Genomic DNA, 144,179 nt, shown 5'->3' with positions numbered 1-144,179 from the left:
AGGTCTGAAAGACTAGAGTTATGACCCAGGACATCAAAGCTTTTTGTTTGTTGGTTTTTGAGTAATTTTCAGTGCATCTTTTGTTTTTATATCACAGTCATTTCTAGAGATATTCTCTTTCCTCCTTTCTCCAAATTGAATCCTACCTTATTTAAAAAAAAAAAAAGGGGGGGGGCAGTTAAACAAAACACTAAATACAGTGACCCTGGTATGAAAATATATAACATTCTTTCCAGGTCATCAGATACAAAGAGTACTGGCAAAACTTGCAATAGTTCAGCATTGTAGAATTTGTGCAATAATTCATTGATAAGCTCATTAATATGAGCTGACAAACTTAAGTAAATATGAGTACTACATCTGTTCCCAATATTCCCTAATTCCAACTGCCATAAGATGAGCATCTTACCATTCTCACTGCAAGTGTCTTCAATTTCCTGAAACTGTATTTCAGTTTCCTCATTAGGGTTTTGAACTTGGGCCTGACTACCCCCTATTTATCAGTCCAAGTACATGACCTGATCTCTCCAACCTTTACAATATAGTATGAGAGAACAAATTGATGTCATTGTGTAGGAACAGTTTTACTCTTACTCATGTTCTATCTTCCTCTATAATTTCTATTATATTCTCTCATCATTCCTAATCCTATAATTATTTCTCCTTCATTCTAACCCTCATCCTCTCACACAATCTACATTCTTAGGCCTATAACTAACCACTTCATTCCCTCTGGAAAATATTGTATTGCAGAACTGATTATTTTTGTTTCTCCTCTCTTACTGGGTCACAAAGAAGAGGAATCAGCCTCTTTTTAAGTACCATTGCTACTTTTAGAGCCTTGTCTTTGAATATAATTCAGGGGCTTTTCTTCCTTTAATCTCATATCTTTCTGCTAGATCATCTTGAACAGAACTTTTTTGCTCTTCTCTGTAGCTACTAGGAACTCTCGTCTTTCAAAAAAATTAATATTTATCTTGAAATCTTCTTCTCTAATACAATCCCTCCCCTTATATTTGGAAATGTCAGTACTTACTCTGATGTCTCCTAGAATACTTTGATTTCTCAGTTTGTTAATCTTTTCAACTTCCAGAATTTATATCTTCATTTCACTTTAAACACAAAGATACAGTTTTAGGGGCAGACCTGACATAGGTACCTTGTTATTCAGGTTTGATGTTAGAATAATATGATACACTCAGAAGTGATCAAATAATTAACAAAAGAGTTTTATTTACCGATAGCAGTGGTCCTCAAACTTTTATTCTCAATATCTTTATCCTATTAAAAATGATTGAGGATCTGTGCAAAGAGTTTTTGTTTATGTGGGTTATAGTTATAGATATTGATCACATTAAAAATAAAAACCAATTATGAATTTGTAGACTCTCTGAAAGGATTTCAGAGATTCCAAGGATGCTCTGGACTAGACTTTGAGAAGCACTGACCTATAGCATCCAAAGAGTAGCTAGGTGGCTCAGTGGATAGAGAATTGGGCCTGGAGTCAAGAAAATTCATTTTCCTAAATTCAAATCTAGCCTCAGTTATTTACTAACTCTGCATGACTGAGCAAGTCACTTAACCCTGTTTGTCTCAGTTTTCTCATTTCTAGAATGAACTTGAGAAGGAAATTAAAAAAATAAAAACCAAGAAAACCTAAAATGCAGTCAGAGAGTCAAACTAAACTTTTAGTCATGACTAAAAGGATTAAACAAATATAGAAAGAATATCCCCAAGAATAATACAGTAGCATTTAGCTCCAGTTTAATAGTCTTAGCCTCCTTTTGGTAAAGTTATCTGGTCTAGTAGGGCCAATATGATGACAAGAATGGTCTCTCAAAATTCACCAAGTCTGAGAGCCTGAGAAATACAGATGGGTGGAAATTTTTATGCCTTTTGGTACCCTGAAAGTTACATCAAGGGACAGTTTTGTCACTTTTTAGGAAAAACTCATCCTTGTTGGGGGAAATTATATGGAAGAGGGGTAAGAGGAGGCATGGTCCTAACCCATGTTATAATATAGAAGGGGGAGGCTAAAATCTATGGGACTGTACTTTCACATATCTTTAACAGTTGTCCTTAAGTGTTCTGCCTTCATGATCCTAGATGCTAAAAATTCTTATCCCTAACAATAACTTCCTGCCTTTTGATCCCTCCATCTGCTATACTCTTCTTAAGCCTATTTTTTGTCTTTCCTCCACTCTCCAGGCTTTCTACCCCTCACTATACAGCTATCTTTTCTACATTGTGGGGAATTAGGGAGATGGAGCCCTATCAGTCTGGAAAATCTTTGTAAAATTTTCTGGCCCTCCCTTAATACCAGAGAAGAGGTCTGAATTACTATGGTATTAAAAAATTAAAATATGTTGATGTTATACAATACTGTACACATACTTTTTGTATTTTTGAGTTTCTAAATCTTTTCTGTGTCATCTGCTAGCATTCCCATGTAATTTATGACTTCCTCAAAACTCCAAATAAATTGTCATTTAATTTCTTAGGTTGACCTAAACTATAATGAAACTGTGATAGGGAAAGTTGTGATGGGGAAGGGGTAACTGTAAATTACCTTTGATTCATTTTCACTTTCCTTCCTATAATATCAATTCAACTGTACACATTCCTTTTCTCTGTAATATTACCAATAATATCTTAATTCCCTCTTTTAACAGATTTTGCTTAAAGGTCATCATCATCATTATCATCTACCTGCTGGACCCTCTAAAGCTTTGTTTTAACCTTCTTATTTTTTTTTTTTTTTTATTTCTCCAATGGTCATTTTATCAATTTTCACATAATAAGTTTTCATTTATTATCTTTATTCAGAAGAACCCCAAATATACAAATTTATTCTTAATCATTTGGCCATCATTCAGTGTCCTCTTTTCCCTTGAGTCTCACATTCTCTGTAAGATCATCTAGAACAAAACTTTTTTTTCTATGATCTACTAGTTTCTAGGTCATTCATCCTCCTGAATCCCTCTTCCTGAAAGTCTCACAAGAACCTTATGTTCAAGGTGTCCAAAAGAGCATTCATTATCTCCCTTCCTTCCCTTCCCCCACAAAAACATTTGCCATTCATACAAACTTCTATACTTCTGTGGAAATGACCACCAACTTTTCAATCTCAGAGACAGCCTTAACTCTTTCTTCTTTCTTTCCTCCCCATATCTAAACAGTTGACAAAGTCTTGGATATTCTACTAACATCTCTTGAATCTGTCTCATCTATTTCAGTCATAAGACCCCATTCTAGTTTAAGCTCCCATCACTTCTTACTTGGACTTTTGTCACCCCTTAAGTGGTATCCTTATGTCTTAACTGTCCTCCAAACAGATGCTTTAAAAAATCTTCCTAAAGCACAGATCTGATCAAGTCACTCAAAAATCTTTGATAATATTGCCCAAAGGACAAATACAAACTCTTAACTCTAGCATTTAAAGCCAACCATGATCTGATTCCAACCTACCTTTTTCAGCCTATTTCATACAATTCCTTTTTCATATAAACCAAAATGGTCAGCTAACTTTGGCCCCAAAATCAAAATTCTCTTCCCCATGTTTGTGTCTTCACTAAAGATGGCCACCAGGCCTGAAAATTATACTTTGTCTTAGAATACTTAACTTCCTTCAAAATCTTACTTAGATGATTTTTACTATGTAGTACCAGATTTCTCTAGTTATAAATTCTCTAATCAGAAGGAGCCAAGATTGCAGAGAGCAGACATGGCTTTCTGTGACTTCCTCTGACCTTTTCTCAAACCAACAGTAGATTAAGCCTCTAAAATGTTTTCAGACTGACAGAACCCATAAATATTTGTAGTACAACACATTTCCAGAAGAAGATGCTTTGGAAGAACTTCAGAAGAGGTCTGTTTTAATCTGGTAAGGGGATAGTCTGCCAAGTTCAGACAGCAGTGTAGGGAGCCCGGGGCAAAGAGCCAGGGTTGGGAGCCAGAGTGGAGAGCCAGTATCAGAGCACCAGGGAATCTTCTGTGAGACTCTTAGGCTACTCTGTCCTGGTTGCAAGCAGGTGTTAGCAAAATTTGCTGCAAAATACCCAAAAACAAATACAAAAGGCAAATTGTAAGCCATGGGCCCCAGAAGAACTTGGCACCTGGCCTCACCTAGCACTGGAAGATAATCAGAAACACTGGCTCCAGAACAAACTAAAGCTCCTTCACCTTAAGAGTAGACCTCAACTCTTGGGGGAAAAATGAGCAATAAAAGCAAAAGGAACTCTGACCATAGATAACTTTTATGGAGAGAGAGAAAACAGATCTCAAACCCTGAGGTTCCCAAAGGCCAATCAACTCCAGATAAAGCTCCAAAAGAAGATATGAGCTAGTCCCCATTTCACAAGGCTTTCTTAGAACATTTCAAAAAGGATGATAAAAGGGAGTTAGAAGAAAAATAGGGAAAGGAAATGAGATCTTTGCAAGAGGGTATGGAAAAGAAAAAACAAATTATCTGAAGAAAACTCCTTAAAAAAATAGATTTGATGAAATGGAAAAAAGCATATAACTCCATACAAAATAGATATAAAAAAGATACCAATTCATTGAAAAACAGAATTAGTGAAATAGGAAAATAAAAATGCAATAAACAAAACTATCCAATTGGCCAAATACAAAAGGAGCCAAAAAAGGTAAATGAAAAAAATAATATACTAAAAATTAGAATTGAAAAAATGGAAGCGAATGACTCAATACTTCAAGAATCAGTCAAACAGAACCAAAACAAAAAAATGAAAAAATATAACAAAATATGAAATACCAGAAAAAACAACTAACCTGAAAAATAGGTCTAGGAGAGACAATATAAGAATTATTGGACTTCCTTAAAGCCATGATGGAAAAAAGAGTCTAGACATTAACTTTCAGGAAATCATAAATTTCCTGATTTCTTAGAATCAGAAGGTAAAATAGCCATTGAAAGAATTTACTGATCACCTTCTGAAAGAGATCCCCAAAAGAAAACTCCAAGGAATATCATGGCTAAATTTCAGAACTATCAGACCAAGGTAAAAATATTGCAAGCAACTAGAAAGACACAATTTAAATACTGAAGAGACAAAATCAGGATGACCCAGGACCTAGCAGCTTCCATCTTAAAGGACTTAAGGGCCTGGACGCTGATATTCCAAAAGGCAAAGGAACTTGTATTATATTCAGGAATCAACTACCCAGCTAAAATGAGCATTATCTTTCAGGGAAGAAGATGAACATTCAATGATGCAGATAAATTTCACCTATTTCTTATGAAAAGATCTGAGCTGAACAAAAAATTTGATCTCCAAACATAGAACTCAAGAGAAGCCATAAAAAGGTAAGAAGGAAAGAACTCTTGAGAACTATATTTCTGTTATAGATATACTTAGAGTTGGGTATAATTTGATTTTATTATGATAATATGAAAAAGAAACTAGAGATGGAAAGGGGGTTATATTGGAAAAAGAGGAAAAAGGAGGTAAAATAAGGGAAATTACATCTCAAAGAGACAAAGAAGGACTATTATAATTGAGCAAAAGAAGGAAGGGGAATGAACATTGCATGAATCTTACTCTTATCACATTTGACTCAAAGAAAGAATATCAGACATATTTGGTTTCACAGAGAAACTTGTCTCACCTTATAGGACAGTGGGAGGGGAAAGGGGAAAGAAAGAAGAAGGCTAATAGAAGGGAAAACAGAAGTAATAGGGGAAAGGTATAAGAAAGGGGGAGGGACTCTGGGGGAAAGCTGTGTGAGGGAAGTGATGGTCAGAAGCAAAATACTGGGGAGGAGGGAAAGGGGGAAAAGAAAGAAAAGCATAACTTAGGGTAGATGAGATGGCAGGAAATACAGAATTAATTATTTCAACTGTTAATGTGAATATGAGGAACTCTCCCATAAAAATGGAAGCAGATAGCAGACTGGATTAAAAGCTAGAATTCTACAATATATTGTTTATAAGAAACACATTTAAAGCAGAGTAATACATACAGATTAAAGGTAAAAGATAGAACAGACTTTATTATACTTCAGGTAAAGTTAAAAAAAAAAAAAAAGCAGGGGTAGCAATCTTGATCTCAGATCAAGCAAAAGCAAAAATAGGTCTAATTAAGAAAGATAAGGAAGGAAACTATATCTTGCTATAGAGTACCATAGATTAATATCAATACTAAACATAAAAGCACCAAGTGGTATAGCATCCAAAATCCTAGAAGAAAAGTTAGAGCTTGTAAGAAGAAATACATACCAAAACTATATTAGTGGGGGATCTCAACTTTGCTGTCTCAGAACTAGATAAAATGGGCCACCAAAAAAAAAAAAAAAAAAAAAAAAAAGAAGTTAAGGAGATAAACAGAATATTAGAAAAATTAAGTATGATAGATCTTTGGAAAAAATTGAATAGAGACAGGAAGTAGTATACTTTTTTTCTTGGTAATTCATGGAACCCTATACGAAAATTGGCCATGTTATTAGAGCATAAAAACCTCAAAATCAAATGTAGTAAGGTAGAAATAGTAAATGCATCTTTTTAAGATCATGATGCAATAAAAATCACATGTGTAAAAGGCCAGGGGAAAATAGACCAACAATTGGAAACTAAATAATCTAATCCTACAGAATGAATGGGTAAAACAACAAATCATAGACGACAATCAATCATTTCATCCAAAAGAATAATGATAATGAGACAACATACCAGAATTTGTGGGAAGCAGCCAAAGCAGTTATTAGGAGAAATTTTATATGTCTAGATGCTTATTTACATAAAATAGAGAAAGAGAAGATCAATGAACTGGGTTTATAGCTAAAAAAAGCTAGGGGAAAAAAAATTAAAAACCCTCAATTAAATACCAAATTTGAAATTCTGAAAATAAAAGGAGAGCTTAATAAAATTGAAAGGAAACTATTGAATTAATAGATGAAACTAAGAGCAGGTTTTATGAAAAAACCAACAAAATAGATAAACCTTTAGTTAATTTGATTAGAAAAAGGAAAGAAGAAAATCAAATTGTTAGTCTCAAAAATGAAAAGGGAGAACTTGCCACCAATTAAGAGGAAATTAGGGCAATAATTAGGAATTATTTTGCCCAACTATGTGTCAATAAATTTGGTAATCTAAGTGAAATGAAGGAATATCTACAAAAATAGAGATTGCCCAGGTTAATAGAAGAGGAAATAATTTTTTTAAAATAGTCACATTTTAGAAAAAGAAATAGAGCAAAGTATTAATCAACTCCCTTAGAAAAAATCTCCAGGGCCAAATGGATTTGCATGTGAATTCTACCAAACATTTAAAGAACATTTAATTCCAATGTTATATAAACTATTTGAAAAAATAGGAAAGAAGGAATCCTATCAAATTCGTTTTATGACACAGATATGATGCTGATACCTAGGGTATCAAGTAGGGTAAAAATAGAGAAAGAAAATTACAGACCAATTTCCCAAATGAATATTGATGCAAAAATCTTAAATAAAATATTAGCAAAGAGATTACAGATAATCATCTCCAGGATAATACACTATGACCAAGTAGGATTTATATCAGGAATGCAGGGCTTGTTCAATATTAGGAAAACTATTTGCATAATTGATATATCAATAACTAAACTAACAAAAATCATATGATTATCTCAATAGATGCAGAAAAAGTATTTGATAAAATCCAACACCCATTCCTATTAAAAACACTAGAGAGTATAGGAATAAATGAACTTCTCCTCAAAATGATAAGTAGCATCTATTTAAAACCATCAGCAAGCATCATATGTAATAGTAACAAACTAAAACTATTCCCAATAAGCTCAGGAGTGAAACAAGGTTGCCCACTATCATCATTACTATTCATTTTTGTATTAGTAGTGTTAACTTTGGCAATAAGAGAAGAAAAAAGGATTAAAGAAATTAGAGTAGGTAATGAGGAAACCAAATTATCATTCTTTGCAGATGATGTGATGGTATACTTGGAGAATCCTAGAGAACCAACTAAAAAACTACTAGAAACAGTTCACAACTTTAGCAAAGTTGCAGGAAACAAAATAAATCCACATAAATCATCAGCATTTTTATACATTACCAACAAAGTCCAGCAGCAAGAGATACAAAGAGAAATTCCATTCAAAATAACTGTCAATAGTATAAAATATTTGAAAATCTATCTGCCAAAGGAAAGTCAGGTACTATATGAACACAACTACAAAACACTTTCCACACAAATAAAGGCAAATCTAATCAGTTGGGAAAATATCAAGTGCTCATGGGTAGGCCAAGCAAATATAATTAAAATGACAATTTTAGGTATCAAGGTAATTAATCTACTTATTTAGTGCCATATAAATCAAACTCCCAAGAAATTATTTTACAAATTTAGAAAAAATAATAACAAAGTTCATCTAGAAGAACAAAAGGTCAAAAATTTCAAGGGTATTAACAGAAAAAAAATACCAATGCAGGGAAATTAGCTGTGCCAGACCTAAAACTATATTATAAAGAAGCAGTCATCAAAACTATTTGGTATACTAAGAAAGAAAGTAGTTGATCAATGAAATAGGTTAGGTTCACACAACAAAATAGTCAATTAACTATAGCAATCTAATGTTCGACAAACCCAAAGACCCCAGCTTCTGGAATAAGAACTCACTATTTGACAAAAATTACTGGGAAAATTGGAAACTAGGATGGCAGAAACTAGGCATTGACCTACACCTAACACTATATACCAAGATAAGGTCGAAATGGGTTCACGATTTAGACAAAAAAAAGTGATATTATCAGCAAATTAGAAGAACATAGAATAGTTTACCTCTCAGATCTGTGGAGAAGGAAGGAATTTGTGACCAAAGAAGTTGGAACTCATTATTAAACACCAAACAAGATAATTTTGAAAAAGTTTTTGTACAAACAAAACTAATGCAGACAAGATTAGAAGGGAAGCAAAATATATTTACATATATTGGATTTAACATATATTTTTAAATGTATAATATATAATGGTTATTTAGGGGGGGAGGAGAGGTGGGGAGGAGGGGTATGTAATGCCGGGAGAAACTGAACAAGATAGAGATTAGAGACTATTTGATAATTTATTTGAAAGGGAGAGATTTACTGGGACCAAATGGATCCATGTTTAGACCCAGGCCTGAATGAGACTATTGTCTCAAAGAATCCAGCAGTGAATGTCAGATACAAGATTCTTCTATAGGGTAACAAGAACAATGACACAATGGGAGAGATACCTGCATGGGGATGACCTAATGGGGGGAGGCACCTAGGATGGCATAATGGGAGGTACTGGAGAGGCTCCTGATATTCTAATGATGTCTAACCATCAAACATTAAGAGAGAATGATTATAATCTAAGGACCTTTATAAGACCTTTATCCTGATATTAAGGGGGAAGGGTTATAACCTGAGGCAGAGTAACTGAATAGGACAATTAGGGAGACTGGGTCAGGACATTAAAAGAGAATTGTGGCACAACAGGTGGAGGGAAGAAGGGGAAAATTTGGAGCACAAGGTTTTGCAAGGATCAATGTTGAAAAATTATCTATGCATATTTTTAGAAAATAAAAAGCTTTAATTAAAAAAAATTCTTTAATCCTTCAAGTTTCCTTGAATTTGCTTATCTGTGTATGCGACACATTTATAACTCTTTTCTTCCATGGAGAGTGGAGTGTTTCTTTTTTTACTTTAAATCCAGATCCAGATAATTCCTTTAACATGGTAATGAATTGGACTGAATAGATAGAGACAATTATAGAAAAGGAGGGTCTTAGACAGAAGAAATCTTCAAGGACATCCATTCTAACACTATTTTACAAATGAAGACACAGATCCCCTTGAAGAAGTTGTGGGATTTGCCCAAAGTTATTAGCCTGATTAACCTCAGAGTTTGGAGATCTAAATTCTCTCGATTCCCAATCCAGAGTTCTTTCCACTTATGTTTCCTGAGTACCTACATTTTAACATTTTCCTAGTGTTTCTATAAGTAACTCTGAATATTTATTCCCTATACCTTCCTCCAACTCCTGTATGGAATGAACAAACCACCTTTTTGTAAGCTTTTGTCAAATTCTAGATAAAAAGCAAAGAGACCTTTTAAAAACCACTATCTACTGGAGTATCCAGAGAGACAATTTTGTGTTCTGATTGAGAATGGAGTAGTCCCAGTGAGGCTAGGAACGCTCAAAAAAAGAGCTGGAACATAGTTAACTCTATCCATTATTCATTCCAATTATCATTCTTCTAGTTTCTCAATATGAAATCCATAATTAAATAAGACATTCTCAAAACACACTTCAGCAGTGTACTTAGGAAAGAATTCAATCAATTGTTTATCCCAGGGGACCAAATGTCTTAATATGTTATATTGCATGTTAGATCAAAGTTCAGCAAAAGATAAATATCACTCTTCCACGTGTACAAATATATACTAGGAAAAAAAAACATAAAGATAAGAATTGGACTATAGCTCCCACAGATGTATAAGAGTTACATATAGCCTTTATTTTGGAAATGAAAATAAAATCTGTGGTAAGCAATGGAATTTCCAGAAATGTGGCCCATGATCATGGGAAAATTACAGGTGGACCTTTTTTAAAGGAAAAATTACCTTTGCACTTAATTGTACCCCAAATAATTTACCCATCAAGAGGCTAAAAATTAATTGCAAATTATCTGATTAAGTGTTATAAACTTAACTGTAAGAAGAAGGAGAATCAAGAAAGTCTAAAGGAAAATTTCTGAAACTAAAGCTAATTCTGTCACAATAGAAGAGCACTAAAGTTTGGAGTCAGAATGACAAAAATCTAAATCTTTATTTCATCACTTATTTAGCTGTGTGACCTTTAATCTTTCTGAATCTCTATTTACTCAGCTGTAAAAATGGCAATTATAAAACCTTAGAGCTAGAAAGAACCAACTCCTTTCTTTAAAGATCAGGAAATAGAGATCCATAGAGGTAAAGCAACATATCTAGTTGATATAACTATGTAACAGAACTGGGACTAAAAATATAGACAAACAAAACCTCGAAGAAGTTTTATTTCCAGTAGACCATTCTGCCTAATGATATTTGTTCAGCCTGGTTTTTAGAAGTATTTTGGGGAGCCAATGCTCTTCTCTCTTCATCTCTACTTGCTGGCTTCCCTGATTTTCTCCAAGCCCCAACTAAAATCCTATCTTCTGCAGGAAGTCTTTCCCAAACCTTCTTCATTCTAATACTTTCCCTCCATTAATTATTTCCTATTTATCCTATATATAGCCTATACGTACACAATATGGATACATGTGTGTGTTTGTGTGTTTCCCTCCCATTAAATTGTGAGCTCCTTGAGGACAGATATTGTATTTTGCCTCCTTTCATATCCCCATTGCTTAGAATGGTGCCTGGAAGGCAAATAATAAATATTTATTAACTGACTGTGACTTTGTGCGAAGTGAAATACAATACAAATATGTCATTATATTATACATGTTTGTGTAAATCTATACATATATACCACAAAGATTTTTGTAATGTCCCATTGTACATAAACTATAATTTATTTTATTTGTATTTAATTAAAAAGTAAAAGATGTAACAATTTTGAATTGCTACATTAGATTTTTTTTCTCAATGAAACTGACTCAGACTTTGCATGTCTTACTGCATCAAATTTTTAAAAATATTTATATGCTGAAGGAGAAATAGAATATAGCAAACTATGTACGACACAGTAAAAAAATTTTTGTTATCCTTGAATAAGAGATACCTGTAGCTTTGCTTAGATGGTTACCTAAACCCTTCTGTTTTAGATAAAATGAACTTTAAGAATTATAAGAATGAAGGTCTCAGATAACAAATAACCCAGCTGAACTCTCCTAATAGCCCCCTCCAAATAATTTTAAAATAATGCTTCAAACCAAATTTTGGAGTGACAGAGCCAACAAAAGATCAGGTTGGGACATTTTTTTCAGCCTAACAAAACATAGTCAGCAAGGTGGTACAGTGAATAGAATGCAGGACCTGGAATCCAAAAAGATTCCTCTTCCTGAGTTTAAATCTAGACCCAAATGGCAAACCACTCCAATAACTTTGCCAAGAAAGCTTCAATAGACTCAGTCATTACTGAAAATTGAACAATAATAAGAAAACAGAAGGCTGTTGAGAGAGGTTTGCGATACAAGGGCAACTATCAGGCCAGAATAGATACAGAAGCAACAACAAATAGGTTGCAATAGTGGCAGCAGTAACAGCTTTGGGAGCTCTCAACCCAGAAATAATAAAGGGATCAGACCCGTTATGACAAAAAGAAATGACAGGGTACATTTTGTGGGTATTGGGTGCAGCTGGCACTAATAGATAACTCTATTGCCCCTACACAGTTCTGGATCACAGTTCCTAGGTGGAGAATGGTGCTTGACAGTTTCAAGGCAGAGGAGAGGATCAGGATTTGAAACTGAGGAAGAATAGGGGACCTGGATACACCACAGTCAAGAGGAGCACTAGTACCTAATAGCTACAGGGGAACAGGAATATTTTCTAAATAAAGACCAGAGCTCAGAATATGACAGCAGTTATAGGAAGCACTGACCACCCCTCTCCTAGGCTCATACTGATGAGGTTTGGGGCAGGGCAGGGGGTTGTGGGAACCCCCTTCGAGTCAGCGCAGGTCCTTTGTAAATGAATCTACAAACCAAAAAAAGTTAAACTTGAAAAAAAAAGCGTATTATTAGAACTGAGAAGTCAGCTTTTGCAGGATGACTTCCTTAGTGGCAGGGTCCAGACAGAGAAATAAAGATTTAACAGAGAAATGCCAAAAGAGAGGTAAATAGGGTCCTGTTAGGGAAACAGGTGAGAGAGATAAAGAGGGAGTAATGCTGAAAAGAGAATGTCTTTTCATCTGGCAGAGGGTCGCAGCATGATTCCTGCTTTTGGCCCTCTGCAAGGAATTGAGCTGAAGGAAGCTTGTTATATGGGTAACTCTTGGTGGGGGGTGAGTTGGAATCAGAATAGAGAATTTTCCAATTGAATAAGTGTCCCTTGACTAATCTCCAACTCAATAGAATTGGGTAGAAATCTCTTTCTCCAGCTTGGGCTAAGTAGGAGTGGTCCTGGACTCAACTAGTCCCACCCAGATAGCAGAATGAAACCACTTTATCTTGATTCCCTGAGGCGGGTCTCTCAGGGTAGAGCTTCTCTGAGGAAATTTCCCAACATTTTGCCCCAAAGTCCGAGAAAGAGTTTCAGGGCTCCCCTCGTCAATACCGCCTTGGAACCACCACAAAATTTCCAAACACACAGAACTAGCTCTGAAGACAAGAGCATGATTAAAAAAAAAAAAAGTATCAAAAGAAAATTAACAGCTTGGTAAAATAGGCACAAGAAAAACTAAAGAAAAAAATACCTTAAAAACAGAATTGACCTAATGTAAAAGAGGCACAATAATTCACAGAATAATAAAACTCCTTAAAAAGCAGAATAGGTCAAATGGAAAAGAGGTACAAAAGGTCACTGAAGAAAACAATTCCATAAAAATTAAAATAGGGCAGTTGTTATTCAGTCATTTCCCAGTCATGTCTGACTCTTCATGATTCCATTTGTTGTTTTTCACAGCTAATGATTTCATGAAACATCAAGGAATAATATAACAAAGTCAAAAGAATGATAAAATAAAAGGAAATGTGAAATGCCTCATCTGGAAAATAGATTGAGAAGAGATAAGAATTATTGAATTACTTGAAAACTATGATCAAAAAGTCTAGACATCATATTATTTTGTTTTTTCCATTTAAAAGCTCTATTTTTCTGGTTTCACTCAGCAACAGTACTCATTTTTTCATAGAACAACTTCAAATTGTTCCACATTCACTTACATTCAAGTAAAACCTAGAGACAATACTCGTGTATCTAATTTTCATACTGTTTGTTGTACTTAATGTGAACCTAAAACCTTTTCTAAACTCAGATAATAATTACCTCAAAAAGCCTTGCCTCAGACTGTGCATACCCTTTGATCCAGCAGTGTTATTATTGGGCTTTTATCCCAAAGAGATTTTAAAGAAGGGAAAGGGACCTGTATGTGCAAAAATGTTTGTTATTCTATAAGAAATGACCAGCAGGATGATTTCAGAAAGGCCTAGAGAGACTTACATGAACTGATGTTAAATGAAATGAGCAGAAGCATGAGATCATTATCTACTTCAACAACAATACTATATGATTATCAGTTCTGTTGGACATGGCTCTCTTCAACAATGAGATGAACCAAATCAGTTCCAGTTGTTCAATAATGAGGAGAACCAGCTATACCCAACAAAAGAACTATGGGAACTGAGTATGGATCACAACATATCATTTCCACTCCTTCTGTTTTTGTCTGCTTGCATTTTTGTTTTCCTTCTCAAGTTATTTTTACCTTATTTCAAAGTCTGATTTTTCTTGTGCAGCAAGATGACTCTATGGATATGTATACATATATTGTGTTTAACATATACTTTAACATATTTAAAGTTTTTATTTAATTTAAACATATTTAAATACAATTTAAATTGTATTGTTTTAACTTGCCATTTAGGGGAGGGGGTGGGAGGATGGAAGAGAATGGCAGAAGGTTTTGCAAGGGTCAATGCTGAAAAATTACATATGCACATGTCTTGTAAATAAAAAGCTATTTAAAAAAAAGTATGTTTCAACAACAGCTTTATTTCAAGAAATTATCAAAGAAAACTACCCCAATATCTTAGATACAAAGGACAAAACATTTCACAAATCATCTCCTGAAAGAGATCCTATTGGGGGGGTGAGACACCCTAATAGTGTTTGGGGGCTTCCCAGGCTGGAATCACAGATTTTGCTAAAGAATTCACACTCCCACTGATACATTGTTGGTGGAATTGTGAATACATCCAACCATTCTGGAGAGCAATTTGGAACTATGCTCAAAAAGTTATCAAACTGTTCATACCCTTTGATCCAGCAGTGCTACTACTGGGCTTATATCTCAAAGAGATTTTAAAGAAGGGACAAGGACCTGTATGTGCAAGAATGTTTGTGGCAGCCCTGTTTGTAGTGGCCAGAAACTGGAAACTGAGTGGATGCCCATCAATTGGAGAATGGCTGAATAAATTGTGGTTTATGAATATTATGGAATATTATTCTTCTGTAAGAAATGATGAGCAGGATGATTTCAGAAAGGCCTGGAGAGACTTACAAGAACTGATGCTGAGGGAAATGAGCAGGACTAGGAGATCATTATATACTTCAACAACAATACTATATGGTCAATTCTGATGGACGCAGCCCTCTTCAACAATGAGATGAACCAAATCAGTTCCAATAGAGCAGTAATGAACTGAACCAGCTATGCCCAGTGAAAGAACTCCGAGAGATGACTATGAATCACTACATAGAATTCCCAAACCCTCTATTTTTGTCCACCTGCATTTTTGATTTCCTTCACAGGCTAATTGTACACTATTTCAAAGTCTGATTCTTTTTGTACAGCAAAATAACTGTTTGGACATGTATACACATATCGTATTTAACTTATACTTTAACATATTCAACAAGTATTGGTCAATCTGCCATCTCGGGGGAGGGAGTGAGAAGGAGGGGAAAAGTTGGAACAAAAGGTTTTGCAATTGTCAATGCTGAAAAATTACCCATGCATATATCTTGTAAATAAAAAGCTATTTAAAAAAAAAGGAGACAAATTTGCAGTCCCAGTTTCCCAGTTGAAGTTTGGCAAAAGGATTTATTTACATTGAGCACTTCTCAGTGGGCTAGTTCCTGATTAGGAAAGTAGCAAAGATTTGGAAGAGTTCAATTTATTTAGTCTTCTGTGGCTCAGGACTAGGGGTGATCTCCTAATGAATTGAACTAAATAAACTAAAGAGTGATCTCCAAGTGAATTGAGGGTAGGGATTATTTTAGAACTTTCCTGAGGCCAGGTAAAAATGGGTGAGGATGGGAGGTGTTGTGCCAAAACCAGGAGATTCAGGATTTTCTGACCCACGCTCCCCACAAAGATCAGGGGACCAAAGAATCCTATTATATCATTCTCCTCTCAAGCTGTCACCTCCAAATTCATTTGGGGCAAAGGGACTGTGTGATATGCTACTTGCCCAATAAATCTCAGAAATCTCTCAAGGTATAAGGATAAAGTTTATTCGATTCTTGTGAGAAGGGCAGTCACTCTCACCATATGAAGATGTGAAAGTGAGAACCCCAAGCACAGACAGAAGTGGCACTATATAATTTTCCCAATGAAATACTGACCCTATGCACTATCTCATTTTCATTGACTGAGAATGTAACCTTACATTCTAAATGGGAAAACTACAACAAATATGGAAGCAACCCATAGATTTAAATTTAAAGAAATTCCTTTTGCTGACCCTGAGACATGTGTTTTTTTTTTTTTTAACTATTTACAAAACATATGCATGGGTAATATTTCAACATTGATCCTTGAAAAACTTTTCTGTTCTAAATATTTCTCTCCTTCCTCCACCCCCTCTTTGGTCTAATAAATGTTAAATATGTTAAAATATATATTAATTCCAATATATGTATACATATTTATACAGTTACCTTGCTGCACAAGAAAAATCAGATCTAGAAAGAGAAAAAAAAAAACCTGAGAAGGAAAACAAAATGCAAGCAAACATCAACAGAAAGCGTGAAAATGCTATGTTGTGGTCCACATTCAGTTCCCACATGTCTCTCTCTGAGTGTATATGGCTTTTTTCATCACTGAACAATTTGGAACTGGTTTAAATCATCTCATTGTTGAAGAGAACCATGTCCATCAGAATTAATCATTGCATAATCTTCTTGTTGCCATGTACAATAATCTCCTGGTTCTGTTCATTTCACTTAACATCAGTTCATGTAAGTCTCTCCAGGCCTCTCTGTATTCATCCTGCTGATCATTTCTAACAGAAAAAAAATATTCCATAACATTCATATACCACAATTTACCCAACATTCTCCAATTGATGGGCATCCATTCATTTTCCAGTTTCTGGCCATTACAAAGAGAGCTGCCACAAACATTCATGCACATACAGGTCCCTTTCCCTTCTTTAAGATCTCTTTGGGATATAAGCCCACTAGAAATACTGCTGGGTCAAAGGGTATGCACAGTTTTATAGTCCTTTGGGCACAGTTCCAAATTGCTCTCCAGAATAGTTGGATTTGTTCACAATTCCACCAACAATATATCAGTGAAATATGTGCTTTCAATGTATGAGAGATAAGGGTTGAATCATCAGTCTGCTCAATACTCTCCCAGACCTGCTCCCCTTCCCCATATTTTAGGAATTATTTTCCAAGGAGGAAAGACAGAAGAAAATAGGAACCTGATTCCATAGCTTAGTTAATTTATAATTTGTCTTTTGATGAAATATCAAATTTTCCATTCAGAGCGGAGGGCTCATCTTCTGGAGCTGCTTCAAACTGACAAGGCCCGTAGAGCTGTCCCTATGCTCAATGGAAATTCAAGCAGGGAGAGGAAGTGTGAAATCTGAAGATAGCAGCAGCAACATCTAGGGGATGTGGAGTGTCCATCTCAGTTGTCCCATGATCTTTAGACTGAACGAGTAGTTAGAAGTTCATAGCTTGGAGCCTGGAGGAAACAAATCTCACAAGCAGGTTAAAGGTGGGGTGGCATCCAGGGTAGAGATGGTGACATTTGGGAATGGGGCCTTTGCAAATAATGCAATGGGTCCCATCTATGGGCTGCCCAGAGGATGCTGATGGCCCACCCAAAAATCCTGAATGCCCCCACTGTCCATTGAACTCCCTAGCCTGAAAGGCTAAGAAGTTAACTACTGGCAGGGAGATGGAAAAACTGGAGAGAAAATGCTAGGAGCAGAGTTCTCATCCTTGGAGTGGGAAAAAGTAAGGAAGAAGACTAAAGTGAGAGAAAGAAGAACACAGACAATTTTACCCTTCTTTCTCCAAAGTGGAGGATCCTGTGGATCCTGTGGAAGAGTAGTTTCAGGTCCTCTATGGGTTCACAGGGATATTCTGAAATATCTGAGGGAAATACAACACTTTTCATTCTAGAAATATGAGTCCAGCTGAGGAACCATTCCAGTTTGATTGACATTGGAGTAGTCAGAATGACCTTATACGGTCCTTTCCACTTTACACCTAGGGTCAGCACCTTGGGGTTTCCAAAATTTCCAATATATCATGTCCCCTGGATTTACAGGAGAGGCAATCTGAGTATGAGCATCTGTAAGTTTAGGGAGATGCTTGTTTGCAGATTCAGAAAGGATTTTCTGGATTGTCAAGGAAATAAGTAATCTGAAAGAAATCATTCAAATATTATTGAGCCACAGTCAGAATCATACAACATTTAGCAGTTTCCATTCTAAAGAAGTGGAGAACTTGGAATATGATATACCAAAAGGCAAAGAAAGCAGGATTACAACCAAAAATTACTTACCCAGCAAGATTGAGCATAATCCTTTGGGGAAGAGAGGGAAGAAGGGAAATGGGTATTTAATGAAATAGAGGATTTTCAAGCATTTCTGGTGAAAAAGGTTATAATGAGCTAAATAAAAAACATGACTTTCAGACACAAGACTCAAAAAAAGCAAAATAGGTAAACATAAAAGAGAAATCACAAGACTTAATACATTTAAACTCTTTACCTATGGGAAGATGATACATGTAATCTCTAAGAACTTCATCATTATTAGGAAAGTTAGAAACAATCTAGATAGAAAGTTTTGGGATATAATTTGTTTTGGGATGATCTAAAAAAAAGAAAGGGGTGAGAAAGAGAAATGCATTGGAAGAATGGGGGAAGGAAGAGGTAGAATGGAGAAAGTTTTCTCACATAAAAGATGCACACAAGAAAGCTTTTACAATGAAGGAAAAAATAAGATGTCAGCCTTGATTATCAGATGTCTCACTGACATTGGTTCAAAGAGGTAGAAATATATCTATATCTATTTATTTACATAATACATATGCATACATTTATATTAATATAAACATATTAACACATGTTACACAATTGTTGTATTAATATAAACATATCATTATATATACACATTATATTAATATAAACATAGCATATTATTGTGTTAAATTATTGCTATAATAATATATTAATATAAATACATAAAATATATTTTTATATAAACACATGATTATGCAAATACATCTTATCCAATATGGAAAAGGAGAAAAAGTGATTAAGAAAAAGGTGGGGGTAATAAAAGGGAGGTCATATTAAGGGAGATTGTAGTAGAAGCAAAATAGTTTTCAGAAGGGACAGGATAAAAAGAGAGAAAGAGAGAAGGATAAATAGAATAAAATAGGATAGAGGGAAATATACCATAATCATAACTATGAATGTGAATATGAGCTCATCCATGAAATGGAAGCAGATAATGGATTGGAAACCAGAATTCAGTAATTTGGTGCTTAAAAGAAACATACTTAAAACAGAAACAGAGAGTTAAAATAAGAAGATGGAGCAAATTCCATCCGTATACGCTTCAGCTGAAGTATAAAAGATAGAAATAAACATCATGATCTCAGACAAAGCAAAAGCAAAAAACAGAGCCACTTAAAAGAGTAATAAGGAAAGCTACATTTTACTAAAAGGTACCATAGTCAGTGAAGTAATAAAAAAATTTACAGCATATTTATCTGATAAAAACCTCATTTCTCAAATGTGTAGGAAATTATTCAAATTTGTAAAAATAAGAACCATTCTCCAACTGATGGTTAAGGGATATGAACAGAAAGTTTTCAGAAGATGAAATTAAAGCTATATATAGTCATATGAATAAAATGCTCTAGATTGCTATTGATTGGAGAAATACAAATCAAAACATCTCTGAGATACCACTTCATACTTATCAGAAATGACAAATTCTCAAAGATGAAGGAAAATATGTAAAATAATAAACCACTGATGAAGTTGTGAACTATCCAACTATTCTGGGAAACAATTTGGAACTATGCCTAAAGGGACATAAAAATGTGCATACCTTTTGACCCATTAAAACTACTGCTAGGTCTGTACATATAATATTTATAGCACCTCTTTTTGTGGTGACAAAGATTTAGAAATTGAGGAAATGCCCATAAACTGAAGAATTGCTGGAAAAGTTTTAGAATATGATTATGATAAAATATTACTGTGTTATAAGAAATGAGATGAATGGTTTCATAAAAACATTGGAAGATCTGTATCAATTGATGTCTTAGTAAAGTGACTAGAACTAGATCCTTATGCGCCTTAACAGCAATATTGTAATGATCATCAACTATGAAAGACTTAGCTACTCTGATCAATATAATGACTCCACACGATTCCAAGGCCTCTGGTTGCAAATTGAAGTATATTTTTCTCACTTTATTTTTCTTTTTTGTGTGTGATATTGCTAATATGGAAATATGTTTTGCTTGATTTCACATGTATAATTGATATCATGCTGCTTGCCTTCTCTGTGGACAGAGCAAGAATGAGAGGGAGAGAGAATTTAGAACTCAAAATTAAACATAAATAATTTTTACAAAAAGAATTGTAAAAGCATTTGGTGTCATCTCCTCTTTTTTCCTGCCCTGGTACAAAGAATATTTTCTTATTCTGAAAATTTGGTCAAATGCATGGCAAATATTCACCCAGAACACCTTTCCCTTTTTCCTTTGGCTAATTCTTCTTTTCTCTATCTTTTCCTCTCCTGTGAAAGATGTTATTTATCTATCTTAAATGGATGCAGAATGATGCTGATACATATTTTCTAAATAGATCTGAAAAATTGTGAAAAGAAAAAAGTACACAAAAAACAAACCTAAATCTTGATTCTAGAAATCTAATGTTGCTCCCATCAAGTTATCTTCCTTAATATGCTCATAAATATTTTTCTTTTCAGTGTGTCTACTCAAGATATTTCCCCAGTTAGCAGATCCATCTATTGGATGAGATTTTCCTCGGACTCTTCAGGAACCAAGGCTGAGAAACTCCCTAACAATTCATAAATACATTTTACAAGAAAATTCATCTGTGTTCATTTCAGGTTAACATTTCTGTTGGAAATTGACCAACAACATTTATTGAGAACCAGGCCCTCTTTGTACCTCTTTTCTTTCTTTTCTTTTCTTTTCTTTTCTTTCTTTTTTTTTTTTTTTTTGCTGAGGCAATTGGGGTTAAGTGACTTACTCAGGGTCACACAGTTAGGAAGTGTTTAAGTGTCTGAGGTCAGATTTGAACTCCGGTCCTCCTAACTTCAGGGCTAGTGCAAAATTCACATTTTATTGAATAAGAATTGTCATCTGGAGGGAGGACTCTATTAGAAGCTGGATAACATTCTTCCTCACCATCATCAGTCTTCCTCATCAGTCAGAATCATCATTGAACATTATGTTACTCAGAGTTTGTGTATTTTAAAGTGGTGCATTTTTACAATGTTATTACCAGTTCTAGTTATGTGAAGTTTGCTCAGATTTAACTTTATTTTAAAATTAAATTTTTTTTTCTTAACTAGACATAAAAAATTGTTTTTTACTTCTAAGAATTGAGATTTTTCTTCCTGAAGTATGAGTGTAGAAGAAGAAAAGAAAGAATATACCAAAGATAAAGTAACTGCATAGACCACATCCAACACTGTAATGAATGGTTATATGTGTGGCAGATCTATTTTTAACAGTTGACCTCATTTAAGCTATGTTCTCTAAATTTTAGCAAACTCTGCAGAATTCATGGAACATTCCTTAAAACTAACTTTAAAAAGCACACTATTGAGATGTAACAGTAACAACAAAATAACTACTAAACCCTGAGACCCAGCTTCACTCAGCTCTGGATGCCTGCATATAAACCAAATTTAGTTCTAGGGGAGTCTGGCCCTCCAAAGCTCTTTTGTCTCATTGTCTCTAGCTCTTTATAACTTAATTCTGGAGTTCTGGTGATGATTATGTAAATCTTTGATTTAGCTCATATCTGGTATCTTCTAGTGTGAGATATAGTATTGATCACAAAAACAGTCAGAGACTCAGTAAGAAAAAGCAAAAAGGGATTTATAATGATCTCATGAGAAAGGGCATTTTCCATATGACAAGGCATTTGTCAGAAAAAGGAATGTTCAAAGTAAAAATTGCAAAACACAGGATTAAATACCCTGAATGCAGAAGCCCTCATCCCCACCCTGGCCTTTTCTCCCATTGTTTGGGGGAGTCAGGCTTACATTCTAATCTCAGAAATCTAAGCCAGAAACTAAAGTCAATAATAATAAACCCTTAATTTAAATTTCTCTGGAGAAATGCCATTACAAGCAGATATCCTCAGATAAGAGAAGTCAAAGCCATCATCTCCTTTAAAAGAAGTATTTAAATGCTAATTAAGAGGTGATGGGAAATAGGAGGGGACAAACACCTGCAAGGTTTAGCTATAGTTATATTTGTTATTATAAAGCCTCAAGTCACAATTAAGGCAATAGTTTAAGGTTATATTCCCATGAGAGTGTCTTCACTCAATTAATTCCATACATTCTCCAAAAAGGAATAGGATAGAAATGTACATTGTACAATGTAAACAGGTATAAAATTCTATTTCCTTTTGACACAAAAGAAATGCTTAGCACAAAAGACTTAAAAGAAAAACTTTTTAAAAAGCAATCATCTATAATTACAATTACATGTATTTTCCCAGGAGATTGAGAGAAACATCAAAACCTGAAACAATTTACAAGATTGCTGAAAAGGCATTTTATATTTCATTGCATTGGTCAAACAACTTCCTACATTTTCATACTGATGTGGTTAGTGGCAATGCAGAGAGTTGTGGGAACCCCCTCTGGTCGACGCAGGTTCAATGTAAAAGAATTCACAAACCTGAAAAGTTTGAATGGCAAAAGGGAAGTTTGTTGTTGGCTGAGAAGTCAGCTTTGCTAGGAAGACTGACTTCTGAGTGACAAAGGCCTGGCAGAGAAATAACAAGAGGTTATCACTGAGAAAAAGGTCTTTTCAAGGAGGGCAGGAGTCCTGGCAGGCAGCTGTGCTGAGAGGAGAGCTCCCTTGGCAAAGCATACCACTTTGGACTTTCATAAAGATATGAGTTTAAAATTGTCTTTTAATAAGAAATCTGAGATTGGGCTTTCAATTGTATGAGATTCCTTCAATGTTGTCACTGTACCCAGGCCTATATTTCCAGTTGAATGAGATCACTTAAGTTATTTCAGGTCCAGATCTCCAGCTGAAAGAGACCACTTAAGTTTGAGCTACTAGGAATGGTCCTGGGCTATTCTTAATGAAATCACTTAACTGCCCTAAAGGGTGGGTCTCTGACAGGAGAGTTTTAGAGCTCACCCTAAAAGTCAAGGAGCACAGTTTCAGGATTTACCTCCTCAATATCATCTGGAAAGCTAGGGCAAGAGATGGACTCCTTTTTTCTGTTAATGGTCATATTTTCTACAAGAAGGGGCAAAACTGAAAATAATAGAATTGAAGCAATCCAGAGCTCTACTCTCTCAACATTCCCCTAAAAAAAACACTTTAAAATAATGTCTCGAAGTTCTGGAATGGCAAAGTCAATAAAAATTGATTTTGCTGGAATGATGTCCACCCCCCAAAAAAATAAAGGGATAAGAAAAAAGGACGTGTTGGGAGAAAGTGATGGGAAAGAGAAAATGGGACAAATTATCTCACAAAACAAATATATCTGGGAAAGAATTTTTACATAGAATGGAAAATGAGGGGAGAAGGTAGCAAGCAATTCTTGAAACAAATTTTCCTCAAAATTGGCTCAAAAAGAATATATTTACACACTCATTTGGATATAGAAAAGTAACTTATCCAATAGTGAAATAGGAGGGGAGTGGAATAAGAGAAATGGAGAGGAATGATAAAATAAAGGGGGGGGTACAGATTAAAGGAGGCAGTGGTTAAATGCAAAATAAAACTTTTTTTTTAATTATAGCTTTTTATTTACAAGATATATGCATGGGTAATTTTTCAGCATTGACAACTGCAAAACCTTTTGTTTCAACTTTTCCCCTATTTCCCCCCCCCACCTCTTCCCCCAGATGGCAGGTTGACCAATACATGTTAAATATGTTAAAGTATAAGTTAAATATAATATATGTATACATGTATACAGTTGCAAAATAGACTTTTGAAGAAAGAAGAAAAAGAGAGAAGAAAATAGGTTAGAGGAAAATACACAGTAAACACAACTGTGAATAAGAATGGGATGACCCCACCCATAAAATAGAAGCAGATAGTACAATGGACTAGAAAACAGGCTCCAACTATATGCTGCTTACAGGAGGCACACTTGAAACAGAAAGACATTTCCAAAAGGACATAGAGTTAAAAATAAAGGGTGGGAACAGAACCAAAATATGCTTCAGCTGAATTTTTAAAAAGTCAGGGATAACAATTATGATTTGAGACAAAGCATAAACAAAAATAGACAATTTAAAAGGGATAATAAGGAAATTACAATTTACTAAAAGTTACCATAGACAATGAAGTAACATAAAAATTTTTTTATTATGTTTCTCTGATAAGACTCATTTCTCAAATATATACTAGAATATAGAACTGAATCAAATTTATAAAAATAAGAGTCAATCTCCAATTGATAATTGTCACAGTTTTCAGAAAAGAAATCAAAGTAATTTATAGTGATATTAAAATGCTCTAGATTACTACAGATTGGAAAAATGCAAATTAAAACATCTTTGAGGTACTATCTTACACCTATCAAGAATGACAAATGATAGAGGGCATGAAGGAAAAATAGGCATGCTAATGAACTGCTGTGAGAATTATGAACTCATCCAGCCATTCTGGAAAACAATCTGAAGCTGGGTCCAAAGGGCTATAAAACTGTGCAAACCCTTTGAGCCCACATTACTACATAAGGCCTATATACCAAAGACATCAAAAAAAAAGGATCTAGGAGTATAAAAGTATTTATAGCATTTGTTTTCATGGTAGCAAAGAATTAGAAATTGAGGAAAGTTCATCATTTGGTGAATGACTGAATAAATTGGGGCATACTATTGTGCTGTGGGGAAATAAGGAGACCGATTTCAGAAAAACATGGCAAGGTCTAAATTAACTGATATAAAGTGAAGTGAGATGAACCAGGAATTCATTGAGCACAATAAATCTATGTGTATCAAGATGTGATCTTAGAGCCAAAATATTATGTGAGCTTTTCAGTATCACTTGTCAAATAATTAGCTATGATTGAGTATAAAATAAAAATCCACAAGACCCTGGAACTACAGAGCCACAAGAAATATGATACCTACAATGATTCATTGTTATTGGCATCGTATATTGGTTCTTTCTAGGTTCTTTTGTTTGAAATTCTAGTAGTCTACACACATATATATCCTTTCATTCTTTTGGGGGTACCATCACTATGGGTAATTAACAAAGACTGTTGGACTTTGTGATGATACTGAGAAGAAAGACAAAAAGCTTGGGCATCAGAGACCAGTGTTGTGAGGTGTCTCAAATTAATTTGCAGGCTTGAACCCATTTCTAAATCAAGGGACAAAGTTTATTGTAATTGAAATGCCAATTGAAGTGGTTTAAATTTTAAGAGAATTTAGCAAAGAAACAGAAGCAAAGAGACACATTTGTATGTGGGGTGTGTGTGTGTGTGTGTGTGTATACACTAATTTTATGGCCTGGGGTAGAACTGACCAACAGACAGTAATATTTGTAGGACTATTTTAAGACCAGAAGATTTGGAATCATTGACAGATTTTAGAACAATAATCTCAGGATCACTGATATATCTTCCCTAAAGTCTAAGGGAAGAAATATTATTATATTTAAGGCCAGAGGACTTTTATATTCATTGACAGAACAATAGCATTCTTAGATCAAATGGCCTTAAGATCATATATTTCAAAGCCAGAAGATTTAGAATCACTGACTTACTGTTAGAACAGAAGCCCCCTAAGGTCAGGGAATCTTAAAATTATTGATGTCTCTCCCAGAAACTATATCAATACCATAACCGGCAGAATCCTGATATCATCTCTCAGGTAATCCTCATAGACAAAAGCAGAAAGAGGAAGTTAGGTGGTGCAGTGGGAAAAGTCTGCACTTAAAGTCTAGAATTCCTGAGTTCAAATCTGGCTTTGGAAACCTATTAGCTGTGTAATCTAAGGAAAGTCTCTCTGCCTCAGTTTCTTCTTCTTTTAAATGGGGGTAGAGTAGCATTTATCTTACAGTGTTGTTATAAAGATGAAATGAAATAATATTTGTGATGTGTTTTGCAAATTTTAAAGCATTATATACATGCTAATTATTATTATTATATACTTTTTATATATTGTTTCCATAATAATAGGATGTTGATGAACTGGATCTTATGAGCTTTGCCTCAAGCACATTCCATCTCTCACTCATGCAAAAGAGAACATATTTATCCACTTGTCAAGCTTCTGCTTAAATTCTTCAATTTGTCTACTATTAGGGAAATCTCTAAAATTAAATTTCTTTGAATTCATCTCTGAAGATGAAAAGCTAAATTCTTATGATATTCTGTGTCACAACTTTACTTTATCCATATATATACTTCTGCACAAGCTGCATAGATGCCCAAAGTATCCAGATATTTAGTGCCAGCTTCTTGTTTGTAGTATTTAATTAGTATCCTGAATAGATGGAAATAATTTCAATTAGAACTTCTTTCTACTGATAGGCATTTGGGCAGGACACTGCCCAGATTAGAGCTTGTTGATATAAGCAATTTTGTCTTTAATGTATTCCTGATCTGGATAATGGTTCTGAAGAAGAAATTGAGAGTGAAGGAAATTCTATATACTCTAATTAATTTGTCCCACCTCCTAGCACGGGTCATCAGATTTCGTGGGAGAGCTATGGTGTGATCAGATTAGTGACCAGAATAACTTATAATGTCATGTGAAACTGATGAAATGATTACAAATTCAGCCAGAAAATAATGATAATGTTTATCCAAGTAATGCGTATTACATGTAATTACTTATGTACATTGACTCCCTGTGTGGATATGATGTTTCATATTCTAACTTCCTAAACTTCAGTCCTATGTTTCAGCTTTCAGTCACCTTTTGTGAGTCCCCTTCTCTCTTTAGAGAATTTCTCCCAGGTCTTACATTTCTGAAAGGGGTTCAGGCCAGTCAACCTTCATTCTCCTCCTTACTGATTCTGACTTTCTGGATTTTAGCACCATGCCTTTGCATTAGTACCTTCCTTCTCTCCCCATCCTTTCTCTTTCTAGCTCTCTCTTGGATATTGTCTTACTCTTTAGACTATATGTTCCATTAATATACAGTTGGTGAAGTTGTGAAATGGCCCAACCATTCTGGAAAGCAATTTGAAACTATGCTCCAAGAGCTATAAAACTGTGGATACCCCTTGATCCAGGAATCTCACTACTGAGTCTAAATCCCAAAGAGATGATAAAAAAGGGAAAAGGACCCATAAGTGCAAAAATGTTTATAGCAGCCCTTTCTGTAATGGCAAGGAACTGGAAATTGAGTGGTGCTCATCAGTTTGGGAATAGCTGAATAAGTTATGGTATATGGATGTAATGGAATATTATTGTTCTATAAGAAATGACCAGCTGAATGATTTCAGAAAGGCCTGGAGAGACTCCCTTGAACTGATGCTGAATGAAGTGAGCAGCACCAAGAGAATACTGTATACAGTAACACCAAGATTATATAATGATCAACTGTGATGGACTTGACTTTTTCAACAATGAGGTGATTCAAGGCAATTTTAAATAGACTTGGGATGGAAAGTGCCATCCACATGCAGAGAGGGAATTATGGAGACTGAATGTGGATCAAAGCATAGTATTTGTTGTTGTTTATTTGGTTATTTTTTTCTTTTCTCTTGTTTTTCCCCTTTTTATCTGATATTTTTTTGTACAGCATGATGAATACAGAAATATGTTTATCCTATATCAGATTGCTTGCTGTCTAGGGGAGAAAGTGAGGGGTAGGAAGGAGAAAAATTTGGAACACAAGGTTTTGCAAAGGTAAAAGTTGAAAACTATCTTTGCATGTATTTGAAAACATAAAATACCATTTTTTTCTTTTTATTTTCAAAACATATGCATGAATAATTTTTTAACCTTGACCCTTGCATAGTCCTATGTTTCAGATTTTCCCTTCCTTCCCCTCCCCCCACCCCCAAATGGTAAGCAATCCAGTATGTGTTATACATGTTAAAAAATATGTTAAATCCAATATTGTAAACATACTTATATAATTCTCTTGTTGCACAAGAAAAATCACATCAAAAAGGAAAGAAAATGAGTAAAAAAAAAAACCAAAATGCAAACAAAATAAAAAAGAATGAAAAAGCTATGTTGTGATCCACACTCAGTTCCCACATGTCTCTCTCTGAATGTAGGTGGTTCTCTTCATCACTGAATAATTGGAAGTGGTTTGAATCATCTTATTGTTGAAGAGAGCCACATCCATCAGAATTGATCATCGTATAGTCTTCTTATTGCCACATATAATGATCTCCTTGTTCTGCTCATTTCACTTAGCATCAGTTCATATAAGTCTTTCCAGGCTTCTCTAAAATCATCCTCCTGATCATTTCTATAGAACAATAATATTCCATAATATTCATCTACCATAACTTATTCAGTCATTCCCCAACTGATGAACATCTACTCTGTGTCTAGTTTCTAGCTACTACAAAGAGGGCTGCCACAAACATTTTGGCACATACAGGTCCCTTTCCCTTCTTTGGTATCTCTTTGGGATATAAGCCTAGTAGTAACACTGCTGGATCAAAGGGTATGCACAGTTTGATAACTTTTTGGGCATAGTTCCAAACTACTCTCCAGAATGGCTGGATGTATTCACAATTCCACCAACAATGTATCAGTGTCCCAGTTTTCCCACATCTCCTCCAACATTCGTCATTATCTTTTCCTGTCATCTTAGCCAATCTGAGAGGTGTGTAGTGTTATCTCAGAGTTGTCTTAATTTGCCTTTCTCTGATCAATAATGATTAAAGCACCTTCTCATATGACTAGAAATGATTTTAATTTCTTTATCTGAAAATTGTTCATATCCTTTGACCTAAAATACTATTTTTTAAAAAAGATCATATGGTTCCTTATAAGTAGACTATCTTTCTTGCTTGCTTGTATTTATATCCTCAACACTTAGCACAGTGACACATAGTAAAGTGTTTTATAAATATTTCTTGTTGCCTGATTTAGTTTGCTATTATATATGTGTATGTGTGTGTGTATACACACACACACATATATATATACATAATTTTGTGTTAAATGGGTACAAATGTGTGACAACCGCGCTAGCACCAAGGACACCCCAGAATCAGTCAGGATAAGCAAAAGTCCTTAGTCTTTATTCTTGGTCTTTAGAGATAGAAGTGAACAGGATGGAAGCAGAATCTCGGCAACAGCCTTCTTCCTCGTCTACTGAAAAGAGCGACTCTGGATCGTCTTACTCCATCTCCTAGTGTAATGGGCTGAGGCTTGAGTTGATGCACTGAAGTCCCAAGCAGTGAGGCTAAATAGTAATTGAACTATACTCTATTAATATACATGCTTGGATAAAGAATGGCCCCCACCCACTCTCTGTGCAAGTCCTGATGTGTTGTATAGGAAATGACGATTTTGGTGGGTGGAGGCAGAGAGAGACAGGAAGAGAAGCTGGGAGAGATTGGCCTGGGTTCTATGCTCCTAACTGCCAGTCATGTGGCTGCTGGTCTAGCTAGCTTCTTGACTCAGCTACACACATTGCTATCTCCCATTCTCTTCCATCTCCAATCTTTCTTCACTAAGAAGAAAGATTGACGATTTTCCCCTAACCTGAATTCCTGACTCTGGCTGATTTTAAAATATGCGGTCTTCACACCCTAGTCCCTCCTACAATTCTCTGTATACACCAATCATCGAGCAAGCACAGGATAGTGGAAAAGGCTATTTTCCAAGAATATGCCCATAAGAGTATTGTCCAATCAGTAATTAACTGCTTAAATTAATTCATTAGTGCTTGAACCCACCTCAGTGCAACGACCCAAGAGTTTCAGCCCTCTACACAAATGCACTGTCATGACATGTACATGTGATAGACCCTGTATGTAATTTAGGCCTATAATCACTGAAACACTTTGTATTGTGTTCATGTATTGCACGTATGATTGATGGAACAATTTGCAGGCAATTCCCTGGGACACTAGAAAAGTATCTTTGTTCTTTTTAGAAATTACTGTGTCTTTTGATGATGTTATATTAATTCTAGATGCCAAATTTACTGAAGATGATTTTGCAAGAGACTGTAATATTTCTCTCTGGGATGCATGGAATAGTCTTTTTGAAGACTAACCTGGCTTCCTTGGAAGGGAGCAAAGACCCTGAATCTAGATTTCTTCTTAGTCTTAGAAAAGAGGACTCTTGATTCTTTTTGTACAGCAAAATAACAGTTTGGACATGTATATTTAGTTTGTATTTAATTTATCCTTCAACATATTTAACATGTATTGGTCAACCTGCCATCTGGGGAGAGGGTGGGGGGAAGGAGGGGAAAAATTAGAACAAAAGGTTTGGCAATTGTCAATGCTATAAAATTACCCATGCATATATAACTTCTAAATAAAAAGCTATAATTAAAAAAAAGAAAGAAAGAAAGAAAAGAAAAGAGGACTCTTATAGGATCCAAATGAGAGCATGGAGTTTTTATTACAGAAGAGTCTGACAAATTTCTCTGGAAAGGTCCAGGAAGAGAGTAGATGAGAGAGCCCAGTGGCAGCAATAGCAGTAATGATATCAATGGCAGGCAGGGACAACTCTGGACTTATAAGGGAAGGCACAACTTAGTACTATAAAGCTATAGAAGCCTATATAAGTTCCATCAACAGCTCCAAGTTTATTTTGCTTCTGAGAGGTGTCTAATTCTTTAAGGTAATAAATGCTAGTGAGGAGATCTATATAGATCCCTGATGCAAAAGGTAGGACTCACTTGAAAGTATAGATTCTGTTAATGGGGGGGTCCTTAATGTTTTTCAATTTCTGTGAAGTGAAATGCTATCTCTATCCAATACTCTGTGTCGCTTCAAGGAGAACCAAAGTCCCTTTCTCACACATCTGTGGGGGACATAGGCATGAACTTTATTCTGAAGTTACCAGAAAATATTCTGCATTGGGACAAGGCAGAGAGATGTTTTTTGGAGAGATCCCGGGGTCACATCCAGTTCATGTAAATCTAGAACTTGGGCTTCTTAATCACAGTTTATAGTTATTTGTATGTGTGTCATAGGAGGCCATAAAACTTCCAGAGGCAAACTGTATCTTATCTAAACTTTGTATGTCCCCCAATGTCTAGCTCTACCAGGGGTCCTCAAACTACGGCTGGCGGGCCAGATGTGGCAGCTGAGTACAATTATCTCCCTCCCCCGGAGCTATGAAGTTTCTTTATTTAAAGGCCCACAAAACAAAGTTTTTGTTTTTACTATAGTACGGCCCTCCAACAGTCTGAGGGACAGTGAATTTAAAAAGTTTGAGGACCCTTGCTCTAGACTATCACATAAAATGGGTGATTAATAAATACTTGTTGCTAATATTGTTGTTATTCCCCATAGAAACACTGCTATACACAGTGGTATTCTTAGTACAATACTAAATCTCCAGCTATAAATGAACCAAATGGATTTTTATAGTACATTATTGGTTGTCGTTTGACTACATCATTCAATTTAAACTGCTTTTCCCAAAATTTCCAACTTTTTCAACTTCTTAATTTCCAAATCTATTAACATTTTTTCCGTCCTCATCCTCCTTGACCTCTGGTTTTTAATGACATTAGTCTTTCTTGATTTTTCTCCTATCTGTCTGTCTGTGTTTTTTTCAGTCTCCTTTTTCAGGTGGATCATCCAGATCATGCCCCCTAACTATAAATGTTCTTTGAGGAACTGTCCTGGATTCTTTTCTATTATCTCACTATATTTTTCACTTGCTAGCCCCATTCCCAAGGGAGTTTAGTTGTAATCTCTCTGCAGATGACTCCCAAATCTATATCTAGTTTCTCTATGGAACTCTGATTCTGTCTTTCCAATTTCCTATTGTACATTTTCAATTTTATGTCTCATAGACTTCCCAAAATGAACATGTAATTTCTATATTTTTACTAGGGGCACCATTCCAGTTAACTAAGTTTAAAACCTTGGTATTATTTTTAACTCCTCACTCTCCCTCATACTATATATACAATCAATTTTCAAAAGTTGTTATTTTTATCTTTATATCATCTTTTGGGTCCACCCTCTTCTCTCTGTTCACATAGCCAACATTAGGTTCAAGGGCATATCATCTATCACTTGAAATACTGTTATAACTTTATTAAAACTACCTCATAACTCTCCCCTCTCTAATCCATTCTCTACACAGTTAGCAAAGTGATTTTCCTAAAAAATAACAATGATTATCTCAGTCTCTTATTTAGTAAACACCAATGACTTTCTATTGTCTTTGGGATCAAATAGTCAATAAGCATTTAATAAGCATCTCCTAAGCCCCAGACACTGTATTGGAATACAGGTGATATAAAGAATGAAATAGTCTATATTCTCAAAAAATTTACAATCTAAAAAAAATCAAATAATATAAGTATCTCTGTTTAGCTTTAAAATAACTTTACAATCTAGCCCCTACCTTTCTAACTTTATTTTACATTGTTATTCTTTTTGCACTGTCTGTGTCAGCTAAACTTCTTACTAATAAAGTAAGAAATCAAAAACAACACTTCATCTACCACTTTCATTCCTTTGTATCAGTTGTTTCTCGTGCCTTGACTGTTCTTGTCACTTTCAAAACTCTGCTCAAAAGAAACCTTTTATATGAAGCCTTTCTAATTGTCCCAACTGTTAGTACCTTACCCAAATTTAATATCTATTTATTTTGTATATGTTTTATATTTATGTTCATGTTGTTTTTTCTAATAAGCTTTCTGAAAGAAGGGACTATTTCTTAAAATTGTATACTTAACATTTAATATACTGCCTGGCATATAGTAAGTATGTAATAAATTCTTGCCAGCTGATTGAATGATTAATGAGATCATGGATCCATTGGCATTTTTTTTCCTATCTTCTATGTGATTATATACTAACTATAGTAATACTTATTTTTACCTAATACAAGGTAAGTTTCTTTTGCAGAATACATATTTACAACAATCAACTTGGTATAAAACATTTTATTGGGAATAAAATGTAAATAAAACCAAAGTTAAGTATGTACATAACATCAGTAATAGAACTAAGTAGCATCTTTTTTATTGTTCTAAAAGTAATGAATGGCATCCATTAAACAATAGAAGGTGCTCATTTTTATTTTTAATCACAATTGATTTTTAGCTTATATGATGTGGCACATATTATAAATCTTTAATCCTGGGTTGTTCAATCTTTGGAAAGTCCTAAACTCATTTTTCTTGTTATGATTAGAGTGACCAGGGCTCTGCCCTAAGATTCTTGATGGTACTTCAGCACCACAGAATAACAGAGGTAACCTCGATTCAGCAAGAATAATTAACTAAAGTAGGGAGTTACCATAAGCCAGGGAGGCTTTCCCCCTTCTCTGCCCCTCCTCTGAGCTGAATTTGTCTTAAAAAGTTGATTTTCAGGCATTTTCATACTCCGTGTCCCAAGCCCATTTTATGTGTATGAAGCTTGACCTGGGTATGAAAAATTCTAGTTATGGCTCAGTATGAAAGGCTCTATCTATTTATTTTTAACCCATAATAAAAGAATATTAAAGTCTAGAAAAAAAAAGTTAAGTACTAAGAGGAAGGGGAGAAATCATTTAAAATTCATATCTGATATTATCAAAAATAGGTTACCAAAGTCATACTTTTACAGTTTTGTGGCATGAATTACTTTGGCTACTTTCAGAAAGGAATGTCTCCTCAGAAACTGGAGATGGATCAAACAGCCTGAAGCGCTCGATTCTGCTTGGAAAGGACCTTATCATTTCATACACCTGTGCATGTAGAGAAATTGACTTCATAGAAGATATTTTCATCTTTCCAGTGGTAGATGATATTGACTTGAACATATCAGAAACCTTATTCTGGAAGACTTTTGTTTTAGCAGTGTATAAGATGAAAATTTGCAATCCCTATATATGGAATGAAAACATAATTTCATTAGTTCAGAGATTAAGAAACAGAGAAGCATTCAGTGGAGTCATCCACCTTTCCCAATCCTTTTATCTTCCTCTTCAGTTTATATGCTTACCATCTATTAATCATGTACTTACCAAAGAGAGGTGAACTCCCAACCTAATTCAATATGACAAGTCATTTAACCTTTCACTGCTCCAGGCAATTCTCTAATTATAAATTATGAAAGAGTTGTTGATCTTCATGTTGGGAAGAAGAGAAGTTTCTATAGCAGTTCTTACATTGGTAAAATCACAGCTCCTGATCAAGTAATCACTCAGGAATTTGGGATTCCAATAGAAAATTGCAAAAAGAACCTTATTAATCATTCATTAATTTATTATTAATTACTTTTATTTCATGGGGCTGTTTCTAAATGAAAAAAATTAGGTCTCTCAAACCTCCTTTAATTCACTTTCCCTATCTGAAATGAAATCTGATAATAGTTTAGAGAGTATTTATTCCTATTGAGAAAGAAAAGGTTAACTGATAAGAACTGTCTCCCGTTTTATAAGTGGAACTTACTCTCCATTTTTGAAGTTTTACATTTTGAAGTTTTAGACAACAATCATATCAAGAAATAAACCAATATGGTGAAATTTTTATGCTAATGTTTAGCCTATGGGTAATTTGTAGAAGTTTAGAAAGATTACCTGAAGAAGGCATTACAGTTAAATATGGTGTGTAAGAATCCAGAGAGAATTCTAATAGAATTCCTAGGATATTATTCATGGAATTAGAAGATTAAATCTCATTTGTTGAATTGTGACTTTCAAATGGGACATCTAAGATTTCTGGGATGGTAATTATATATTTTTTAAAAATTTTTGATCTTTGCAAACATATATCTACATGTTAAATATGTCTCTTTTAAAATGACTCAAAATACAAAACTAGTGAAAAATAGTTGCTTCTAAAAGTACAATAGATAGATGAGGTTTAGATCTTCCATCCTCTCCCTCCTATGACAAGAAATTATATTGCTCAAGTACAGATTACATAACAGCCTGTTTCAATTTTTTTTTTAAACCATCTTACTCTCAGCTAAAGATAATATGAGTCAACAGGTCTTCAGGAAACATCACTTCAAGAAGAAAATAAAATCTTTTGTGAATCAAGGATTGCTGGAGCAGAGTGATTCGTTGGACAGGTTTATAATATGCTTAACAATTATAATCAAACTTAAGTTATTAGGGATACATAATCTGACAAATTTTGGTTTTGAGTTCTTATTAATATAAATAGCTTAAATAATAAGTCCCTTGGCGACAGAATCCACTGTCTCTTAATTATTTTTATTCATCCATACAGCGTATAATTTAAATAGAAATGTTTTCAAACAAGAAAGCATTGAATATTTTGGGGAGCTAACACTATCTCTAAGTTGAATTGGAAATCAAAAGCTATGTAGTATTAAAATAACAAGAGAATCTTTGAAGTCTTCCAAGAGAAGCATTATTCTTTTCTTTTAAAGTTTGTGAATTTCTAGAACATATTTAAATGTTAACATAATCATATTATATCAAACACAAATGATTGTTTCATTAACTGCTTTCATTAACTTTCATTAATTAATGCAATTAATTATCCAGACATTTTTTGAAGTTCCCCCTCTGACAAAATCAAGGCAGCTAATAGCTTCTTCACTTTCCTTAATTATATTACATACTTTAAGTGTAGGAATTTATACAGCAAAGTTCTAGACTAGATCTGATTCTCATTAATAGGGAGAAACTGGTTGTTGGGGAATAAATTATTTGAAATTTGTGGGATGTGGAAGGCAAGTGACCATTCCCTCAAAGTTTGTGACAGAGAAGGAAGAAGTATTCTAACAACAACCCTGGGAAAGTAGATATCAAAAGGTTGAGAAAGAGATATTAATGAGCTCCTATGGCCTAAAATTCTATGGGAGAAGTCAGTCCAAGAAGGATGGGAAACTCAAGAATAAAATCCTAAAGACATAAAAATAACTCTGATAATGAGAAAAAAAATAAGACTTTTTGGAGGAGACCAAAACAGATTGTTTAAGTATTTTGGAGATACTTTTGTTTCTCTGAACCAAAGCCCAGCAAGAAGGCTGTGTCCTGAGCTTGGTGTAACAATAATCCTTTGCACTCAGGATGATATCACTCTCTGGCAAAGTATATTGTTTGGACCAGCACCAGGTATTGACTGAGGGATTTTGCTTCCCCTATTTCTCAGGTCATCCATCACATGTTCACAATCCCTGTTCCTTGCAGGTACTGCACTCCTGTTCCCATCACAGTCCTGATTTGGTGTCCGCAGGTTGAACACATCCCCCATGAAATAATGACTGTTCCCACCAGGCCCCTGAGAATAGTAACTCCAGACATACAAATGATTATGCCATAATTATTAAGCCATCCTTCTTAGGAGGGAGTACTTCTTTTTGCAAACATCATTTTCCTCACTCTGAAACTAATTAAACTTCTGTTTTCTTTAGCTTGCTCTCTCCTGGCTCCAAATACCTAGAGATTAAAGAACTACAACTGTAGTTCAGTTGACAAGATGCACTGAAAAATTCATCAATTAACTAAAATTATATACAGGATATGAAAGTAATAGCAGTTCTATAAAAGTATCAGGCATGCTAAAGACGGATAAGAAAAAATTAGAGACAATAGCTTAGGGTTCTTTTTAAAAGCAATTTTGGGAGCCTGAAGACAGTGCCAAAGATGAAAGAGGACCAACATATCAATAATGATTTTGAGCAACAAAGAAGAAAGAATTACTAAATTTTAATTTTGTTCCTGATTTCTTTATGAAGAAAAATTATAGAATAATTATAGAATCATAGGTGGTACAGATATAGATTTATATAGAATTATATAGAATTATAGAAAAGGTGGTGCAATGGGAGGTTAAATGGCACAATGGATAAAGCTGGAGGATTTGGAAACCAAAAGATCTAAGTTCAAATTCTGCCTGAGAAACATCTTAGCTGTGTGGTCCTGGACAAAAGACTTCATTACTTAATCCTTTCACCTCAGTTTCCTCAACTATCAAATGAGCTGGAGAAGGAAATAGCAAACCAGTCTAATATCCAAATGGGGCTGCTGAAGAAGTCAGATGTCACAGGACAATTGCACAGCAGCAACAAAACAACAAAGGTGATGAGTGCTTAAGTTGGAGTGAATGGAAAGGATTGCATGGATGGGATTTTGTGCAGCAGAGGTAGCAAACAAAAGGACAGCGGTTACCCTAACCATTCCCAGTGCTGCCTAAACCAAATTGAGTTGTAATTGGGAAATATTTAACAAAATAATTTAAGATACAATAAAACACAATGATAATATGTAGTTTTCAATATGGAACTCATAGGTTTTATTGCCCCCTTTTCTAATTGAATTTGACACTACTGAGATACAAGGATTCTTGCCCAAATATGGACATTCTGGGATTTTGCAAGTCCACATTGCCAGATAAATGCTCAATTGCCTACGGGAGATTCACATATCCTGACACTACTTCAACACTAGAGAAGATAATTACTTGACCTGAAATGATTCAGTGTCAGTGATGGGGGAATTTTATCACTTTTGAGGCTGTTCTTTCTACATACCTGTGTTGAGTTGAAAATGCAGAATAAGTAGTTGAAGATGATTTTCATATCATTATCCATTATTAGTGTTAGGTAACCCAGAATCCAAGTAAGCCCCAAAACTACAACAATGGATAATGTGCTAAGAATCTTCCTCGTGAATGAGCTCCTTTTTGTGCTGAATGAGAAAAAAAAGAAAGAAAGAAAGAATGTCCTGATTTATACTAGCAACATTACCACCCCTACCCCCATCATTTGATATCAATAGGGAAAGAGACAGGACTCGTTACTCATTGGTATAGGGAACTCCTGTGTAACCATTTTTATTTATACTGCATGACGTAGAAGGTCCATAGGTTTGGAACATTTCATATCATTACAAAAAAAAATTTTAATATGTTAATCTATTTTGGTGATTTTTTTCTTCTTCTTCTTGTTTTCCCAGAAATAGTTCTTTGGGAAGTTGAAAGAAAGGAATTAAGGAGTAAAATTAGGCAATGTAAAAACAAAAGATACTAAATTCACTAAAATATATTTCTACTGAACATTAAATTTTTTAATCCTTATGAAAATCCCTATAAAAATCATAGGCTTTAGGGTTTAGGAACAACTTCCTATCCTCCAAATTCTCTCATTTTTATGTTAACCAATAAAAAGATAGGGTAAAGTATCTGCTGATAATAAAACAGATTGAAGCTTTTTTTAATCTAACCACGTTTCTTTATCTCATTAACCTTTGTACAGGACTCCTTGTCTGACTTTTTATTGGTAGGTAAGCCCCATACTTTCTCACTCCATGTTGGCACATTATCTGACAAGTTTCACTATCTCATAATGACTTTGCATTTTGAGGTTTTTTATGTTATATTTAAGAGAAAAATGAATCCTAGAATTTTAGACCTGGTAACTCGCTCTGAGATCACTATTCCAACCCCCTGTTTTGCACCTGAAACCCAGAGTGGTTAACTGACTTGCTAGAGGTTACACAATTGACTGGCAAGCATCAGAATTGGGAGTATATGAAGCCAGAACTCCTGTTTGCAATTTCCATTATACCATTCTACTTTATTGGGTGACACCTCCACAAGTCCCAGTGTCCTTATGATTCTCCTAGTATTTATGCTATGTCAGGACTTTCCAAGTGGACAAACAGAGATGGAAGCTACATCCATTATAAAGAAGAAAGGTGAGGGCCACAATCTCCAGAAGGTCCCATTTGTATCCCATGGAGGTAGGACAGCATAGTAGAAAGAGCACCGGAATCAGAAAGATCTAGTTTTACAATTTCAAATGTAATGGATTTTAAAGTCATTAAGAATTCATATACCACAATTTACCCAACCATCCTCCAATTGATGGGCATCCATTCATTTTCCATTTTCTAGCCACTACAAACAGGACTGCCACAAACATTTTGGCACATACAGGTCCCTTTCCCTTCTTTATGATCTCTTTGGGGTATAAGCCCAGTAGTAGCACTGCTGGATCAAAGGGTATGCACAGTTTGATAACTTTTGGGGCATAATTCCAGATTGCAAGCCATTAAGAATTACAATAATATGTCATTAGTAGTGACTTTCACTCAATAATCTTTCTCTCCAGATTGGTCCCTTGAGTGACCAATGACATGAGTTTGCAGGAAGACTGTCTGAGATACAGAATCATAGAAGATATCAAAGTTAACTGAATGATATATGCTCCAGGCTCCATGTGATTCAGGATAGTCCTCCTGAAAGGTTGGGCTCGTTATTGGAACAAAATGAGACCAAAAATTACCATTAAGAGACTAACTGGTTGTTCAAATCAAGTTTTTAAAATGTCATCTTTCAAAGCTTGCTTCTAACAATGTTTAAACAATTACTGATGTCGTTTTGAAAATTTCTTTTTTTTTTCCAGAAGTTCAGATCAACTATTTCTCATCCATTCAATTTTTCATTCATTCATTTATTTTATAAAGATTCCCCTTCTTTCATGAAACCTTCCCTATTTCTCTCTGTTCTATTTCATTGCCTACTCAATAAAAACAGACTTGAGTATCCTGTAATTAAAGTCCTTGACACAATCTAGCCTCAACTTTACTTATCAGCTTTCTTTTGCCTTACTACTCATGGCATACTCCATGTTTCAGCAAAACTGGACTAAATGGCAAGGATTGTTTTGGGGCTCATTTGAGGTTTTTTGGTTTTCATCTTTGTATTTTCAGTGCCTACCACAGTGCCCGACACATAGTAGATGCTTAAAAAATCTGTATTGGTTGATTGATTGAGGTCTTTGATCTTATCAATAACTTTTCCTACTTCCATGTCTATATGTAGGCTATCTCTCTTGCTTGGACCATGTTCCCTGATACTTCCAACTTTTCCCTGACATCTATCTTTTTACTCTCAGCTCAGCAAGACTTTTTCAAGATTCCTTTCCTAATCCCCTTAGCTAAGGCTCTGCCTTAGCTGCCATCATAAATACAGACCACCTTGTCTGACCTCTCTTATGTACTAATTCAATAATTTTCTAACTTGCATTGTAATTACTTGTCCACAAGTTTTTTTTTTTTTTTTTAATTATAGCTTTTTATTTACAAAACACATGCATGGGTAATTTTTCAACATTGACCCTTGCAAAACCTTCTGTTCCAAATTTTCCCCTCATTCCCCCCACCTCCTCCCCTAGATGGCAAATAGTCCAATACATTAAATATGTTAAAATATATGTTAAATCCAATATATGTATACATATTTATACAGTAATCTTGCTGCACAAGAAAAACCAGATCAAGAAGGAAGAAAAAAAAATTGCAAAAGAAAATACAAGCAAACAACAGCAGAGAGAGTGAGACTGCTATGTTGTAGTCCACACTCAGTTGCCATGGTCCTCCCTCTGGGCATAGTTGGCTCTCTTCATCATTGAACAAGTGGAACTGGTTTGAATCATCTCATTGTTGAAGAGAGCCATGTCCATCAGAATTGACTGTCATATAGTCTTGTACAAGTTGTTTAAAAAAAAAAATTCTCATCCACCTAGAAGACTAGAAGTTCAAAATCAAAACTGTACTCCTTTTCATCTTGGCTCTCCCCAGTAGCTAAACAGTGTCTGATATATTGGAACTTAATACCTATTTATTCAATTGAATTAAATAACAATTCTTTCTGATTTAAAAATTAATGATTATGATTAATTAAATAATTCTTTGGTGTTATGTTCATTATGAAATATAAATAGATGTGGTTTGGGTAATGATATAGAATACACAAAATATAGATTATTATGTCCATTATGAAAGGCAGCATGATATATATAGCTGATCTCAGAGGGTTGGCCTTGGAATTAGGAGGAACTGGCTTCAATTCCTGCCTTTGACATATGGTAACTATATGATCAAAGACACTTTACCTCTCATTGACCCCAGATAACTCTTTAATATTATAGCTCTTTTCTTTCTTTCTTTCTCTCTCTCTCTCTCTTTCTTTCTTTCTTTCTTTCTCTCTCTCTTCCTCCCTTCCTTCCTTCTTCCCTCTCTTTCTTTCTTTTTTTTCTTTCTCTTTTTCTTCCTCCCTCTCTTCATCCCTACTTTTCTTTTTCTTTCTTCCATTCTTTTTCTCTCTTTCTTTCTTTTTCTGTGTGTGGAAGCAATTTGGATTAATTGACTTACCTAGGGTCACAGAGCTAGTATCTGAGGCTGGCTTTGAGCTTAGGTCCTCCTTACTTCAAGGCCATTGCTCAGTCTACTGTGTGCCCTAGCTCTCCCTAATATCATTACTTTCAAATGAGTTATTGAGCTGGATTGGTGGATGGAGTTTCCATTCCAAGGACACTTGTTGGTTATCTCCAATTTAACCTGTTTATAGCTTATTGGTACATACTTGCTTGCATGTAGTCTTTCTCATGAGGTCCTTTCCTTCAGAGTGGAACTATTTTTACTTTTCTTCATAAATCTGGCATTTCAAATTACTTGTACATAATAGGTGTTTAATAAATGCATGTTGACTTCATTTAATTCATAGTTTGTCAGGTATTGACTAAACCTAGGTAAATGGCATGAAGAATAGTTCTCAGAAATATATATTAGATGTAAGTTTCTTAAGGGTAGAGACATTAATTTCTCTTCTTACATTTTCCCAGTACCTCCTCCCAGGGCCTACCATGATGCCTGCCATATTTTTTGGTTGTTTTTAAATAATTTAGTCATGTCTAGTCTTTGGGATCCCATGGACCTTACTGTCCATGGGGTTTTCTTTGGCAAGAAGTGGTTTTTCATTTCCTTTTTCAGTGGATTAAGGCAAAAAGAAATTAGGTATTTTGTCCAGGGTTCACAGTTAGTGTCTGAGTCATTCCTGATTCCAAGTCCAGCATTCCTAATGCTTTATCCCCGGAGCTATTTAACTCTCCCATCCTGGCACATAATAGTCACTTAATAAATGTTTATTACCTAACTAAAATCTCACATTGATGAAATATATATATGTGTATATAATACACAGTATACATAATATACATATCTAAATTATTTTTAAAAGGCTTTTTTTTCCCTCTTGAACTTTGTTTTGCTTTTCAATTCAGCTTACATAATTCAAAAAAGAACCTATTGTTAGGGGATTTTAAAAAATTGCTGAGTGTTATAGTGAACAAGAGCTAACCAATGAACAATATTCAAGAAGACAGGAAACAACTCCTGCAACTTGGTGGACAATCTTTTTGTTGTTGTTGTTGAGGTAATTGGGGGTTAAATGACTTGCCCAGGGTCACACAGCTAGGAAGAACAATCTTTTTTTACTGACAGTTATTTTTTAAATAACAGCTTTCTATTTTCAAAATATATGTAAAGATAGTTTTCAGCATTCACCTTTGCAAAACCTTGTGTTCTAATTTTTTTTCTCTCCTTTCCTCCACCCCACCTCCACTAGACAGCAAGTAATTCTGTTATACCAAAGTTCCATTTTGATGTCCTGACCTAGTTTCCCCAATTGTCCTATTTAATTATTCTACCTCAGGTTATAACATTTCCCTCTTAATGTTTGAGATAAAAAGATATCTTTAGGTTATAGACATTCCTTCTTAATGTTTGACAGGATAAAGGTTTATCCATTTTAGATGGCATTAGAATATCAGTTACCCCCCTCCATTGTATCATCCTAGCGGCCTCCCCCACCATTAGGTTATCATCATCTAGGTGCCTCCCCCGCTATGTCATTGTTCTTGTTATCCTATAAAAAAGCTTGCTGTCCTGATACTCAGGGATAGACTCTTTGAGATGATAGTCTCATCTACCCCTGGGATTAAACATGGATCCATTGGTCCCAGTATTTCTCTCCATTTAATAAACTATTGAACTGGTTTCTAATCTCTTGTCTTGCTCAGTTTCTTCGGCATTACAATTCAATATATGTTAAACGTACAATTCTTCTATACATATTTCCACAATTACCATGCTGCACAAGAAAAATCAGATCAAAAAGGGGAAAAAAATGAGAAAGAAAACAAAAAACAAGCAAACAACAAAAAAGGTGAAAATACTTTGTTGTGATCCACACACTCAATTACCACAGTCCTCTCTCTGGATGTAGATGGCTCTCTCCAACACAAGACCATTGGAATTGGCCTGAATCACCTCATTATTGAAAAGAGACACTGGACAATTTGATAACATAAAAGCTTGTGTCCACACTAGTAATGTTTCTCCAACTTTAGCTAGGTCGTCAGGACTTTGTCTTAAAGACAAATATGGTTCTATTATATTTGGTGGGCCTACAGAATTGGTTTCTTCCCTGTCATGGTCTTATGAATGAAGAACTCACCTCTAACTACAATAAAGTCATTAACAATGACTTTATTGAGTCTTATTTACATGCTAAATTAAATGGTACCTGAAGGCTCTTTCTCATTCTCTCTTACCTGGTCAAGTTGTCATTTCTTCTCCACAGAACTTTGACTGCGATGATAACAAAAATTACAGTATTGGTGATCAAAATGATAAGCACAGGTAAAATGAATGACCACAACAATGGACTCTCCAGATAGCCATTTTCTGGAACTGTGAGCCAACATCTATTAAAAAAAAATTATTATTTTATTCAAGGAAATACATTTATTGTTTCTCTTTTCTATTAAAGAGCTTAATGGACTCAGATTCAAAGAACTTTTAAAAAGCTAAATCATCCCTTATCAATCAACAAGCAATTATTGAACACTTAGTATTTGCCAGGCAAAGTGCTAGAGATTCTTATATTGTTGGTTGACTTTCTTTAGGTAGGTAGTACTCTTGAAAACATGAAAACTGTTAATATCCTTTTTTGCTTTATTTCTCCAAACATAAGAAAAATCCTATTATAACAGACTCCGGAAGATCTCTATTCAAATTGTTTTGTACCCAAATTGTACAATAAATATATCTCAAAAGCTACATTCCAGGTATGTTTTCCCTGTCAATGAAACAGAGCTGATATCCAAACTCATTTTAATTATGTAGTAAATGAAAAGAATTGCATCATAAAAAGACCAGTGATGTGCCCCCTCCTCTCCAAAAAGAATTGTCTTGAGTTCAATAGTAAAAGTAAAAGATACTTCAAAATTATGAAGTAAGCAAAATTTTGTCTTAAGTACCTCTAGCCTCTACTTCTCCCCATATCCTCTTCTTTATCAAATCTATTTTCAGGACAAGATATACCAATAATAGAAATTTCTAACTGATAGAAAACTTTGAATTAATTCCAAAAAAATTATGATGCCCTTACTATATCCCACCACTGTGCTAAGAGCTGGGAATACAAATATAAAATCCTTTAAGGAGCTGAATACTAATGGCGTGAGAGAGGGTAGAGAAAACATGTATAAGACAGTGGTGACTGGGAAAGTCCCAAATGGTGAGTAAAATAGATAGTTTATTGACAAGACATTTCCAAAAGCAAGGGAATCATCTGAACTCTAGAGTAAAAGGTAGAAAGGAGTGGGGAGGAGGGTGCACACATTTTTAAATTCAATAGTAACAATCACAAATGCTTCAAGAAACTACCTTCTTTTCATCTTTGCCAATTTTCACAAGAAAGACAGAACCCCAAATTTATTTTAATTTTCATTTCCCTTATTAATGGTGATGTGGAATATATTTTCATTTAATCTTTTATAATTTGACAGTCTTTTGAAAACTGTTCATACCTTTTAACACCTCTTCATTGGAGAATGGCTCTTGATATATATGTATATTTATTTGATGCATATTTTGTGTATTATTAGACTTTTATTAGTGATATTTGATACCTTTTCCCATTCTACTTTCTCATCTAATTTTATCTAAATTGATTTTATTTGTGCTTAATTATATTAAACTTTTTTATTTGTATTACCAAAATTATATATTTAATTTTTATCATGTTATATATCTCATTCACTTTTGTATCTCATTAATCAGCTATTATTAATAATATCTCTCCAAAATAATGACTTTTTCTCAGTCCATGTCTTCCTCCTACTGTATCTGACACTATTGTTCATTCCTCATCACCTGTATACTCTCTCTGAGTTTTAATAACACCACTTTTTCCTATTTCTCCCTCCTATTTGGCCACTTCTCAGTTTCTTTTACTGGCTCATTATCCACGTCACACCCTCTAACTATAGGGGTTCTTTTAGGTTTTATCCTGGGCCTTCTCTTTTTCCTCTATTAACCTCTCTAGCTTTACTGAGCATGAGCTCTCCTTCCTGCACTCTGAGATCCAGTCAAACTGGCCTTCTCTCTCTTTTCTTCAATCATAATACTCAATTTCCTATCTCCATGATCTTAAAATGTCTATAACAAAATTCCTTACCTCTACCTAACATCATTTCTTGTAAATTTTTAAAAATTTCCTCTCAATTGTAAATTCATCTTGTCCATTTTTTTTAAATTTGGGGATCTTTCTTATCTTTTCCCTGAGCAGGTTAACTAATGGTCTATTGATTTTGCATCTTTACTTTATAGTTATGCTGTATATAGTTACATGCATATTTGTCTATCCCATTAGAACGTAAGCTCTTTGCAAGGATAGATTGTTTCATTTCTTTACATTTGTATCTCTAATGCCCAACACAGTACTTGTCAATTTATGGGGGCTTAAAATGCTTGCTAGTTCATATATTGATCTCCATTAGCCCTTCTATAATTAAAATTCTTCCACTACTTATCATTGGAAAAGGTGCTGCATTCATTCATTCATGTTCCATTTTGAGTTCACATATGCAGGATCTTAACTGAACTTCTGCCAAGCTTCTTCAGCTTTTCAAGTAGCTTTAATCTAAAAGGTAGTTAACTCCTCCCTCTGAATCATGTTCTTGATTTCATCAAACACTGATTTAAATTTTAAATTACTTCTACAATTTTGCAATATTGTTTAAGGTCTGGTAATATTAAGCACCCTTCATTTATACTTTTTCCATTGTTTTCCTTGGCAGTGTCATTTTTTTCCTTCAAAATTAATCTTATTATTTGATCTAGTTTTATAAGCTATCGAATCAGAAAATGAATTAGTATAGTACTAAATCTGTAATTAATTTAGATAGTCATTTTGCAATATTGGCATATCCTAGGCATAAGCAATGAGAATCTCTCCATTAAAGGGTTTAACACATTTCTTTTGTAAATCCTTGGCATTTCACTTTATGTTTGTTTTTCTAAGTTGCTTTAAATTATATTTCTTCTTTTATTATTTTGTATGCTTTATATTTTTTTAGATGCTCATCAGTTTTTTTTTTTTTTTTAATTCTTAGTTTTCTGGCATATCAGTGCTTTATATTTTTAATTTCCACTCTGTTGTAAATTAATTTTGTGCATTTTTTATTTTGGTGGTATGACTTTCTTATCTTTTACCCGAGCTGGTTAACAAAGGATTTATTGAGTTTGTTGATCTTTTTTTTTTTTGTTTCAAACTTCATCCATTATTTAATGTTTTCTAATTTTTTCAATTTCTGTATTTCTTTTCTAACTTCCAAGAATTATTCTTTTGTAGTAAAAAAAAAATCACTAATTTGTTTATTTTCTAGTACTTTTTACTTCAATCTAGTTTACTTACTTTTCTTGGCTTGTTCTAAATTTAATTTAAAAGTCCGAATTTATAAAATCAGGGGGTGATGATTCATGTTACAAAAAAAAAAAAAAATTGTAGAATTCGTTTTCAAATGAATGCCCTGTGCATTTAAAATGAGTGATTTTCAAAACTTTGATTTATGTAATCCTTTCCCGAACAAATTATTTTTTCCATATTATCAATTTCATCACCAAAGAACAGGTTAATATAAGTAGTCAACTTACATTTCTTCTTGTCGGTATCCTAAAGCCCCTTTTAGTGGGTAAATAATTCCCACTGTTAAAGACACTATTATAGCAGGTACTCCTGTTTAACAGAGATATTAACAATTAATTAATTACATGTAAGCAGGAATTAATCATATACACTACAAGAAATCCTTCTTAAACATCAGAAACTTTTTTAGGCAGCCGGAATACACACAGTATTAGTCTATGTTCTGTTAGAAACAGATGGTTTATTGTTCTTCCCACTTTGTATTAGCATTGTATATCCAAAATTGTAATTAGCAATTTTAGTCTTTTAGAAAAGTAACACACACACAAAAATGTCCTCAACTAAACTTTTTTTCCCAAATAAAAAATCATATATGGGAGGAAGGAGACTTTTGAATACGAAAACTATGAGACTGCTTCTGGAAAAGTTGTGTTGGGAAGTGGCAGAAGCAGGTCAAAGGATTACTCACCTGTTCTACCGCCACTGAGAGAAAAGCCTGCTATCTGTTGGCTTTGATATTTAAATTATAATTGTTGCTGAATAGGCACTAAGTTTAATGCCTTGTAAAGAAGTGAAAGTATGGTTAAACTTCTCTAAATATTTGTGTCCTTTGGCAAAATCCCTATCATTCCATTCTAGTTAAAACAAGTGGAATACTACATTAGTGCCCCACCCCACCCCTTTCCCAAATATTTGTTTTGGATATGCAGTGTATCTCTACACTTATTGATATTAAATAGGTCCCAATGCAACTTGTTGTTTTGTTGACCAGTTGTTTCTTCATGACTCCTTTAGTTTTTTTTGACAAAGATACTGGAGTGGTTTGCCATTTCCTTCTCTAATTCATTTTATAGATGAGGAAACTGAGGCAAATAGAGTTAAATGAATTATCTAGGGTCTGAAGCCAAATTTCAGCTTAGGAAGATCAATCTTAATGGCTCTATCCAAAATGGCCATCAATGTATCTTATTTAAATTTAAATCTAGATACCAGTAGAATAATTTTTCTATTGTTATATCTCAAATAATTTTTTTTCAGTATCGGATTTTATTTTTGTTTTGGAACACTCCCTTTAACTTCTGCGTGAGATATAACTAATTTTTTAAAATGTTGTTTTAATAAAGCAAAAAATTACAATTAACCGATAACTTGACAACATGAAATCCTTTAAGTTAGTGGGTGGTTGTTATTGTTAATGGTGATATAAAAGACTGGAGGTAAAACAACAAATAACACTTACCCCATCCAATTAGAGATAGAAAGAGAGTAAAATGTTGAGGGAGAGGCCTCATGGCTCTGAGCAGAAGAAAGTAGAGTTGTACAGCATTGAGTCCTGTCCAAGTAAATGTCACTAGCAGAAAATAATGCAGTAAGACAGCCATCACTGTGCATTTATGATTTTTTGGAATATTAATATCTTCTGGAAACAAATTATTGTCATCTTTATGGAGCATAGTCCTATTTTCATTTTTATTAGAGTTTTCTATTCCAAGGAGGAAGAGGATGTTGAAAATCAGCATTGATGTGCAGAAACTCACGAACACCCAAGTAACTGAAGTCTTTCTTAGCTTCCTATTAGGAGAGAACCCCATTAAAATGATGGAAAAACAAAACACCATTAGGAAAGGATTTTCCTCTATAATTCTTACCCTTAAAGAAATGATTTTGGGGAAAAGATAACATGCTGCATTTTCCTTCACTTCCCCCAAAGACAATCAGTCATAGATCTATTCTAAATGCATTGTATTTACAAAGGCTATTTTAGGAAGCATTCCAAATTAAGATTGAATTTTTTGGAGGGGGAAAGAGGGGTGCTGAGGAAACTGAGTCTGCAATTAGGTGGCCCAGTGAATAGAGTACAAAAACTTGCTTTGCTATATGTCTAACCTATGTTTATTTTTTTCCTAATAAACATATCTCTCAATAACATTTTGTTGCCATTTGGAAACAATTGATTACATGTTTAATTTTCTAGAATCACTGAAACAATACTATTGTGAAAAGATGAGCTAAAACATTTCTGTAAAAATACACATATATACACACACAATCAATGCAGCTAAGATTAAAAGAGAAAATCAGTTAACTGGGGAAAATATTTGCAGCAAGTTTCTCTAATAAAGGTCTCACTTCTATAATACATAAGGAACTGATTCAAATTTATATATAATAACCATTCTTCAATTTTTCACTAATTAAAGGAAATGAAGAAGAAGTTCTTTTTTTCTTTTTTTGAGAGACAGTGAGAATTAAGTGACTTTCCCAGAGTCATACAGCTAGTAAAGTGTTAATTGTATGAGGTCAGATTTGAACTTAGGTCCTCCTGAATCCAGGGCTGGTGTTCAAGCCATTGTGCCATCTAGCTGCCCTTAAACAGGGAGTTCCTCAGAATAGAAATCCAGATGTTAATAACCATAAGAAAAGTAATGTTCCAAATCACCAATGATTAAACAAACGTAATTTAAAGCAACTGTGATGTTCAACTTCATCAGATTAACAACAAAAGCTGCTCTCTTCTCATAGTAGCAAATATCTGGAAACTAAGACATGCATGCCAATTAGGAATGCCTAAGCAAAGCCTGGGATAAGACTATAATAAAATACTGTGTACCAAAACAAATGATGAAAAGAATAGTTCTTGAGAAACCTGGGAACACTTGTTTGAACTGATGCAGAATGAAATAAGAACTAGAACACTCTCTTTTATAACAATATTGCTGAAATAAACAATTATAGAAGATTTAAAAACTTTGATCAGTTGATTCCAGATTCCATGATTCCAGAGTATTTAAAATGAAGAATGGTACTTACCTCCCAACTAAGAAGATAAGACCTATGTACACAGAATGTGACATGGATTTTTGTATATGACCAATGCAGAAATTTGTTTTGCTTAACTATGCTATGTGTTATATTTTGTTTTTCTGGTGGCAAGGTGGGAGAGAAATAAAATAAGTGCTTGTTAATTGAAAAAAATAATTAATTAAAAGAAGAGATTTGTTTCAGAGAAAAAGAAAATACTTGTTAATTGAAAAAATAATTAATTAAAAGAAGAGATTTGTTTCTGGGAGAGGCTTGTGATAACGAAAAAGATTTCACAACATCCCCAATACACTGCTTTCTCTCTCCAATTTAATTCTGGGCTGAACTCATTTGTCCAAACTCAATGTCTATTCAAGGTGGTTTATCTGTCCAACTGCACATTATAATCAGATCAACAGACATTTCTTTATCCTCTTAATTTTTCCTGTATAGGTAGTTAGACTAAAATCTTTACAGCAGTAACTCTCAAACTTCTTATTCTCAGAATCCTCTTATGTTCTTTATAATTATTTAGGGCCTCCTTTCCTGAAGAGTTTTTACTTATTTGAATTAAATGTATCAATATTTACTACATTGCAATTGAAAACATTAATATTTTTATAAAAATTACTTTGGCTAAAATAAAAATAGTAGAAGCTAATTCTTTGAAAAGAACTAATAAAATTGATAAACTTTTAGCTAATCTAATTAAAAAAGAAGGCAGAATATCAAATCAATAAAATAGAAAATTAGGAAGGTAAAATCACCAAAAAAAAAAAATTCCCAATTATATACTTTTTTTTAAAAAAAATGAACAGTTTCTCAACAACACAGAAAGAAACAGTAATACTTTCAAAAATACAAAATACCCAAACTGTCAGAAGACTAGAGAGAGATCTTAAATAACTCAGTATTAAAAGAGGAACTAGAACTAGCTACATTGAACGCCTAAATAAAAAAGCTCCTAGTCTTGATAGATTCATAAGAAAATCCTATCAAATTTTTAAAGAACAATTAATACTCATACTTACAAATTATTCTAAACTCCCCCCCCCCCAAAAGCAATCTTCTAGAATCCTTCTATGAGATAAGTATAGTACTAAAATCTAAATCAGGGAAGGATAAAACACAGAAGGAAAGCTATCAGCCTAAATCATTCATGATTACTGATTTTTAAATTTCAAACAAAACCCTGTCACACATATTACAGTAATTTATCCAAGAAATCATTCATTATGACCACATTGGATTTCTGTCAGAAATATCAGGGTACACAACACATTAAGAAAACAATAAAAATTAATTATATTAAAAACTAAAATATCAAAACCCAGATGATTAAATTAGTAGATATAGAAAAAGCTTTCAGTAATACAATACTGATGCAAAAACCCTCAAAATAGAGGCAGCTAGGTAAAAGCAGTGGATAGAGCACCAGCCCTGAACTCAGGAGGACCTGAGTTCAAATTTGGCCTCAGACACTTAACACTTCCTAGCTGTGTGACCCTGGGTAAGTCACTTAACCCCAATTACCTCTGAAAAAGCATCTGTCTAAAATCAAAAGCAAGCATCATATGCAGTGGAATACACTAAAACCGTTCTCAATAAAGATGCTCACTTTCAGCGCTGTTATTTGATACAGTTCTGGAAATTCTAGTGACTGCAATAAGACAAGAAGAAGAAATCAAGGGCATAAAACAGGCAAAGAACAAAACAACTATCCCTATTTGCTGATGATATGATGGTACTCTAGGAAATCAGCAAAGATCGCTAATTGAGACAAATAATAGCATCAGTAAAGTTACAGGTAATAAAATAAGCCCTCAAAAATCTACAACCTTTTTATATAATAATGACAAAACATTTATTCCATTTTTTTTCACAAAATGACTAATATGGAAATATTTTATATTCTTATACATGTATAAACTATATCAGATTCTTGCTGTCTCAGGGAGGGGAAAGAAGAGAAAGAGAGGGATAGTATTTAGATCTCAATACTTAACAAATTTAAAAAATTGTTTATACTTGTAATTGGAGAAAACAAAATATTTAAAAATAATAACAAAATGCAAGAAGTAATATTAGAAAGGGAAATCCCATTCCCAAAACCTACAGAATGTAAAAACCTGAAGATCAATCTACTAACATATATAGATGACATATAAACTTAGTTTCAAAGTGCACCTTAAAGAAATAAAGAATAACTTAAACAGTGGAGGAATATTCAGTGATCACTGCTAGGCCATGACAATATAATAATGACAATATAACTAAATTTAATTTATACTTCTAATACTGTACCAATCAAATGTTCATTAATTTTATAGAACTTGATAAAATAACAACACAATCTAAGATGAGAAAGGAAATGATGAAAAGACATGCAGATAAATGAAGAACAACATTTTTAGACTCTATGGAACCCCATTTGAAGTTTTCTTGGCAAAGATATTGGAGTGGTTTACCATTTCCTTCTCCAGCTCATTTTCCATATAAGGAAACCATATTTTCCATATAAGGAAAGTAGTTATGGGAGGATAGGCATATTAATACATTGTTGGTGGTATTGTGAAAGGGTATAACCATTTTGGAAGGCAATTTGGAATTATGCAAATAAAGACTAAAATGTCCATACCTTTTGAACTCTTCTATTGGGCTTATGACCTCAAGGTAGTTACTGATAAGAAGAAAGTCCTTATATATAGCAAAATGTGTATGGCAACATTTTTATAATAATAAAGAATTGGAAATAAAACCAATGATGATCAATTGGAGAATAGGTAAATAAATTGTGGTATGGGAATGTAATGGAATATCACTCTGTTATCATAAATGAAGAATGAGATGAATATAAAACAACTGGAAAAATTTACATGAACCAATGAAGAGTGAAGTAAGCAGACCCAAGAAAATAATATAAACTTTTCTTGTTCAGTTATTTCAGGCATGTCTAATTCTATGTGACATTATTTGAGGGCTTTTGGAGGGGGCTGACAAAGACACGGGAGTGGTTTGTCATTTCCTTCCCCTGTTCATTTTACAGATAAGGAAACTGAGGCAAACAAGGTTAAGTGATTTGTTCAGATCATATCCGAAGACTGATTTGAATTCAAGAAGAATCTTCCCGATTCCACTCCCAGAACTCTATCCACTGTACCACCTAGTTGCCCAGTTTTACCTTTACCCCTCTACTTGAAGCCTTTCCAGGTTGGAAAGAACTACCTAAGTTGAGACCTGGTGGGCACAGCTTTCAAGAATTTAACATATAATTTACAAAATATATTGAGTCAATGTCCCCTCTGCCCATATAGAATTAGAATATATTCAAAATCAAGTGAATACAGTAGATTTTTCTTATGAAAAACCCTTTTTCCCTCTTACCTGGTGGTAATCTGAAATATAATTGTAAGAGCCAAACCAACAATGGATAATCCACAACCAAATTTAGTTATGTTATTGAGAGAGTCCGAATAATGATAATTTTTGTTAAAATTCTGAAAAACAATTGGAAGATCACATTAAAAATTTTTTCTCAAATGATGTTTATGAGAAATCAATTAATTTCAACTACAGATAACCTCATTTGTGTGAAAAAATGGTTAGTGTTTCCATTTTCTTCATTTTATTATCCATATACCATTATTCAAATTCTCACCTGCCAAAGACAGACTTCTACTACAAGTCATATTTGTTCAGTTATTTTACTCTAACCAGGTAACCAAAGTGACTAACTCAGACCTTTCTCTGTCCAAATAGTTTAATCTGATTTGACCCAGATAATATGAAACAACTTGGCACAGTAGTTAACAGATTGCTTGGAATCAGAAAGACTTCAGTCACTCCCGCTGATACTTGCTCACTATATGACTGTGGACAAGTCCTTTACCCAAGATAATAATATCTATACTATCTAACTCACAGATTTTTTTTGAAAGGCTTAAATGAGATAACCTATGTAAAGCAAATTTTAGATCTTAGAGGTGCTATGAAAGGCATCACAAAAGCTTTTTTATAGTTTTTAATTCTTTGAGGGCTCTTTATATAAATGACAATTATTATTTACTACTTAGGGCAACTTAACCCGCAAAATCTCCATTTTATTTTGTGACATTTAGATGTACAAAAACGAAACACCTCTTCCTTAATACAATGCACATGTTTTGAAGTAGAAAATGGAAAATAATTTTCTTGATCATTCAATTTGGAGGGGAAGAGAACAAAGCTGTCCAGAGCAAAATATTCTGAATGCTTTATCGGGGCATCAGATTCTCTCTGCCAAATTTAGGAATGCAATTCAATAAAGACCTCTGAAGCTACTCCATTTTTTGACCCTTAAAATAGTCTATCTCAGGTTAGTCAGTCCTCATTTCCTCATATAAAAAGAGAGAGCTGAACTAGATGGACTTTAAGGTCCCTTCTAGTTCTACATCTATGATATAAAAACCCTATAATATTCTGGACTAGAAAAGATCATCTCTTCAAATTCTTAGTATCAGTAATGGGAAAATTCAGCATTCTGTGAGAAATAGAAATTCACCTTACTTAAGTATACAAATCAGTTTTCCAGAAAATGATAGAGACTTGTTTCAATACTTCCTTAATCTGTGATTTCATAACTGTGGATTTATGCTTCCACCAAAGCAGATAGACGCACCTTGCTTATGATTTGGAAGATAAGACCTAAAATAGGGAAATGTCATGCCCAGGGTCATGGGTAAATGTCAGAGCCAATGAATGAAAACTATTCTGACTTTAGGCCCATCACTCATTTATTTAAAAAAAAAAAAAAAGTCACAGTGTTTTTTAAATTTACTGATGTTGCTGTTTAATTATTCAGTCGTGTCTGACTCTGTGAAAACTCCATTTGGGATTTTCATGGGAAAGATACTAGAGTGGTTTGCCTTTATTTCTCCAGCTCGTTTTAAAGGTGAGGAAACTGAGGCAAACAGGATTAAGTGACATGTCCAGTATTACACATCAATAAGCATCTGAGGCTGGATTTGAACTCAGGAATTTGTGTCCTTCTGATTTCAGACACTGCACTCTATCCACCAAACTACCTAGCTGATTCAATTACTGAGATATATATATATGCTGTTAATTTGCTGATATGGATTAGTCTATGAAGAGAAGCAGTTCTTTACTATGACAGTGAACCAGATTCAATGAATAACATAAGCAGACCATGATTTTTTTTAAAAAGAGGAGACAGTTCTTACCATCAATACAGCAAAATTAGTGGTGTGGTTGCATTGGCATCCAAGGAATTGAGAGCTATTGAAGGGTTTCTTTTTACACCCAGAAGTGTCCCAGTCATTTTTTGTAAAGTTCCAAAAGACACAGGCATATGAATTCAGCAAGAATTGAGACTCACTGTACTGCAAATGGAATGGGGAACATAATAGCAAAAATGACTTTTGGAAATTTGAAGTAGAAAGAAAGAAAATAAACCTTCTAAAATGGATTGTATTTATAAATATATTTTTAAATGATTCCTTACTTTTTAAACTAATTTTATTATTTTTTATTTAAGTGAACATGGAACAGATGCTACCCAGTAATATTTCACTTAAAGGAAAAGGCTTAACTCAACTCAGTTTTGTTGTTGACTAATTTGATAAGGGATTTGGGAAGTGGAGACAGGAAAAAATGAATGTCTTTAAATGTTAATGTCTTTAAAAAATTAAATGTCTTTGAGGGATTTATCCATGGATTTTCAGAGATAGCTCATCACATAAATGTTTCAATGGTTCTGGTCCTGACATCAGGAAGATCTGAGTTCACATCTAGTCTTAGACACTTGCTATTTGTATGATACTAGGTAAGTTAGCTAACTTACCTCAGTTCTCACATCTATATAATGAGAATAATAGTATCTATTTCTCCGCATTGTTGTGAAATTCAAATAATATTTATAAAATATGAAATTATATTTTATAATGATATTTATAATTTTAATATGTTTGTAGCCCAAAGTCAATTAGTAGGGGATTTTTTGCTCATGGATGGAGATGAGTTTTGTTTAGTTTTTTTTGTAATGACATTCTCAAGTGATATTGACAATGTTAGTAGTATTTTTGGTTCAAAGGGAATTATTTTTTCAACTTTTGAAATATACTACCATATTAATCTCTAAAAAAATCCTATAAATTTTCTTTGCAATTCCACATTTAGTTTCATTATTTTCAGCATTCTTTTCAACTTAATGGGTATAAGTCATATTTCAAATTTGTTTTAGTCTTAATTTATTGGAATATTAGTGAGACTGAAGATTTTTCAAATGATTATTCATCCTATGTATTTCCCTTTTATATGTTGTTTTTTATTTCTTTGGATCATTTATCTAAAGCAGGTTGTATTGTGTACATTTTAATATTTGTCTCAGTTCTTCAAAAACTTTTTTCACTTCTACACACGACAAATGTAAATTGTTATATTTACTAAAATTACTTCCCTAACATGTTATTTTTTTTATTGCACTATTTTATCACATAAATTTTTTTTGTGATTTTTATGTAACCAATCTAGTGTCTGATAACTTATTTGCTCTATTTAATAGATAGGTTCTATTGTGGAGAACAGACAACTGATTTAAATACATTATTTCATTTTCTTCTAAATTCTTTTCTATGTTTTTCTGTGATTCAGCCACAAGGCATGAGGCAGAAATCTAAATGTATTTGACATATCTCTACAGTGCTTCCTTTTATCTATTAAATATAAAGTCCTTTCCTCAGTTTTTATTTTTCTCATATAGGTATTGAGAGGTAGCATCATATTGTAGACAGAGGGTTAGGCATGGAGTCTGGATAAACTAGGGTTTAAGTTTCTGCTTCTCACACATACCGGTATAATGGAATGCAAGTCAAATCCCTCAACTTCTGTCCTTTTAGAGAGGACATCACTCTAAAATCAATGCATTACTGATCTGCACTGGTTTCCACACTGATAGCTTCCTTCACCAAAAACAAGAATAGACCCCAAACCCAAAATATTTCTCTCTGACTTTGGTTCCATTTCTATTTATTCTAATAATTTATTATTTACACTATTTTATTGCTTTATTCTATTTCTTTGTCTTTCTGTCTCCACTTCTGACTTTCTAGACTTTGCTACCATATCTCAGCTGCCATCTCATCCCGGAATTTCCTTTGTTTTTGCCATGTTTGCTTTCTTTTCTCATTGGTGAAATCCTCCCAGCTTCCTTTAGAGGAAGGACCTCAAACCAGCCAATCCTTATTCTTTCTGGTTGTGTTTCTGACTTTATAAACTTCAACATATTCATTCACATGAATAACATCCCTCTCTGCTCCTCTTGATTTTTAGCTTCTTTTTGTGTGTTGTGTTTTCTCATTAGAATGTAAATGCTTTGAGGGCAGGGACTGTCCTTTTTGTTTATATTTGTATCCTCAGCACTTAGCAAAATACCTGGTACATAGTATTTAAAAAAATATATCCTTGTTGTCTTGGCTATTTTTGTTTTGCTGAAATATCAGATAGCTTTAATGATAACTTTCATTGTTTGGTTATTTTAATCATGTCTGACTCTTCCTGTCCCATTTTAGGGTTTTCTTGGCAAAGAAACAGGAGTGGTTTGTTGTTTCTTTCTCCAATCATATTTCAGTTGAGGAAACTGAGACAAACAGGATTGTGATTTGCCCAGGGTCACAGAGCTAATAAATATTTGAAGTTAGATTTGAAGTCAGAAAGATGAGTCTCCCTACTTTCAGGCCCAGTAGTTTGTTGTAAGATTTTTTTTTTTAAGTCCAAATTTAATTAGCTCCTCCCCCCCTTACCCTACTACACTGATATTCTTGTACATTTGTTGTTAGTTTAAGAAATTACTTTATCCAAATCTATAAAGAAATTCATTGAGATTTGGATTGTGCAGGAAAAACCTGCACATTAATTTAGATAATATTATCATTTTTTATATTGAATCAAACCATCCCCAAGTATTGAATTTCCTTCCATTTACTTAAATTTTCCTTTATTTCTATCAATAGTCTTATAACTAGCTTAATAATGCTTTTATGAATCTAGATTACCTGTTATTTAATTTATGTTGTTATAAATGGAATTTTTTAAATTTTAAATTGTTTCACTCATCTCTTCAACCTTAAACCTATGGTTTGTCACTTTAAATGTCTCACTAGCCATTAACCTCAAAACCTCAAATTTCCACCACTTTGAGTTTGCAAATCCTCCTACCTAGCTAATCCTTACTATCTGGTTTTTCTATTCCCTATTCTAGGGCTACTGAAAGTCACCAGGAAAAGAACTATGATCACCATTGGTCTGAACTATTCCATGTGTCCTCTCAGAGGTCTTCACATCTTTTGATCTATGCTTCATAAACACATCACTGGAATGACGTTTCTTACAAACAGATCTGCTCATAATGTTGTTTCTGCTGGAAAATCTTTATGGGTTCCCTATTCCTCCTGAATACCATTATAATTACTTTGTTTGGTATTCAAGGCCTTTTACAAATTGGTCTCTTTCTACTTTTCCAGTCTTCTCTCATACCCTTCCCCTCCATGTATTTTATGTCCCTCCCATATTTACTCCTCTTCCCAATTTTCCTATATTAATGCCACCATCTTCCAGGCTTGAATCTCAGTGCCATCCTTGAATTTTCACTCATATTCATGTCCTCATATGCAATCTGTTTTCAAATTTTGTTGTTTTTAATCTTCATAACATTAAACCTATATTTCTGTTCTTTTCTTCTCATTTACACAGTCACCCCCCACTCCCTGCATAAGACCACTCTACCTCTCATCTAAACTATTGCAATAGCCTTGTAACTAGTCTCCCAGACTCAAGTCTGTCCCCACTCCAATCTGTTCTCCATTCAGCTATCAACAGACGTATATATTGGTAAATGTTTAACAAAGGGCTCTGCAACAATAACAAGAAAATATTAATGACATAACTTTTAAGTTTAATCTTCATTATTAATATTTTCTCCATCATTTTTTCACCTAGGCCATCAACAAAAATAATAAATTAAACCCTGATTCAGCAATGTTTGCCAGTATCTGAAATATAAATGTATCTGCTGAATATTTAACAATCAGCTCTCAGCTCTCCATCCTACACATATTAGCTATCAAAATAATTTTCCAAAATTCCTGCATTTGCTCCCCTTACTCAATAAACTCTAATTGCTCCCTATTACCTGTAGTATCAACTATAAAGTTTTTTGTCTGGCTTTTAAAGATCTTCACAAATTGGTTCCATTATACCTTTCCAGTCTTCTTACATTTTATTTCCCTCCACATACCTTGGGATTGTGTTAAGTTAACCTAACTTATTTATTATGGTTCACACAGGACACCTCATATCTCCTGACCCTAGACTTTTGGACAGATTGTCCCCAGTGCCTCAAATTCTTGACAACCCCAGGACATGCCTCACATATCATTTTGGACAGGAGCTGATTGATTTTTCCTGGTGCCTGACCTCTGGCCTCCCTCATTAAAATCTAAGCTTCTTGAGAGCAGGGACATTGCTTTTTTCTTTCTTTATATCCACAACCCTTAGGAGTACCTGCTTTACAGTAAAGGTTCAATCAATGCTTATTGAATTATTGACTGTCTCCTCTCACCCTCTTCTTATTGACCTTTCATGTCACCATGCTTTTGTTTAATGCTCTTCCTCATGCCTGAAATATTGAGGATGTCCCCCCTTTACCTTTTGAAACATTACAATCCTTTAAGACGTTCTCAAATGGCCAAGAAGCCTGCTCTGATTTTACCAGGTACTAAGTTAGTAATAATAATCATAGTGGGCAGTTAGGTGGTACTGGGAATAGAGTGCTAGGCTTGCAGTCAGGAAGCCCTGAGGTCCAATTGGGCCTCAGATACCTACCAGCTGTGTGATCCTGGGTAAGTCACTAAACCCTGTTTGTCTCAGTTTTCTCTCTGTAACATGAACTGGAGAAATAAATTGTGAACTGCTCTAGTTTCCTTGCCAAGAAAACTCTAAATAGTTCATGAAGAATTGGACACGACTAAAATGACTGAACCACACTAGTAGTAATAGTGGTGATAACTCTTATTTAATACTAATAATGGCTAAAGAGCTTTTAGGGTTTGCAAAGTGACTTACAAATATCATCCTTTCTTATCTTCACAACAACCTTAGAGACTGAACAGGTGGTATGATTATCCCCATTTTACAAGAGAAGAATCTGAGTCACAAAGAGATTATGTTGACTTACTCAGGCTCACATAGCTAGATTTGAATTGAGGCTAAATTTGAATTCACATCTGCTTTTCTATCCAGGTCTAGTGCTCTCTCTTCACTGCTTTGTCTACATCTGTAAAAGTCTGTCTTCTTCCTTCTTTCTCTCCCTTCCTCCCTCCCTGTCTTTTCCCGCCTTTTTTCCCCTTCTTCCCTCCCTCCTTCCCTCTTTTCCTTTCTTTCTTCCCTCTTTTCCTTCCTTCCTTTCTCCCTTCCTCCATTTTTCCCTCTCTCCCTCCCTCCCTTCTTTCCTTCCAAATAGTTATTATGACTTACAAGAAAACTCACCCTTGGTTTAAAGATTATTTCAACAGAAGCATTCTTTGCCTCTGAATTATTAGCATCAGCAACTTGGCCTGCAATAATTCTTTGACTAAAATTTGTTCTGCTGGTGAAGGATTTTGACTGGAAAAATTTATTATTTTGATACAGAACAAAGCCAAGTTTCTTATGGGTATCTGTAGATAAGAAGAAATTAAAATATTCATGAGATCAATGTGGAAATGAACATAGAGGAGGATAAAGAAATAAAAGATGCCATCAACTTATTTATAGATTATTCAGATTTGTTTTTTTTTTTACACATAATTTACAGATTATTCAGAATCTTCATGCCTGCACATCCTGATTACATTCTTCAAAAATGAGTCAGAAGGCCCTGGAGATGGCAAATACCAAATGTGATCATTTTAGTTAAAAAAAAAAAAAAAAGATATTGACTATGTCAACATACAGGAAAAGGAGTAAAAGCATAGCTTTTTCTTCCCATAGAATTAGTTGCATTTGTGTGGCTAGATCATTGACTGCTTATAAGAAATATCAAAGTAAATTAAATAGTTTGACAATACTGCAAAAGGTAGCAGCTTTGTGGCACAGTAGATAGAGTTCTGGCCCTGAATTCAAATCCAGCATCAGACACTTAGTAATTGTGTGACCCTGGGGAAGTTAGTTAAACCCCATTGCTTCCTCCTCACAAAAGAATAATGTGAAAAGAAATTGTAATTATGGTAATTCTATAATCTGACTTTTAAAAATAAAACAAAAACTTGTGGACCCTAAAAATGGGAAATGGACAAAAGTAAATAATAATAATAATGATATGCAAGATTCTAAAAGATAAAAAGAAAAGGGTGGAAAAGTTTTGCAAATTCTCATGTGGTCACTGAGATACTGCATGAATACAAAATGTTTTAATAAACTGGAATGGTCCTGGGTGGTCAGATTGCCAATTCTGGACTCAACAGTGCACTCACAGAAGGATGTCATTAGTAAATTGTTACTTGCTATTAGTCAAATTACTCACATAAAATTGATTCATACAATGAATTCCTGATCATTTTCAGGTGAAATGGGGCAGAAACTTTAATGCAATCCTTAAAAACTTTTTAACAGCATATTTCTGCCTTTGCCATCAAAGTTCTTTGATATATACAATATCATTTATTCCCATAATATCCTCAAGGATTAGGTTTAGGATAATTATGATTCTACATCTATTGATGTAGAAATTAAGACTTGAATATGATTTGACCAAAGTTACATATTAGTTAACAAGGAAAAATAAAAGACCTTTCCTAGACACTAACACTTTCTTTAAGTCCTCACTAAAAAACTCCTATCTTCTACAAGAAACCTTACCCAACCTCTCAATTCCCTCAGAGAGAGAGAAAGAGAATGTTTTAATAGAATGCCTTTTTTTTTCTTCTTTTTTATTGACAATTCTATCACTAGCCACTCTTTTCCACATTTGTGTAGTGAGAAGCTAAAGCTAAGCTAAACATTGGGAGGAACCTGAGTTTTGAATACCAGCTCTGAAATTTTCTAGTTCTATGATTTTGGAGAAGTCACTGAACCTTCCTAAGAGATTCTTCATTGGTCAAATGAGATTAATAATACTTTGAAAATACTAACGTTGTTGTGTTTTTTTCCTCTTTTTTTTTTTATTATAACTTTTTATTGACAGAACATATGCATGGGTAATTTTTTACAGCATTATCCCTTCCTTCTGTTCCGACTTTTCCCTTCCCTCCCTCCACTCCCCTAGATGGCAAGCAGTCTTATACATGTTAAATATGTTATAGTATATCCTAGAAACAATATATGTGTGCAGAACCAAACAGTTCGCTTGTTGCACAAGAAGAATTGGATTCAGAAGGTAAAAATAATCTGGGAAGAAAAACAAAAATGCAAGTAGTCCCATTCATTTCCCAGTGTTCCTTCTCTAGGTGTAGCTGCTTCTGTCCATCCTTGATCAATTGAAACTGAATTAGATCTTCTCTTTTTCAAAGAAATCCACTTCTATCAGAATACATCCTCATACAGTTTGTTGTTGAAGTGTACAATGATCTCCTGGTTCTGCTCATTTCACTCAGCATCAGTTCATGTAAGTCTCTCCAATCCTCTCTGTATTCATCCTGCTGGTCATTTCTTACCGAACAATAATATTCCATAACATTCATATACTACAATTTACCCAACCATTCTCCAATTGATGGGCATCCATTCATTTTCCAGTGAATACTAACTTTGAGGAAAGCATTTTGGCAAAAACAAGCATTAATACTATTTCTAATAAGATTGCCAACCAGATGGTATTTAACTGTCTTGGCCTGATGTTAAAACGATTATAATAAATCCAAATTGATGAGCAGAGTCTAATAAGGTAAAATTTCAAAGGAGGAATTTGTTTTGTTGACTATACATGTTTATAGGGGTTTTGCTTTCTTTCTCAATGAATAGGGGAAAGGAAGACAGAAAAGAGAAAAGACTTTTTTTTTTTTGATTAAACAATAAAATTCAACAGGAAAAATATAAATTCACATTTGGGCTTTTAAAAAAATATCAGTGTTATATGTACAAGATGGGCAAGGTATGGTTGATAGAAGTTTATTTTTAAAGTATCTAGGGAGGTAGTTAAGTGACACTGGATAGAGTACTGACCCTGGAGACATCAGGACCTGATTTCAAATCTACTCTCAGACACTAGCTGTGTGACCCTCAATAAATCACTTAATCACAATTGTCCCTATATCTCCCCTCCAAAAAACCTAAGGAATTTAACAAACTCTGAGCTTGATTTGAGTCAATAGTGAGAGACAGCATATTATAATGGATAGAGGGTTAGACAGAAATTCAGAAAGACTTGAGTTAATGTTCTGCCTGACTCAGACTAGCTATGTTACCTTAGGCTAGAAACTTAACCCTGTGCCTCCATTTTCTACATTTGAAATGTTGGTAGTAGACTCATTGATCTCTCAAGTCCTTCTTTCCAATTCTTTAGGATCTAGAATCCTATAATTCCATGTCAAATAAAAAAAAAAAAAACCAACCCTAAAACAAGAAGATAATAGTCCCACTATTTTCTGTTTAGATCAGACAATTACCAAAGTACTGGGTTTAAACTTTAGGCATCACATTTCAGAAAGAGCATGGGTAAGCTGAAGCATATCCATATGGAGGAACAGAATGATAAAAGGTCTCAAGATCATTTTAGGTGAGAATTAAAGGACCTGACCCCCAGGATTGTTTTTAAGAATCAAATCAGACAATATTTAAGAAGCACTTAACATAAATATCTGAAACATAAGTAGGTGCTTAATTAAATGGCTTTTTTCCTTTTTTTGGAATTCTATGATTTTTGTTCTTTGAATTATAAATGCCTTTAGAAACCAAAATAGTATCAACAAGATCAGCAGCATACTGGCAACGACAAGAAGGAACCTTCTAAGTCATCTACCTAGCTACACATGAATCAAGAGAGACATGAACTTATGTAGGGGGAACTAAGCTAATACTAGCTTAATCACAATGATCATGTCATTTAACTTCTCCAAGATGTAGGAAAAAAAAAACAAAAACAAGATAGAATGAAAGAAAAAGGGCTCAGTTCCCTCTTCTATAAAATGGGAATACTTACTACCTGTAATATCTGTCTCAAAAGTTGTTGTGAGAATCAAATGAGCTAAGTGGTATAGAACATTTTATATCCTTAATGCATTTTACAGAAGTGAGTTCTGATGAGGAAACAGAAGCCTAAAGAAATGACTGGCCTAAGTCATACAGTAAGTAGCAGAACCATTATCTAAATCTAGTACTATGACTCCAAAGCCAGTGTTCTTTCTACTTCAGAACAAAGCACTATTTACAAAGTATAATTTTAAAAGTTCCAAAGTTTCTCTCTCCTCGTCAACCTGCATTATTATTATTACCTAATCTTCCCATCTGCCATATTTGTTGTTCAGTCATGTCCAACTTTTGTGACCCCATTTGGGGTTTTCTTGGCAAAAACAGTGGAGTGGTTTGCCATTTCCTTCTCCAGCTCAAGCAAACAGAATCAAGTGACATGTTCAGGCTCACACAGCTGGTACATGTCTGAAGTCAAATTTAAACTCAGGAAGATGAGTCAGGAGACTCCAGGTCTGGTGCTCTATCCTCTGTGCAATGAAGCTGTGCCCTATCTACCATAAGATTCCACTATTAGAGATACTTCTTTGAATTGTATAACAAAGGCAAAGGATGAGATCTTTGGGAAAATACAGTTAAATTCACATTTCCTGGGGGAGAAGAAAGCTGCCAGCTAGCTATTCAGGATTCTCTTCTAGGTCTTTTCCATTTTCACATCAAAACAGATTAATCAGGTCAATTAATGTCCCCTTGGATATTTTGGAAAGTACAAATAGCTTAAAAGCAGCAATAAGCTTGAACATCAAGTATAAGGACCCTAGCAGGGTGATAAAGTAGCATGGGCAGATAGCAGAGTAAAGAGAGCACCCTCCAAAGTAGAAGAGCATTGAAAGCAGCCTGCATAAGTTTGTCCAAAGCTTACTTTATGATAGGTGTAACTATACCTATGAGGAATAGATATCTATATCTATGAAGGGTCATGTCACTGTTAGCCTACCAACATTTTGTAGATCTTTTATTTTATTTCAAATCTATAATTTTAAAATTTATCTGTAAGTGCTAGGTTCCTTTCTCTCTCTCCTGCACCTGTTGCCTACTTTCCAGAACACCTACATATAAAAATTGTCTTGTTTGTTTTTAGCAATATCTCTAATTTATAGCATGATGCCTGGCACACAGTAAATGCTGAATATGTATTAATATTTATTAAATATTTATTAATATTTATTAATTATTTATTAACCTTCCTCCTTTTCTCCTTTTTTCTCCCTTTTTTCCTTTTTTTCCTTCCTCCCTCCCTTCCTTCGTCACTCCTTTCCTTCCTTCATTCCTTTTTTCCTTCCTCCTCTTTTTCTTTTCTTCCTCCTTCCTTCCTCCCTTTCTACCTCTCTCCTTTCTGTCTTTTCTCCCTTCTCCCTTCTCTTTATTTCCTTCATTATTTCTTCTCTCCCTTCCTTTCTCCTCTCTTTTCCCCTTCCTCCATTTTTCTTTTCTCCCTTCTTCTCTTCCTCCTTCCTTCCTTCTTGCTTCCTTCTTTCCTTTCTTCTTCCTTCCCTTTTTCTTTCCTTTTCCTATCATTTATCTGTCTATGTCTATATTGGTCATTCTTTTTTGAGATGAAGGCAGAGTAGATCCTATGGCTTAAGTTTCTTTATATTTTTCTTTTTCTTGTTTTACCTTACTTATAAAATTGTTCAAAAGTCAGCAAAAATGATAAATATTATTTCCCTGAACCTCAGGATTTTGAAAACTTTCATTTCTAAAATACCTCAGAACTTGGTCATATTCAGTCATGAATTACTTGGTGGGCAAAGAAATGTATCAATCTCAAGATTTTTTGATAATGATAAAGATTGGAGGGGATGTAGGAAAACTAGGACACTAATAAATTGTTGGTGGAGTTGTGAAATGGTCCGACCATTCTGGAGAGCTGGAGAGCATTCTGGAATTTGAAACTATGCTCAAAAGGCTATCAAAGTGTGCATACCCTTTGATCCAGCAGTTTCTCTACTGGGTCTATATCCCAAAGAGATCATATAAAAGGGAAAAGGACCCACATATGCAAAATGTGTTTGCAGCAGCTCTTTTTGTAGGGACAAGGAAATGAAAACTTAGTATTAGTAGATGTCCATCAGTTAGGGTATGGCTAAATAAGTTATGGTATATGAATGTTATGGAATATTATAGTTCCATAAAAAATTATCAGAGGGCAGCTAGATGGTGCAGTAGATAGAGCACTGGCCCTGGAGTCAGGAGAACTTGAGATCAAATCCAGCCTCAGACCCTTAACATTTATTAGCTGTGTGAGCCTGAAAGGAAGGGAGGAAGGAAGGTAAGAAGAAAGGAAGGAAAGAAGGAAGGAAGGAAGGAAGGAAGGAAGGAAGGAAGGAAGGAAGGAAGGAAGGTAAGAAGAAAGGAAGAAAGGAAGGAACGAAAGCCCTGGAGAGACTATATGAATTGATGCTAAGAGAAGTGAGTAGAACCAAGAAAACATTGCACATGGCAATAAGAAGATTATACAACTATCAATTTTGATGGACACGGCTCTTTTCAACAATGAGGTGATTCAGGGCAATTCCAATAGACTTGTGATGGAAAGAGTCATCTACATCCAGAAAAAGGAGTATGGGGACTGAATGTGAATCACAAAATAGTACTTTCACCTTTTTGTTGTTGTTTACTTGCTTTTTGTTTAATATATTGGATTGTTTGCTGTCTAAGGGAGGAGGGGTAAGGGAGAGAGAAAAATTTGGAACACAAGGTTATGCAAGGGTGAATGCTGAAAACTATCTTTGCATGTATTTTGAAAATAAAAGGCTATTATCTTAAAAAAGAGAGAGAGCAGACTTTAAGTTCTCAACTTAATTCAGGTACATTATTTTAAAAAATAGAAGAGTCAAAGACCTACCTTGCGTGGTATTAATTAGGATCTGCAACTCCATTTGGTCCTCTGGTTGTAGCGTCTTATTTATATCTATTTGTATTTGTTTTGAATCCAGAATATTATTAGTTCCTATGAAAAGGAAAATTTGACACACACACACCCCCAAAAAAGAAAATTTAATAAAAGAAAAAATAATCACTGTTGTTGACAAGCATTTTGATAAATGATGTTAATATTGGTAAAAAAAAAAAAATCACACCTCTTTGAACAGAAAAAAGAACAGCTATAGGCTGTGAAGTATTTTCTGTGGGGAGGTCAACAGATTGAAGGGCAATGTTGGGCTGGACTATAGACTTATTCATCAAAGATGAGGAATAAGTCTCCAATTCTTTAGTGAGGCTGCATTGAAAGAAAAGAGAACATTATTTAGATCTCCTCATGAATTATACATATGACTTTGTCTCTAAAGTCCATAGAAATATACTAGAGCATATGCCCATAGCTTTTTTTGACTCAGAGATTTACTACTCCAGATAGATATATAGACTTATACATATACATACATATATTTATATATATACATACATACATATATATTTGTGTATATATGCCAAAAAGAAAATATTCACAAACCAAATATTCTGAGCATTACATTTTTGTGTTGAAGTAGAAAACAAAGTCAATTGGATTGCACAGTGTGACTAAAAGTTTGGTCATTATCTCTACAGAGAAGTCATGTATCATCTAAATACATGTATAGCTAAGTCACATATTTAAGCCAGGAACACACTTATTATGTGGTTGATGAATCTTTGCTTGGAATTGTGATAAATTATTTGTATTTTTTTCTTAGAATTTTATTGTCTATGGAGCACTTAGTCCCTAATATCCTACTGTATTCCATTGTAGTTTTGACTAGAGGTTCTCTTCTAGCTCTATATCTACAATCCTATGATTTTATATATAGCCTCTATATGGAATTGTATTCTGTTATGTAGCTGGTATACACCTTGAAGGTCTCTCTTCTAGCTATAGATCCAAAATTATATGATCCTCAATATTCAGGGCTAATAAAACCTATTGACTTATGTGCATATTAATCAATTGCCCAGAAGAAATAGGGGAAGGAGCATACCTTTTCATACTGACCTAAGGATCTTTGCAACTACTGAACAGACTTAATGTAATAGCAATATAGAGGCCTGAAGCTTGGGATGAGGGAGATGGAAGGAGGGGAATACCTTGCAGACTAACCACTCACCAATGCAGTGAGTGACTTGGACAGGAGGTAGCACAGCATGATAGAAAAAAAAAAAAAGATTGGATTTAGAATCAAGGGACCCAGGTTCAAACTACACCTCTGATGTTGACCACTTCTGTGACCCTGGGCAAGCCATCGGGAGAGACTTCAACATCCATACCTATAAAATGCATGATTTGGATAAGATGGGTTCTGAGGTCCCTTCCTGATCTAGATCTGTGATGCTGCTGACATGGCAACAAAGCAGAGAATAAAAAGATGGGCTGATTCATCTCCAGTATGGTCCTTCCAGTTGGGCAAGCTAGGCTATGACTTAGACTAGAAGCAGTTTACACAATCTCTAAAGCACCAGAGCTATGATGACGATGCTTGTCTCTATAAGGATATAGATTTGCAGCCAATTGGACACAATAGATAACCAATTAGAAATTAAAATCATTACTCCAGTCGAGTTCATAAATCTATGGAAGAAATTAAGCCACCTGTTGCCAATTATTGCCAAATATTATTGCCAATATTGTCAATAAACAAATAAATGCATTAATAAATGAATGAATGAATTACGATGCATTATATTTTATTTCTAAATTATAACTATGCTTACTTCATAAAGCTGCTAGAATTTTCAAAAATAGCTTCTTTGGCATCTAGAAGTTGGCTTACTGTGGTTACTGCAATTTTCTTTGCCTGATAAAGAGAAAGAAACAAAAGTTCAAATAAATCAATTTATCAAATTATCAAATAGAATATTAGAGAGTAAGAAACTTCTTTCTAAATTACATGAGAAGAAATCAGGTAGAAGTAATAGAGAGAGGTAGAGAGTGGATTATGAGCAAAATCTGGCAACAATCTGCCCAAAGGTGAATCAATGTTTTTTGTGGTGTGACATCACAATATGGGAGGGTATACAAAGGGGGGAGAGGGAAATATGTGATATGTCAGGACTATCAAGGGCTAGAAATGAGGGGGAAGGTGACCTCTCTGACCTCTCAGAAAGAGAAGAGCCTTTGGAGGCTGAAGTGAGGAGAAAAGGGAAAGGTTTGAAAAGGGTAAGAGAGGGTAAGAAACCTCCTTGCTTTGGAGTTGAAGAGGATTCAGTTGGTAAATGCTCCTATGGGTGAAGAGAAATGGTCTGTAAAGGGAGATGGAGACCCTGCATTTGATGTGGCCTGGGGAATTTGGTGCTCGAAATATCTACTTCCTATTAGAAGGGAGTGATTTGGAATTCCAGGGGCAATTGCACCTAGGGAAGTGGAAGAATACAAACTCAATGAGGAGATTTTGAGGAAAATGAGGAAATAAAGGTAACTAGGAGAGGGAGGGTACAGATGATTAGTGGGCTGCATAATCCTACCATGAAGCAGTGTCCTCTCTGACACCTACAATTGGTGATGTTCTGGGAGTGAAATGCAATCAGAGAATGAGGGTCTAGGGTAGACAGAGAGGATCAATAAATCCTTTGTGAAAAGGAAGCAAAAAAAAAATGTTAAAAATTGATTAAACAGACCTAATTGAAGGAGAAAAAAAGAAAGGGAAATATACACACACACACACACACACACACACGTGTGTGTGTGTGTGTGTGTGTGTGAAAACAAGAAAGGAAGGGGAAGATTATGTGATCAGATAAAAAGAAAGAAAATAAAAAGTAACTAATAAGCAAAACCCCAAAGAAAAAGGGATAACAAATGAGAGATCAGAGGTGAGGAAAAGAAAGCCAGGGGGAATAAGACTATTTTAAGAAAGATTAAAGTAACTGAAGGAACATAATATTATGTTTACAGCAAAAGAGAAAAAAATCATAAATCATAAAAAAATTACAGACAAATGGAAGAAAATATAAATATAACATAACTTTAGATGTGAACACACATTATACATATCAGTTGTGCTGTTGATTTCTCGTCTCTTAAAAAAAAAACTTATATGGGATGGCTGTCCGGGAAGGGAAGGGATATAATAGGATAATTATGATGATGTAAGAAATGGAAGGTATCTGTAAAAAAAAATTTTTAAATAACTGCATAGTTCAACAAGCTTTTGTTAATCACCTACCATGTGCTAGAAAATGGAAATTCATTGTTCAATCATATCCAGTTCTTCATAACCCCATCTGGGATTTTCATGGCAAATATGCTGGAGTGGTTCACCATTTCCCTCTCCAGCTCATTTTACAAATGAGGAAACTGAGGCAAAGAGGATTAAGTGATTTTTAATCTGGTGAGTGTTTTGAGTCCAGAGTTGAATTGGGGAAGATGAGTTTTCCTGACTTCAGGTTCAGTGCTCTCTCCTCTGCCCCACTTACCTACCATTAATCAATGAGAACACAAAGGCTAAATACAATGAAACAGACTATTCTAAGAAATTTGCAATCCCTTGTTGTTTTCTTAAATTAAATTTATTTCTCTCTATTATACTCCTCTCATAGAAAAAGCAAGAAAAACAAACCCCCTGCTGCAACATGTATAGTCAAGCAAAATAGCCATGTCCAAAATCTGCACTGATTCCTTCAACTTCTGTCAGCTGATAGATAGCAGGTTATAACCTCTTCAAACGATACAAATATATATATATATATATATATATATATATATATATATATATATATATATATAAATTCTTGGGGGTAGAGGTAGAGAGAGAGGGATGATGGTGGTGATTTAAGGATGTGTATACATATATTTATGTTATCAACTATAATCTAACGATGATAATCTATATGTAGGCAACTAAGTCTCACAGTGGACAGAAAACTAGAACTGAAATCAGGAGTTTAATTCCAGCCTCAGACACTTAATAGCTATGTGACTCTTATACTCTCTCTGCCTCAGTTTCCTCATCTATAAAACACAGATAATAATAGCACTTAACTCCTAAGGTTGTTCTAAGGATCAAATGAGATAATATTTGTAAAGCATTTTGCAAATCTTAGTGCTACATAAAAGCTAGCTATATATACATATAGCATGTATAAGCACATGAAGTCCAGCAGCTTTTTAGCATCTCTAAATCAAATAAAAATGTAATGCCGAAGAAACTGAGCAAGACAGAGATTAGAGACCAATTCAATAGTTTATTAAATGGAGAGAAATACTGGGACCAATGGATCCATGGTTGATCCCAGGGATAGAGGAGACTATCTTCTCAAAGAGTCTAGCTCCGAGTATCGGGACAGGGAGCTTTTTTATAGGATAACAAGAACATTGACATAGTGGGGGAGACACCTAGATGGGGATAACCTAATGGTGGGGGAAGTTACTGATATTCTAATGACATCTAAAATGGATAAACCTTTATCTAGTCAAACATTAAGGAATGTCTATAAAACCTTTATCTCAAACATTAAGAGGGAAAGGTTATAATCTAAGGCAGAATAACTAAATAGGACAATTGGAGACACTGGGTCACAACATTAAAAAGGGAACTTTGGCACAACAAAAATATTACTTTTCCTTACATCTGTCTTCTGAGCCCACATATATAGCCATCTCCATAACATTAGTTTCCTTGCTGTTCTGTGAGATACTCATTCACTGTTCCCTGTGCCTCTTTTCCTTCCTCATCTTTCCCTCCTGATTTCTCAGGCTTCTTTCCAGTTCCAGGATCAGCTTCTTTAGCAAAACTTTAAACAGTGGATCCCAACTGCATGTAGGGTCTTGTAACAGAATGTTGGAGTCATGAAATTATTTGTTATTAATTAGTAAAATTTGGCTTCTATATCTATTTTATATACCTATATGTCTAGGGTTGCATAAAAATTTCTGTGGAGAAAAGGGATCCCAAGTGGGAGAAGTTTCAGAAGTGGGAAACATTCTCAGATCTGCCTTAATTCCAGGGCCTTGCCTCTTTGATTATTTCCCATTTTTCCTAAGTATATCATGTTTTTACATAGTTGATTGCATGTTGAACCCCCTATGAGATTGTAAGCTTCTTAAGACCAGGAACTGTCTTTTACCTTTCTTTATATCTCAATACTTAACACAGTTCCTAGCACATAGTAGGTAATTAATAAATATTTATTGACTGACTAGATTTATACGAACAAACTCATATAATCATAATTAAGAGAAAGCAGCTTCAAAAGGCTGAGGATGCTGATAACCTGCTGGAATCAGAAAAGGTCTCCAGAGGCCAAGTGAGAGAGCATTGGTTAAAGCACCAGATTGAGATAACAGTACCTGGGTAATAACACTTGATGCTTTCTTTTCTGATGATTAAGGCAAACAGGAAAAGGTGTGTTGAGTCACATATTTAACAAAATAAAAAACACATTTTCAGTGACAAACGCTTTTCCTAGTCCTGGATCTGGAACAATGGGTGAGTTGTGTTTTTGTGGAGCACTGCGAGTTTTACCTCATCTGTTGCATTTCTGGACTGGTTGAAAATCTGCTGCACCACAATGGTAGCAGATGAGACATTCTCAGCGGTCAGTTTGTTTGTATCGGAGGTTAAAAGCAGGACTTCCTTCGAAATATTAAGAGATTGTTCTGGGATATTTTCTACCTGTTTAAAACAAAATGAAACAAAACTTTCTCCAGTTTCACACACTTATGTATAGATGTCATACAATCTTTTGAAAAATGACTTTGCTTGAGGCTGCCTTTTCCCACCAAGTAGTTCAGTACTTCTGGCTGTTTTAGTCAATCTTACTAAGTGCCTACCATGTGCCAGGCTTCTAGATTTTCTTTGCCTGTCTGTACCCACCCCCCAACCCCAAATGCACTCCTTGATCATCTCTGCCTACTGGTTTCCTTGTTTTTTGGGTTGGGTTTTTTTTTTTTTTTTTTTTTAATTCTAGATAAAACACCATTTTCTATAAGGAAGTCTTTTCCCACCCCTTAATTCTATTAACTTCCCTCTTAATTATTTTTCATTTATCTTATCTATCTATCTATCTATCTATTTGTTTATTTGTTGTTTCCCCTCCTTAAAATGTGAGCTCCTTGAGGCCAAGAGAGTATCTTTTATCTCTTTTTTGTATCCTCAGTGCACAGTGCCTGGAACACTTGTTTTTCAGTTGTGTCCAATTAATGACCCCATTTGGGTTTTCTTGGCAAAGATATGGGAGTGGTTTGCCATTTCCTTCTCCAGCCCATTTTACAGATGAGGAAACTGAGAGCAAAAAGGTTTAAGTGACTTGCCTAAAATCACACAACTGGGAAGATCTGAGTTAGGATTTGAACTATCCTATCCACTGTACCACCTGTCTCCTCCTTCTCTTCCTCCTTCCATACTCATCTTCCTTTCTTCCCTTCCTCCCTTCCTCTTCCTCCTCTTTTTCCTCCTTCTCTTCCTCCTCTACTTCCTCAAGTGTTTAATGCATATCTATTGGTTGGTAGATTATTCCTAGGATCACTAATTTTTAAACTGGAAAAAGACCTTAAAAAGCATAAAGTTCAAAAAGGTTAAGTAATAAAGATTGTCCAAGGTTACATAGATAACAAATGATAAGAGTTGGGATTTAAACCTACTTCTCCTAATTCCTAATCCAGCAATTTTTTCATAATACCACACTGCCTCCCAAAGGTCAAAATCGGCAAAACAATATACATTAGAATTTCCCCCAATATTTTAGGACTTTTCAAAAATAGAATAGTATTGGAAACATGAGAGATGACCTTTGAAAGCTTTCTTCAGTTCCATAACCCTGTATGTAGATAAAAGGAAATCAACAAAGTAGTTTGTTTAATAAAGTTTGAATGTAATCATTCACATTCTTTAATTCTGGCTAGATGGCAGCACTCTTTCAGAAAACAAATCAGAATTCCAGATAGGACAATCCTTGCTTCTAGGCAACAAGATTGGATTAGCAAATGGGGTAATTAGAGTTCTTATGATAGAATTATATGGAGGAAGGCTGGTTTAGGGGGATTAATCCAGCCACTCCTGAGCAAAATTTTAAAACAAGCAAAATTTGTCCTCTTTCTTAATTTCTCACCTCGATCTCTTTTTACCCTAACTTTGTCACTTCCTACACATCCCTCTTCAATCCCTCCCCTCAAGGAAAAAAAAAAAAAAACAACCAAAAAACTCAATATGCAGTAGAATTTTCATAGTACCTTGGTCCCTTCCTGAAATGGAAAAATGGAATAAAACTAATTGACATATGAAAGTCCTTTTTCCTTTCCAGGCCTGTACTCAGGATTCTTACAGTTTTATTTTATAATATCCCAGAAACTTCTACACTTTTGAAGCGTACTTCCTCCCTGAATTTCACACTGGAAGCACTCTTGGTCCCTACAATTTCTCCTTCCAGTGACTGATTCCATTTTTAGGAGGAGGCCCAGGTGAACCAAGTTTTCCTTACTCTTCAGATTGCACTCCTGAGTATCTTGGATTTTATGCCTCAGAAACCTCTGGATAGCACCTTTTTGCTCAGTTTTATATGTAGTCTTCTACCATTAGAATGTAAGCTCCCTAAGGGCAAGCACTTCTGCTTGCATTTGTACTTCTTTTACTTAGCACAGGGTTTAGCATACAGTAGGGGTTTAATGAATACTTTTGACTGAAAATTTGACATAAGGGGTGCTCCTGGCTCCAAAGTTTAGAATTTTGAAATTATGATTACTAGTTCTACCTCTGAAGCTTGAAATTTTTGATCATCTGACTTGTTAATCTCCACAATCATGATATAATGTAAAGAATGCTAGATTTGGGACCTGAATTTGAATCATGGTCCTATGACTTACAACTTTTGATACCTTAGGGATGTCACTCTCTGAGTCTCAGTTTTCTTAATTATAAAATGAATTGACTGAACTAGTTGGTTGCAAGGTTCTTCCAGTGCTAAATCTATAGTCTGGATCAATCTCTTTATTTTTAAAGATAAAGCAAAAGCAAATTGCCCATGGTCACACAGATAACCAATGATAGAACTGAGATGGGAATCTGGTTCTTGCCTCTTCTTAGGACACGTTTCAATACCTCGGGTATATTTGTATTTTGTAGGAAGACACAGATAAATTGGGTAATGTTTAATGCAAAGGAATGCATCTATATGGATGAGTACAAATACTCTTCCTTCACCCCCAACTCCCAATGGAACAGGCTACTGAGTTAGGAGGTGGTGATTTTTCCAAAGCTAGAAAAGATTGGAAGGTTACTTATTGAGGCTGTAGTAGAAGGGCTTCTTCTATTCAAGTAAAAGTCAGACTAGATAAGATCTGAGTTTCCTTCCAACTTGAAGATTCTAGGATCCTAATCACAAGGGCAACTTTTGGGGCTAGATAAAATCTAACCCCCTTGGGGCTCTCAGCACAGTATCCCAATGTCTCAATAGGAGCCTTCAGGTTGCTAACATGTTATGGAGAGTTTTGAATCTCAGGCAAAGGATTCTAAACTTTATTCAATGGGCAATAGTGGGAAATTGTGGGGTTTTAAGCAGTTGAGTGGCTTGCCCAATGCATGTAAACATGACTACTGCTATGTGAAGGAGAATCTGGAAAAGCTTGGAATTAGACATTTTAGGAGGTCTCGAATTGCCCATGTGGGGGCAGCTAGGTGGAACATTGAATAGAGTGCCAGTCCTGCAGTCAGAAAGACTCATCATCCTGAGTTCAAATCCAGCCTCATATACCCCTAGCTTTGTGAACCTGGGCACATGACTTACACTCTTTGCTTTCAATTCCCTGTAAAATGAGCTAGAGAAGGAAAATAGCAAATCACTCCAGTACCTTTGCCAAAAATACAAAGAAAATGAGGCTATAGAGTCAGAACTGATGAAAAACGACTGAGCAATAATAATTGCCTATCTGGATTATGTTAGGGTGACAGAAAAAACAGATAAAGGGGAAAAATTCAGGAGATATTGTGGAGATAAACTCAGAGCTTGTAACTGACTGCATGGGATAAAGCAGAGGGATGAGTTAAAGATAATAAGATTTTGAACATGGGAGGCTCATTGAATGACTATCATTGACAGGTATAATGAAACAAGGAAGAGGAATGGATTTAGGGGAAAGAATTAGCTCAGCTTTAGACATAATAAATTTAAGGTGCTGGTAGTGATCATTCAAGTAGCAATGTTCTCATGGGTCCAAGCAGATTAAAATGTAATTGGGTAATGTATAACAAAATAAATTAAAATACAATATAACAGTGAGACAAATGAAAACACCAAGAGACAATTTCTGGGTAATTAATAATTAATAATTAGCTAGTCAGGAAAAAGTGAGCTTTTTGTTATCTGTTCAATAATTTTCCACTGGTGAGTTTCTCCTATGGGCCTCCATTTTGGCAAGAGGTCAAGGATAGCCAAACTTTATTCCCCTCCTGGCTGTACTTCTGACTTTTTGACCTTGGATACTCTTCTCTCCCATTCCTTCTGCTTCCAGCTGCCCTGTTGTTTTCTCCAGTTAGAATGGATACTCCTCCTCAAGTGCAGGAACTCAGGTTTTTTTGGCTTATCTTTATAATCCCAACATTTAGCACAGTAAACCCTTATATATAAGTGTTTGCTTCCTGTCTGCCTTCCAATGCCAATATGAAATCTGAACTGAATATCAGCCTATGTCAAGTTTACCTTTAATAGATATACTTGATGGAAGATGGGAGATTAGATTAAGTAGAATTTAAAGATTCCTGCTAGTGTTCTACTCCTACAGTTCTATCATGTTTAGATACCTTCATTTTATCATGCAATTTTCAGCTATGATAAAAGGTGTGTTCTTGTGGAAAATGCACAATCTCACAAAATTTTAAGTAGGCCTCTGTTAAATTGTCATGAAAAAAAAAAGTGTTCATCCCAAAAGTCCTCCTCTAAATGGGGGCTCAGAGAAGAGATGGCCTAACTTGACTTGTACTTATTGTGAGTCTAGGGTAGCCTCCCACTATTTTCCAAGGTACCTATCAGATATGGCATAAGATGTACCTGAGCTGCCAGTGTCTTCAGGCTTTGGTTACAGTTCACTTCTGAGACATTTCCTAAGATTATGTCACCATAAATGGTCTTGTTGCAATACCTACTTGCCTTTGGCAAGTCCACTTTAATGAAAAGAAAAAAATTCAATTAGTGCCCTCTTAAAATCCTATACTGATCCCACATTAAGATATGATCATGAACAGAAGCACTCCATCACAATTATGTAACATAACTTGTTCAGCCATTCCCAAATTGATGGACATCCCGCATCTTTACCATCACAATGAGAGCTACATTTTAGAACATGGAGTTTCCCTTTATTTTCCCCAAATTATCTAAAGAAATAGACTAAATAGTGGTATTGTTGGGTTAAAGGGTATAGGTAGTTTAATAATTCTTTGAGCATAATTTCAGATTGATCTCCAAAATGATTGGATCAGTTCACAATTCCACCAGCAATGAATTGGTGTCCCAATTTTTCTACATTCCTTCCAATATTTGTCATTTTCCTCCCTTATCATTTTAGCCAATATAGTAGGTATAAAATGATAACTCAATCTTGTTTTAATTTGTACTTATTTATTAAATAATGATTTAAAACATTTTATCATGTGGCTATAAATTGTTTTGATTTTTTCATTGGAAAACTACCTGTTCATATCCTTTCAACATTTATCAATTGGGAAATGACTTACAGATTTAACAAAGTTCTTTATATATTTGAAATATGAGATCTTTATTTGATAACCTGTCATAATTTTTTTTCAGTTTTGTTTCCTTCCAATCTTAGTTACATTTGTACCAAAACTTTTAAATTTAAAAATTTGTTCTTAATGAATTTTTTTGATACTGCTATAGTCTCTTTGCCAGTACTTTATTTAGCATATTTGTATCAATATTTCTTAATGAGTTTGTTTTATGATTTTCTTTCTTTGCTTTATCCATTCTAGGTTTGGGCCACAGTACCATATTTGCCTAAATTGAAGGAGTTTTGTGATAACCTTCATTCTCTTTTGAAAAATAATTTATGTAAAATGGTGACTATATTACAGAATTGAAAATTTGGTCCTGATGTTTTAAAAATAAAGGAAGCTTAGGAGGAAGAGCATGAATTCTGCATTGGACTTATTTGAGGTGTCTATAGAATATTCAGGAGAAAATGTCCAGCAAGCAATTGAAAATATAATACTGGAGTATAGGAGAAAAGATGAGGACTGGATAGATAGTTTGAGGAATGCTTCGCATAGCACTGATATTTAACCCATGGTAGCTAATGAAATAATCAACGGAGAGAGGATTAAGAGTGCTTAACTTGAGATTTGTGAACTTTAAAAAATTTTGATAACTATTTAACATAATTTTATTTCCTTTGTAATCTATAAATTTTATTTTAAACATTTAAAATTACTAGTCTGAAAAGTGGTCCATAAGCTTTACCAGAATTCCCAAAGCATTACACAAAAATGCTGAACAATTTTGATTTAATATATCATTAATAATCTCTGAGGGAGCCATTTCACATGGGTACTGTGGCCTGAAGGAGTATATAATCAACTAATCCGAGATTAAGAATATATAATCAGTTGTCAAATGTCCAGTCTTGTCTATTTCCATCTTCATATCACCTTTGCATAAGTCCCCTTTTCTTTCCTCTCATAGTCGTCAGCCTAGTTATAATCACCTTTCACTTAAACTATTATAAGATCCTCCTAATTTCATACCTTCTTCAAATCTCTTCCTTCATCAAATAATTTTCCATACAACTTCTAAAGTGATTTCCTTAAAGCTGAAATGTGATCATGTCAAGCTTTTATTTAATAAATGGCAAAGGTTCCCTTTTGACTCTTAAAGTCAAATATTGTTTTCTTCATTTCAGCCTTTCCAAATTTCTGTTATTTCATAAATTCCATGATATACATAAATTAGCATGGTAGCACACAATATACATTTATTCAAAAGTAAATATACATATATTTAAGGTGCTGCTCAATTTTTCTTTTTAAAAAATAAGAATACATTATCAAAAAAAACCTATGGAAATTATTGATATAGGTAATTCTAGGAATCTGTCAATAAAAAAGGAGGAAAAATATTTAAAGTGACTACCAGGGTCAAGTGAAGGGATTTTTAAACAAACTTTATTGTTATCATTTGCTTTTGCATTGCCTAAATTTCCTCCTATCCCTTTGAGGCCTGTTCCATGAACCATGGTTTTGACACAATATCACAGTTTTTATATCTAAGTTATACAAAGAGAATAATACATACCATTTGGGGTGTCCTTTCCACATTTTTCTATGGAAGGTCCATATTTGTGTACTATGATAATGTCGAAATTAAGGTGGCCAAAGGAGCTTTTGTTACAGAAATTAACTATATGGGAAAGAAATTCACTTAGAATTCATTAATAGAACAGACATTTTCAAATTTGAAATTACCTAGAGGTCAAAATTACCTAGAGGTGATTTGAGTGGAATAAAAGGTCCAACAAGACTAATCCCAATGTACCTTTAATCCTAACCCCTCCTATCCTCCAGAGAAGATTGCCCTCTCAAACCATATCCCTAATCTTTCACCATTGGCTATCATATACCATATATGTACTTCCCCCCCTCCCATTATAATATAAACTTCTTACAAGTATGAATGAATGAATGAAAAAACACTATTAAGCACTTACTATGTACAAAGCATTGTGCTAAGTTCTGGGAGTGTTGTTATTGTTTAGTTATTTAGAGTTTTCATTTGGGGTTCTCTTGACAAAAATTCTGGGTTGGTTTTCCATTTCCTTCTCCAGCTCATTTTACAAATGAAGAATTGAGGTAAACAGGGTTAAGTGACTTGCTCAGAGTCACACAGCTACTAGGCCAGATCTGAACTCAGAAAGACAAATCTTCCTGACTTTAAGCCCAGTATTCCGTTCACAATGCTACCTAGCTGCCCAAGTGCTGGGAATACAAATTATTATTTTTTAAAGTAGGACAGTCCCTGCTCTCAAGGAGCTCATATTCTAATGAAGGAAAACTATCTTTTTTTGAGCTCTGGACTACTTGATCTGAAGCATCTCTCCCATTTGCCTTTGAATAGCTTGGCCAATTATCTGAAAGCCTTGGCAGACCACACAGGACTAACACAGACAGGTTGTAAAACAAATATTTAAGTGAGAAAGTGCCACTGAACTTGATACTCTTCTGAGTAGTGACTGGTGTGGCTCATCACTCATAACAGTTTAAGCAGGTTTTCCCAGTCATTGACTGTTGCCATATTTTGCTTTAAACCAGTTCTGTGACTATGCAAATGATATACTCAAAGGATTACACAGTGTTTCCTCTATGCAACTAATGGACTCCTAAAATGCTGTTCAGTCATTTCAGTTGCAAGAATGTTAGATAGGGCATTTGGGTCCAAATACCTGCTCCCAATACTTGCCACCTATGTGTTTTTTAGGTAGTGATTTAACCTCTCTGTGTTTCAGTATATGAAGGGCTCTAAGATCCTTTCTACCTCTACTTCTAGTTCTAAGATCCTAAATCAGAGGACCAGATAAAAACAAACAAATATATTACAACAGGTACTAGGTTTCTGGGATTTTCTTGGCAAAGATACTGAAATGGCTTGCCATTTCCTTCCCCAGCACATTTTACAAAGAAGGAAACTGAGGTAAATATTGTTAAGTGATCTACCCAGGTTTACATGACCAAGCATTGTTTGAGATTGGATTTTAACTCAGGTCTTCTTGACTCCTCCTAAAATATATTTCTGGGATGGTTGGTTAAGTATCCAAAGAAGAAATTTCAACTTCTATTATTGTTATCAACTGAATTTTTAGGATGACCTGATTATTATAATTATTACCCAGGGTGCCACAACTTATTGCCCTATGGCTTTACTCGTCATTTCTGTGTTTAGGCTGGCTAAGCTGAAGCTTCCCTTCCTGATCTCCATTCTTTATTTTCTCAAACTATTCATGTCTGCCCTGCCCTGCCCTGCCTGTATTTATTCCACCCTTCTGTACCTTTTCTTTGTGCCTTCTGGAACTACTAAATATGAAAGACAATTTCTTTACAAAGAGTAGATCTGTGCCCACTTCTTGGGAATTACTTTTATTTTTTTTATTTACTTAAATGTATAAATGTTGTTTCACCTGAATAGAATACAAGTGCCTTGAAGGCAGACATTGTTTCACTTTATCTTCATATCTCTAGCATTTAATGCTGTCTAGCACATAGGCTGTGTTTAATAAGCATTTCTTGAACTACTAAACTGTAAGATTCTTGACAATAGGAACTGTCTTTTGTCTTTTTTGAGGATCCCCTTTTACACAGTACTGGGCAGATAGTGGGAGCTTTACAAATGCTTGTTGAATGACTATTGACCAATTATGTTATCCTCATATAAGGTTTCATATAGAACTGTGGTGAAGACCTATAATCTTTCACCACATGGTCACACAAGGAAAAATCAAAACCTTGGCCTAAAGAAACTTACCTATAGTACACCTCAGTCCTGTCCATTGTTCTGGGCAAAGGCATCCATCCTTCCTCCAGGTGCCCCCATTCTTGCAGAAATTAAAAGAAGGGGTGAGTGAAGTTTCTAAAAAAAAAAAAAAGTGATATGTTTTAAGTATGGTATCCAAACCCTCTCTATTTAGTGTTCGGGATAAAGTAATTTCTTCAAATGGAGAACACTTTGTGATGTTGCTCTAGTGCCCTATTCAGGGCATGGACAACAACATCACCAACAGCAAACATTCAATGAGGCAGTTGTTTGTTGCAGTAGATAGAGTGTTAGACTTCATGACAGGAAGATCTGAGTTCAGACACTTCTAAGCTATATGACTTTGAGGAAAATCATGTCACTTCTGTTTATCTCAGTTTCCTCAACTGTAAAATGAAGATAATAGAACCTACCTTTTTCATTAGTTTCTTTGATATTCTTGACTTTTTGTTTTTCCTAATGAGTTTTTTTCTAATTCAGTTAAAAAATATTTTTTGAAATTTAATTGGAATGGCAATGAATATATAAGCTAGGTTAGGTAAATTGTCATGCTTATTATATTGGCTCTGACTACCCCTGAACAATTAATATTAATCCAATTATTTAAATCTGTAGAAAATCTCTATAAAAAGTTTTTTAAAAATAATTTTATTCATATAGTTTAGTGGAACAAAGCAAACATACAATTTATAGCAGCAAAAAATATAGTAACCTTGTATCTGACAAATTTAAAGACTTAAGTTTGGGGGGATAAAAATTCATTATTTGGTAATTGGAAAAACTAGAAAGTAGTCTGGCAGAAATTGGGTATAGACCAGTATGTTATACTATCTATCAAGATAAGATCCAAATGAATACATGATCTCAATTAAAGAGAGATAGGTAAATAATTTATGAATAAACAAAAGAATAGAGAGGAGTGTGAGTTATAAAATTGATCATTTCAATTACATTTAATTTAGAAGGGGCTGTACAAAAATAAGGTGCTGCCAAGATCAGAAGAAAAGCAGAAAATACGGAGGGAATTTTATAGACAGGTTCTCAGATAAAGATCTCACATCCCAAATATGTAAATAACTTTATTAAATCTATAAGAATACACATCATTCCCCAGTTGATAAATGGTCAAAAGACTGGGACAAGCAATTTCCTTATGAAAAATCAAAATAATTTATAGTCATATAAAAATGTCCCCAAATCATTTTTGAATAGAGAAATACAAATTAAAATAATCTTGAAATATCATTTTATATCTGTCAGATTGGCTAAAATGATTGAAGGAGAAAGCAACAAATGTTTAAGGGGATATGGAAAAGTTGGTGGAATTGAGAACGGATTCAACCATTTTGGAGAGCAAACTGGAATTATGCCCAAAGAGCTGCCTACCAAGATGATTAAGGAAAAATGAAAATAACCTATATTATAGCTTTAAAATATTTATAATAGCTCTCTTTGTGGTGGTTAAGAATTGGAAATTGTGGGAATTTCCAGTGTGATTTTGATGGAATATTACTGTGCTATAAGAAATGAAGAGCTTAAAAAAAAAAAAAGATGAGCTTGATGATCCTAGAAAAACAAGGATAGACTTACACAAAGTAATGAAGAGCGAAATGAGCAGAACCAAGAGAATGGTGTATATAGTAACAATAATAATGTTTTAAGAACAATTTTGAGTGACTGTCATTTTGACTATTATAAATACCCAAATTAATTACAAAGGGTGTGTAAAGAAAATGGGTATCTGCTGATAAGGAACTGATAAACAGAAGTTCATATAAAATGATTATATATATATGTGTATATATATATATATATATATATATATATAAATATATATATATGTATATGTATATACATGTATGTATTTGTGTCTAATGGTAGTCATCTTGGAGGAAGATCAAAAGGGCAAGAAAAAAGGGGAAAAAGTTGCATGGTAATTTTATTATATATTTAAAAGGAAATAAGCAAGTTGAACAAAATAGCTTTGTTGTTTAATGTACAATTTTTTTTTTTTACTATTTTATTATTATGGAAATGCTTTTTTATTTAAGTTTAGAATAAAATAAATCATTTTTTAAAAATGCTATCCACCTCCAGAGGAAAAAACAAATGAATTCTGAGTGCAAATTAAAGTATAAATTTTTTGGTTTCTTTTTTTTAATATGACTAATATGGAAATATATTTTACATAATTTCATATGTATAACTGATACATTGTGATGTTGCTCTAGTGCCCTATTCAGGGCATGGACAACAACATCACCAACAGCAAACATTCAATGAGGCAGTTGTTTGTTGCAGTAGATAGAGTGTTAGACTTCATGACAGGAAGATCTGAGTTCAGACACTTCTAAGCTATATGACTTTGAGGAAAATCATGTCACTTCTGTTTATCTCAGTTTCCTTCTCATTTGCCTTCTCAGTAAGTGGGGGAGAATTGGGAGGGAGGTAGAGAATCTAGAACTCAAAATTTAAAAAGAAAAGAATAATTAAAATAAATAACAAATGTTGTAATAAATAATTCAGCAAGTGAAAAAAGACATTAGGGCAAATCTGTATACATTATGATATATACATTACATATTGATCTTACTACTGACTTAGAAACATGGGAAGCACAAATGTCAAGATGAGCATAACTATCTAAATCCTCCTTGAACTTGTGAATCCTTTTGGAAATTGGAAGTCTTTTGTCATAAAAGCTGGTAAACAAGATACTGACAAACAGTACAGGAAAAGACAAAAAAAGACCCCCCAAACCTAGGAGTTACTTCATAGGGCTGTTGTGAGGATCAAATGAAATATTTATAAAATACTTAGTCCAGTGCCATATATACAGTAGGTGCTATATAAATATTTTTAGCCTTCCCTTCCCTAAACCTTTTTCTTCCCCTCCTATAATATGGTGTTGGGGCTGGCAGGGAAAATTTGGAGTTTAAGGACTTGAGTTTCAAATCCAGTTGTGCCATTTTCTAACTGTGTCTCTAGATCTCAATAAAACAAAGGGGTTGGATGAGATCCAGCCTACCAGCAAGCATATATTAAGCATTTACTACATGCTAGGCATTAAGCAAAGTGCTGAGGTTGCAAAGAGAAGCAAAAGCATAGTCTCTGCCTGCCAGAAAAGTAACATTCTAAAGGGAAGGAACAAATAATCACAGCTAACATTTATGTAGTAGAAGCTCATCTTTTGTGATTTGAACTCTGACTCAGATACTTACTAGCTTTGTGACCCTGGGCAAGTCACTTAAACCTGCTTGCCTCATTTTCTTCATCTGTAAAATGGGGTGGAAAAGGAAATAGCAAATCATTCCAGTGTCTTTGCCAAGAAAACCCAAGATGGAGTTACATAGAATCAGACATGACTGAACAATAGCAATATATTTCTTTGTGATCCATGAATTAAAAAAAAGAAAAGAAAAGAAAATTACTACTGTGAATTCAGTGGAAATAACTAGAAGAAATTCAGAAATTCATGGGGAAAGTACAGTCACAATAATCTATTGGATAACAGGGAACTTACATATAAGTATATAGAGATTCTATAATAGTAATTATAATATTGTCACTCAGTTCCTCCTTAGTGTGACTGTCCTTTGTCTCAGATTTTGCCAGAGTTAGTCACACCCTTACTCACCCAGCTATTTTCCTCTTTCCACCTTTACAGAATATTTTATTAGCATAATTCAACAACACCGCTTTGTTCTCTGATCCTTCATGGCTATCTCCTCCTACCCCAACCTCTCTACATCACACACACTCTGTAGTCTTCCTTAACAAAACTGTAGGTCCTGGACTCACCTAATTTTATACTAAATAGGATAACTTGGGCATAATTAATTTACAACTCCATTGTACAAAACGTACACAATTCCCATGCTTCATTTGCCACTAAAACTCAACTGCCCTCTCATCCTGGAATATCCCACTATACGATGGCCACATTGGCTTCCTTATTCCATTGGTGAGTTCCTTTTGCATCCTCCATTTTGGGGATGGCCTGAGCTTCTATATGTCATTACCCTTCTAGCTGTGCTTCTGATTCTATGCATGGTGGGGCAGGTATCTTCCCTGTACTTTTTAAGTGCCTTCCTCCTAAGCTGCTTGAGGAAAAAGGCTGCTTTTCTTTTTATGTGTATTTGTGATTCCAGTGCTTGGTCTATAATAAGCACTTAGGAAATGTTTGTTGCACCAAGAATCATCAACCCAGCAAAATTGAGTATAATACTTCAGGGGAAAAGGTAGGTACTCAATAAAATTGAGGATTTTCAATAATTCATGACCAAAGACCAGAGCTGAATGGAAATTTTTATTTCCAAATACATGACCCAAGAGAAGCCTAAGCAGGTAATCAGAATCATAAGAGACTTAATAAGGTTTAACTGTTTACATTCCTACATGGGAGGATGATACTTGTAACTCATCAGTACTTCCTCATTATTATGGCAGTTTGAAGGAGTATATATAAGACAGAGCATAAGTGTGAGTTGAATATGAAAGGATAATATCTTTTTTTAAGATGAATTTAAGGAGTGAGAGGAATGTACTAGGAAAAAGGAAAAGGGAGAATTGCAATTGTGTAAATCATCTGCCATTAAAAAAAAAAAAAAGCAAGAAAAAGTCTTTACACTGGATGGGGGAAAAGGGAGAAGAAATGGTGAGTGAATGAATGAATCTTACTGTCATTGGAATTGGCACAAAAAGGAACTGACATGTATGCATAATACGGGTATAGAAATTTGTCTTACTTTGCAGGAAAATAAGAGAAGAATGGGATACAAGAAGGGGAGAAGAGAGGGTATATTGGGGAGGGAGTGGGCTAGTAGCAAAAGTAAGGACAGGATGAAAGAAGAGTGAAAATAGAATAAAAGGGGGGAAATAAAACAGCAATAATATTTGTAAAAAGTAATTTTGAAATAAGTTTCTCTGATAGTCTTATTTTTCAAACAGAGAAGAAACTGAATCAAATTTATAAAATAAGAGCCATGTCCCAATTGATAAATGATCAAAGGATATGATCTATGCCTAAAGGGCTATAAATTCATGCATATCCTTTGCGATGCTACAGTTATGCTATAATTCTCTTTTATTGTCCTGACTCAGTTTCCCTAATTATCCTGACCCAGCCCTGCCTCAGTTTCCCTAATTGTTTTGCTCAGTCACCCCTCCTTCCTAATCATGATGATCCAGATAAGGAAAAAGACCTACCTTAGGCATCATCAGAATGTTGGGTGCCTCTCCCCACTCTGTAATCCCAATTATCAGATATCCCCCATGCCTTCCCTCATTCAGTCAGAACCGGATTGTCAGAGTCCCCTTCCCACTCTCAGCACCCTGACTCCATCCCTGCCTTGATCTACCCCCTGAATCTGAGGCACATATATATATATATATATATGTCATTGAGAACTTATATTGTTTGCTGGATTCTTGGAGACAATAGTCTCATTCAGCCCTAGGACCAAACCATGGATCCATTTGGTCTAAGTACATCTTTCCCTTTTAAATAAATTGTTAATTACACTCTAAGCTCTATTTTGCCAGTTTCTCTGGTATTACAACAAAACCACTACTGGGCATGAATACCAAAAGAGATTTTAAAAAGAAAAGAAAACGGACTTATATGTACAAAAATATTGGTAACAACTCACAAAAAATATTGGTAACAACTCTCGTCCCAGAGCAAAAAAATGGAAATTAAGGGGATGCCCATCAATTGGGGAATGGCTGAATAAATTGTGGTATGTGATTGTCATGGAATATTGTTTTATGGAAAATGATGAGCAGTATGCTCTCAGAAAAAAACCTGGAAAGTCCTCCATGAATTAAATCAAAATTAATGTACTGTACACAAAGTGAAAGCAATGTTCTGGATGACCAATTGTAACTGTAAATGACTTTGCTATTCTCAGTGTTTAAGGATCCATGACTACCAAGAAGGATTTAGGATGAAAAATCCTATCTATACCCAGAGAAGAAACTTATTGTGCCTGAATACAAATTGAAACATACTCTCTCTCTCTTTAACTTTATTTTTCTTGATGGTTTTTTAATTGGGGTGTGAGATCTATTTTTTCTTTCACAATATGACTTTTATGAAAATGTTTTGCATAACTTCACATGTGGTTTCTTAATGGGAGCTGAGTGGGGATAAGGGAAAGAATCTAGAACTCAAAAGTTTTAAAAACAGATATAAAAAATTGTTTTAAATGTAATTGGGGAAAATATTAAGTAAATAAATAAAACCAAAACTAAAATTCAAAAAAAAGATAAAAAAAAAAATTAGCTCTCTTTGAGGTGACAAAGAATTAGAAATTGCAAAGGGTGGGGGGGAGAAAAAAAAAGTTATTGCCTATTAGAAACATGCCCCTGCCTCAGGATAGGGGGATTATTTTAGGGCATTTACACATACAAGTTTGTATTTTTGTTCTTACCCAACAATTTCAACAACTTAATCAACCAATAAATATTAATCTTCTACCATATGTCAGGCACTTTTTAGGCAACCACCATAGATACAAAGACCCAATGAAATAGTCTCCCTTTAAGGTGTTACATTCCACGGGGGAGACAATACATATATACATAAATTTTTTAAAATAAATATAAGAAAAATACATAAATGAATGAATGAATAAATATAAGGTGCTTGTGATGCTACTCCACATTTTCAGTATAATGCAAGTTCCTGTGCCAAACAAATTTATCATTACATAGGCTAACTAGTTCGGCAAAAAACACTAACTATAAATCTTAGCCTTTTCAATGTTTGAAATCATTCTTTTTTTAATCACCAATGTGCAATTAATCTATTCAATAATACAAACATCATTCTCACTAGGATCAAACCACTAACCTGATTCCCAAAGGTCAGGGTAAACTTGTCTTATTGAATGTTAAGCTGACTCAGCATTCTTTTGTTCCCAGACCTGCTTGTCAATGGGGGAATGAGGGGAGGAGAAGACCATCACCCAGTCTGCAGCTTTGTATTACCTGACATTTGTCATGTAGCAGTCACCTTCTTGCTACATACTTGCTACCTTGGGGAAGAAATGAAAAACAATGGTCCATCCCCTTTTATTGATGTAGACATACCAAAATTGTCTATCTCATTTCTCACTAGTTTAGGCATGCCACCACAAGAATATTTCCATTTCAGTAATTTTTTATTAATGGCAGAGGTTGACATCTGGAAATGTTTCTGGAAAGTAATGGAACCCACTAAATGTTTTTTTAAATACTTTTTTCCAAATATATGCAAAGATAGTTTTCAATATTTTCAATATCTAAATTTTTCTCCCTCCCTCTCTCCTCTAGACAGCAAGCAATCTAATATAGGCTAAAGATGTGCAATTCTTCTAAACATATTTCCAATAAATGTAAATCTTCAAGTACAAGCTGAATTTATTTGGAGGGCGAGCCATAGCATAGTTTGCTTTAAGGAAAAATGTTTCCACATGCATATACAATGTCTAATATACAAAGGATATGTAATAATACAGTAACACTCAATCAACCTTAATTTTAAGTAGTGAAAAACTGAGAAGAGGTAACTTTGTATTTTTGTTATGTTTCCCTCTGATTTGCAAGAAGGATACTAGAATTATTGATTTTATTTCTATCTATATCTATCTATAAAACTGATTTAATGATTAAACTGCCTGTAAGGTTTCAACCTGGCAGCTTGAGAATCCAGCCAAAGGTCTTGCAAGCTCAGGCAAGAAATTTCAACCCTATACCTGGCAATTCCTGGGAAGTGGGGGGATGGGAAAGGGAAAATGATTGTGACTGAAACCCTTCTCTCTTGAACTTTTTAGAGCATAATTACCAAATTCCCTCTGATAATGCATTTTTAATATCTTGTTGGAAATATTATGACAGAGTTTTGTTGTGGTTCAGTTGTATATAACTCCATGACCCCATTTGGGGTTTTCTTGACAAAACTGATGAGGTTAGGGGTTGTATCCCCAAATGATGAGGTTTGGCACAGGGCAGGGAGTTGTGGGAACACCTTTGGTCAGCACAGAGATCCTTCATAAAGGAATTTATGAACCCAAAAAGCTAGACTGGCAAAAAAGAAGTTTATAATTGGCATTGGGAAGTCAACCTTTGCTATGCATGGGTAGAAAGATTGAATTCCTTAGTGGCAAGGTTCTGACAGAGAAGTAAAGTTTCTAGCAGAGAAATCCCAACAGAGAGGTATAAAGTCTTATAAGGGAAATAGGTAAGAAAGAAATAGAGAGGGTAATGCTGAAAGAGAATATCATTTCAGCAGGCAGAAGGTTGCTGCTATGCCAAGGGGGGAGAGAGGTTTCATGGCATAGCATGGCATAGCATGTTAGGTCCTCTTCAAGGAGTGAGCCCCAAGTTAGCTCTTTTCATAATTGAAGCCTAGGCTAGAAGCTGGGGGCAGTTCTTGATGGAGGCTAGGTGCAGTTTGAGCTGGAATCAGAATAGAAAATCTTGGAATTGAACGAGTCTCTGGGCTAATCTCCAATTCAATGAGGTTGGAGTCAACTAATCCCACCCAGATAATGGAATCACTTTATCTTGATTCCCTGGGGCCGATTTCTCAGGGGAGAGCTTCGTGTTCCCTCCCAAAGTCAGAGAGAAAGAGAAAAAGCTTTGGGGCTCCCCTTGTCAAAACTACATTTCTTTCTTCAACTCATTTTACAGATGAAGAAACTGAGTCAAGAAATTTCTGTGACTTGCTCAGGAACACACAGCTAGTAAGTGTCTGAGGCCAAATGAGGAAGATGAGTCTTACTAACTTCAAGCTCAGCACACTAAACTCTGGCATAAAGCCCAGAGTTAGAATTTAGTTTAGTTGTATTTAACACCTAGAGCTAAGACCCATGGGCAACATACTAGATTTAAAGGCAAAGGTCCTGGATTCAAATCCTTGCTCTACTATTTACCTACAAAACCTCAAGAAAGTTACTTTACCAGTTTGGGCCTTATCTTTGTTCATCTGTGACATGAGGTTAGACTAGATGACCCCTAAGGTCCCTTAGAGATATAAAGAAATGATCCCAAGACAGATCATTTAACTTACTTGGACCTCAGTTTCCCCAGTTGTAAAATAAGGAAATTGAACCAAATAGTTTCAAGGATCCTTTTAAGTATAATAGCTTACTCAAATTTTAGCAGAACTATTTAAATGATGATAGTACATTGCTTCAACTGCATAAAATCTGTTGCTAACTCTGATATCCTAATACTGCTAGGGACAAATTCATGAAAATGGAAAAAGATCTGTAATTTCCATCGAATAGGAAATCTCCCAGCTGAAGAAGCCACTTAGCATTAATACTATCAATGCCAATTAGCACTGTCAGTTCCTATTCTCAACTCCTTGTCCCCCAAACGGTAGCTTCTTAAACCATAAATCATGCCCTCAAGGCTTTAACCTCTGCTTGCTCCCTCTCCTCCACCCCTCATACTTTCCTCTCTGTACTAACTGGTGATGGTCTCACCTGACTCACTATTTCAAGATGACCCCAATAATTCTTTACTTTTTTCTCTACTCCCTGGCCATCTTATAAGACAACTTAATTGGTTGCATTGCTATTGGGTACACCTCTTTCTCCCTTTCTCTTCTGGAATTGTGATAGCAACTATGCAATTTTTCCTATAGGGGGTATATAGATCTATTATTGCCTATGGCCCTGCCCCAGAGCTATTATGATGCTCCAGGCATAAACCCAAAGAAGAGAATGACTCCTAAATATTTACCATTTATTGTAGTTCAATCATTTATTTATAAGTTTTCATGACCCTATTTGGGGTTTTCTTGGTAAAGATACTAGAGGGATTTGTCATGTCCTCCTCTATCTCATTTTACAGATGAAGAAACCTGAGGGAAACATGGTTAAGTAACTTGCCCAAGATCTCAAGCTAGTAAATGTCTATTTGACATTTAGGAAGACTCATGATGTCTTCCCAAGACAGATGAGTCTTCCTAACTCCAGGTCCTGCATTCTATTCACTGCACCACCAAGTGTCCTAATATTTACCAACAAAGTCTCAAATGAAAACATAGCTAGGACACAAGTTCAAGTAGAATTCCACAAAGTGCCAAGGCTTTTTTAAAAGATAAAAAGAAAAAACTTTTAATGAAATGAGCATTAGGGCAAACAATTAGAAACAAGGTAATAGTTAAGAAATAAAGAATTGGATGTAGAAGTAGTTGTTTGACACTTATTGTCAATCTCTGCCTGCCTACTAACTCATTTCATACTAATTACAATATACTCAAGTCTCCACCCATTCTGAGAAAACCCTCACATAATCCTTCTATCCCAGCTATCTTTATTTCTTCTGTTTTTTTTTTTTTCTAAACTCCTTGAAAAGACTGTTTACAATAGGTGCCTTCACTTTCTCTCAACTCATTGTCTTCTTAGCCTTTTGCCTTCCTACTAAAATTACTCTCTCCTAAATTAACAATGATCTGCTTGCTAAATCTAATGGCCTTTTCTCAATCCTCATTCTCCTTGAACTTTCAGTTTTGCTTCCTTTGACACTTCTAATCATACTTTTCTGCCAGATACTTGCCTCTCTATAGGTTTCCAAAACACTCTCTCCTAGTTCTCCTTCTACTTATCTGACTGCTCCTTCTCTGTTTTCTTTGCTGAATCTCCTCCAGATTGCACTATAAGCCTGCTTTAGAGTTTTGTTCTGGGCCTTTTCTTCTTCCTCTATCCAACTTCATTTGATGATCTCATCAGCTTCTATTGATTTAATATCCCTGTGCTAATAATTCTCAATTCTCAGTTTTTTATTTCTATCTTCCCCAATCTCTCTGCTGAACGCCAATCTTACGTTTCCAAATCCCTTTTAGACATCTCAAATTGAATGTCCAATAGCCATCTTAAACTCACTATGTCCTAAACAGTATTCATTATCTTTCCCTCTAAAGCCTTCCTTATTTCTGTAGAAGGCAACACTATCCTCCCAGTCTCTTAAGCTCACAATCTAGGAGTGATCTTGGACTCCTCCCTATCTCTTTCTTTCTGTATCCAATCTTTTGCCAAGCCTATCACTTCACCTTTGTAACATCTCTCAAATATTCCCTCTTCTCTCTTCCAATAATGTCCCCTCTCTAATACAGGTCCTCACCACCTCATGTCTTGATTATTCCAATACTCTGGTAGTAGGTTTATCTTCCTTAAGTCTTTTCTCACTCCAGTCTATCCTCCATCCAGCCATTAAAGTGATTTTCCTAAAGTAAATTCTGACTGTTAACCTCCCTACTCAATGAACTCCAGTAGTTTTCTTTCGAAGCCAGGATCAAAAACAAAATTCTCTGGTATTCAAAACCCTTCATAGCTAGTCCTTTCCTATCTTTTCAATCTTCTTAGACCTTAGTCACCAATACATATTCTTTCATCTACTGATACTGGCCTGCTAACTATATTCCATGACCAAGATGATCCATCTCTTGGCTCCAGGAATTTTCTTGGTCTATCCTCCATGTCTCTGCCCTTTCTCTCTGTTCTGACTACTGAACTCCTTGGCTTTCTTTAAGTCTCAACTCAAATCCCACTTTCTATAGGAAGCTTTCTCTAGCCTCTCCTAATTCCAGTGCCTTTCCTCTGTTAATTATTTACTTATCCTGATACAGCTTGAATTGTCAATATTCATTTATTGCCTTTTAGGTTGTAAAACCTATTAGGCTGTAAAATCCTCGGAAACAAGGACTATCTTTTGCTTCCTTTTATATCCTAAAACTTAGCACAGTGCTTGGGATATAGTATATATTTAACAAATGTTTATCGGATTGATTGATGATTAAAACAACAAACTCGCTGAAAATTAGAATGTTTAAAGAAAAAACAATAACTCCATGAGAATACAAGAAATATTGCTTAAAGCCAAAAGATTGAAAAAAATCAAGGAAATGTCAGATATCTCATGGCAAAAACAATTGACCTAAAAAAACAGGTCCAGGAGAGATCATTTAAAATTCATTGGATGATCTAAAAGCTATAAACAAATTTTTTTAAAAGCCTAGACATATTTCAAGAAATAATTGTTAAAAATTGCTCTGATAAATGAAAACTACTTAAGAATATTAAGGCCCAAATCTAGAACTTCTAGATCAAAACAAACAAATGAAATACTTCAAATAGCCACATGCAAAAAAGTTTACAACCAAAAATAACTTATCCAGCAAAACTGAATTCAATTCCACAGGAAGAAATGGATTTTTAAAGAAATAGATAGCTTCCAGGCATTTCTGATAAAAAGATCACTACTGCGTAGAAACTTTGCCTTACACAGTAGTCAAGAGAAATAAAAAAAGATTCTATGATTTTGCTTATAACTTGAACATGTCATGGTGTATTCATCTTACTGGGAATTTCCTCAGAAGATATTACTGAACAGTCAACCAGCTTTAATAAATTACTGAGAACTAAAACTTAGAAATTTATCACCTTCATAAATCTTGTTAGAGAACAATGGATGAGCAGCTTCATACAAACAAAATTAATCAGCATAATTTTATGGCTGCCAGCTACCCAGTTACTCAAGGCATTCCTAACCACCCCTTGGACTTTTTGAAGATATTTTACACACTTGTACTTTATCCAAGCAAAATGGAAAGGTGTATTTAATAACAACACAGAATACAGGGTGTTCAGGAATTAAGGCACATTTTAAAATTGGCACAGAATTATATATTTCCTACCGCCATGTTTTTGTATAATCTTTGTTCCATGCCTAGAATGTACTCTTGCCTCAAGAAACTCAAGGAAACACCTAGAGGAGTTTGTGCAAGGCTTCCCTCTAAAAGAGGATTGTCCCAATTCCCATAATTGTCAGTGACCCTCAGTCTCCCCAAGTTAGTTTGTACTATTTTGGTGCCTCTCCCACAATTATTTCATATTTTCTTAGTATACATTTTGTTATCTGCTTCAGTGCATGATTTCCCCTGACAAATATTGGCTTTTTGATAAATGTTTGTTGGATAGATAGATTGCTGTAGAGAAAGATATAAAATATTCATTCCTTCTCTACATAAGTGTTATTTTCCAACAGAATAAAAATTCCTTGAGAACAAGGACTATTTTATTTTTATCTTTATATCACTGGTACCTTGCACAATGTCTCACATAAGTAGATATATGTGTATTATATACATATACATATATAGTTGTATATGTGTATTTGTATGTAACGTATATAACATGTTATTTTATATACTTTTATTGTTCAGTCGTTTCACTCATGTCCAACTTTTCATGACCCATTTGGTGTTTTCTTAGCAAAGATATTGGAATGGGTTCACTACTTCCTTTTCCATCTCATTTAAAGATAAGGAAATTGAAGCAAACAGGGTTAAGTGATTTGGCCATGGTCACACAGCTAGTTAGTATATTAGCCCAGACTTAAACTCAAGATGAGGTAGGTAGATAGATAGAAAAATAGATGTAGAGGTCAGAACTTTGGAAAAGTGTACTTGAAAAAATATACTTGAAACAAGGTGTTAACTCAGTGGAATTGATGAAACAATGGTTATCTAGTTTACATATACTTAGTACTTAGCATGGTGATGTAATAGTTCTACAATTGATGTATTTGTAATAGGGTATTTAAACTGAGGACAAAGTCATCCACAGACATTTTATCTTTGATCTTCTTCATGGTGGCTCTCCTGCCTCCTGCACTATGGGGGAGGCTGGCAGACTGGCAGATTACTGGAAGAAACTGGGGACATTCAGTCAGACTGTGAGTCAGACTGCTGGAAAAGACTCTGGAGCAGATTGGTTCAGACTGGAAGATTGAAGGAGACAATAAAGACTATGGACTTTATACCTGACTATTCTTGCAGTGATTAGTCTATTGAGACCAAGGCTGGTCTCAAGGCCCTCCAGAAAGCTAGCCCACACATTACAGATAGATAGATAGATAGATATAGATAGATACATATAATATATGTATCTGTATACATATTTTTTTATGTCCCATTAGAAAATAACAAAGCTTCTTAAAATCTGGGTTGTGACCCCACATGGGGTCATATAACTGAATGTGGGGGTCATGAAAAATTTGGCAAGAATGAAAGATTTAAATAAAATGTCCAAAAATTACTTCAGAATCAAACACACAATGAATCCAGGGTGTTTCTGGTAGAGCTTGCCTATGCTGCATCATGAGACTTCATTGCTGCCTTGGTTCTGAAAATAGCCATACTACTCACACTTGTATTGTGCAGGAATGAATGATGCCAGAAATACCTTGGCTTAGATTCGAGACAGAGTTGTGTAAAAATTTCTCATGTGAAAAGAGTCATGAGTTGAAAAAGTTTAAGAAGCCCTGGAATATAAGATTTTTGAGGGCAAGAGCTGTTCATTTTGTTTTTATGTCTCCAGCATCTAATAGAATACCTGACATATAGTAGGTACTTACTAGATGTTTGCTTTGTTGAAAAAACAAATCCAGCTCCTTGAGGGTAGGTATTATCTTTTTATGCTTATATTTATATTCCAAATTCATAACATAGTTCTTGGCACACAGTAAGTACTAAATAAATGCATGTTACCTTGTTGACATTATGGTGTCATTTGAAAAAATTCATCTTCCTGTTCAATAAACCAGAGAATGCCAAAGGCACATCGAATAACATAGTTCTTTTAAAAGAACACGATTTCCTAATAAGAAGATTAAAATGAGCTATCTTCAAAAATGTTTATTATTTTGTAGAGTTGTGTAGCAACAGTTGTCTGAAGGCTGAGAACCCACCATTCTAAATACAGAGATGCCCATTGTCTGCTAATGGTGTTGAAGAATCATGACTTTTGTAGACCAACCTGGAATGGTAAATACTAGAGAAACTAAGGTTAGATAATAGAATTCCTTGAGGGTTGGGACTGTTTTTACCTGTTATGGGAACAACCTGGCAGTGACTGCTGGGGATCTAATTCTGACCAACAGAATAGATCTTTTCATGTGATAGGATCATAACAATACAAAGAGACTGAGAGACAGTTACATCCTCCGCCTTCTCTCCTCTTCCCTCTTGCCCCCAGTTTATTTCATTCCCAATTCACAAGCAACATCTGCACTAATTTGCATTTCCTTCAAGTGTGTTATGATTCACAGCCTTGGGGGCTTTCCAAAGAACTGACCTGCCCCTTCACACTTAGGCAGGGTCCTTAATATTTACCCTTCTTTGTATTTTCAACTTAGAACAATGCTTGATCCATGTTTTTGTTGTTGAGTCATTTTAGTTGTATCACCTCTTTGTGATTCCATCCGGCTTTTTTGTGGCAAAGATACTGTAGTGGTTTGCCATTTTCTTCTCCAGCTCACTTTACAGTTGAGGAAACAGACAAACAGACTTAAGTGACTTGCCCAGGGCCACATAGTAAGAATCTGAGGCCACATTTGAACTCAGGTCTCCCTGACACTAGGCACTCTAGGCACTGTGCCATATAACCTGCCCTATTTGACACTTAGAAGGCATATAATAAATGTTTGACTTGACATTGTCACATTCATCCTTGAAGTAGAGAAGAGAGGTAGGAAACAAAAAATAAACTTTAAAGTAGAGATCCAGATGGATCCTTTCTACAGCTGGGAGTTCATCCAGGTTGTACAAATAGAAGTCCTCATCTTTGTTTTCAGGAAACCTCTCACTCCAACCCAGATTCTCTCCCAAAGTAACTCTCCTCACATTCAGAGCCACAACATTTATTATGGAAATTTTTCTCCTGCCTTTTATGGGAACTGTTACATATAACTATGATGCTAGAGAACATAAGAATAAATGGAGTTTTATAAAACAAGTATTATATGCAACAGGGATAAGATAGAAGCAATCAAGGGTGATGCAAGAATGCCCATTATCACCACTATTATTCAATATTATACTAGAAATGTTAGCTTTAGCAATAAGAAGAAAAAGAAATTAAAGAAATTAGAGTAGATAATGAGAAAATAAAAGCTAATCACTGAAGATACCATGATATATTTAGAGAATCCTAGAGAATCAACTAAAACCACTAGAAACAAATAACAACTTTAGTAAAGTTGTAGGATGTAAAATAAATCCACATAAATAATCAGCATTTCTATATGTTACCAACAAAGTCCAGAAGCAAGAATTAGAAAGAGAAATCCCATTTAAAATAGCTTTAAACAATATGAAATATTGGGAATCTATGTGAAAAGTATTTTATAATTGTGTTCAGATAGCTCCTGGCTTTATTTTGGCAGGTAGATTTCCAAATACTATATGAACTATATAAATACAATTACAAAATACTTTTCACACAAAGTTAGATCTAAACAATTGGAAGAATATCAATTGCTCATGCCAAGCTATGTAACAAAAATTACAATTCTATCTAAATTAATATATTTATTCAGTGCCATACCAATCAAACTGCCAAAAAATTACTTTATAGAGCTAGAAAAAATAATAGCAAAATTCATCTGGAAAAACAAGAGGTCAAGAATATCAAGGGAAATAATGAAAAGAAAATGCAAAGAAAGGTGTACCAGACCTAAAACGATATTATAAAGTGGCAGTCATCAAAACTATTTGGTTATTGGCTAAGAAATAGAGTAGTGGATCAATAGAAAAGATTAGGTACATGACATAATAGTCAACAACAATAGTAATCTAATGTTTGATAAACCCAAAGACTCCAGCTTCTAGGATAAGAACTCACTAGTTGATAAAATTCTTGAGAAAATTGGAAAATTGAAAAATAGTATAGCAGAAACTAGGCACTGACCAACATCTAACACCAAGATAAGATTCAAAATAGGTTCATGATTTAGACATAAAGGGTGACATTATAAGCAAATTAGGAAAACAATGGATAGTCTATTTGTCAGATCACCAATCTACTTGGAGAAGGGAAGAGGTTGTGGCCAAAGAAGAAGTAGAGAACAGTATGAAATGCAAAATAATTTAAATTACATTAAAAAAGGGTTTGCACAAAGAAAACAGTGTAGCCCAAGATTAGAAAGGGAAGTAGAAAGCTGGGAAACAATTTTTATAGCTGGTGTTTCTGATAAAGGCTTCATTTCTAAAATCCATATAAAATGGACTCAAATTTATAAGAATAAAAGTCATTCCCCAATTTTCTAGTCAAAGAATATGAACAATTTTCAGATGAAGAAATTAAAACCATTTCTAGTGGTATAAAAATTATCTAAATAATTATTAATTAGGTAAATACTAATTAAGACAACTCTGAGGTACAACTTCATACACCTCAGATTGGCTAAAATGACAGGAAAAGATAGTAAAAATGTTGGAGGGGATACAGGAAAACTGGGATACTTATGCATTGTTGATGGAATTGTAAAATGATCCAACCATTCTGGAGAGCAATTTTGAACTGTGCCCAGAGAGTTATAAAACTGCATTCCTTTTGATCCAGTAATGTGTCTTTTGGGTCTCTAACCCAAAGAGATCATAAAAGTGAGAAAAGAACCAACATGTGCAAAAATGTATGTAGCAGCCCTTTTTGTAGTGGCAAGGAACTAGAATTTGAGTGGATGCCCATCAGCTGGGGAATGGCTGAATAAGCTATAGTATATGAATGTAATGGAATATTATTGCTCTATGAGAAATGATGAGCAGGATGATTTCAGAAAGGCCTAGAGAGACTTATGAACTGATGCTAAGAGAAGCATGCAGAACTAAGAATAACATTATACAAGTAACCACAAGATTATGTAATAATCAACTGTGATGGACTTGGCTCTTTTCAATAATGATAATTCAAGGTAATTCCAACAGACTTGAGATGGAAAATACCATTGGTATCCAGAGAGAGAACTATGGAGACTCAATGTAGATCAAAACACTGTATTTTAATCTTTTTGTTTGTTGTTGATGTTGGCTTGGGTTTTTTTTTTTTCTTTCTCATGTTTTTTTTTCCTTTTGATCTGATTTTTCTTGCACAACTTGATGAATATGGAAATATGTTTAGAAGAATTGCACATGTTTAACCTATATTAGATTGCTTGCTGTCTTGGGGAGATAGGAGCGGGGATTGAAAGAAAAAAATCTAGGTTCTACAAGGATAAATGTTGAAAACTATCTTTGCAAGTATTTGGAAAAAAATAAAATACTATTAATAAAAGAAAAATATTCCCTAAATGCTTCCCAGGAACAGGAAGGAACACCTGAGGTCTACTCACAGGTTTAGGCTAGGAGATAAGAATTTAAATTCTGAACTCCAAAGGAAAATGTACATAGGGTCCCTCTTCTCACCGACTATTTGCTCCAAATGTCTTGCATATCCAACTTGGGTTCCCTAAGCAGTGAAGGAGCTGAATAGATCATATAGATCAAACAGCTCCATACCCATTCTTTGGCAAGAGTGGAATATATGTTTAAAGGTTATTTAAAAGTTTGGATATAATTCCACCCAGAGAAGAATAAGGAAAAACTATAGGCCAAAGTAAAGAGGGAGGAAGGAAAGTTGCTAATACCAACCCCCAACACACATCCATATAAAAGTACAGTTACAAACATAAAGAATAGAGAGACAGAGCTAGACGTGGAGGCAAAACATATTTGCTCAAATCCTATCTCTGTTCAGTTACTAGCTATGTGTCTTGAAGGAGTCACTAAATTTCTATAAGTTTCATTTTCTTCATTTGTACAATGGGGGGAATAGCCTCTCTTCTGCCTATCTCATAAAGTTTTTGTTACCGGGTTTTTGCTGCATTTCTGTCCAACTTTCCAGGACCCCATTTTGGGAGTTTTCTTGGCAAAGATACTAGAGGAGCTTGCCATTTCCTTTTCCAGCTCATTTTACAGATGAGGAAACTAAGGTAAACAAAGTTAAGTGATTTGCTCAGGTTCACACAGCTAGTAAATGTCTGAGGCCTTATTTAGACTTAGATCCTCCCAACTTCAGGTCCCACATTCAATCCATTGAACCACCTAGCTGTCCCATTTCGTAAAGTAATGAGTTGCAATTTTCTTATGAACTTGAAATATTATACAAATGAAAGATACTGATTAAAAGCATAGATTCCCTCCCCATCTTTTGTTGGATTCTTCCAAAATAATCATTTTTTAATAAAAAAAAAAAAAAGACCAAGAGTCACTTCTCACTTGTTGAATTTTCATTTAAACCATAAAAATCATAGATTTAAAAGTAGAAGCAATCTTAAGGGACATCTACTCCAGTCTTCTAATTTTATAGAGAAAAAAAGCTTCATGATTTGCCCAAAGTCACAAAATTTGTAAATAGCAAGCTTGTGGCAATAGGCCTTTCCCTAGAACATTTCTCCAAACTCCTTTTTGACTTAAGTAAATGCGTATGAGTACATGTCTAGTGTTCCTTGCTATATCTTGGTAGATAAGGATTATTTTTATCTGCTATTTCAATGACCAAAGTCATCCTATTATATTTCCATAAACACTAGATTCTTCTTGTCTAATTGACTTGTGTAATTCATTGTATAGGCGCATTTTAACCATGCATGGAAAGAACATTCTGAGAAACCAGAGGTTAGAGAGCCTGCTGTCTACCATTAATATTAACTTGGCCCTTTTAAAAGAATAGCCAAATAGAAATAACATTACCTGTTTTCACGATGGATATGAACATCCAAATGCACAGCCCAAGAAGAATTGCAGTTATGAACATACAAATAATTCCCACCAGTAGTCTAAGGTTGCAGGTGCGAGGAGAAGACATCTTGAAGTCAAAGAACCTGGGGTGTTTTTTTCAAAACACTGTCTGATTCACTACTTACTTTTCCTCTTAAGCAGAGAGTTTAAACCTTGTAAATTCCTTTCTCAAATACAAAGATTAAAAGATATAAGTAAGGGCTGAGCAAGCTTCCCTGGAATCTTCTTCAGTAGTATATCTATGCTGCCTTTTATAAACAATCTGGGGTCCTCATTTTACCAATATCCCCAAGTTTAATCAGAATACAAGAGCTAAGAAGAACTGAACCGATTTCAGTTTCTCACACCCTAACTGAGAAAGGAATTATGGATATGAATAATGAAGTGATGGGATTGGACTAGGCAAAGTGAGGGAGGGAACTTGGGGTCATAAATAAAGGGAGGGAACTACCAGGAGGCCAAAGGGGAAATTCAGAGTTTTAAAGAAAGTCTAAGAAGGAACTAGAAGGAAAAAGAAAAAAGGGGGAAAAAATCAGCATAAAGAATAAAAGGCCAATTCTGTCTTGCTTTCTGGTTTCTTAAGTAAGATGAATTTAACTCAGATAGACTGGGAAGTACAAAACATTATATACCTTTTTAGCATAAAAAGAAAACAACTTGTTAATAAAAATCTAACCATTATAATCTGTGTGTCAGAGTCCGATTTCTGATAGCCCAAATGGATTCAGCAGGGAAGAACTCACTCTAATAATAATCTGTATGGATTGTGTTGACCCTACTCAGAGTTTTCCAGAGTCATAAAAATCTGACTTCTGTCATACAGTCCTTCTTCCCCACCCTACCCACTCCCTAGTTTCTAACCCCAAAGAAAACAAACAGCATGGTTATAACTAACCTGCATCCTGCAATCCCATATCCCACATCCCCCACACCCTCTAATGAGCTCTCTTTCCCTTCTCCCCAAGTTGTTCAGTTATGGTCTTAAGAAAAAAATCTCAGAGTAAATAATTTTATGCAATAATCTGAGTTAATGTCTGAGGAATTTAACATATATCTGTGTTGTAAAATAATACCTGATATATTTCTAGAATGTAATAAGGTTAATAGAACACTTTACATATTGCTTCATGTAGTTTTGGTCCTGGTATTAAATTTAAAGAATGATTAAGGTGTAACCTAACTTGTAGACAGGACATTGAAAATATGAAACTCCTCCTCATAGAGAGAGGTGAGGATATGCTATTTTTGAAGTCTTAAATCATCAAGATCAAATGTCTTTTTTAAAGGTTATAGTCTTTGAACAATGATCAATAAAGTGATAATGCAACTGAGTTCCTGGAAACAATCAGTTTCAATTATGCTTCATTGCCTGGGTTTTAAAAAAGCTTCCTAGGCCAGTGGTCTCCAAACATGTTTAGATTTTGTATCCCATCAATTAAAAAAATTTTAGGGCATAGTCCCAATTGGTACATATTTACTTATTTATTAATTACTTACATTACTACTATACTAACAATTATGGACATTATAAAACAAAAGTAAAAATTAAACAAAGGAGCAGATAAAGATGATGCAATATCTGAGAGTTCAGCAGAGAACTGCTAGAATCTATTGAGTAGGTAACATGTTCAGACCTGCACTTTAGGAAAACCACTTTGCCAGTTGTGTGAAGGATGGATTAGAGAGGAGGGAGATTCCAGGGCTAGATAGGGAGACCAAATAGAAGTCTCTTGCAATAATCAGAGTCAGACAATGGTGGAAGTGGTGGCTCCTTAGTCAGAAGATCACAAGAGAACAGGATAATAGATCTAGATGTGGAAACAACCTTTTCATTTGATAGGCAGAGCTGCTGTTCAAAGAGAGGTCTTCTGAGTTCTCCTTCATTTCATGATGACCTGTCTCTCATTATAGTAGGAGAAAAAGTGATGAATTTGTAGTAACAAGTCCTGAGTTAGGATTTTACTACTTGTATGATCTTGGGCAAGTCACAACTTCTCTGAATCTCAATTTTCCTATCTATAAAATAGAAGGGATAAACTAGGTACCTCTCAAGTCCTTTCAACTCTCATTGTACAATCAAATTTTCCTTTTGGGAAAGTGATCAGGACCTGATTCAATCATCACCTAATTAATGGTTGAGGTTTAGTGGATTTGTAAACCTTTGTTCCTTTAATATCTAGTTGCCACTGACCTAAAGTCAGAGGGAAATAAGGAGAAATTGGAGGGATTATCAGGATGTTTGTTTGTTGTTGTCCAGTCATTTCAGTTATGTTCAACTCTTTATATCCCACTTTGGGGTTTTCCTGGAGTGGTTTGCCATTTCTTCCTCCAATTTCATTTTACAGATAAGGAAACTGAGGCAAACAGGGTAAAGTGACTTAACCAGGGTCACATAGCTGTCTGAGGCCGGATTAAATTTATGAAAATGAATCTTTCTGACTCTAGGTCCAGCATTCTTTCCACGAGGCCACCTAGCTATTTATGATATGGAGATAATTCAGCTGTAGCCAGAACAAAGGCCCACAACCATTGATCAAGAGACAGTAAAAAATGAGTCTTCTCTAATATAGCATTTGAAACCTAATGATGCCGTCACTGTTGACCTGAGAAAAGGGCCAAGAACTCCCACTATATCCAGGGTCATCTCCAGTTCTCTTGTTCTATATCTTGCCACTGAACCCAAATGGCTCTGAGGAAAAAGTGAAGCTGGTAATTTTGCACAGAATGTCCCTCACTTAATTCCAATTCATTTGTATACCATGGCATTACCTCCTTGATGTCATGATCTCTTCAAGAACAAAGGCCAAATAACAACAACTGTTACACTAGACTGGTAGTTAGTGGTGATGTCATCATCTCAACAATGTAAGGGTGAAGCTAAAAAATTAATGAGCTGTTACAATATGGAGATGGCCTAGCTGTTTTCAGATAAATTAGGAGTAACTGCACAGCTATGGTTGGATATTTCAGCAATGCAGGGAAGGAGGATTGTATAGGTATGCTTCTATGGCAAGAATGAGGCCATAAATAGATAATTCAGACCTGGTGGATAAGGAAAGATATTTGCTTAATCTTAGACACATACTCTTGTCCTTATTCTCTGATACAATCTGGATGTGATATCAATACCAATCTGTCCTAGTAACAAAAGTTTTGGGACCAAGACTGCAGCCACCCTTGTGCAATGGGCAAGCCACTAGCCCCAGAGACCCCAGTGCAGAAAGCTAAGGACTGAATCCTTGGCCTTAGTGCAAGAAGCTTCATACAGTGCCTCCTGTGCCCCAGGAGCAGAACTCAATTTTTAAAAATGAAAAAAAATAAATTCAGTTCCAATTGATCAATGATAGACAGAATCAGCTACACCCAGAAAAGGAACACTGGGAAATGAGTGTGAACTGTTTGCATTCTTGATTTTCTTCCCAGGTTATTTTTACCTTCTGAATCCAATTCTTCCTGTGCAACAAGAGAATTGTTTGGTCCTCCACACATATATTGTATCTAAGATATACTATAACATATTTAACATGTATAAGACTGCCTACCATCTAGGGGAAAGGGTGGAGGGAGGGAAGGGAAAAGTCAGAACAGAAGTGAGTACAAGGGATTATGTTGTAAAAAAATTAACCATGCATATCTACTGTCAATAAAAATTTATTTTAAAAAATCTTCCAAAAAATTTAAAAAAATAAAAATGAGAAAAAACAAGAAAGATCTTTGACCATAGAGAGGTACTATGGCAACAGAGAAGATCAAAACACAAATTCAGAACAAAAGTGTCAAAATGCTTACATGCAAAGGCTTAAAAGGGAATGTGAATTTATCTCAAGCCCAGAAAGTCATCTTGGAAGAGCTCATAAAGGTTTAAAAAAATCAAGAGTGTTAGAAGGAAAAATTGAGTAAAGAAATGAAAATTATACGTGAGAATTAAGGAAAAAGTCAAGGGATTTGTCCAAAAAAGTCCAAAAAGTTTGGAAAGGAAACATAAAAACTGATTAAAGACATTAACTCCCAAAAACATAGAATTGGCCAAACGCAAAAAGAGGTACAAAAATTAACTGAAGAAAATAATTCCTTAAAAATTAAAATTGGGTAAATGGAAGCTAATGACTTTATGAGTCATCAAGTAACAATAAAAAAAATTCAAAAGAATTAGAAAAATAGAAGAAAATGTAAAAAAGTCTGACCTGGAAAATTTTAATTTAAGAATTAATGGATTACCTGAAAGGATGAGTAAAAAAACACAATAGCCTGGAGAGCATCTTTCAGGAAATTCTCAAGGAAAACTACCCTGATATCATAGAACCAAAGGGTAAAATAGTCATTGAAATAATTCACTGATAACCTCCTTAAAGAGATCCCAAAAGCATAAAGTGCTAAGTGTCTGAGATCAGATTTGAACTCAGGTCCTGCTGACTTCAGGGCTGGTGCTCCATCCACTGCACCACCTAGCTGTCCTTCCAAAGAATATTATAGCCAAATTCCAGAACAGCAAGGTCAAGGAGAAAATGTTGCAAACAGCCTGAAAGAAACAATTCAAGTATCAAGGAACCATAGTCATTATTCCACAGGACCTAGAAGCTTCTACAATAAAGGATTGGAGGGCTTGGCATAGGATATTCTGGAAGGCAAAAGAGCTTGGATTACAGCCAATAATCAATAGCTCACAATCTTTAGATGGACATTTAGATGAATATTCTCTGAAAGAGAAGATGTTAAAATTTTCCTGATGAAAAGATCACAGCTGAACAGAAAATTTGATCTTCAAATATAATACTCAAGAGTAGCATAAAAAAGTAAACAGAAAAGGAAAAAGAAACACATAGTATTCATTAAGGTTTAACTGGAACTCCTAAATGGGAAGATGATACTTGTAACTCTTAAGAAATGTAGCTCGGTTAGGGCAGTTAGAAGTACTGTATTTAGAGGGTATTGCTATAAACTCGCTTTAATGTGATGCTAAAAAAAAAAATTCACCCTCTTCTTTCTTTCTTTCTTTCTTTCTTTCTTTTTCTTTCTTTCTTTCTGCCTTATTCTCATTAGATTTGGTTCAAAGAGAGAATAATATATCATATACACTCAATTGGATATAGAAATCCATCTTATCCTATAGGTCATGAGGAGGGAGAAAGGGAAAAAAGGAAGGGAAGGGCTGATAGAAGGTAGGGCAGAAATAGGAAGAGAGAGGGGAAAGAAAAGGGAGAAAGGGGGCTGATAGAAGAGAGGGGGAGATAGAATATTGGGGGAGGCAGTAGATATAATCAAAACACTGATGAGAAGGGATATCAGGTGAAAGAAGAGAGAAAAGTATAAAAGGGGGGAAATAGGATGGAAAGAAACATATAGATTGGAATCATAACTGTGAAAGTGAAAGGAACAAACTCTCCCATAAAATGAAAACAAATAGCAAAGTGGATTAAAAACCAGAAGTCTATAATATAAGATGCATAGAGACACATAGACAAAAAGTAAACATATGGAGCAAAATATATTATGCTTCAGCTGAAGTAAAAAAAAAGCAGGGATAGCAATCCTGATCTCAGCCAAAGTATAAGCAAAAAATAGATCTAATTAAAAGAAATAAGGAAGGAAAATACATCTTGCTAAAAGTACTATAAACAATGAATAAACATCACTATACCATAACAATACTATAAACATAGCATAAAAATTTCACAATCAAATGCAGAAAGGCAGAAATAGTAAATGCATTCTTTTCAGATTATAATGCAAAACTGCACATAATAAAGGACCAATGAAAGAAAGACTAAAAAAAATTGCATATTAAATAATCTAGTCCTAAAGAATGAGTGGGTCTGAAACTCAGAATCAGACAAGAGAGCACTTAAGGCTACCTGTCTGCAGACAGCTATTATAGGAACTACTGATGAAAATGCAGCAACAGAAATTATGATAAGACAACTTGCTAAAGAAAATGCTAATGAGGTTTGCAGAAGAATTATACTAGGATTACACAAGAATACTCCTTTAGAAGAAATCATAAGACTCTGTGTCACAAATACCTTTTATACCCAGGCTATGATGCAGACTTCCCAGGGTCCAAACATGAGAAGACAGGGTCCCTTTTGGCAAGGGACTTCCAGAGAGACTCATCAATGCTTTCAATGTGGTAAAGTTGGGCATTTGAAAGCTCAATGTTGGCATAAAGACAGAGAGAGAAAACAGGGTGGGAGAACAAGATACTCAAAACCCCATGTCCAAAATGAAATAGAGTCTTCCATTGGGCATCAGAATGTAGACTGATTCAAGGAAATGGGATGGGAGGCTCAGCCCCAGGGCCCAAAACAAAAAATACTTGGGGCATGATGGCAGCCAATGCTATACCCAGAGAGTCTTTAGAAGTTCAGTACTCAGACATGACCAATCAGCCAAGAAGCAACTTGATGGGAGAAAGGGATTACAATTGGGGAGAATAGAGTTGTATGCAGGTGGGACTACTGAGATACCCCCTGGAGAGGTGAAATCTGTTCCTTTCCAGCCTATGGATCCCTTGCCTCCAGGCACAGTAGACTTAACCATTTCATCTCCTGAGAGTCCTTACAAAACAGTGCTCATTCATACACTGATATGAGAAACTGGGGAATGTGTAGATAATATCCCAGTCACTAATACAGGTAGACAATGTGTGATTTATCAACCAGGAGAAGTAGTAGCATCAGGTTTACTGATACAGACTCCTAATAAGCAATCTGGTGATAGTTGCCCAGATTCTGACTCCAAGCAACAGAATCCAGGAACATTCTGGACAGCAGCTGTGATAGCTAACAGTCCTATGCTCACCAACTATATAAATGGCCTACCATTAGAAGGATTGGTAGACACAGATGCAGATCATACAGTCATTAGAGGTGCCAACTGGCCCAGTCAGTGGCCAAAGATTAAGGCAGACACCTACATGTCTGGCGTAGGAGGATCCATAGCAGCTGAAGTTAATGCTACCCCTTTGGGATGGACATTTGAAGGTGAAACAGAAGTTTTTATACCTTTTATAGTTGAAAAAATCCCCATTAATCTGTGGGGAAGAGACATTTTACAACTATTAGGATTACAAATGAGTACTACTTTGGTTTTTTTAGGCAGGGCTGCTGTTGAAGGCCTGCCAACACTCTCATCTGTTCCTATTCAATGGAAAACTGATACACCAGTGTAGATAGAACAGTGGCCCTTAACTAGTGATAAAATTCAGGCCTCATTAGATATAATACAGGAATAAATTGACCAAGGACACTTACAACCTTCTCTAAGTCCTTGGAATTCCCCTGTATTTGTTGTAAGAAAGAAATTTGTAAAATGGAGGATGTTGACTGATTTAAGAACAGTAAATCTGAACAGATGGAAACTATGGGAACTCTTCAGCCTGGACTTCCATCTCCTACTCAATTACCTAGAGAATGGCCTCTTTGGGTTACAGACATTAAGGATTGTTTCTATTCTATCCCTCTAGATAAGGAGGATGTGAAAAGTTTTGCCTTTTCTTTCTTTCTTTTTTTTTTTTTTTTTGCTGAGGAGGCAATTGGAGTTAAGTGACTTGCCCAGGGTCACACAGCTAGGAAGTATTAACTGTCTGAGACCAGATTTGAACTCAGGTCCCCCTGACTTCAGGGCTGGTGCTCTAACCACTGTACCACCTAGCTGCCCCAGAGTTTTGCCTTTTCAGTGCCCAGCATTAACTTAGCTGAGCCTTATAAAAGATATGAATGGATACTTTTGCCACAGGGAATGAAAAACAGCCCTACTATGTGTCAAACATATGTTGCTGCTGTTCTTACTCCAGTAAGAAAAGCATTTCCAAAAGCAATGTTATTATATTACATGGATGATATATTGGGATGTGCACCCGAGGAGCAAATGTTAGAAGCATGTCTACAAAAGACCATAGAAACACTAAGGAACTACAAGTTGCATATAGCTTCAGAAAAAATTCAAAGACATGCTCCTTTTCGATATTTATGATATGAAGTATACCCTAAGGTGCTTACAGTACAAAAACTCTCCCTTATAACGGAGAAACTAAACACCTTAAATGACTTTCAGAAATTGATACATATCCAATGGATGCATCCAGTATTAGGCTTGACTACCTATCAATTGCAACCATTATATAACATTTTAAGGGGAGACAGTGCTTTAAACTCACCACACCAGCTTACAAAAGAAGCTCAAGAGGCTTTGAGAGAAGTTGAACTGGCTTTATCCAATGTGGTTGAAAGAGTCACTCAAAAAACCTTGGAAATATCAGTTTTTGCTACACAAGAGGCACTTACTTCAGTCCTTCATCAAGGAGACAGTGTGATAGAGTGGGTGAACCTCCCAGCACAACCAGAACAAAGCCTTACTCCTTACCCAGTGCTTGTGGCTAGAATTTTATTTTTATTTTTTTTATTTAATAGCCTTTTATTTACAGGATATATGCATGGGTAACTTTACGGCTAGAATTTTATTAAAGGCCATTAAGCAAGCAGTACAATTATCTGGGATAAGACCTGACAAGATATACACCTTTTATACCAATGCACAAATTAATGTATGCTGTGAAACCATCCTAGAGTGGCAAATTTTATTGGCAAATTTTACACACGGGTCTCCATTAAAGATAACCTGACTATTACATAATTGGCAATGGATTCTTGAAGAAAAGGTTTCTAAAGTTCCTTTTAAAGGACCAACTATCTTTATGATGCATCCAAACATAATATTTGTGCTGTATACTCTTGTGACTTATATAAAGAGAGTAGTCAGAACTCCTTTTCAGTCCACTCAGCAGAAAGAATTGTATGCAATCATTCTAGCTCTTTCTTATTATCCAGGAGATATAAATATAATATCTGATTCGGCCTATTCAGTAGGTGTGGTACAAAGAATTGCCACAGCCCAAATAAAATTTGTAACTTCTAATATATATCAGCTCTTTAAGGAACTTCAAGAGCAAGTAAGAAAGCATCCAGGTAAGATTTATATTTTGCATGTCCACTCACATAGTGGACTTCCAGATCCTATTTTTGATGGTAATTCAAAGGCAGATAGCCTTCGACCATGTTGGCCAATACTCCTTTATTTCAGGAAGCCCAACGATCTCATTCTAAATATCATCAGGCTGCTCGAGCTTTATGTTTACAATTTGGAATAACAAGAGATGAAGCTAGGAGCATAGTAAAAGTCTGTACAGCTTACCTTCCTTTCCATGCTCCTATGCTCCCTCTGGGGAAGAATCCTTGTGGTTTGAGACCCAATGAAACTTGACAAATGGATGTGACCCATTATAAATCTTTTCGTCATCTGTCTTTATAAAAACAGACAATGGACCTGCATATACTTCTAAACATTTTGCACATTTTTGTGCACAGTATAATATTTTACACACCATTGGTATACCCGTTAATCCTCAAGGACAGGCAATAGTAAAGAGGAGAAAGAGAGACATCAAGACACTCCTCCAAAAACAAAAGAAAGGGAGAGCCACAGGTAACCCTAGAGAACTTCTAAATACCACTTCTTGATTTTTGACAAAGATGCACTGGCTCTGGAAGACAGGTTTTATAACCCACCAGAAGGGCAGTGTCCAGTGCGAGCGGCTGCACTATTTTTAGATAATCACCAGGTGATGTGGAGAGACCCAGAAAGTGGTGAATGGAAGGGACCAGATAGGTTAACTGCTTGGGGGAGAGGGTTTGCTTGTATCTCTACAGATGGAGAAGGAATCAGATGGGTGCCAACAAGCCATAGTCACCTTGTCCATCAGAGAGAGACTGAGCAGACCCTTGAAACGAAGGAGAAGACCCAAGAAACATTGGGTGATTTCATCGCTGATTGTGCCCACCACTGAAAGAGCATGGCAGTTATGGCAATTAACTCATGGACATCAAAAATTGTTAATGAGTCTGATGCAGGACTTCAAAACCCTCAGGAATCATTGGAATCCCTGAGACATGATAAGATTGTTGTAAGACTTCAAAATCTGCAGGAATCATTGGATTCCCTAACACTTAAAAAGACTGTTGCAGGACTTCAAAAACATCCAGGGATCATTGGATTCCCTGACACATGAAGTAATGGACAATAGATTGGTTTTGGATTATTTCTTGGTTGCTGAAGGAGGCGTATATGTGATTGTTATTTACATACCCTCCTTCTAGGACTTCTGGAAATCTTTTACAATACCATGTTGATTTATATTGTTTGCTATATTACTACTTACATGGTCAATTCATGTTTGTTACACCACATTGAACCTGTGCTAGCTGTGGGGAGAGTCATCACTACTATCCTGTGCTACATTGCTGTGGGCTTGTATAATACTTCCCATGCTGATGGGTTGGTGAATACTTGTTTCTAGTAAGACCCTTCAGCCCAGAAACCTGCTAACAATATCTGGCTTGATTTCCCCACTTCCCTTTGGTGTTTTTCATCTCTCTTCCTGAGAAGTCAGGGAGGACGTGATCACCTCCTTTTTGGGGTTCTTACCTCCCTGAAAAGTCAGGGAGGGTGTGAGCATCTATGTTCTAAAACAAAAGAAAGCAGGAGATGTAGAGGGCTGAAACTCTGAATCAGACAAGAGAGCATTTAAGGCTACCTATTTGATGTGAGATAATGGCTCTATTAGCATTTATTTAGATGATGGCTCTCCTTACCATGGGTGCTTGCTGAATGTTTAATGGTAAGATAATCGTAGGTAAAGATTGGAGAGTGGAAGATCAGAGTCACTTGGCAGCAGAGCAAGGAGGAGATAGGCTGAAGACCCTGGTCTCCAGAATCCAGGATACATCTTTGGCAAGCTGCATAGCAGCTTGCCTGACTCCTTCACCTCTTCCCCTAAAGAACAAGGACTTTGATTTATCCTGACTCTGGCTGATCCTGAGGCCCTCTAGGAAGCTAGCCCATACTTTACAGGTCACACAACAAAATCTAGAAACAAATAATTTCACCAAAGAGAATTATAATAATGGGACAACATACTAGAACTTATGAGATGCAGCCAAAGCAATATTTAGGGAAAATTTTATATTTCTAAATGCTTACATGAATAAAATAGAGAAAGAGCAGGTCAGTGAATTGGACATGCAATTTACAAAACTAGAAAAAAGAACAAATTAAAAATCCCCAATTAAATACCGAATTAGAATTTTTGAAAAGTCAAAAGAAAGGTAAATAAAATTAAAAGTAAGAAAACTATTGGACCAATAAATAAAACTGAGATCTAGCTTTATGAAAAAACCAACAAAATAGATAAAATTTTGCTTAAATTGATTTTTTAAAAAAGAAGAAAACCAAATTACCAGTTTCAAAAATGAAAAGGATGAATTCACCACCAATGAAGAAGAAATTAAAACAATAATTAAGAGCTATTTGCTTTTATGCCAATAAAATGCCAATAAAATCTGCTAATCTTAAGTAAAATAAATGAATATAAAAATGTAAATTGCCCAAATTAACAGAAAAGAAAAGAAAATATTAAATAAACCTATTTTAGAAAAAGGAACTGAACAAGTTATCAAGGAATTACCTAAGAAAAAATCTCCAGGGACAGATGGAGTTACAAATGAATTCTAGCAAATGTTAAAAAAAAAAAAAAAAAAAAAAAAAAAAAAAAAAAACAATTAATTCCAACACTATGTAAACTATTTGGGAAAAGAGGCAAAGAAGTTATTGCCAAATTCCTTTTTGGACAAAAATATGGTGCTGATACCTGATAAACCAGGAAGAGCCAAATAGAGTCAAAACAGAGAAAGAAAATTACAGACCAATTTCCCTAATGAGTATTAATGCAAAAACTTTAAATAAAATATTAGCAAATAGATTACAACAATTTATCACAAGTATAATAGATGATGGTTAAATTGGGATTTATACCAGGAATGAAGAACTGATTCTTCATTAGAAAAATATTAGCATAATTGATGATATGAATAAGAAAACTAACAGAAATCATATTAACTCAATAGATGCAGAAACAGCTTTTAACAAAATACGGCACCTATCACTATTAAAAACACTAGAAAGTATAGGAAAAATGGAGCTTTCCTTAAAATGATATGTAATATCTATGTAAAATCATCAGCAAGCATTATCTGTAATAGGGATAAACTAAACGACTTCCCAACAAGATCATCCCAACAAGATGCCTATCATTACCACTATTATTAAATATTGTACTAGAAATGTTAGCTTTAGTAATAAAATAAGAAAAAATTTGAAGGAATTACACTAGACAGTGAATGTTTCTATATCCACATTATATATGTTATATATAATTTCTATATCATTTTCCTGTGGTCCCCATTCTTAGTGTTTGCCAACATGACCAATTAGAGAAATTTGTTGGCTCACTGGACAGAGCACTGGACCTGGAGTCAGCAAGGCCTTAGTTCCAATATGGCCTCAAGATATTTATTAGCTGTGTAACCCTGAGCAAGCCACTTTATTTCTATCTGCCTCTATTATCTCACTTGTAAAGTAGAGATCATAAAAGCATCTGCCTTGAAGATTGTTATGAGAATCAATTAAATAATATTTATAAGAGCACTTAGCACAGTGCCTAGCACAAAGCAGGTGCTATATAAATGCTTATTCACTTCAATTCCCTAATCTCAACACAAGTGGAAAAATCTATGCAATTATTTATTGCTCCATAGGTTTTCCCTACCCAAATCAGAACCCACATAACTCATTTCTCTAATTCCTTAGGTCCTGGCCCTCACTTTTATTATAAAAACCCACTCTAAAGATAATGATTGGCATAGATTTCATTTACTTGAAGATATTATCAAGCCTTGGAAGGGTATTTTTTTTTTTAGCAAAAAATAAATCCTAAATTCAGCAAATGAAAGGTGGAATTACAAAAATCACTAAGAAATTTCAGATAGTGCTTCCTTAGAGACAAGCATCTCTCCCCAAACCCCAGGAACCACGATCTACCAAAGAGTAGCTCTGACCTTGCTTGAATTTATAAAGTACTCCCTTAGGCTGAGCTCCAAGCCCCAGTGCTCTTTTCTCCAAAAGAATTTTCATGTGTTCATTTGTATCTTAATTCAAGCATAAATTAATTTAATTTCATATTATAGTTTTGGGGGCAGCTAGGTAGCACAGGAAGCCCTGAAGTCAGGAAGACGGAATTCAAATCTGACCTCATACACTTAACACTTCCTAGCTGTGTGATGCAAGTCACTTAACCACAATTGCCTCAGCAAAAATAAAATAAAGACTAAATTGCATATTATAATTTTACATCATTTCCTTTAAGAAACGGGAACAATCTGCATTGTCCTATTTTCTAGATTACCCAGTCATTTTTTAACCTTTTCCCTCAACTTTTTGCCTTTTTTCTTACCCACTCATCTCACTCTGCATCATTCACTCTCTTACTAAGGTATTCTTATCAGTAAGAACCAGAGTATTATAAATTTCTCCAGAAAACTGTACCAATTCATTTTCCAGTAACTTTGGAAACTTAAAAGTCTCCCTAATTGTTGGAGACTAAGAGTATAATTAATTAGTCCTTAGTAAAAAAAAAAAAAAAAACTATTGAGAAAATAATGATAATAGTATTAGTCTCTTCTGAAAAACAATTTCTTCTGAAAAAAAAATGTGAATTAAAATATAGGGAAAATAAGAAATGCTTCATCAGACTGGAGTACTGAAACTCTGGTTCATTTTTAGATAAGGGCTCTGAGATCATGCTAACATCTCTTTGTACCAACTGGCCTTTGCCATCTATGACTAGTAAAATTTGGTTCCTGGGACAAACTGTACACAACCAAGAGAAAGAAACACTTAATAAACCTTCAACTTAATGTTTTAAGATTGATTCAGTTGTGAAAGACAAGAGACAAGGAGTGTGTTTTACTCCTAGAGGCAGGAGTTTACTGAGTGTTTCATTCCATAGTCTTAAGTTGAATGAAGTTTTCCTCCCTCACTTGAGACCTGTTATAGACTCATTCTGGAGGTTGGATCTAGGTGCAACCTTTGGATGGAAATCTAATTTCAGTGGAATTATGGTTGATAGTCAAGTTCCAATGAAACATTGGTCCTATGTTTAGGGGGAAAGAATCTTCAGCTCAAGGCTTGCAAATCAGTGTAGCTTTGGCACAGTGGTGGATGATAGTAGAAAGTTGATTTATTTTGTTCGATACTGGACAATATACTGTGAGAATTTTGATTTTATTATGGTGGCATGATAATTAGAATATATTGATATATGATCTCTAAGTTAAGGTGATATAAGATTGATTCCCTATGATTAGTACTCATTCATGCCTAATGACATTAGTTGAGTTGGGCAAGGTTTCCATCCTCTGAATCTCTTAGTAGTTAGGATGTAATTATGTCTTATATTGTCAAAATATAATGGAATCTGAGCTGAGTAAACAGAGACATGAAAAGTAGTCAGAAAGCAGCCTCCATCATGGGATCTAAGAACGATGAAACATCTGCTGTAGCTTTAGATCAGAGATGGTGGAGCTGTTCTCTGGGTCTAAAACTGCTGATGTCATAGAGTTCTTGCTGTAACCTTGAGAAGGGAGCACAATGATCTTGACTAGCCGTGGACCAAAGAACAGGTTATTATGAGATTCCAACCTAGATCTTTGGTAATGGTCAGAATGTCATAACAATGGAGCTATTCCTCAGACCACTACCATTCCTGGGATGGTGGTAAGGATGTGTTCCAGAACTAATGTTGTCATTGTTGTGTTCCCAGACCGGTGGTCTTATGGTGCAATTGTGTCTTTGTTACACTGCTTAAAGCATTCATCACAGAGAAATTGAGGGCCTTTTTCCTAGCTTTTGGTAAAGCCTCAGACTCTGTTGATTCACACAACTATAGGAACACAACTATACCTTTGGTCTAGTATTTGGAGCCTAAGTTTATTGATCCCCAACCAACTGTTCATTTCTTCAGAACACTCTTTCTTCTCATAATTTCATACCATCTGGGGGATATTCTTTGATATATATGTTCCTGGGAATTGATTAGATGTCAAACTCTCTGGAAAGGATTAGTTTAAGAGAGTGAAGTCCACTGGTTGGATTACTATATAGGAACACAGCCATCATAGAATGTGACAATTGATATCTGGGTTCCATGACTGTTAAAACCAGAATCTGAAATGTAAATGGGAACCAAACAACCAGAAGGCTTTCTTTCATTATTAGGCCTTGTGAGATAAAGATAAGTCTTAGATTTTCTATCCAATAAGGTTTTACTCCAAGAACTAATTTGAGGAAAGACAACTAATTCCAATTTTTAAATGTGTCTCTAAGGAAGGGCTGGGGAAATAAGGGAATACAAATCAGTATCCTAGTCAAGAAACCAAGTCCTTTTGAAACAGTACAGGGTTTTGCTTTTTGTTCCCATCTCAGAGTATTCCACACAACAATTCGTAGAAACAGAATATCTGCTCATCAAGAGAATTTCCTCAGACACAATGAAATTCACTACTTAGGGATCTGACTGGATTTAGAACCTCACAATCTCTATACTCCTTGGTACATATTACAAATCTAGAACAGATCCAAATCTACCACTCCCCTCAATATCTTTCTTACCACCATTGAAGGCATTGTATCTTTTCAGCTACAACTCCTGTCCCTGATATATTTTTATTCCCAAATTTTGCTCAAAATTAAGAAGTTGCTAATTATTTTTGTTATTTTAGTCATCTTTTTTAGTCCTGTTCAACTGTGAAGTCTTTGGGGATCTTTTTGGTAAAGATACTGAGGTAGTTTGCCATTTCCTTTTTCCAGTTTATTTTGCAAATGAGAAAACTGACTTAAATAACTTAATTGAGAGTTCAACGACTTACCCAGGATTATACAACTAGTAGGTGTCAGAAGCTAGATTTGAACTGTGTTTTTCCTGACTCCAGAGCTGGTACACTATATGTTGTGCCATCTAGTTGCCCTAAATCAAAAGTTTACCTGACTGGGAATCAAACCCAGACTGTGGTGGTGAAAATGCCAAATCCTAACCATCAGGCCACCAATTCTCTCATATGAAAAAGTTCAAACTATTTTACTCTCAGTGGACAATGGGAAACAAATAGCAAGAAGCTTTTTTATTTTTAAACTCATTCAATAAACCAATAAGTATGTATTAATCACCTACTATGTGTCAGATATTGACTTGTCTTGTCTGACTCTTCATTTACACATTCAGGATTGTCTTGGCAAAGAAACTGAAGTGGTTTCTCATTTAGTTTTCCAGCTCATTTTAAAGACAAGGAAACTGAGGCCACACTGTGGCCTCCTCTATAAAATGAAGAGGTTGACTTAGATGACCTCTGAGATCCCTTCTATGTCTAGACCTGTAACCCTATGATCTTTCAGTTCTTTTCTTCAATATAATAATTTGTTCTATTCTTTTCAGATCCAAGTCTTACTAGCATAAAGGTGACCTTTTAATTATGACCATTTTAGTAAGTTCCTTTGTTTCCTTTTGGGACAACTTAATATAAAAAGACTAGATAGTAAGTTTTCCTCAATTTAGGAAACCAATATACTGGATGGAACCAATATTTTAAATGCTTCTTCCTGGAATATTGATAAATCATATTGCACAAATTAGTACTTAATAAGCTACCTAAAAAAAAGAATTAGATCCTTGGTCTACCTGCAAATTGTGCTACTTAGTTTTTTGAGTGGTTAAAAAAAAAACAACCAAACCAAAAACAACTACCACCCTTTGAAAGTAAAATGCTTTGTTACTAAATGAAATGAAATGCTTTATTACTAAAATATAGAGTCCTCTTAGTTGCTTGTCTTATGGAGTTTTTTTCCCTTTGAAGTGATCTTCTGGCTAAAATCTCATGTTTTGGTAATGTTTTTCTAAGCTAAATATATTTATCCTCTCCCTTTCATCCCTTAGTAGTTTATATCTAAATTATCCCAGAGAAATCATCTAGCCAGGTCAAGCTCAAAAATTGTTTTTATCTCTCTTTCCTTTATTTTCTTATACATTTCATCATCCTTGGTCTATACTCCCTGCTGTCCTTCTGCATTTACCAGGCACACACACACACACACACACACACACACGACCCAAAGATTCTAGGTCCAAAAACATGTATATTTCAATGGAACAAGGAGGAAGTAAACAAGCTTGTGTGTATGTGTGTATGCATATATACATATATGCATACATACTTAGATAACAAACCATGAATTTTAAATTTAAAGATTGGACAATTTTCTAGATAACGCAGTCTATACCATAGAATAAAGTTAAGAAGAGGTAAATTCAAATCCTGCCTTGAACATTTAGTAGTTGCTAGCTGTGAAATCCTTGTGAAGTTATTAAACTTCTTTCAGCTTTAGTTTCCTCATCTATAAAATGGGAATAATAATAGCAACTATCTCACATATTGTGAGGTTCAAATGATATAATAAGTGGGAAATACTTTATAAACTTTAAAGTATAATACAAATATTAGCTATTATTATTATCTAATTCATTGATGCTTCTAACCTAAATAATGAAGATAGAATATGCACTCAATTCAAGAAGTCACAACTCCTATAGAAATCTGGAGTTCAGGTACTTCCATAACTCAACAGTTATTTACTCCAAGACTTCCATTTTTTTTTTTCCTGTGAGATTAAACTATGGTCTCTTCAGAGACAAAGAACTCAACTTCCATGAACTCTTGGGTTATTCTACTATTCATAATAATTAATGGTGATGATGATAAAAAGCTAACACTTACATACTTGAAGCTTTGCAGAGCACTAAAGTGAGATATCTATAGATAGATATTTTTATTTCCAAAAGTCCATTGATATGAGATTCTTACTCATTAATAGAGATCAATGCCCCATGTCTGCATGAAAACAATGGCAAAGTGTTTGGAGCTACTGAGAGCTGAAGAGAGGAGACAGGATTAGTCTCTTCAAACATTAAAACTTCTTGAAGTTTCTAAGTTTTGTCAACTTGCTTCAGTGACTTTTGGCTTCCATCCTCAAGAAAGATCATGAAAGATGGTAACTAAAGGAAAATACTCAAGGAAGTAGCCAGAATGGGAGAAGCTAAAATTCTCCATCATGTTGCTATCCTTAGCTTGATACATCAAAGATTTAAAGGAGTTACCCCCTTTTGTGAGATCTAGGAATCTCTCTCTCTTGGTTGAGTTGTGGGAGAGCTCATTTACTCTGTATGATCTGATACATATTTTTTATGTATGTCTTGCCTGATTTTTGTTCTGTTATTCACTTGGATTAATGAGTTTCTTTGCTACCTACTGTGTGTATTAATTTTGGAACTGGCCTTTGGTTAAAGGATTCAAGTTTTGGATATAAAACTGGGGCACTTTCTTCCCCCATTAACATCATTTAGAAATTTAACTGGACCCTCTTGGTAGGAAATAAAAGTCTCCTTTGGAGAAAAAAGGGGAAAAGAGAGTAGAGCTATCTATTCTGCCTCTTTTCAAGCCACACAGGTGGGGAATATATTCCCCTCAGTCCATATACCTAGATAAATAGATTTTCATTTGAAAATGAGTACAATCAAGGCAGCTAGGTGACACAGTGGATAGAGCACCAGTCCTAAAGTTAGGAGGACCTGAGTTCAAATCTGATCTCAGACACTTAACACTTCCTCGCTGTGTGATCCTGGGCAAGTCACTTAACCCCAATTGCCTACACATACACACACACACACACACACACACACACGAGGACAACTACAATATTCCTCTATTTCAAATCATATTCTAAAGGGGTGGGACAATGGAGAGGTATCTGTCATATTTATAAGGGTTGTAGCCGCTATCTCCAGAGACCCAGGTCAACTCTTAACTTTGCTGTTTCTTGGTCTCTTCTCAGATCTCTCAGGACTATCACTTTTCAACTGGTACTAATATTTTATATACCTGCACAAAGGAGAGATAGACTGACCCCTACCCTCCAAAAGTCAGAACCAAGCACTTTATTCCTAATTTATTCATTAGCAGCCAACCAATTTATTTCCAATTAATGAAATTTTAAATATACAGAGATTCAATGAAGTTTTATGGAGTAATCCTTTTTAAATGTATCCCATACTTTCAAGGAGCTTGTTAATGGACATGTCTATACCCTCCATGGGAAGATACAAAGTCCTAAAGGCTCACAACCTGGTAATTTAGGGAATTTTCCTCATTAACTCTCTAAATAAAAATATTTTGCAATTCTCTAAGTATCTAAGTTACAAATTAATTTGCCAATCTTTAATAGTAGAGAGAATTTGCTATATCAATGAAACCATACATCATCCTGACTGAAAAAAAAAAAAAGAAAGAAAATGAGACAGTATGGAACCACATGGTAAGTTGTGCCACAATAGGAGTCCTATAGAAAAATAGAAGGATATATATACGTACATACTCATCCTCACCATCCATGATTCACACTCTTGCATTATTAAAGGTATTCCTGAGAGCCTAACCTATTCTATCCCAAAAGTATAAGTGCAATTTTAAGTTATTAGAGCTTAAAGCTGAATTAAGATTTTTGGGACACCCTAGAGAGGTGAATTCACAAGAGATCAGGACAAGAATCTAATCTTATATTCTTTCCATACTTTCTTACCTGAACAGATGCTATTAAAGCAATTGTTCTGTGAGTTTAACCAATTTCTATTTTTTTAAGACAAAGACACAACTCAATTCCATTTTTCTCATGGCAACTTAATTTAAGTAATTTAAGCATTTATAGGATAAGGACTAATTAAGACCCATGATTTCACTGGTACAGGAAACTCTTGAATGAAAATGTTCCTTCTACAAGTGCAGATCTGTACTACTTTTTCTGCAAATTATAGCGTTGGAGAATTGTCTACAGCACTAAGTATTTAAATGACTTCCTTGGGATGGCTCAGTCAGTTTGTGTCTGAAGCAGGACTTGAATCTGTCTTCTTAGCTTGGTCTTTGACCATTGCATCTCATCCATGGGAATCTGTCTCTAAAATCTGCGAAACACAAATAGTTCAAGCCATCTCTCATATAAGCAAAACTACTGAACACAAACTTGGAAAAGGGAACAAATTAGGACACAAAATGTAGTCCAGGATAATGATGCTTTTTCAGCTCCCAAATCCCTACCATTCTCATATTTGATCCCTGATGCTCAAGATTCTCCTAAAAGTCTTTACTCTTCAATAACTGACACAGCCCTCATTTGAGATCCCATTTCACATGCCTTCCTACCTTTGAACAAATAAAAAAACATGCAACATAAATATTTTAAAAATAGCATTTAATTAAAATCCACCTTAATCAAATTCACATAAAAGCTATTTAGAGCAAACTATACAAGGTAAGCATTAATTTACGTAGAGAACATTGCCATTTTGACTAAAGGAGATCTGTGATATAAGGCAGTAAGTGAATGATTTCTCTCATCTCCCCAGACACCTGTTCTCTGATTGTCACCTGACTGAGACATAATCACCCATTTACTTTTACTATTCTGCTAGCTCCTCAAGAGTAGGATTTGGTCTTTGGTTTGATCCTGCTCTCAACCAAAATCATGAAATCATCACCACTTATTCTGTGATGGATGTTTCCATGAAAACAAATTTCACATATCCTTGGGGAGCAAAGATCCAGATGACAAAGAACCACTATATGTCCTGGAACCATAATAATTGAAGATTCCCATATTTTTTTCCAGTTGCTGCTTATTTAGTAGATTTCTTCTGGGGGGTGAAGTTAGGAGGAATGATGCATTTAAATCTGAAAACTCCTTCTTCATCTCATAAATCATTCAAAAAACCATTTGGACACTAGATAAGAGGTTTTTCAAACATGTTTTATAATAATTATTTTTAGGTTGTACTCTATCAATTACAAATGACTTCAGAATACTAAAAAAAGTTATGGACTAGACTTTTAATGCTCTGCAAGTAAACAGGAAGTAGCATCTCATGAAGTAGGCAGGTTTTCTCTAATGTAACAAGAATTAATGGTACCAGGTATGATAGAGAAGTAGTTGTATCACCATTTGGATGAGAAACTAGTAAGGAAAATGTCTCACCAATAAGAATCTATATAATAATAAAGATTCCTGTCTTCTTTTCTGTTTCTCATTGAAAAATGCTTCCAGCAAGTACAATTCTTTTGTTTGGTTATATGGTAGAGATGAGCATGGGATTGGTTCTCAGAGACTTGTGTTTGACCTACACCAAGTTGGAAAGATTTTAACTGTTTACCCAGAGATGGTGGGGTGTGCCAGGAAGAGCTCCTCAGTGTCTGGATAGCTTCATCACCAGAAAATTCTAAGACAGAAAACAGGTTTTTAAAATTTTTTTCATCTAAAAAGAAGGCAATGAAAAATCAACCACCATTAAAATTGACCAAATTTGCAATGTATTGTTTGAGGAAATACTGGCACTGATAATATCATGGATCTTAAGGCAATGAAAACCAACCACCATTAAAATTGACCAAATTTGCAATGTATTGTTTGAGGAAATACTAGCACTGATAATATCATGGATCTTATGAAATACTAAAATATGGAATTATTGGCTTTGAGATGAGAAAGGGTCTTAATAAAGAAGTGAACAGATAACTTTGGGAGGGGAGGTGTCTTTTACTGGACCTATATGGGGAAGGAGGTGGGGGGAAGAAAAAGCAGAGAGCATAGCTTTTCTCTCCTATGTAATTCCCTTCCATCTGGACGTAATCTACGTGGAAACTAGAACATGATTATGAGAGGGAAGCAGTAGAACATGGAGTCCCTTCTCCCCCTGCATGCCCAGGAATAGGTTCCTGAATAGAAAGACAGGCTCAATGTCTCTCTGTTCAACTACTTAAAATATAAATGAGACACAAAGTCAGATATAAGTTTCAAAGGCACACAAAGGGGCCAATCACTTTTAAAGAAAAAAGATGGTTAACAATTTTTCATTTGCTTTTCAAATTTCTCAAGAAGAGATTTGAAACCCAGTGTAAGTAACCTCAATTTCTCCTTTTCATCATCTTCCCTGTTCTTGAATGTCTCTTCCTTGGAAGGCACTCGATGTTTAGGTGATTTTTTCACTGATGGCTGCCAATCTTTGCCAAGAAGCAAGTCAAGCCAGGTGACTTTGGGGTATTCATGGGGCTCAGTGTTTGAGGATGAAGGGTGATGCTGGGTGACTTTGGGGCATTCATGGGACTCAGTGCCTGAGGATGAAGGGTGATGCTGGGTAACTTTGGGACATTCACGGGGCTCAGTGCCTGAGGATGAAGGGTGATGCTGGGTGACTTGGGGGCATTCATGGGACTCAGTGCCTGAGGATGAAGGGTGATTCTGGGTAACTTTGGGACATTCACGGGGTTCAGTGCCTGAGGATGAGGATGAAGGGTGATGCTGGGTGACTTTGGGGCATTCATAGGACTCAATGCCTGAGGATGATGATGAAGGGTGATGTTGAGTGACTTGGGGGCATTCACAGGGCTCAGTACCTGAGGACGTGGATGAAGGGTGATGCTGAGTGACTTTGGGGCTTTCATGGGGCTCAATGCCTGAAGATGAGGATGATGGATGATGCTGAGTGACTTTGGGATATTCATAAGGCTCAATGCCTGAGGATGAAGGGTGATTCCAGGTGACTTTGGGGAATTCACAGGGCTCAGTGGGTGAGGATGAAGGGAGATGCCAGGTGACTTGAGGGCATTCTCGGGGCTCAATGCCTGAAGGTGAAAATGAAGGATAATGCCGGATGACTTTGGGGTATTCATAGGGCTCAGTACCCGAGAGTGATGATGGATGACGCCAGGTGAGTTGGGGGCATTCATAGAACTCAGTCCTTGAGGGTGAAAATGAAGGGTGATGCCGGGTGACTTTGGGGCATTCATAGGGCTCAGTACCCGAGAGTGATGATGGATGATGCCAGGTGAGTTGGGGGCATTCAAAGGGCTCATTGTCTGAGAACAAGAATGAAGGGTGATGTCGGGTGACTTTAGGATATCCATAGGCCTCAATGTTTGAGCTTGATGCTAAGTCTGATGAATGGTAGGAGGGCCAGTGCATTTCATACTCGGGGAATAACATACTGAAAAGGGAGAAGGGCTTTTTCTTGGGCACTCGTAGGACAAATTTCACACCCATTTCTTCAGAACCTGGCAGAGGCATTAGTATGGCCAACAATTGTGTTTCAGAAAGATGGTTCATCCCCTCAACATGAGGACAGCCATTTGGGATCCAGGAAGCACATTCCAAGCAGACTGTATAACTAAATGTCATACGTTGACCAGGTCTCCTAGGGGGACTTTCCTTCATCCGGCGTAAGAGTATCTGCTTACACATGTCACTTTTTATCTTCTTCTCAGGGATGGAATTGATGATAGCACTTACAGTTGCAGCAGACAATGTGCCTCCCTGAATAGTGTAGGGTTTGATGTACTTCAAACGCCATGGAATTTCTCTGTTCTCTCCAATTGGATCATGATACTGAAGCTTAGACTGAGCCTCATCTTGATGGCCAAAGGTCAAGGCCATCTTAGCCTGGTGGTCACCATTGCCTGATGAAGTATCCTTTTGGCCACTGGGATCAGATGAAAGAATAATACTCTCTTTAGGGTTGAGGAGAGGTAAAATCTGTAAAATTCGATCCTCTTGATCTATTGGAAGTAAGTCTTGGGTGGTGGTGAATTTTGATTCAACCTCAGCCAGTTTGTTAGTGTTTGGTGGATGTGAGACCTGGTGATCTGGAGTCAATGATACCTTCATCCCATGGAATGAGTCAGGGGAAAGTGTGACCTGGGCTTTCTCATTTGGCATAGGGTTAGACTGGTGGTCCAAGATGGATGAAGATAAGACCTGGTCATTTGGGTTTGGTTGAGATAGGTTCTGGGAATCAAGTTTCACTTCATATGTTGATTTATTTTCTAGTTCCATCAAGGCCTGGAAGTTTAGACCAATTATAGACTCAGCTGCTTGTTCAGAGAACATTGATGAGGGGAACGAGGTATGAGGATTTATTGAAACTTTAACTTGCTGATCAAAGCCAAATGGATCCCTGGGCCTATGATCACCAGCTATCAATGGGGATTTATCCAACGGCTCAGGACTGGGTGTGGACTCTGTGAGGAGGGATGATACTGCTACATCTGGAATTGTAGAAACAGATACTGATGCTATCTCGGGCACACCGCTCTGGCTCACTAAAGTTGAGTCTTGGTGTCCCAAGCCATTGGAAACTGTAGTCGGATCATTCAGGTCTGGAGGAATCCCATTGCTCTGAACAAGTCCTGGTACAGGTGTTATAACTGGCTGGACAGGAGGTGGTAATGGTCCAGTTGTGTCCTTGACCTTCAAATCAGGGCCTGGTGAAGCTTCAGCTACATGGTCAGGCCATGTGGTCATGGTTTGGGGTACCGTGGTCTCCCAGACTTTCAGAGGTAGAGATGGAACAGATTTTGCTCTGGGCCGGATCATGGAGTCTGATGGTGATCTAATAGTTGACCTGGCCTGGTGGTAACCTTGCAATGTGTTCTTATTTTGGGGCCATAGTATATATGTGTTTGTGCCTCTGCTAATAAATTTGGTAAATGATGGACGGGCAGGCTTGTTTCTGTTAAGGGTTAGAGAAAGTAAAGCTGTTTCTGAGCGTCTATGAATAGGTCGTTCTTTCTTTGAAAATGGGCAGGTTTGCAGGGGAGATTTGGGGTGGGAGTCAGACTGGTCTGATGTTTTTTCTGAATCTGTGGTTTTGGGATGGTCTTCAGAACTAGGTGATTCTGTAAAGTGATTCTTGGGCCAGAGGTTCAATTTTCCTAGCAGAGCTGGGGTGATCATACCCCGGTGTTGAGGGCGCCGATGAACTTCTCTGTGACTCTGGCATGGTGGCAGTGATGAAGAACTGGTCCGGGAAAGAGGCGGTCCCGAGGGTTTGTTCACAATCTTGGCCCTCTTTTGTTTCACGATGGGAGGAGCTGTGACTACCCGATGGCTGGTGTAAGCCAGAGGTCGAGGCTGATGTTTGAGGTATGGTAACTTTGGCTTGCCCCGGTAGTCACGACATGGTGAGATTTTTGGAAGTGGATTGGTGACTGAAGTAACCCCATGAGGGCGCTTGAATTTTACTGTTGTTTTCGATTGATGGACAGGCATAAGATGAGGCACAACAAACTGTTTAGAGCATGTCGGACGTTCAGCTGCTTTTGTCCTAAAGTCAGGAGAAGGTGAGACATTCTTGTGGTATTTCTTAGGCAGAAATGATCTCCTCATTCCCTGGTATTTCAGTTTAGGAAACAGCCCAGTATTGACGGCTTGACCCTTCAGCCGAGATAGCGATGAAGCAGACACAGATAGAGTGCTGCAAGAGGAGGTATTTGATAATTGATTGGAGCTAGGCTGGTCATTGAGGTTGGTCATCTTCTCAGTTCTGGGAAGTTGGTCCTGTTCCCATGAAAGTTCTAACTGAGGAGGTGGACATGGCAATGTCTCCAAGTTGCTCTGGATACAGGAGTCTTTTGAAGGGGGCTGGACCAAGGATGCTAAAAGAAAAGAAAAAACCACATGTGTGAGGTTAAGGAAATACTATGCACCAAGAATGAATGGGTATCTCCCTGAAAGGTAGCCTGGCAAAGCAGATAAGAGTAAAAATCTTGCATTACGGAATATCTCTGTTCAAATCCTGCCTCTAACACCCTGGGAAAACCATTTAATCTGAGCCCCACCCTCAACTATAAAAGAAGGGAACTGGATTTTGAGGTTCTTTTCCAGTGCTAAATTTACTATAATCCTATGATGGATGCATAGTAGTGGAAGGGGTGAGCAAAACCAAGCCACTGCCACACTTGCATTTATATGGAACCTTGAAGGTTTCCTATATGAAAGCTAACATCTGTATTGCTGTTCCATTGGATTCATGGAAGAGCCAAGGCATGGAAGACAGACAGGCTCATTCCCATTTGACAGATCAGAAAAGTAGATTCCAAGTGTTAATTTGTACCTAGTAACTAGTAAAAGTGGTGGTCAAGAATGAAACCTGGGAAATTAAAGTGAAGAGCATCAGACTTACTTGTCCAAGATTACATGGCTAAAAAATGACCTGGGGAGAGATAGAACTCAACTCTTTAGATTTCCAAACCCGCTAATTCTTTCACTGTGCCTCACTAACTGAGTATGATGGGGTGGTCACAGTCATGTAGGTGATTTATTTCAGACACTGATCCATTTGAAAAACAAATAAATTAAGTTCTCACCTTTTGGAAATAACCTCTGTCTTTTCCCCATTGGTCCTCTGAAGTTTTTCCTTGAAAAAAAAAAAATGTTAGTTTTTAAAAAGTATAAAGAATTCCAGTGACCCCTTAAAAAGAATACTAGCCAAATGATGGCTTATCTTTAAAACCCCTATCCTCCAATTTTTTTAGACTTACCTCCTAGTCAGTCATTGCATTCTGGATCCTTGCATTTCGCCATTCCCCATCTAGCTTCTCTCCCAATTCCAAAACACAAGCCTTACACTTTTTATTAAAAATTACTCTAAATGAAAGGTTTTAACAAAACCTCATTTACATTAAGTATGATCAGCTGAGAGATGAATAAAACATATCTTCCTCAGGACATTTTAACAGAAATCAAAATCATAAGCTAAAAGAATGAAACTTTTTAGGATGGAATTTCAATTATCGCCCAGTAATCTCATATGGCACTTTCTTAGACAAGAATGAAATCCTCAAAACAGCTCTAATTAATTTTGGCAAAATAATGCCACAGCTTCAGATATACTGCTGCTCTTAAAAAAGAGTCTTCTGGTTATGCAATCTTAGGTCAATGAAAGGAATCTTATTGTGAAAGTGTGGAAGATTTTATATCAGTTTCTTAAAAATGAGAAACATAATGAAGCATCATAAAAGAAGAGCCAAGAATCACTAGCTCTAATGACCTAGATCTCTTTTTCTTTACCCTTTTTTCTCAGGTGACCTACATCCTGGTGACCCACACAAGCTAGCCCTCTCCATCCCAAAGTTGCCTCTCGCAAATTAAAACTACAAGAAGAAGGATAAAAACTAGGCTATTCCAAATGTCCCAAGATCAGGATGCTAAGCAAGTCCCAGTGATGTTGGAAGCTCACTTCCCCCCTCCCTCCCCCCCCCCACCCCGTTAGTAAGTTAGAAAATCCCAAATTTGTCTTTCTGGAGAAATAAAAATCCTCCTGAGAGAACTAGGTATGGCCTAAGGTGCAGAGAAAACTAAATTTCCCCAGGCACCAAGAGCTGGACTTGAGGCCAATGGTCCCAGGCTAGACAAGGGATCTGAAGTCATCCTGACATCACAGAGCACCAGTTGTCCTTTGTCACCTTTCATCACTTGATGTAAGGGAGACTTAATGTGATGACCATCTTGCCCTAGTAAACAAAGCACACAAAATTTCCAGACATGGAGGAGCTATATTTGAAAAATGTAATTTCCCAGTTGTTTTTACTGATTAGTTTTCCCTTAAGTTCCTTCTCAGTTTTAGGATCATAGATTTAAAGCTGGAAGGAATCTTAGGAATCACCTAGTACAGGGTTTTCCCTACCTTAGCCCATTTTATAGATGGGAAAAAGAGAGGCCATGTTTCAAGCCAGGTCCTTTGACTTAGTATTTCTGCCAAGGCAAGTCACACCTCATTTTATTGTACTTGGCTTTATTTTGCTTTACAGATAACTTTGATTTTTGCAAATTGAAAGTTTGTGGCAACCCTGCATTGAGCAAGTTTATTGACATCATTTTTCCAACAATACACACTCAGAACATGTCTCTGTGTTTCATTTTGGTAATTCTGGTAGTATTTAAAACTTTTTTTTATCATTATTAAATCTGTTATGGTAATGTATGACCACTGGTTTTTGATGTTGTTACTCTAATTGTTTTGGGATACCATGAATCACACCCACATAAGATGGCAAACTTAATTGATAAATATAGTTCTGATTGTTCAACTGTTCCTGTCTTTCTCCCTTTCCCCAGGCCTCTCTATGGCCTAAGATGTCACAATACTGAAATTAGGCTGATTAATAACCCTGCAATGACCTCTTAAGTGTTCGAGTAAAAGGAAGAGTCAACTGATGCAGCAAATTTCATTGTCGTCTTTCAAGAAATTGCCACAACCATTCCAACCATCAGCAATCACTACCCTGATCAGTCTGTAGCAGTAAACATCAAGGAAAAGCCTTCCATCAGCAAAAAGATTACAATTCACTGAAGGATCAGGTGACAGTTTACATTTTTTTAAAATAAAGTGCATTTTAATTGTTTTATATATATATATATATATATATATATATATATATATATATATATACATAACACCATTGCACACTTAATAGACTACAGTATAGTTTAAACATAACTTTTGTATTGCTTGGGAAAACAAAAAATTTGCGTGACTTGCTTTATTGCTGCAATGGTTTGGAACTGAACCCACAAAATCTTTGAAGTATGACTGTATATCACACTCCTTTTTGACAAACATGAAGAATGAGATCCTGTCTGTTTTCATGTCCAATCTATTAAACATTATGGTCTGTGAAGATAGGCACTATGTCTTTTTCATTATTTTATTGATTATAACACCTGGTCCAGTCTCTTGCATATTTAATAAGTAAACAATAATTCCTTTGTGTATGGATAACTATATGAACTAGTTATCTTTCAAGTTGACCAATAGAATCTGGATCCCCACTTTCAAACCTGGGAAACATCAGTTTCAATAGGGTAGCAAGGAAGAATACTAAAAAGAGTTTTCCTATCTCCCTGGTTACATCTAGACAATATACAATTACAATAAGGAATCCAGTAGGAACCCATCATAAAAGAGGTTGGAGGAGTAAGTAGAAAGTAATACCTTCAGTAAGCAATGTTTCATCGACTGACCTACATTTGTGAGTTTCTGGAACCAAGATTGCATTAAAGAATATTGATGTTGAAAAGAGCTGTCCTCCCAATTATCTCCCATCCTAAATGTTTCTAACATGATCAGTAATCAGAGCTTCTGTGAGATTAGAGCCACAGAACACACTCTGGCTTATGCTGTCCATGGGGTTGAGAAGTAATTAAAAAGGCAGTTTTAGGGAAATCCAGTAAGCTCCACGACTATAGCAATCAGACATACTGATCATTACTCTTGACCCAAATTTCTACTCCAAAAAGTTGCTTTAGAATATATTTTGAAGCCTCTTAAATATTACTTACCATTGAATATACTGATGAATTCTCCATAATGTTATTGTGTGAGAACACAGTTGCTAATCATCTTTGAAGTTGGTGGGGAGGGAGAATGGTTTCCCTCTCTAATATATGCTTTATTTGGTACCATGATCACTGCTCCCCATCCCACCCTCAGCAAGCCAACTCTTGACTTTTTCAAAGTACATAAAACTGTTCCTATATACAAAAATTTTGGATTGGAGATTTTTAAGGATTTCTTGAATATCCTCTTTAAGAAACTACTTTACTAACACCAGGGTTGGAAAATTTTTCAACACAGAGTATTTCCATTTCTGGGCCTTTTCTTGTAATAGGAATTCTTTCAGAGACTTATGATTACTGTGAGGTGTGTAACCCACCCAATGAATTTCAGAGATCTCTCAAGGTGTAAAGAAAAAGTTTTATTCGTTTCTCATGAGAAGCAGGAGTCATTCTCACCATACATGAGGTAAAAGTAAGGCCCCAAGCATAAGCATTATAAGCAATATATATATGTTCCCTGACACAACTCCTCCCCCCCCCCCTTGCTGGTTCATCCTTGTTGGCTGAGAATGTGGCACAAAAGCTATTTTTAAAAAAAACTATATTAAGAAGCATCAATCATTAAAACAATCTGACACTGTCAGGGAAAACAGTGGGAAATGGGGAAACAACACATAAATTAGAATTTATTTTTTTTTTTTAATTTAATAGCCTTTTATTTACAGGATATATACATGGGTAACTTTACAGCATTAACAATTGCCAAACCTCTTGTTCCAATTTTTCACCTCTTACCCCCACCCCTCCCTAAATGGCAGGATGACCAGTAGATGTTAAATATATTAAAATATAACTTAGATACATAATAAGTATACATGACCAAAACATTATTTTGCTGTACAAAAGAATCAGACTCTGAATTATTGTACAATTAGCTTGTGAAGGAAATCAAAAATGCAGGTGTGCATAAATATAGGGATTGGGAATTCAATGTAATGGTTTTTAGTCATCTCCCAGAGTTCTTTTTCTGGTATAGCTGGTTCAGTTCATTACTGCTCCATTAGAAATGATTTGGTTGATCTTGTTGCTGAGGATGGCCTGATCCATCAGAACTGGTCATCATCTAGTATTGTTGTTGAAGTATATAATGATCTCCTGGTCCTGCTCATTTCACTCAGCATCAGTTCGTTAAGTCTCTCCAGGCCTTTCTGAAATCATCCTGTTGGTCATTTCTTACAGAACAGTAATATTCCATAATTTTCATATACCACAATTTATTCAGCCATTCTCCAACTGATGGACATCCATTCAGTTTCCAGTTTCTAGCCACTACAAAAGGGCTGCCACAAACATTCGTGCACATACAGGTCCCTTTCCTCTTTATAATCTCTTTGGGATATAATCCCAGTAGTAACACTGCTGGATCAAAGGGTATGCACAGTTTGATAACTTTTTGAGCATAGTTCCAAACTACTCTCCAAAATGGTTGGATTCGTTCACAACTCCACCAACAATGAATCAATGTCCCAGTTTTCCCACATCCCCTCCAACAATCATCATTATTTTTCCTGTCATCTTAGCCAATCTGACAGGTGTGTAGTGTATCTTAGAGTTGTCTTAATTTGCATTTCTCTGATTAATAATGACTTGGAGCATCTTTTCATATGACTAGAAATAGTTTCAATTTCTTCATCTGAGAATTGTCTGTTCATATCCTTTGACCATTTTTCAATTGGAGAATGGCTTGATTTTTTATAAATTAGAGTTAATTCTCTATATATTTTGGAAATGAGGCCTTTATCAGAACCTTATAAATTAGAATTTAAACAAAGAAATGTCTTTTGCTGACCCTGAGATATGTGTTCTCAATGTATGGGATGGGTAGATATGGACTAGGTCAGTTTGTTCTATACATTCCCAGAATTATTCTGTCTACCCATATCCTGAGAATTGTTTGCCAGGGAGGAAAGGCAGGGAAAAATGAAAATCTGATCCTATAGCTTGGTTAATATATAGTTTATTTTTGAAAAAATATCAAACTTTTCCCATTCAATTAGCAAGGTTTCCATGAAAGCCAAATGAAGTATCCATGCCTGCCCTCTACTTGACCTAAAGGGATCCCTTTGTGGTCCTATTCCCTTTGTCACAATAATTCCATTAATTAATTAGCACCCATTGGAGCTAGGACTATCTTTCTTTTGTTGCATTTGTATGTCCATCTTACTGAGCACAATGCCTGACGGTCTTAAACACTTAATAAATACTTGTTGCTTGCCTGCCTTGTAGAACTTCTCATCTTTCTATTAGTCTTTTCTACAAGAGAACTCATTAATTCCCTCCCAATCCCCCAGGCACAAAGCTTTATTCTCTATTCCATTTCTTCTTGAGGGAAGAATATTTATGTCCAGGTCAAAAACATATAAGAGGAAGTTATGGACTGTTATGGAGCTCAATGGCATCTTTCGGGTAAAAAGAATAAACAGAGGATCCAAGAAAGGGTTTGCCTCTTTTTTTTTTTTTTTTTTTTGGTAGGATTTTGAAGCTACATATTATTTTGTGAACTTGAAAGATAGCAAAAATGGAACCAATCAAAAAACCACCCCTGTCTCTCAATTTTCATCATTCCCTTCTTTTCTTCTCTTAGCTCCCAAACACTCTACCTTTCATCACCATACAGAGCCCCACCCTTCTCTTTTATTCTGTAGGCAGTCTAGTCTAGTGATTAGATAATCACTGGCTTTACATACTGCCTAAAATTCACCCAACAGTAACAGAGGGATCAAGTTCCTGGATCACATTTAGAAAGCAAAGGAAGCTTCTTTTACTTGGAGCTGTCCCCAAACCCTGACCTTAACAATCCATGTTATATCTGTCATCCTTATGAACCACTGGTGAATTCAAACCCATATATTTATGGTCACTACACTACCAATAATGATAATCACTTATATGTTTCTGATTTGGGGCTTCTGACACGTTATATTTAGGTCAGTAGGTGTTCATGGTAACTCTCTGAGTCTTCTCTAATCTAAAGCATACCACATATTCTCAGTGCTACAAACCAATTCAACCTATGTCCAAAGAGCACATAGTCCAAAGCAGACAGGGTCGTGTTTCCAAGAAATACTGATATGCTAAGAATATGAACCTCTGACTTTAAGCCCAAAAGACAGAGGTCACTTGCAAACTTCTGTCTTACTGTTGTGACGTTACAGAAAGGGGTGCCATGGACTTAATATTAGCTAGCTCTTAACTAATTCATTTTTCCTCATCTGTGTGAAAAAAAAAAATAATTTTTAGTTTATCTTTAGGATTGGCTTGCTGCACATCTGAGGCTTAATAAATTTACTTATGAACAGAAAGATAATCCCTATCTCGAGGACATTTGCATACCAGTGGAAAAAGCATAAGAGGAAATTGGAAATTGAGAGGTTAATTTATATAGAAGGATGCTAAAGAAGCCTGAAGGATCCAGAATAGAGCCCAGAGAGGAACAAAGACATAATTGGCCTGAGCACTTGTCCTTTAAAGGATTCCAGGGGATAGTAACTAATCAGAGGAAGAGACTACAGGAGTAGCACATATTTCCAACAAAAAAAGTCCAAAGACAGAATGAAATTCCAAGATAGAGACTGCTGTAACTGGTAGGCAGAGAACCCAGACAGACAAGAGTTAACCCCAAAAAGTAATGAAGGAATAATTTGCAAAGTGTTTGCAGGGTCCTTTAACTGTACATCATCAAGAAATAGGAAACGATGAGGATGATAATAAGGATAATAACATCTATTATTAGTATTTTGGTTGAAGACTTTATTATACTAATTATCCTATTAAAATTTTTTCCTTTTTCAGAAGTAAATAATTCAAAAACATTTTCTGAAAAAAAGGACTACCAAATAAAGCAGATTCATACCACCTATCTTCTATCATCACCCTTTTAAAGACTCCCAATATTTCTGCATTAAAAACTGCATTAATGTCTATAAAATTCTTCTTGTCCATTTATGACACATTCTCAAGAGTAAATTTCATTGAGACTAGAGCTTTGTGCTTGCCAAAAATTACTAAGTACTCAGTAGAATGAGCTGGCCAGTAAAAGGTTTAGGTGGAACTTTGGACTGAATTAACTGATGAAATTGAGCATTTAATACACCTTCCAGACCTGGTGTTCAAGTATTGTTTTCAGCCATCCAGATGGCTGGTCCCCAAGAGAAATATGAAGCAAGCTAACTCTGGATGAAAAAGAGAAATAACTGGAGCTTTATGATGTCAGCTCCACCTCATATCCCCTTTCTGGGAGCCATTGATCCAAGGCCCAGTTTAACTTTATGCTCCTGAGGAAGCACAACCGTTTTTTTCTGCATCCCAGGACACAGTCCTCTTTGTAAGGGGTGCAATTTTTTAAAACTAATTTTTGAACTGATTCTACTCGATTTTTATACTAATTTTTGAACTGATTCTACTCTGTTACTGGGGAATGGTAGTCTCAGCCTTTCCCTCTTGGGTGACTTTGTAGCCACAAACTGTATTTGGACTGGTCCATCATTAGCTCTTCTCACTGGTGAGTAGCTCTGGTTCTCACCTTCTAGCCAGGAGAAGCTGGGCCAGGTTCAAGGATATTCAAAGGTCAGGAACAAGAGAATAGCCAGCAGAATTTCATTCTGTTCTCAAGAGTGAGAATAGTCCTCAAAAACAGTAGCTCATGGATGCTTACTTTTTCAATGGGCAAAGACCTGGGTTAAGGGGTTATATAAGAGATAAAATCATTAAATGATATAATAGCTCCTATCCTCCTATAGCTTGTTATGGATGGGTATGACTTCAGGAGGAACAAAAGAGCTCATACTTTGTCAAGTAGTACAGAGCAAAACATCCTGGTGTCCAAGGGCCTGATTTGGAATCTCAGCCATACCATTCCATCCATGTGTAACCCTAGGCAGGTCTTTGCTCCTTTTAATCTATAAAATAGTGAGGATGGGATGGAAAGAAGAACCTGTACCATATGATATCTAAGATTCCTTTCAGTTTTAAATCCATGATCCCAATATTGAATCTTGTGTGGAAAGGACACAAGAGAAAAATAACTGATAAGTACAAATAGGAAAATCCATTTTTTTATGTAATTCCAAGTCAAGGCTTATGTGTGTTTTATTTACCAAGAGAGTCCATCTCTAGGACAAGATATTTATCACTTTGTCTACAGTATATTAAGTGATAACAGGTGACAAGGACAACTGGTATGCTCTGATCTCAGTTTTCCTTTCTGAGCTGGAACCATTGAGTTCAGTTCTATTCTTGGTGACTAGGAAAGCACAAATAGTTTTTCTCTCTATTTAAGGATATATAGTCCTCTTGGGAGGATCTTTGTTTCTCCAAAGGTACAAATTTGCAATAGTCATACTTGTTTTATGTCTCCTGGGGTAACATCCTCTCAGTTTCCATCACTAAGGAAGTTCTGGAACTTCCGAGACCATCAGGGATTGAATTGTCCAGTGCCCTGATCTTAGGATATTTAAAATAGCCTGACTCCAGCCTGACTCCAGCCTGACTCAGTTCTTGCTTTTCTTATTGTTCAAATTTTGGTGAAACACAACTTTGGGGTGAATCACCAGAGAAAAAAGAAATTGAAAAGACAGGTGACTGAAGCTGGGATTCTTAGCTTTCCTATTGTGATGCTTCAGTTTGAGTAAAATTCCCTACATTCTCAAAATTTAATTTGCATTTGAATTGAGAAGCCCAAACACACTCGTTTTTAAAGCATCAAAGTGTCTACAAATGTTGAATTGTTTTGCCAAACTCAAACACCATTAGAGCTGTTCTTGGACACTTTGTGTAAACTGAAGGCTAGGAAGAGATGTTTTTGTCTAAGAAAGCATCATATGAAATCACTGCATTATGTTTGAAATCCCATGCTTACAGTTTCATTCTCTTAGTTTAAGATTTTAATTTTTGCTAAAAATGTCCTGAGAATCTGGCAGAAACTAGGTACAGACCAATATCTCACACCATACCAAGATAAAGCTCAAAATAAGTACACAATTTGGACATCATAAGTGATAGATATCGTAAGTATATTAGCTGAAGATAGAAGTCACCTATCAGAGGTATGAATAGGGGAAAAGTTTATAACTAAAAAAGAATAGGAAGTGTAATAGATGATATTAATTATAGAAAATAGAAAAGATTTTACTCAAGCAAAACCAATGTAACTAAAATTAGAAGAAAAATAGGAAACTAAGAGAAAACCAATTGTGAATTATTCTGATAAAGGTTTTATTTCTTAACTATATAAGGAACTAAGCTAAACTTGTAAGAATAAGAGTGTCTCCCAAATTCCCAAGGAATGTGAGACAGGCAGTTTTTCAGATAAAGTCAAACTTCTAAATTACTAATAACTAGAGATATGCAAACTAAAGCAATCTTGAAAAAAATATCTAATGGTAATCAGATTAGCTAATGTAACAAAAAGAAGAAGACAAATGTTGTGGGAGGGGATGTGGGAAAATAGGTTCACTAATGCACTATTGGTGAAGTAGTCCTGGAAAGTAATTTGGAACTATTAAACTATTAAATTGTACACATTCTTTAGCCAAAAAATATTGTTACTAAGTCTGTGCCTCAGATGAAAGAGGAAAAGAGCTTATATATATATATATATATATATATATATATATATATATAAATAATAGCACTTCTTTTTTGTGATAGCAAAGAATTGGAAACTAAGAGAATGCTCTTCAACTGGGGAATAGAGGAACAAGTTATGGTATATAAATATGATGGAATTCTATTGTTCTATAAAAAGTAATAAAGGGAATGGTATCAGAAAGACCTAGGAAGATTTAGATTTATAACTAATGCAAAATGAAGTGAGCAGAACCAGAAGAATAATTTATGCAGTAACTGTAATATTGAAAATATATTCTACTCTGAAAGACTTAGTGACTCTACCTAACATAATGACCAATCAAACTTCCAAAAGACTTGATGAAATATGCTGTCCACCTTCAGAAAAGAACACAGGGCCTAACTCAATGCAGATTGAAGCATATTTTCTTCTTTTTCCTCCTTTGCTTTTTTTTTTTTTTTTTTGGGTGGGGGGAGGAATATGGCTAATACAGACATTTGAATATCTATACATATTTGTAACAGTTTTTACTTTTCTTGTCCTCTCAGTGAGTAAGGGATGGGAGGATGGAGGGAGAACATTTGGAACTGAAAATAAAATTAAATAGAATTTTTAAAAAAATAAAATGTGGGGAAGCTAACTAGCCCAGGGGATAGAGCACCAGCCCTGAAGTCAGGAGAACTTGATTTCAAATCCAATCTCAGACACTTGAAACTTTGTGACCCTGGGCAAGTCACAAAGCCTTGATTGCCTCACAAAAATAAATGAATGAAATAAAATATCCTGAGAGAAGTATATGTGATTCTCTCAGTTGACCATGCTCCCACATAAATGATTTTTTTCAGTCTATTTATTTTGGAGCAGAGAAAGAAGATAGATGTATAGTGGAAAAATAGGGCAGGAAAGGGATAGGGGGAGGAGGTGAGGGAGAGGAGTGCTGGAAGGCAACAACTAGTAACAAGTATTTTTCAAAATGTGTTGAAGCTATTCCTAAGATGAGAAGATATAACAACTCCATATATATTCATTAGTAGTGACTATTCATGGAGATAATAGGAAGTAGGTTGATGAAGAAATTTTCTTGTCCAGTCAGTAGCCTTTTCAGGAATCACCAGGACTAAGAACATTTGTACTTCTTGACTAACCTATTATTTTCTCAGGGAAATCCTTCAGTGGACAAATGGGAAGAAGATACAGGTTATTTCCAAAAGGTAAGAATTGTGCTTTTTTATTTTTATTATTCAAATGAAGTGTCTATCACATCTTTCCTTATTTCCTTCCTTGACAGTGTGGAAACACAAGATTATGTAAACAAGGACCGTTCTGCTGTTCTCAGAACCAGTCTTATCCAGTGCAAAGAACTGGGGTCTGGAAATTAGAAAACTAGGGTTCTTATCCTGCCTATGAAAGTTCCTAGTTATGTGGTTCTCTTGGGCAACTTAAACACTCTTAACCACTCTTATCTTGTTTTTTTTAAGTATGAATCCTAAGTTCAGTATTTATGTTAGCTGTATGCATGAATTTATGCATGAGTTTGGTTAAATCATTTATTGGTGCTTCATCTCTTCCTCTGTAAAGTAATAATACATACCCTTAGCATAGTTGACTTTCCTATCCATTCTCTCTGTGTAGTATCTTCTCATCCTCACTCACATGGTTTTTCCTTTTTTTGTAGCATCCTTGGTCCAGACCCCTCCAAAAGATCTCTGTTACCACAGCAAGTCAGTGCTATTGCCATGTCCACCTCATCGAATAGCACCTAAGTGGGAAAGAGACCCCATACTTAGGTCTGAGAGAATGAACAGATTCAGTGACCAGCTCAACTCCATCCAATTACCAGTTTATCATTATCACAGGACAGAGCCTGCAACCTTGCCTTGTCTTAAGAATCCAGCCACAAATTCAGTGCCGTTGCCGTACCTGAATTACCAGGTTACCCCTAAGCCACCCCCATACCCGTGCCATCGCAGTCACTCTGTCTTATCTCTGCCTAACCCTGATTTCAGGACAAGGTCAAACATATCCCTGGGAACCCCTCCTAAAGATGTCAAACCTCCTCTCCACCCAAAATACTACACAGAGAGTCCTGTTGTGCTCAAGCGCTTCCCCAAGATCTCACAGGGTCAGAATTATCAGAAGGAGGAGCTGCCACATCTGAGACAGAAGTCACCAGCACTCCTATTCCCTGAGCACAGGTCTGAAGACTTGTCACATCTCAAGCAGCAGCCACCCTATCTCAAAGTCAGCCCTCACCGTGAGGCTGAAGAGCTGTCACAGCCCAGACAGAAGCCCCCAGCATCATCCTCCATCCCTGACTACCAGCTGGAGGCAACATCACCCAGAAAGACCAGGGATTACACATTGCCTGACCGGCAGCCCAGTGCCAGATCTGCCCCAGAAACTTGCAGTCCCTCTGCAGAAGCAGCTCAGGATAATAAGCAACAAGTAAAAATTCTAGCTTTTGTGTTGGGTGGAGGAAAAACCAAATGTCTAATTTTACAATCCCCTTTTAAGAACCACCATTTTAAGACAGATATGGTTTTAGAAAAAGCATCAGATCTTGAGTATTTGGTCAATGAAACTTCAAAACAGATTGATCTTCACTTCAGGGAAAGCACGTCACCTTTGCCTTACCTCAACCAGCAATCTGGAACTTGGGCTTCACCTTCACCCTTGCCCAAATATGTGAACAGGAGCACAAGCACAGAAGTCTCCTGGCCTCAATCCAATGACAGGTTCACATCACTAGATCCCAATCAGCAGGCCAGGGGAACCATGAAATACCCACAAAGCTTCATCCCATGTGCCAAAGCAGCCTCTGATCCTTCCCTATCCCTGGGAACCTGGGAGAGCTCTGGGCCCTTCCAATGCCCTGAGCATGCAACCGAAGCTTCACCAGGCCCTGACTACAAGGTCAAGGACACCAACTGGCCTCCATCACCTTCTGGGCACAAAGTTAAAACACCTGGCCCAGGAGCTGATCACTTCAATGAGGTCTCACCAAACTTAAGTCATCAGGGAACAATTCCAATGGGTCCTGGACAAAGAAATTCAGCTTCACTAGTCTGGAACAGTCAGCCTGCAGCAGCATCTAACTCAAAGACCCAAGTCATAGTACCATTGTTCACTTCCGCTTGTTCTAAGCTGTTGAGTAAGAATTCATTGACACTGGAGTATAAGTCCAGTAGCCAAGCTAATGTTGGTCAGCAGCATGACAGGCCAGTAGACCCTAATAACCCAGTTAACCCATCACTCTGCCCTGAAAAACAAATTCAGGCTGTGTGGGACCCAGACTGCCAGACCATAGTGATACTATGCTCTGATGATGATGCACAGTCTCTAAATATTTTTGACCATCAAGAGAAAGAACCACGGACTCCAGACAACCAGACCAATCATAAATTTGTTGGTTCTCAATACCAGACTCAGACTGTACCAGACCCTCATAAGATCAAACCTTCATTAAGTGGTAAAACCAAGGTCATCCCTCCACTCAATCATAACCACATAACTGAGTCTGAATCACAGACTAAGAAGACTACTCAACCAGCAAGCTCCCTGCAACAAGCAATATCTCAATTACCAGATTATTGGATGGCTCTCCCTCAAACCAGTGCAGATTCTTTAAAGGAGACTACACCAGACTCAAGTGCCCAGGTCATCCCCTATCAAACAAAAGCAGACTTCTGGAATAAAATGCTGCAGGACCCAGACCACCAGGCCACAACTCTACTATGCCAGGATAATAGTGTGGCACCTTCACTGGGCATAGACCACCAAGTCATAACTCCACCATGCAAGGGTAAGAATATTGAGACACCTTCACTGGGCACAGATCACCAAGTCCTAACTCTACCATGCCAGGATAAGACTGGGACACTTTCACTGGGCATAGACCACCAGGTGATAACTCCACCATGCCAGAATGAGAATACTGAGACACCTTCACTGGTCATAGACCACCAGGTAATAACTTCACCATGCCAGGATGAGACTGGGACACTTTCACTGGGCATAGACCACCAAGTGATAACTCCACCATGCCAGGATGAGAATACTGAGGCACCTTCACTGGGCATAGACCACCAGGTAATAACTTCACCATGCCAGGATGAGAATACTGAGACACCTTCACTGGGCATAGACCACCAGGTGATAACTCCATCATGCCAGGATGAGAATATTGAGACACCTTCACTGGGCATAGACCACCAGGTAATAACTCCACCATGCCAGGATGAGAATACTGAGACACCTTCACTGGGCATAGACCACCAGGTGATAACTCCACCATGCCAGGATGAGAATATTGAGACACCTTCACTGGGCATAGACCACCAGGTAATAACTCCACCATGCCAGAATGAGAATATTGAGACACCTTCACTGGGACAGAGGACAGATCACCAAGTCCTAACTCTACAATGCCAGGATGAGACTAAGACACCTTCACTGGGCATAGACCACCAGGTGAAAACTCCACCATGCCAGGATGACACTGAGACCCCTTCACTGGACTTAGACCACCAGGTGACAACTTCATCATGCCAAGATGACAAAGGTGAGACACCTTCATTGGGCATAGACCACCAAGTAACAATTCTAACATGCCAGAATGAGAATATTGAGATACCTTCTCTGGCTATAGACCACCAGGTGATAACTCCACCATGCCAGGGTGACACTGAGACACCTTCACTGGGCATAGACCACCAGGTGACAATTCTACTATGCCAGGATGAGAATATTGAGACAACTTCACTGGCCATAGACCACCAGGTGATAACTTCACCATGCCAGGGTGATACTGAGACACCTTCACTGGCCATAAACCATCAGGTGATAACTTCATCATGCCAGGGTAACACTGAGACACCTTCACTGGCCATAGACCACCAGGTGATAACTTCATCATGCCAGGGTGACACTGAGATACCTTCACTGGCCATAGACCATCAGATGATAACTTCACCATGCCAGGGTGACACTGAGACACCTTCACTGGGCATAGACCACCAGGTGACAATTCCACCATGCCAGGATGAGAACATTGAGATAACTTCACTGGACATAGACCACCAGATGACAATTCCAACATGCCAGAATGAGAACATTGAGACACCTTCACTGGGCATAGACCACCAGGTGACAATTCCAACATGCCAGAATGAGAATATTGAGACACCTTCACTGGGCATAGACCACCAGGTCATTACTCCACCAGGGCACAATGACAGTGAAAGATCTTCACTAGACATAGACCATCATATTGTAAATCCACCAGGTCAAGATCACAGTGAGATACCTTCACTGGGTATAGACCACCAGGTGACGACTTCACCATGCCAAGATGACAAGACTGAGACACTTTCCCTGGGCATAGACCACCAGATGATAACTCCATCATGCCAGGATGACAACAGTGAGATACCTTCACTAGGCATAAATTGCCAGGTGATAATTCCATCATGCCAGGATGATACTGAGATACTGGGCATAGACCAATGCATCATAACTCCACCATGCCAGAATGATAATGAAACACCTTCACTGGGCATAGACCACCAAGTCATAATTCTTTCATGCCAAAATGACACTGAGATACCTTCACTAAGCATAGACCACCAAGTTATAACTCCACCACAGCAGGATGACTGTGAAACACTTTCATTGGGCACAGATCTCCAGGTCATTACTCCACCATGGCAGGATGACAGTAAACAATCTTTAATGGAACTAGACTGCAAGATTATAATGCTACCAAGGCAGGATTACATAGACCACCAGTTCATAGCTCCACCATGGCAGGATGACAATGAGACACCTCCACTGGGCATAGACCACAAGCTCATAACATCATCAGGGCAGGATGACACTAAAATATCTTCACTGGGCACAGATAGCCATATCATAACTCTATCAAGTCACGATTACAGCAAGATCCCTTTTCTGGGTAAAGATCATCAGATCACAATGTCATCAGGGCTTGATGACAGAGGGACATCTTCACTGGGCATAGGCTACCAGCTCACAATACAACCAGAGCAAGATGACAGAGGGACACCTTCACTGGGTATAGACCACCAGCTCACAACACCATCACAGCAAGATGACGGAGGGACACCTTCACTTGGTTTAGATCACCAGCCCACAATACGACCAGAGCAAGATGACAGAGAGACACCTTCACTGGGTATAGATCACCAGCTCACAACACCATCACAGCAAGATGATGGAGGGACACCTTCATTTGGCTTAGATCACCAGCCCACAACACAACCAGAGCAAGATGACAGAGGGACACCTTTACTGGGTATAGATCACCAGCTCACAACACGACCAGAGCAAGATGACAGAAGGACACCTTCACTGGGTATGGACCACCAGCTCACAACACGACCAGAGCAAGATGACAGAGGGACACCTTCACTGGGTATAGACCACCAGCTCACAACACCACCAGAGCAAGATGACAGAGTGACACTTTCACTGGGTATAGATCACCAGCTCACAACACCACCAGAGCAAGATGACAGAGGGACACCTTCACTGGGTTTAGACCACCAGCTCACAACACAACCAGAGCAAGATGACAGAGGGACACCTTCACTTGGCATAGATCACCAGTTCACAACACAACCAGAGCAAGATGACAGAGAGACACCTTCATTGGCTATAGACCACCAGCTCACAACACGACCAGAGCAAGATGACAGAGGGACACCTTCACTGGTTATAGACCACCAGCTCACAACACCACCAGAGCAAGATGACAGAAGGACACCTTCACTGGGTATAGACCACCAGCTCACAACACCACCAGAGCAAGATGATAGAGAGACACTTTCGTTGAGCAAAAACCACCAGCTCATAACATCACCAGAGCAAGATGATAGAAGGATACCTTCACTGGCTATAGACCACCAGTTCACAACACGACCAGAGCAAGATGACAGAGAGACACCTTCATTGGGTATAGATCACCAGCTCACAACACCACCAGAGCAAGATGACAGAGGGACACCTTCACTGGGTATAGACCACCAGGTCATAACACCACCAGAGCAAGATGACAGAGGGACACTTTCATTGAGCAAAAGCCACCAGCTCACAACACCACCAGAGCAAGAAGACAGAAGGACACCTTCACTAGGTATAGACCACCAGCTCATAACACCACCAGAGCAAGATGGTAATAGAAGGATACCTTCATTGGCTATAGACCACCAGCTCACAACACAACCAGAGCAAGATGACAGAGGGACACCTTCACTAGGCATAGATCACCAGCACATAACACGACCACACCAGAATGGTGGTACAAAT

The 144,179-nt window shown here is 35.7% G+C and overlaps 3 protein-coding genes and 1 long non-coding RNA gene across 5 annotated transcripts in view; 2 read left to right on the top strand and 2 right to left on the bottom strand.

The window, feature by feature from the left end:
* Positions 1-33,809: 33,809 nt before the first annotated feature.
* Positions 33,810-101,997, bottom strand: ADGRG7 (adhesion G protein-coupled receptor G7). Its single transcript, XM_031961276.1, has 16 exons — positions 101,970-101,997; positions 81,454-81,558; positions 79,234-79,338; positions 76,975-77,087; positions 72,459-72,608; positions 68,710-68,792; positions 67,104-67,243; positions 66,869-66,973; positions 60,346-60,515; positions 55,026-55,184; positions 53,188-53,300; positions 48,242-48,573; positions 47,010-47,091; positions 43,622-43,774; positions 37,757-37,913; positions 33,810-34,130 (listed from the first exon to the last, which is right to left on the bottom strand). The coding sequence occupies exons 1-16, from the start codon at positions 101,995-101,997 to the stop codon at positions 33,858-33,860; spliced, it is 2,268 nt and encodes a 755-aa protein (XP_031817136.1). The 3' UTR covers positions 33,810-33,857.
* A 19,873-nt stretch (positions 101,998-121,870) lies between these two features.
* On the bottom strand, positions 121,871-128,245 carry LOC100919494. 2 transcript variants are annotated; one of them, XM_031959585.1, is made up of 4 exons: positions 127,429-128,244; positions 127,255-127,304; positions 123,508-126,543; positions 121,871-122,333 (listed from the first exon to the last, which is right to left on the bottom strand). In XM_031959585.1, the coding sequence occupies exons 2-4, from the start codon at positions 127,283-127,285 to the stop codon at positions 122,089-122,091; spliced, it is 3,312 nt and encodes a 1,103-aa protein (XP_031815445.1). In that variant the 5' UTR covers positions 127,286-127,304; positions 127,429-128,244; the 3' UTR covers positions 121,871-122,088. The 2 variants fall into 2 exon arrangements, with proteins under 2 accessions (XP_031815445.1, XP_012399935.1); XM_012544481.2 differs by lacking the exon at positions 121,871-122,333 and having other exon boundaries at positions 122,902-126,543; positions 127,429-128,245.
* Positions 128,246-128,307: 62 nt separating this feature from the next.
* On the top strand, positions 128,308-129,260 carry LOC116422366. The gene is made up of 2 exons (XR_004232973.1): positions 128,308-128,455; positions 129,005-129,260. It is a non-coding gene; the product is annotated as an uncharacterized LOC116422366 (long non-coding RNA).
* Positions 129,261-134,538: 5,278 nt separating this feature from the next.
* LOC111719685 overlaps positions 134,539-144,179 on the top strand; it is a 10,748-nt gene continuing 1,107 nt past the window's right edge. The window contains exons 1-3 of the mRNA XM_031959584.1: positions 134,539-134,786; positions 138,014-138,064; positions 138,529-144,179. The exon at positions 138,529-144,179 is cut by the window's right edge and continues 1,107 nt beyond it. Coding sequence (XP_031815444.1) covers positions 138,034-138,064; positions 138,529-144,179 — 5,682 coding nt within the window. The 5' untranslated portion in view covers positions 134,539-134,786; positions 138,014-138,033. The remainder of the gene's footprint in view (positions 134,787-138,013; positions 138,065-138,528) is intronic.

This window comes from Sarcophilus harrisii, chromosome 3 (genome assembly GCF_902635505.1).
Source record: "Sarcophilus harrisii chromosome 3, mSarHar1.11, whole genome shotgun sequence".
Classification (NCBI taxonomy): Eukaryota; Metazoa; Chordata; class Mammalia; order Dasyuromorphia; family Dasyuridae; genus Sarcophilus; species Sarcophilus harrisii.
Note: the sequence above shows the minus strand (reverse complement) of the source record. Positions and strands in the feature narration are given on the sequence as shown.

Bases quoted from the DNA above. Each gene is read 5' to 3' on its own strand.
- ADGRG7 (XM_031961276.1), bottom strand. From the start codon at position 101,997: ATGTGGGATATGGGATTGCAGGATGCAG. The intron at 66,974-67,103 runs GTGTGATTTTTT...TCCTTTTCATAG, and splicing joins TCTTTTTTCTGTTCAAAGAG to GAACTAATAATATTCTGGAT. The intron at 55,185-60,345 runs GTGAGTTTTCTT...TTCCATTTGCAG, and splicing joins AAATAATCTTTAAACCAAGG to TACAGTGAGTCTCAATTCTT.
- LOC100919494 (XM_012544481.2), bottom strand. From the start codon at position 127,285: ATGGGGAAAAGACAGAGGTTATTTCCAAAAG. The intron at 126,544-127,254 runs GTGAGAACTTAA...CTTTTCTTTTAG, and splicing joins ACAGAGGTTATTTCCAAAAG to CATCCTTGGTCCAGCCCCCT.